At 37.6% G+C, this 128,706-nt stretch overlaps 1 long non-coding RNA gene across 1 annotated transcript; it reads right to left on the bottom strand.

The window, feature by feature from the left end:
* Positions 1-32,447: 32,447 nt before the first annotated feature.
* On the bottom strand, positions 32,448-97,227 carry LOC118243495 (uncharacterized). The gene is made up of 5 exons (XR_004777280.2): positions 96,836-97,227; positions 66,387-66,497; positions 33,458-33,531; positions 33,305-33,376; positions 32,448-33,220 (listed from the first exon to the last, which is right to left on the bottom strand). It is a non-coding gene; the product is annotated as an uncharacterized LOC118243495 (long non-coding RNA).
* Positions 97,228-128,706: the final 31,479 nt, after the last annotated feature.

Here is a 128,706-nt window from a genome sequence, read left to right as displayed (position 1 = left end):
TTCAACTTCAGAGAAATATGGTAAAAAAAAATATAAAAGGATAATAGTAAGTCTTCACTCAAAAATGAAGTTCTTGCCAAATGCAGAAATTTGGCAAGTGTCAGTTTTGAAATTTAAAAAAAGAAAAAAGTGAATCATTTTTCAGCCTATTTTACTTATGTTAATGTCATTTTGAGAACAACCATATCTTGTTATAATTTTGGCACTGAATTATTTGTCTTTCATGAAATATTTAAATGTTATATTTTAATGTTATATCATTTTGTCGTTGAAACCACTTCAGGACTACAACAGTTCAGCATCTTTAAAAGTGTTTCCTTTGTCTATGCTGATTTTTAATATAATTCCTATTCAGCAGTAAAATGAAATTCTGACTTTATGTATTGATTTAGCATAAATAAAATTCCCACAGAACAGAAATTCAATTTCTTAAATGGCATTAAAAAATTATTCCATAAGGAGTTCTGTCTCGTTCCCAAGAGAGCAAGCTATTTCCACTACCAAATCATGCCTTGACCCTTCTCCAACCACAATGGAAACACTTTTTCTGTGGACATGCCAGGCAGGCAAAGTTTGCAGCCCCCTTTCCAGCAGACAGCCCCATTCTTGTCTCCTCAGTCCAATTAGTCAGTCTCTGCCTTTTCCTTTGGTAGCTCTTGCTCGAGTTACTGAATGGTGGCCTCTTCCTACCTGAATACTGAATATCAAATGTATAGGTTTTCTCATTCTTTGGAATATTCAATATTTCATTGATGTGAAGAGATGTCTGTTTTCTGCCACAGCCTTTCTATCCCATCTCCATCCACATCTCTGTCCTCCCTGCTCCTTTCTGGCACGGATGTCAGCAGTGCAAGGTGCCAGGGAGCATCAAGAGCTGGCTGCCCTGCCAGGGAAGCAGAGCCTGGATCAAGGGTGAAGCAAGGCAGACAGGGAAGGGATTGCATCAAAGGCACAGTTCCACAGTGAGCAGAGCAGGGCTGGTGACAGGAACCAGCATCAGACAGTGAACCACTGCTCACCATGCAAGTGCAAAGCAACGAAGCAGCTGTGAGGCCAAGGAGACGTGGGTGATTCAGGATCAGCCATGAGCATGGCCAGGTACAGGCAGCCCTTAAGGCACAGCAAGTCTAGGCAGTGCTCCTTGCCTGTGGCACCTTAATGCCACAGGCTTCCTGGCTTGTGTTAAGAAAGAAGCTTATGTTACATCTCTTCTAAAGGTCTTACGCTGCTTTGGAATCACTGACTGTATGAAGTTCATATGCCACTTGGAAAGATGTTACAGAGGTTGATTACTTGTCATAGCATGCCATTTGTTGGGGCCTGTGGCTCAGCCTCTGATACCAACCTGCAATTGGTAAGGTAGGAGATGTCAGCACAGCTGTCATATCATGGTGCAAGATTCCATGGGCTCTGCTTTAGCATTTCTGAAGATTGCCGAGATTTTAGATCTTTCATTTTTAGCTGACAGGACAACCGCTGACCCCTGTAAAACCAATAATGCCGGCCAAGTGCTGACCGAATATTTAGACTAAAACTTGAGTCTTTATTAATATTAAGTTTATGACTATCTATGTAGAATTTAAAGTTGAGTTAAGCGTATAGATATGTGAGAAAAACAAGTTAGCTGAATTCATTGACTTACAGATAGGAGGTTCATACATTTTCATTCAACACCCATTTCTACTCTGTGTGCTACATCTGCACCTCTGCATCCCAAGTGAATACCAGCTGAGATTTTATTGTGAAAGATCATCTTAGAACAGGTACGAAAGAAATAGCTGCAAACTAGACATCTTGTTCTCAACTTTTCCATCCAGCAGGAATAGTTTTCTGACAGTGTTTTGTGAGAGTCACAGTTTCAAGAGTGCTATTTTTGATTTTCCAGCTCAGTACTCCTTGAAGTCATGGGTTTTACACTGCTACACAGAAATGTATTAACAATCCCCACATCTCCTTTTCTGGTCTCTCTCCATAGCCTTCCAGTAGGCTTCTTTTCATAGCAAGAAGCTTCACTAAGTTAAAGCAGTACAGGCACGAAGCCAGCAGTGGTGCTTGCTGCATGGCAGGAGGCTTCTAGCAGGAGGCACTGTTGGAGAAGGAGTAAGGAAGCTTGAACTGAGATGGCCTCACACTTCCATGCTTTTTATGTAAAGAAATACTCAGGAGTCATCAAATGAGTGTTATTCAATAGCCATTTCAATCTCTTCTCCCTTTTCTCCTTCAAAGCTTTTGGATAGAGCAGATGGGTATGTTTTCCCTTATATTTATGGAATTTTCTCTTGCTTTGGTTCCTTTCTATATTGCCTTTTTTTTTTTTTTTTTTCAAATTGCAGCTAGCACTCTATTACTCAGCTTCAAGCTTTTGCCTGTAGCTAAAAATATAAATAAATCAAGAGTTTGTTTAGTTTAATTCCTGGTGCTGCGATTTTTTTCATCCCAACTGTCATTATGAATTAGTCATTTCTTTGCTCAAAACCATCAAGTACAACAGCATCCAAGGTAAATACTTCAATAAATCAAGTCTGATAAATTAAATAGTTATAACTTCAAAAATCTAAGATAAATAGGAAGAGGGAGAATATTTTTATAAGGTTTATTCAGGTTTCCTTGGCAAGAGCTTGAGCTACAGTAGACATCCCAGCCAACACATTCCCCTGCAACCTGACACTCTTGGCTGAGAGACATCACAAACACAAACGAGTGACCCTGTGATGGTAACTGCTCTGAACAGCTACAACTGTGTGCTGATGGCTCCTCTGAAATGATTCACAGCCAGTGCTCACATATAAAGTGCTGTTAGAAGGTAGCATGAGTAACCCAGCCCAGAAGCTAGAACAGGATATATCTCCACATTAGGGAAGTGGGCTGTATGCAAGAAATAAATGCAGGTGTCCGGCTGTTCTGCTGGACTTCTACATGGGAAAAAGGCATACCAGATTTAGTGCAAAGAATTTTTAGCCAATTATATCATTTTATAGCAGCATTTAAGGGAAAAAAAATGCTAATCATACCAATCACTAGACACTAATCATGTCTACAGCAAAGTAATAAAATCATGTGGTAGGAAGGAACTTGTTCACTCCCATTGCTCTCTGGTACTGTTTCCCTGCTTTCCTGTAAATCCAAAGCACACACACTCTGTAAGGCTGCTCCGTGATGGTCACAGAATCACAAAATGTTAGGAATTGGAAGGGACCTCGAAAGATCAAATGTCAAATGATCAAGTCAGTTTCCGCAAAGAGGACTAATATGCAGGGACAGCAGTACATGTTGTAACAAATATCTGAGCAGCCATTGTTTATCAAAGACTAAGAAGAGTGGAAAGTAATATTAAAGAAGAAAAGAGCAAAAATTCCTATGGTGATTACTTTGAGGTAAAGGAAGAACCCCAGTGTGTCAGGGTTCAGACAGAAGGAGAGATCTGGAAACTGGGGATTTTTTTATTTTTTATTTTTTTCATGTAGGGACTGCCCAGAGTGGGGATTCTGTGACAGTAAGGACATGGTCTTAGTCCTCTGTTAAAGAGCATTTCTGATGACGTTAACCAGACTTTGGAGGGCAGCTGTTATGAAGCACAGCTCAAGAAACTGCTGCCTCAAGGCCCTGAAGCAGCCTTTTTACTTTTATGTCTTGGCTACTGAATAGTCTGCCCTTTGGCATCTCTTACATAAGCCGAGAGCTTTTTAAGCCCAATGCATTTCACATTCTCTAGAAAAAAAATAATTAAAAATTGACCCAACAGGATAATGCGTAAGCAATTCCCTGAGTTATAGCCCTCCCTCATTTTTCCCAGTGTGGGTTTTTGCTCCACAAAGCACATTATGAGCATGGGGGAAGCAATTCCATGGATGAACTGCTTTTGCAACATTGCTTAAAAGTGTCCAGTGACGTCAATATGATCACACCATTCTTCCGAGCCAGGACTCTGTCCTGTATCAACGAAAATTAGTGGGATTTTTCCCAGTGATTTTGCTGTGTAGTATGTTGGGGTTTAAATAAGAGAAGCAAGTATGAATAGGCTACATTCAATATCTATTTTTTGTCCTTCTGTACCAGAGATACTGACATTCACAAATATTGCCTCTATGCAGAAAGTTTCCCTCCTGTAATAAGCTCTTTCTTCTCTCCCCAAAGCAAGGGAGAACAGAGGTCATCTACATAAAAATGTGCATTTGGCACACTACTGTGCCTTGAAACAATTCAGTTTTTGGATTCTGTTGCCCTGTAAGTGAAGAACAACACAGGGTATGTTTGTGGTGGACTCGTAGATTTAACTTTCATATTCTGCTTCTTTAAGAAAAAAAAGGCACAAATAATTGGTTTCAAGTTTTACCTGGAGCCCACTGTTGAATTGGCCCCCAGCCAACAACAGTCTAAGAATATGCCTTCCTGCTAATTTGGCTCAGTGATAAGATCCCTGCCAGCAGTATATAGCAGGGAAACTGTATGTGGTTAGCCTTGATTCCTTGGCAAACAGGCACAGAATTTGAACAGCAAGTGGGAAATTCCTATTGACCTGGTTATAGTGTTTTTCAGAATCTAACACCTGTTTCTTTTTCAAATCCTCTCTTCCTTTGCATAAGGTTTTTGTATGTGTGTCTGTGTGTAAAAGATCAAAGCAAGAGGCAACATGAATTTGCCGTTAGAAGTGGCTTCTTTTACATCAAGATTCAGTCCAGCATATTAAAAATCAACATCTAGTTAAAACCAACCAACCAACCGTCATCACAGATACAATTTCTGCTACCTCCTGGTTTATTTTTGGATAGGGGCAATTACAGGAACATAGTTGGAGGACAAACAAGTACCTGTTACAATTTCAGAGTTAAGCAACAGAGAAGTATAATTAAATGTGCTGTTCTGATGGGCTTGAAACCCATTTGCAATCAAGCAAACGATTGGGCTTTTCAGCGGATTTGGCACTCCCCTCAGAAGAGGTCCGGTGCTGGGACAGCAGCCATGTTTCACTTCCCCTCCTGACTGAGATGCATTGATGGAGATACGTGGGAGTTTACACAGTGTCCTTTTGCAGCAGACTTTGCTCTGACCTGGATTAATCTCCCACTTTTGAGAGCGCTAAATGTCACCAACATTTACACCCCGAACAAAAACTAACCAAACCTTATTGATAAAGCGAATAGGATTTTATTATTATTATTACTATTTTTTCTGCATAAATGAAGTCTTATTTAATCTTTGTTGCCTTGGATGAGGAGAACATGGTGCTAGGAGCCAAACCTTTCACAGCTTCCTAGACATACCTGAAATTAACTCTTCAAGAGGAAAATGAAAATTATGAGTCCACAGCAGTTTGCAGTTTCTTTTTATGCCCTGTATAACTAGGGCAAAACTGTCAAAAGCTTGAATGTTAGCACGAGTCTATATATGATGTATGTTCACTGCAATGCTGGTATCTGAAGGCTTCATACAGGCGAGCACAGCATAGGAGCTCCTCTCCAATGCTGAGCCAGTGAGCTCAGAGCCACAAATCAGATGCAGCCTAGCAATGTTATTCCAGCACTCTCATCAGAATTAATTAGCCTGGCTGAGAGGCAGGACAGATTTGTCTGAGGAGACTGCAAAGACAGAGCAGCTATGGTGCTTAGTACCTGAGTGAGTGAGTTTGGAGCAACACGGAAGTGCTGTCAGTGCTGAGAAAATCATGCTGACTTAAATATGTGTCAGATCACACTGTTCATTAGATCAGTTGTCTCAAAGACACATGCACAATATTATAACTAAAATAAACATTTTTGCTCCTGTGCTTTCCCTTTTTTGGTACAGTTTCAAGAGAAGCAAGAGTCTGATTTCTTGAAAGAAATGAAATCACCTTTGAAATCAGCAAAAAAAGATTAAATTGTAGCAAAATAGTTCCCTCTCCCATCTCTTACATTTCCCATCTCCTACCTCAGATGCTGCAGTAGTTTGGCAGAATGAGCACAGAATAGGAATTAGGACTTTCAGAGCTATCTATTAAATTTGCATGTCCATTTCACTTCAGTTAATGGAATCAAAATCCAGGACTGATGATGAAAACCAGGAATCTCTGGAGAAACACAAGGTATATAGAAGATTTAGGTAGCTCAGAAAGTAGCAGTTGATGTCCACATTTATGTCCAAATCCATTTTGAATATAAGTGAAAATAATTCAGAAGAACTTAAGCAAGACTAATTAAACTTCAGAAGAGCTTATCTAGGCATATGTTTTTTCTTCTGCATCCTTGCTGTTTTTGAATGCTGAACTCAGTCTAGAGCGCAAAATCAAGCTTGAGAAGAAATTACTAGGAGATGTTCTGTGGCTTGTTGCGCAGAATGTCAGACTAGAAAAATCTCAGTGTTCCTGTCTCCAGAAGCACCAAAGCTAGATTTCATTTCTGATACAAAGATGGTCCTTTTACTTTCCAATTAGCAGTCTTTATTAGCATACGCTTTATCATGAAACAGAATCATACCTTGTTCTAGCTGTCTGAATTGTTTTTCTCTCCTGATGTTCAGGAGCATCCATTAAACCTTAATAATTGCAACTCTATGCAAAAAAATAAGTAATATATATATAAAAATTAAATATTTTTAACAGAAGCAACACTAATGAGAAAACGTGTTAACAGGAGCACTGATTCATATCATTAATGCAGGCAGGCAGGAACTGTAGAGAGTGAAAGAGCTGTTGCAACATGCTTTTCTTGAGAGCACACCTAAATTAAGAGGCTGTTGGAGACATATTTCATAGTGTTGGCAACCCAGGTGTAGCAAATTTCCAAGAAGACTATTAGTGAGTACTTACAGCTAAGAAAGCACTTCTAATTTCTTGATGAATATGGAGTCTTAAGCATCAAGAGGAACAGGTGACTGTGAACAGAAGTGAAGGTCAGTTGGGATAGATGTGCAAAGTAATGCCCTTTGGCAGAGAAAACACAGATGACCTCCATACACGATGAGATTCAAATCAACTGTTCTGGTTTACAAAAAAGAATCAGGACAGGAGGGAATGGAAAGATCACTTCCTACTCTCCTAGCGCAGAATTGTTTTGCTTTCAATGCCACATTTTTTGTCTTAGACAAGGAATCTTGGATCTGGTTTGGCATGGTGATTCCTATCCTTCTGTATTTTATTTTCTTTTAATATATTTCAGAATAACATTAATTGCACTGGGGAAAAAACCAACACACACACTCACTCCAATTCTTTTTATTTTCTGAGTGCTATACTGTTCTTCATTTATAGATCAGTTTCTTATTGTAATGGAAACAAAGAAATGCTCGGATTCTCTTTCCTGAATGTGATTGATCACTGCCTGAAAAGATTACTTTATTTCACTGGGGTTGTTTTACAGAACAGAAGCAGAAATTAACTATGACTTCCAAGAATTTTTATCACCTGTATTACCCTGTTCCTTTAAGATAGTGGCCAATAATCTGCAATGGTAAAAACACATGACATAAAGTAGACTATATCATTGTGCATTTTTTGATATATATTAGGTATCTTGCTATTAAAACATTAATCTATATTACATTTTATTGCATCTAAAGATGAGAGATTCATGCTATTGATTTTGAAAAACATTTTATTGCACATTAAAGATGTATTAATGCTGGTAATTATAAAGTGCTGAGCAGTTCACAAAACAAGGCATGAAGACCAATGAAAATTGGGATGCTCAGACCTCAGAAATGGAATGTCCCCAGATCACATCTGAAATGCATAGGTTGCTTTTTCCAGAAAACACTGTAAATCACTGGTGCTGCTTCCAGAACTCTAGCCATGCAGGCAGATCATGCAAGATACCTCCATGTTACTCAGGCTTCAACACTGTTTTCTGTTGTTTTGTTTTTTACAACTATTAGGTACTCCACACTTATGTAATTCTGCAAGTTTTATTGATTAACGAATCTGATTTATAGTGTTAATTAAAATTCTGTCTGGGAACACTTTGGAAATGCATGTTATTTAGACCCTGTGTGGAAAACCTCTGAAGGACAAGGGATTGTTCGTTCCCATGACTTTTCCACCTGTCTTTCACATGATGGCTTGCAACGTGCAGTGAATTTCAGTAAGTAGTTGAGCTATGCTTGGAATCTGTATCTGTGGTGTCTGGTGGAGATGGCACCAGAAATTAAATTACAACCTACTATGTGTCTCTGATCACTTAAAAAGAATTTGCCGGTGTTGTCTCAGCTGGATAGACAGCAGAGTCCTAGTTAACCCTCTAATATATTTTCTATATAGGGCTTCTCATAAGTGATGATTTCTGGTGTCCATCCAGGGCTTGCAGAATCTCATGCTCCCATGGTTACTCTTTTAGGAGATGTATGCACAAGTCTGAATATGACAGAATAACCTTATTTTCAGTGTCAAAGTAGAAGCCTAGCATAACATTTTACACTGTGTCTGTCCTGACCCTCTAACAGCATCTTTCTTCAGACTAAATACCTTTGCTGTTTGCAGTGGTTTGAGCTTGAACCGCTGTCAGGCACAATGGGAATAACCAGCTGGAAAAGGAATGAAAAGACAAGCAGAGCTTGTAATAGCCGCCGAGTGACCTCTGAAGCAACCCAGAATGGAGGAGAGCCCTCACCTGCCTGTGAGCAAAGAAGACAAAGTACGTGGCCTTAGGCTAAAGTAAAAGATTTTGGCTTTTGCCAGGAAATTTGTATCACTTGCTGATCTGTGTTATGTTTGTTGACTGTTTGCCCTAGTACCTTAGCTCCAGTATTTTTCCCTCACAAAGAGGTGCTCTGAGGCATCTGTGCCAGCCTCTGCTGCAGGCACAGGCCATCTAAGAGAGCACTGGTGGGACATGCAGGCCCTGCCTCCTCTTCCCTTGTCACTTGTTCCTGGGTGAAATGGGCTCAGCAGGCAGGGGTCTGGGGATGAGTCAAGACCAAGACAAAGGCTGGAAAAGTTTATGCAGACTGAGCGCAGAGCAAACACCATGTCTGATGTTCCCAGTGTGAATGTGTTTAGGATGTCTTAAGGCTCTGAATTTCAAGGGGATTGTATCATAAATCCCTTCTAATACTTAATGAAACTATTTGTAATAGTTAAATGTCAGGAGTTTGGGATATTTTTAAATAGTTATTGAAGTACCTTTTCTTTTCCCCCTTTCAATCTTCTGTTTTTATGGCAGATGGATAACATGGAGTAGATGTATTACTATTTCAAGTTGGCATGTTCTATTAAAAAAATGAGTCAGGAGCTACCCTATAATGACTCCTGACTCCAACAAAGCTAATGCAGATAATGTTAACATTTCTGAGAAGAGAAAGTGGCTGTGCCTGAAAATCAACATTTTCTAGGCAAAAGGATAGGCAGCATCTCCAATAAGGCTTCATAACCCCTCGTTAATGGGATTTATGTAACTTGAAGAGAAAATGAACTGCTGGGCAAAATCTTTATTCTTTTCCATCCGTGCAAGCTAGTGATACATATCTTAATTATATATATTTATAATTACATATATTAAAAAAAAAAAAAAAACACCTGTCTGGAGCATTTTCTACAGTTTTGCTTATTATGTGTACTGTATTTGAGTATTTTATTTCTACTTATATCAGAGAGCTATCCTGTTCATAATACAACATGCTATATATAAAAACTTTATACAGTGCTTAGCAAAGTTCTGCCTCCTAAAACTGGATATTGGAGTTCTCAAGTAGGGCATTTTCTGCAATAACTTTCCATCATCCCTTCCAACATTCTTTGTCTCTTTTGAAAATCGTGGCTGATTAAAAGTCTAATGCAACAGCTGTTTATGATCATATATGTTTTCTAGACAGATGATGAGTATTAGAAGCAGAAACATTCTGAATTCTTTGTAATGCTCAACAAATTTTGGACTGATACTTTTTTAAAGTCACAGTAGGAAAGAGCTGCCAGGCAAAGCAGAATCTTTAAGTACTTAATTAAGAACCGTTGCAACTCAAAAGTTCAATCATGCCACACAAGCATATACAAACAAACAAAAAAAAACAACAAACATCAGCATGACTTTAGGAGGTGAAATTCTCTTTGAATGAATGAAAAAGTTCTCTGGAAACGTTTACATAAACTGCTATGTACTTTTTTTTTTTTTCCTGTGTAGCATCTGAAGTCCTCTTATGGTAAGGCATTAGCCAGCATTAGCTGAACACCACGTAACAGATAGCCAAAGGGCTGTGAAAGGAGGAACACAGGTAGAAATAGGACATTTAAACAAGCTGTAGTATGGTCCATGTCATGTTTTGTAATCACTTAAACAAACAAACACCCTAGAGGTCAACCAAGGGCAGAAACATTCCCTGTGTGTGTGTTACTCAACTTTGGAAGTGCAGGGCTGCAGAGGCTGAACCTCACTACCATCCCGCGGGCACCATCTTCCACGTAGCTTGGCCGGGTTTGCCCTGAGGGCTGGAAGAGCATGCAGCTTCCTCCGTGTGTTCTGGGTGTTTCCAGAAAGTTCCTGTGAGAATTTCTCAGAAATTACAGGCAAGAGCTGGGTTTCTAGCACTTCATAGAGAATACCCTGGTAGTGGGCAACAAAGCAGCTCAGCAGGTGCAGCTGTTAATGAAGCACATTAATTTGCTGGAAAGCCATTTCACTGTCAGAGATAACCCACACCTGGCAGCACACATCCATGTGGATTTAGAGACGGTACCTTGCCTTTGGTGGGCTTGGTGGGGCAATATTGAGGAGCCTGGTGGCTAAGCTGGCTGCAGCAGTCAGTTCATGTTTACGTACTTCCCTGACAGGAGCCCATTGTTCTGGGCAGGGGAGGCGTTTTGGCGCACTCACCACACACAGACCCACATCTTCAGGGCAGCGCTGAGGGAACCCTGCTGAGAGCAGTGCCTCAGGGAGCTCTCAGCAGCACCTGCCAGGCACACCTTCTTGACTACCCCTCACAGCTGTGCCACACCATGGTATGGCATGCAGGGAAGCTGAAGAAGAAGCTCAGACCAAGGTTTGCATGGTATCACAGCCCTGAGGGCACAGCTGCTCAGAGGGCACAAGAGCTGAGGGACAGCACCTGGGCACAGCCCACAACTGTGCTGAGCCCAGGCCTGGTTGGAAGCGCTGTCCCCTTGGTGGAAACTATTAAGGCCAGTCCCGAGCAAAGAGTAAGCCTTTTTTCCTCAGGTAGCTCCTCAGGAAAAGGCTGAGGTACTTAGGTGGGTTATTTCTGTTAACGTTCCTTACAGGTATGACTGGTTATAGTTTTCACTGAGTGAGTGGGAGCAACCGGAAGGGAAGTGTTCCTTGTTCAGAGGTGATGTGGGGTCTGAGCTGTTAAAGGCTCATGCCTTCAGGTTAAGGTTGCTCTTATTGCAGCCATGTAGATGCGTGAAAACTTTAGTGTGTAAGTGTGGTCTCTGCTTTGTTGTTCTAGGCTTTTTTTTTCACCCAGCCTCCCCTGTAGGTTGAGGACACTGAGCACCCCTGTGGCTGTGCACATATGCTGTGATGTGAAGAAGAGTCTTGGGCCTGCAAATGGTATGTATGTGGAAAAAGTTTGATGAAGCATTGTTGTAAGTGCAGTGTGATATGATTCCCAACAAGTACTTACAAAGGAAAATTGAATGGTGTCGTAAAGATACATGTTTGTATTATTGGCTGTCTTGTAAGGAGTTGTTTTTCTGCTGCTATCATAGATCATGAGCTTGGATAAGATGTTCTTACTATATCAAATTGGCTTCTGGAAGGTAAGTGTTTAATACTTTTAGGGAGCAGAAATCTTCAGCAGTACAGCTTTTCTTCTAGAATAGATGTAAAGTTGACAGTCCAATTGTACATATGGTTTTTCTTTCTTGTTAGTAGGAAAACTTTCCTTTCTTTTCCTTTCCTTATGGATAGGACCAGAAGTTCTATTTGCAATTTTTTTTATCATTGACCTATGCAGCATGGCCAAAAACGTGTAAAGGAAACGCATAGCTTGAATTCACATTTTATCAGACCTATTTCTTAAATCAGTTGTCAGTGACTTTGGATTAGAAGAAAACTAAGGGGAAAATAAAGTGAATTTATTCTTTTTTTTTTTTTTTAGTTAAAATCTGTTGAATTTGGTGTACAAAAATAATGAAGTTTGAGAACCTAGATGATGGCAAGCTTAAAACAAAGTTATGATCCATTTTTTGCTATTTTTTCCATGGGGATTACTATTTATTGATAGAAGAACTCAGTCATAAAATGATTATTATACAACTTGAAGAAGCAACATCAATATGTTTGTTAACAAAACCCAGACAATGATGTTTGATTCTGAGAACAGTGCAACTATTTACACTGTCATTAGTCTTTGTGTGTATGCTATGAGAACAAATATATGAAACGCACATGATATGGAATAAGTTCTTTTGCTATGCCCAAGACAAATATGTTGTGTGTATGTTCAATCTGTGTTTCCTTAATACAGAGCTTGCAGAAAACTTCTGTTCATGGGAATCTGCTTCTCATAGTTGGTGTTGAACCTAATTTAGCAGCGATGACTTTAAAACTCTGACTCAAATACAAAAACAAATCAACTTGTTTGCCACTTGGGAGAAATTCAAGGGAAAGAACAGGATCCAGCACCAAGAAATGAACAGAAAATGGCTCTGAAAAAAGAGGGAACAGGAATGAAAAAAATAAAGCATGCAGCTTGAGTATTCCTATATTTTGTGACAGCATACTTTTGGAACAGAGAGGGCTGTGCTTCCTCTGTAAGTAGCTATTGCATTGCCTTTCAAAGAGGAGCTAGTTATAAACAGAAACATACAAAACAAAATAAAACTTATGTAGGTAAAGCAGGCAACTTAAAAAACAGATGCATACTGTTTCATTATACAGGGTGGAAATAGTTGTGAATATTCCTAACATACAAGATATTCTTAAAATTGGGCCGAAGTGATGCCTTCGCAAAAGTGCTTTCAGTAAACTTAAGCAGATCCATTTAAGATTGGTTATACAACTTAGAGAAGCAAAAGCATTATATTTTGTTTTTCTCCAAATGTTGATAGAGCTAATGTGCCACCGTTTTCACATCAGGACATCACATGCTTAGTTTGCCTTTACTAGCCAGAACAAAGAAAATGGGCAGCTACATAACGTGAATGATATTACTGAATTCAGGTTGTGTGCCTAGAATAGCTTGTTATATGTAACTTTAGTTCCTTGGAAGTTAACAGGCTTGAAAGCCTTTCTTGGTGTTGAGGAACTCCTTTGGATAAAAGGCCAAACTGTTCATTAACTTATATGAGGCATAGCTTCTCTGAAAAAGTTTCACTTGCTTTACTTCAGTTTTCTGGCGGCTTCTATGCTTCATCAAATTTTTTTACACATGGATGCAATTGTAATTCCTAAACATTCATGGAACTACTGTGGAGAGAAGAAATACAGTAAGTTTGGGGATTGCTTTTCATGTGGAGTATCCATTAATTGTAAAATTCTAATAACACAATGAGAGTTGATTAGCTGGTTGATTAGTTATCTTCTAAAGGATCATTAATGTAAACATCTGGGGAAACAAGCAGTGCATCTCCCGAATGCATCTGCAAGAAGTGGAAAGCAGCATTGAATGTCAGTCCTGCCTGAATCCAGAGACTTTTACTGCCCGTTACCATTTTCCTGTAGTTGGTCCCAGCTTCTTAAATGGGGTTCTGGCCATATCTGGCATTGTAATTATTTAATATGCCACCTATGTTCCTGGTGCTATGGTAAGAATTCTGATGTCTAAAACTTGAAAGACCTCTTCCTGTGAGCTTTAGCTCCTAGTGGATTAGATTGAAAACAATTTAATGCAGGTGTAGGCCTTAAAATGTGGATGGAAAAGCTCAAGGGAAATAAGAGATCCACTATGTTTCCATAGGGGAAATTGCTAAACTGGAATGAAATTAAGCATTGTATCACAAGATATCTTTGTGAATATGCATTTAAAGTACTCTTTAACTTGTATACGTATATTCTGGTAATGTGGGTACAGATGTAGTCTGCTATACAGCTTTCTTTATTAAGCAAATGTGTTTTTTTTCGGGGGGGGGATCTAATGTTATGTTCATAAAGACGGCTTTGCTGTAAAGCTGACTCTGGGAATTTAGGACGTGTTTGTTTATTAATGGCATACTTTGTACCATGTATATAAAGAAAGGCCATCAAAAAGTGTATTTCTGATTTGTAGCTTGAAGTACAGATCTTTAACAAAGTTTGTTTCTGTGCCAAATATTTGCTCATAAAGATATATGGGTTTGTGGGCAGTTTAGATATTCTGAGATTAAACTAGTGAAAGGAGGCAGGCTTGACTGCTTTGTTTATTAATACACAAAAGCACTGTCTGAAAATTTTACAATAGAAGAGTAGTTCTAGACAGACAGCAAGGCACCACTGTGGGAGCTGATTGCTCATTATATTTATAGATAAGCATAGAAGCAATGTGTGAAAGATTGCTTTAAGGGGTGAAGTTTTCTAGTATATGATATGAAATGCCAATCACTGCTTCAGAGAGTAGTTGAGAATATGGATTTAGAAAAAGTATTCTGTTTTTAGTGGCTGCTTAAAGATACCAAGTGAGAATTCCTTTTTTTTTTTTTTTTTAAGACTTTTCTTTTTTGGTAACAGCTCTTGTGTGAGTGAGGGCTTTCTTAATTAGCATCTAACTCTGCATGCCTGATGAGTGATGAGGAACTTGTGAGCTCTTGAATAAAAGTTTATAGGAATGTTGCATAATCTAATATATGGGGCTGATCATCACCACCAGTACTTAACCTAATTTATTGTTTGGTATAATTTGTGTCACTTTGGAGCCTGTTGCTCAGTTCAGTGGAGAGCTGGCTTCCCACTTGACCAGTTCAACCCACCATGTATTTAGGTAATACTTAAAAGCTTGGTGATCAGTATTATATCTGTTTTAACAGTATCATTTTCATGGGGAATTCTCTGACCTATCAAAGAGCAGTAATTTATTTTTAAGGGGAAGCCTTTTGTAGCATTAACTATGATTTTGAGACTTCAGTCTTTAACTTTCATACTTTATTGAACTTAATGCTATGATCAATTCAACTTCAAAATTAAACTTTCTCTGAATCTTACATAACATTAAATCATTGTAGTTGATGGTTTTAAAAACAAAACAAACAAACAAAACCCACACTTTACTGTATTTTCTCTTTTCAACTTGGCTGAAAATGCACACCATAAGTAATTTTCATAGGGGAACTCTATTCAGGAATGTTGTTCTATAGTGTTAATATATAGGCTTAAAAGTATTGCATAATTACACTATTTACAAAATTATCATTCTGAATTTGATGCAACTCTTTTTCCAATAGGTGTATTTTAGATGTGTTTGAAGTTTATAACAATATAATCTATGTTATGAGGTTGTGTGGCTGGTATTTATAAAGAGCTCAGGGATTTTCTCCAGAATCTAAACTGTCAGCTTTATCACCTCTTGCTGTTTGTAAGTTGACTGGAAAGCTAGCAAACCCAAATGTGTTCAAGTGCTAGTGGTATTGCTGATGGACTGAAATGGAGGTCTTCCAGCAATGAGTCTACACAACCCTTTCCTGTTTTGTATAGGGGCTTTGACAGATACAGCAAAAGTATCTACTATGCAAGTCAGCAACATCCTTGCTCAGCCACTGAGGGCAAGCTCTCTCAGATGAGGTAGTGAGCTCCACTGAAACCAGTACAGGCATGCTCACTTATACCTGGGGCCACTGTTCAGTCTCAGCAATGAATAAAAACAGTGTTCTAGGATAAAAATCTTACTCTGTGCAAGTTTGGAGAACTTTACAGCTACTGTAGTGAGCTAATCTGCAACAAGCATGCATGGTAAAATCCTGCATTGCAACCTGGGTTCCAAAAATATCTGATTTTTTTGTCCATTTTTGCATACCTTATTTTTAGAATGTTAGAGTTGACTGCTTTTTCTTTGTTTTCTATTGAAGCATTGCTGTGGTTTAACCCGGCCGGCAGCGAAGCACCACACAGCTGTTCACGCACCCTCCCCCCTCCCTCTCTGGGATGGGGGAAAGAAATGGGAAAGTGAAGCCTGTGAGTTGAGATAAAGACAGCTTATTAAGACAGGAAAATAATAATGATAATAGTACTACTACTAATAATGTGTACAAACAAGCGATGCACAATGCAATTGCTCACCACCCGTTGACCGATGCCCAGCCTATCCCCGAGCAGCCGGCCCCCCACCCCCCCCGGCTAGCCACCCCTGTATATTGTTCAGCATGACATCAGATGGTATGGAATACCCCTTTGGCCAGTTTGGGTCAGCTGTCCTGGGTCTGTCCCCTCCCAGCTCCTGCTGCATCCCTAGCCTGCTCGCTAGCAGGACAGAGCGAGAAGCTGAGAAGTCCTTGGCTTGGTGTAAGCACTGCTCTGCAACAATTAAAACATCAGCATGTTATCAGCACTACTTTCATCCCAATCCAAAACACAGCGCCCTACCAGCTACTAGGAAGAAAATTAACTCTATCCCAACTGAAACCAGGACAAGCATGAAGTGCTTCGATTTGCCAAAGAAGCCATACTTAGAATCCCCTGTTCATTGAATCTTCAATCTAAAAAAAGCAAGCCACTCAGTGAACTGTGAGGCATGGAAACAAAGATGTAAGTTCCTCTCCAGGTTTCTGATACCAGTTTGTGCTCTCCTCTCTTGTCATCTACACAGATTTATCTATTCTATATTCCTATGCACCATCATTTGGGGTTTTTCATATCAAACCCATTCAGATAGAATATTGAATTGGATATTACACACAGAAGAAAAGAGAAAAGGATTTTCCAGAAGCAGTGATTCAAGTACTACTGCTCTCCTTTCAGTTTCCATTTTTAGAGTAAGGGTGGCAGCTGTGGAATCAGACTGAATAGGGTATTTTTGTCTTTATAATGGGAAGAAAGCAGCTCATCCTGCCATGCTTTCAGTACCTGAGTCATTACCTGGGTGGAATGAAGCAAATAGTGTATCTTCTGAGCTAAAATAACAGATTACATTTATATGCAAATTATGCTTGTTTGTATGTAATCACTGCTTTATTACTTCGATTTTTCAAAGGTGACTGAGTTAGTCGTGTTCAGTTTTCACTCCTAACAGAAAATTCCTGCCCAAAAAGTAATTGAACAACCTAATGGCAAGTTTTCTGTATTGTGCAGACCACCATGGCAGTTGAAATTACCCTGTGAAATATTTTTTCATTTGCTATCCTTCATTATCATACCACTTGATTTTGTTTATCTAAAATGCTTTAAATGTAAAGTACAGCCATGGCTGTTTGCAAATAGCCTTGTGAGGCATGTTTCCATGATGCTTGCTGTGAATGATGTAGGCTTAGTTCACTCTCATAAGGACCATAGTTTTTCTGACTTGTACAAGCTAGCAAATACAGAAGCTAAATTAATTTTGGACAAGCTGCCTCACAGTATGCCTTCAATTCATAATATTTTGAATGAAATGTAAGTGAATCACCTTGTGCTGTGCCACCTCCCCTCACCCTTCAAAATCCACATTTAGCAGGTGCTTATGCAGTTTGTGCAGGCTACTCAGACTTTGAATAAAATCTTGTACAAGGAGAAAAGTCTTGCCTGGAAATTTTTAGAAGGGAAAAGGGAGCAGTGGTTGGAGGGGGCTATTGAGTGCCATAGTTTATCACTGTCTTCATTTTGGTTGTCTTTTTCCTTACTGCACATCTATATTGGACTCTGGTCTAGTACTATTTTTGTGTGTACATCAAAAATGAGTATATTTTAGTAATGCCTCTGTATAGAGGGAAAGTAGAAACATTTCAGGAAATTTTCTGCATTGACACAATCTCTTTTTTTGTGCATGCTTTTGTATTTGTATATAATGTTTATAAAGTCATCTGCTTCCCTTTCCTCAGTTGTAACCCCTGAATCCAAGGAAGCAACTTTTACTACACAATGGTTAATTTATGTAAGTGAGATCAGTTCTGCCTTTTAATGTAGATGATGATTCTTGGAGGTACTGCATGTCTCTCTCGATTAAAATAGACTATTTGGGTCCTAGAGCTTTCATGGTGGCAGCAATGGCCCTTTCCTGACAACAGTGAAGGCTACTGAAGAGTAAGGAGTTTAAAGCGAGTAAGAAAGTAACACTGTTTTCTCTGAGTTCATTGTGCATCAGGTTAAAGTGATGGTTTGTCCACTACAAAGTTTTCTCTTTGTTGGTGCATGGATTCTATCCCCAGTTGATCAGTTTGGTGAATGGCCCCCAGTGATATCTGATAAAAACCTAACATTTTTAAAAGTTCCTTGCTGTATAATTAAATACTGCTTAGCAAAAGGCTTTGCAATCTTCCAGTTATATATGTGCATCAAAGCACAGATGTTAAATAAAGCTGGACTTTTTCAGTTCAATGATTGAATTAAAGCATTTGAAAGGAACAGAGGGAAAATGGTTTCAGGACAAACCAAACCAGATGGGTGAAGGTGGGGGGGGTTAGCTTTCCCATCAATTTCTTTTGGGTGAACACAAATTTCTGGTCTGAAATCAGTGTTTTAACTTAGAAATTATTTTATAATGGTTTGACCTATATTAAAATACAGCTTTTTCTTTTTAGATTAAAAATTTTCAATATTTTTTGCCTGAAAATGATAAAAACAAATGACTGAGCTTCCATTATTTCCCACGTCTGTTTTGGTTCAAGTTGATCATGCAATTTGACTGGAAATCACTAAAGGCTTTTTCTTCTGAGTAAACATTTGATGGTGAATTCGCTATTTTATTTGGGGGTGGACAGGGAAGTTTTGTTGCTACACTGAATGCTTTGGCTTGCCTATTATATGTTTGAATTCTGTTATGTTCATCAAGGCTGTGATCTAAGAGAACAGGGATTTCTAAGTTTGAGTTGCACTGAATGTCAGGTCTGCCCATATCAAATTATACAAAAAACGAACCTGTCATAAATCTTTATTTTAATTTCCCTGATGTTTCATTGGTGGGAATTGAGTTTTGTCTCAACATTCTTTTAAAAAATTTATTGAGATACCAAGTTACTGTCTCTTCCCTACATTGTGTACAGCAATACTAGATTTGGAAACATTCATTTTTTATCTCAAATAGAATTTTTGATGAGAAGAGAGATGTTAAATCTTTCAGATCAGCAGAAATACCCACTGCAATTCTAATTCTGGAGTCATTGTTGGTTAGATGATAAAGGCGATATTCACACACGCTAGTTGATGGAGCTATTTTGATCCCAGTCATAGAAGTCATCACTGACTGATGCTAAGTGTTATTCACTTTACCTAGAGGTTGATGTGTATGGACATTTGGGAAGGTTAGTGCTGTGGTTACTGTACTGAATTTCGTAAGGCACTCTGCAAATAAGGATGTAAAAGAGCTGCACAGATTGTTTCAAATAGCGGTGAATATTGTGGTTTTGGCTGAACACATTTTTGCCTTTCTAGATGAAAGCAGAACATAAGTTTGCTGGAAGCCAGAAGTTTTTTTTATGAACTCTAACAGTCTGGGGAGAAAAAAAAAAGTTGGCTCAAAGAAAAGAAAAATGAGATGAAAAAAAATTAACTCGTGGAAAACAATTTTTGCCTCTTGCAAGAGTATCATAAATGCCTTCATTGTTCATCTGTTCCCACGTTCTCACTAAGTTTTCAAGTAGAAGACAACAACGCTCTGACTTCTGATGTCATAGGACAGGTAACTGAAATAGTACTTCAAGAGGCTAAAATTTATCTAGGTATTGCTGCAGCTTGTCTAAAGCCAGTGGGGTTTCACAGGATATGCTTTCTGCATGAGACCAGTCCTCTTCTGAATATAGAAATGTGACTGAGTTGCTATAAGTCTGATCTGTGAACATCAATAATTACTGCAGTCACAGTCCAAAAAGATAGTTATTAAAACAAGAACAATGAGGAAATATCGATTGGCCAAATCAGGAAACAAAAAATTGAGTTATTTGTGTTGATGTGGCAGTGTAGAAAACTGCACTGTGAGACTGAATCAACAGCTGTGCATGGGCATAGCTGTCCGAGCATGTTGGCAGGAATGGGATGTTGATCTTCAAAAAATCCACCCAGAAACAAAACATTTCAATAAATAAAAAGAGCAATGAAACGTGTAAGGATTTTATCCTGGAGCTGGCTACAAAAGGACTAGTATTTATTTGCCAGGACTCTCAATGCATTTCTGAGACACTGTTTTCCTTCAAAACAACTGAACCCTTCAGTTTGCAGAAGACCCACAAAGAGGAAAAAAAGTGGTTATACAAGCAAGCTTTAATTATGTTTTTGACCCTTCTAACTCTCATCTCCCATTGCAATATTAGAAACAGAAAAGCTTATTTTGACAGTGAGGCAGCAAAGATTCTTCTTTGTTACATTAGCACATGATATCTTGTTCAGGGAGCAGAGAGGGTAGGGCAGACCTGTTTAGCTGTGAGTAAGGGTATAAGGCCAATGACAGATTTCAGCTGCTGATTAAGTATAAACTTACCTTCATAGTGGTTTAAAAAAGAGTGGAAAAGGTGGATATCTGGTTTTGGAAAGTAATCCATGTGCAGGCAGGCCCAGCTGGATGTCAGTATTGTCCTTTTTAGCTAACAAAGGGGTTAATGATTGCTGAAGGGCTGTTATCAAATGTGGAAGTGAACAAGAAGAGGAGTGCAACAGCTGCATGCCATTTATTGCATCTCTGTTCACAGTCCTTTCTCTGATATATTTATTGACTTATTTTCTCCGTTCCTGCAAAATGTTTCACCTCTGTTTGCTGCATTATATTTTGCTCTATACTGGGATACCATTGACACTTCTGTGTTCTCTATTCTGGATTTTTTAATATTTCATTTTACAGAGCCTTCCTACACATTTCCTCACTGGAATTTGTGTACCAAGTGCTCTTCTTTCTGAGCTGTCAATGTTCCTTCAGCCTGATCACATCCCCTCCTTCTGCCATTGCTACCTGATCTAATCCCCAGTCACCCTACTGTGTCACGTCAGTGTCCACAGTGCCCAAGGTACTCAATCATGTCTGTGCTGTCTCCATGCAAGGCTACCTAAGACCCAGCAATGTCTTCCTCCAAATTTGCACCATATTAAATGTCACTTATTCCATTTACTGTTGGCCTGTGCTGAGAAAGTGGGTCATATATTTTTGTCTACATGTTTTTCTTCAGTTCTGGTATATTTCAGCTCAACTAATTTGTCTCCTTTCCTGCCAAGTATCCTGTGCTTACAATGTCAGTCATCTGTAAAACACCCAGGGTTCTCTCCCAAATGTTTTCCAGAAAAAATGGATGAAAGCTGTTCTTCTAAGGAAAGACGTAAAAGTTGCAAAGTTGAAGAGGACAGATGATGGCTAGAAAGTAAAACAATCTTACCTATCTTTAGGAACTGGGGATGTAGTAAGAGGAGTCATGGAATTATAGGTCTGCTGGCTGAAGTTAAGTTTCTTGAATTAATATTGGAATAAAGGGTCCAACTTTTTAAACTCTTGAAATATGAGAAGTGAGAGTCAACGTGGATTTCTAAGGAGCAAACTGTCAAATTAATTTTCTTTACGGTGACATAACAGGACTTGTGGAAAGCAGAGAAGCAATAACTTACCTCCATATTAGTAAGGTTTAGGGTAGTTGCCAATTATTCATTGTCCAAATTAAAAGCTATTGAATGGCAGTATGCAAGGTTCTGTCCTGTGTCTGGTGTTCTTTAACTTCAGTAAGAACCTCCTGTTGGACTCCTGGGCTCAAGCATCTTCACTAGCTTTACACATAACAATTATGTTCGGAAAGGGGTAAGGGAGACCTGCAAGTCTGTTGGAGAAATTGAGGAAAGGGTCTGAAAATATTTCTATTGTAGCCAGCACTAATAAAGCGTCATCTAAATTACTTCATAAAGTCTAGGATGTGGCACTTCCAGACATGTGGCTCCATTGGACGGAGATCCTAAAAAGGTTATTGAAAACGATCAGAACTGTGCTGAAGAATCTGAGTGCTTTGGCATAACCCAAGAAAATTGAGGAGAATGTCTTAAGATATAATTGTCCCCCAGACAGGAAGGGGAAAACTTGTCCTTTATGCCTGAGTGGATGGAAAGATATAATGGGCTTAATCATAGCATGAGCAATTTAGTTTAGGCATTGGGATATACTGCCATAGATGCCAGCACTGTAGGCCTTTAGGAAGAACTTGGACAAGTGTCTGTCAGGCATGATATGTATAGCTGCTTCTGCCTTAGGGTTGGTAGATGGACTTCATGCAATCTCTGAAATTCCCTTGTGGTTTCAAAATTCTATATGCTGTTAAAAATGTGGGGTGAAATAGAGCTATTTTAGCTGAAAACAGTTCTATACGTGATATATGTGCAGAATAAAGGGAAAATTGTTACTGGCTTTTTTGCTAATACTGTATTGGATCACACCTCAGGAACAACATTAAACCCTTGTGGGTTAGGAGTATATTCTGACGTGTTGCAGATGATATGTAGTTTAGAGAGATTAGGTGAACCCCCTTGGTTTTTGTGGGCAGCTGAATCCATGTTGTAGGCATGAACGTATATTGATCTTCTATTGTAGCTGCTGCGTAGATCTGAAAAGAGAATTCAACTGTACAGTCACAATCTGTCTCCCTCCCACTTAAAGAATATGTGCTTCTATACTATAACATACCTGGATTAATCCAAACCTGAAGTCTGAACAAGTCTAAAGTTCAGAGTGGAAGCACAAACTGTTACCTCTTCTTCCCTTGTACTTCAGGGGCCAATGTTAAATCTTTTTGAATTTTTGAATGCATATGTAAAGTTATGTTATCTTGGGCCACTCCCATGCAATTAAGCTTCATGGATTTGGTAATGCTGACTTATGAATTTTATAACTTTCATTTTTATCTTACTGTCAAGTGAATACAACCCAAAATTATTTTCTTCATCTGGGTCCATGAAGGTCTACTAAATTTAATTATCCCAAATTTGTATTATCTTAATCGTACTTCTTGTCCAAACTTAACACACAAAATCCTAAAGAATGATGAGGTGATGTAACGGTTAGAGATAGCATAAGAAGAGTTGATACTAGTGCTTGTCCCAATAGGAGTACATTTCACATCTGTTATTTATGATGTGAGGTGCCACTGGGGACAGATCCAGTACATAGTAATACTTTTAATTAGACTAACTGAATAAATATTGCACGCAGGCTTGAGGGATCTCATAAAAGTTTTACCCCTGTTGAAGAGGAAATTGGTGCAACTGGAGAACGATAACTCCAATAGGAACTGTACACTGGGAAGATCAATATCTCCTAACTTCTTGTGCATTGATTCTTGTGGCACTTATGGATAAACTTACGATTCCTCCCTGACCTTTCAGAAAAACCTTCCTGTGAACTTAGCTTAGGTATAAAACTTACTTGTCAGTCAAATGACAAATGTCAGATGACCTTCTGCTATCACTGTGCATATACCAAGGCTTTTTTGTTTGCTTTTTAAATCTCATTTCTTTTGTAAGCACTACAGAGACTAGGTTATTGGAGCAGAAAATATCTTTACCTGAGACTATTCTGCCTCTCTTCTGGACTGCACTGCCTGCGGTATAGAGCTGAAGCTTGGGGGTATGAAGGCTTTGAAGTTAAAGCATAACAGCCTCTTTGTTTTCTCTGTTTTCCTTGCCATAAAGAGCGCATAACTGGAGTGACAGAGTTCAGTGAATAGATGCTTTACATGACTGCCTATTGCAACACCTGCTGGCAGCTGAGTGTGACACTGCTGCAAACCTCTACTCATGGCGCGGGAACAGACACAGAAAGCCCTTGTTCAACCTCATGCTTTATAATAGCCAGAAATATACATGTGGTGGGTTGCGTTTTCCTCATTCTTGAAGCCAGTTTTTCCATGTATTTCAGCCAAAGCAATACCTGCAGATGTTAAGACTGATTTTTCCAGCTCAGTGCTTTAGAAGGATGTATGGCAATACTACAGTCATTTTTTTTTAGCTTGTGGGGCTGGTTCAGTGTCCTTACAGTGGTCTGTAGGCAGTTAGGTGGACAGTATATTAATAATATACAGCATTTGATTGTGCTTTGTAGCTTGTGTCTAGCTGAAGGTGGGGTTGGGGGGGGTGGGGAATGCCAACAGCTCGGGCTCCGGAAGGAAAGATAAAATAGAATTTTAACATTGGACCTCTTTGCGTGGTTGTTGCAAATTAAGGGCCTGCTCTTGACTATTGATTTCAGACAAGGTGGTAGAGAAATTAAACTAACAAAAACCTTGAGCATTGAAGGTGGGCAGAAGAAAGAACACCTAAAATGGTAGAATCCCAGTAATCACTTGTATGCCATCCCAGACTAAGGCTTTATTAAGCTGTATTAAGTTCTTCCTGTTATCGTTTGCATGTCTTAATCCATCAGCATCACTCCTTAAACAGGTTAAAAAAAGTCTTTGTTCCTTGAACAGTTTTAAGAAGAATTGCTCGTATAAAAAGCATATTACCCATCAGATTTTTCTTAATGTTAATTTTCAGATGGTAGGCTTGAAGAGGAGGATAAAAAGCAGACCTACTATGTTTTATGTAGTAGATGCATTTGAGCCATAATCTGAAATGAAATGCATTTTTTAAAATATTCCAATTTTAACCCTTATTTTAACACTTAATATACTAGATTATCCACAATTTTAATATGCTTTATATCCATGTCTTCTTTTTGCTTTTGAAAGCTTTATCTGAAGCAGCACTAGTGGCTATTTACATGACATGTAGGCCAAACCCTTAATGAAAATAAAAGCTGAGCACCATTACAGTGTTTTGTTCTCTATTATTAATTGTGAGAGCTTTCTCGGTAAGAACTTATTTTAATATCATGAGAAAAATAAATCTATATATATAAATAAAGCTTGTGTATAGGAAAAGTGAAGAAAAGTAGGTCAGTCCTTTAGTCTGTTTTTTTTGCTACATCTTAAAGATTTTCCTCTGCAGTGATTTGCTTGCACTTATTTTTAATATCATAATCCTTAAATTTATAATCCTCAATGATAGTTAATGATTGCTAACACGTGTAATTTTGCTCATCCAGTGTCAGCAGCACCAATGATACATTTGGTCACGTTTGTAAATGGCTGTCTGTTTCAGAATCTGGTTATTTAAAGTGAATCTAATTTAATTGTCAAACAGCAAATACACTGTCTGCAGAAGTCACTGACCTAGAATACTGCCTCTAAGCTTTTGAGCGTGGCTGTTAGTGCAGTGGTGTAAAATGACATGAAAGCTGAAGACATAATTGCTCACTGTGAATCTTTTTTCAGTAGCTAACGTTATTCTGAAGATGAAAAGTGACAGTTATGTATTTTTGGCAATGTTTCCCTGTAGGAAAGGAACATGCAACCTACTTATTTTTGCTACTGTTAGGGCTGACTCAAAATTATATTCATAGAAAGTTTATTTACTGACGTTATGGACTGAGTTTTCAGTGATCTCTACTCAAATACTAATTTAGGGCTCTTGTTGTCTAGGTATGTAGTCATGCAAAATGAGTTGTTAGAGGTTTATCCACAAAATATCACAAGAGTTATTCCTAGGAGCAGACACTGTGTTTTGGGAGTATCCAAAATAAAAGAAGTGAAGCATCCAAAATTCAGATGCAGCTTTTGACTATGTGGCCGCACAAAACTCAAAAATGCCATCTGGTGACAGCTTTACCTTCTCACTGCCTGATGGAATCAGTGTAGCGCGTGTGTTCCTGTTGCTTGTAAATTTACACTCGTAGCTGATGGAAATGATACATATGTGAAAACTTGGAAAGCAGCTAGTGAGCAACCTTACTTTAAAAAGAGATGACAAAATGCAGCAGCCAACAATCTTAAAGTGAACGTGGAGCCTGTCTGTGCTTTTAAGCACACATTGCAGCATTCTGTGCCTGTAAGCATAGAGGCTCTGAGTTCACTTTTACACTGGCTGTTGCAGCTTCTGACAATGATAAAGCTATATGAGCTGCCAGTGGCCTAGCAACCTCCCGGTCTCCTTTACGTGCAATGCAGAGATACCAACTTCATTGCTCAATGCGTTCAGAGGGCCTGTTGGGAGGATAGTGGCACCAGTACCCATGCTTATTTAATTTTAATGACTACAAAAATCCTTAAAATATGGTCTATTGTTTGCAGACACTTTAATGAATTAGCTTTGTTTCAGTTCAGCAAAGGCTAACGTATCGTCATGGCAAGTGATTTTATCATAGGTATCCTGGGCTAATGTGATAGCACATTCATAGAAAATAAGGTAGGAAGATTCTCTTACAGGAAAATCTAGCTCAAGATGCTTTGTCTAAGTAGAGCACTCGTGCTAGGCATTAATACTTGACAAAAACAGCAAAGGTATGCATCTAGGTTCTAGCCAAAAATACTTGTGCAGGTATGCGTGCTGCAGACTTGGATTATTCCTGACTAGTTAGCAATAGATGCAGTAGCACCCCCAAACTCTCAGTATGAGATTTAAAACAGAAGTCAGGTTCCCACACAGTTAAGTCTCTCTACCGAGGAAGGAAACCTACTGATTTTCTTCTTCTAAAGCATGATGTGTCTTAAGTGACTGTCTGCATCCACAAGGACATTGAAGGGAGAATGGGTGGTGGAGGGTCTCAGTAGAGAGAGCAAGAAGGTTCAGTGTTTTCAGCATTAATTTTTTAAATTGACTTTTAACAGTCAGTTTGTGGTATTCACTTGAACAGACCTGTGGTTTGGTTATCTTACACTCGATGCACATTATCTGATTCCAGAAGACACTTCCAGTCAGCAGTTAGAAGTCTTTGTACGTATACCTGCAGTGTCTGAAATTTTGCTGAAAATCATCTCATGTAAAGGCTGATACAGATCTGAAGTCAGCGCATAGTTCTAGGCTAGACAAGGGTGTCAGCAAGCATGCTGAAAAGAAGCTCCTTCATATTGTGAGAGAAGGTATTTTAAAGACTTAGGTGGTGGTGTTTTGTTTTGTCTTCCCCTGTCTGTGCAGTGAGAGGCTTTTTACTGTTTTACTAGCTCTGGTTTTTACTGTTTTACCATCTCTGTGCAAGAAATACTGGAAACTGAAGTAAAGAGCACAATGTGAAAGGAGAGAAGAAACAAGCTGCCATTGCTTCAAGTGTGTACACTGGTGGTGTGGGAGCCATCGTCAGACACAAATATGCTGTGAGCTCCTTCCACCCACGTACCTCAAGCTTCACGAAGCGAAGGAGACTGTCATGTGGTGGCAAAGGCCAGATTATCATAACGTGGGTGTGAAGTTTCTGCCCCAAAATACTCTCCTGCTTTGAAGCTCTGTATCTGTACCTGCAAGGCAGTTATCTGCACAAACGGAGGAGTTAGGTGTCCGAGTGCTGTGTGTCCAGGGCCACCCACAGGTTTTTTTTCTGTGGGCAGAAATGCTCTCTGTAGGTGGGAACATGTGTTTTTAAAGTACATGTGCTTTTGTTTCTCTCTTCCTCCTCCCCCAAGAGTGACATCTACCTCTGACTGCATTTTTTAGTGTAGGATGTACAGGACCCATTCTACTTTTATATTTCTCTTGCATGTTGGTTTGCCAACCCTCAGCTTGTATAAATTGGCATAGTTCCACTGAAATCCATGTGTGCTGACTAAAACCAGCAGAGAATATAAGTTCTTTAGTTAGCTGACCGTGATTCATGCAAACTTCTGGAATGATGTCCCCCAATTGTTTTGGGGGCTGTACACAGATCTTAGGCCATGGCAGCTTCTGTCTTTAAAGTACTGTCTCTTTCTTGTTGTCTTCTACAATTGTATCCTGAATATATATGAAACTTTTTTTTTATTATTATTTTGGTATTCCTTTAGCACTTTGTGGCTTCCCTAGTCTGCAGGGCAGTGGCTGCAGTAACTATGTCAGTATGTTAACCAGGGGCATATTGATACAGGACGGTGAACAGCATGACATTTAAATGTAAATCTATCATCGTGAACTCTGGGCTTGTTATGGCACACTACTTGGAGGCAAACAGTAATTAGCACAGGATGTACTTCATGATAATTAGGAATGTTTTACACCTCAGATGGTGATGTTGACTTTAGAGGGCAACCACCTGGACTAAGCTCTCACTAGCTAAAAATTAATATTTTTGTGTTTTTTGTTTGTTTCAAAGTGTCTATCATAAAATATTTTAACTGCTTAATTACTGAAGAGTAGTTCCATGCAATCAAATAGCTTAATAGCATGATTATTGGGATAGCTTGCCATTAATGACAAATTATACCATAGTTCAGGTAAATAGCTTATGTATAATGTAGTTTATCCTGAATGCAAGGTGAAATTTCCCCATCTTAATCGCCAAGGGAATGTTATTTTCCAACTCTCTTGCCTCTTTGCCTGACCTATTTTGAACAGTGGTACCCTAGAATTGTGGTATCTGGTCCATTTTGGATTTGTTTTTCATCTAGACTTAGTGTGGCATTTCTAATAGGGAATAACAAAAAAGCACACACAATTGACTTGCGCCTTCAGGTTTCATGATAACCTTTTTACAAACTTGATAGTTTAGATTCAAAAAAAAAAAAACAACAACACAACCACCATCAAAAACTTTAGAGCTAACTTGCATGCAGCTGTAACTCATGAAACAAAATCAGGAAAGGCCAGAATATGTATTGTTCCTGCATATTCTGGCTGCAGAGTTAGGGGACTTAGTTCTGGTTTACTGACACATATAGACAAAGTTTTTGTTGTAACTCATAGCTTTTGTGGATGCTCCTACATTTGGAGCGTTCCCTACGTTATTGGGTATCAGTTCAGATCCAAATCTAGAAGAAGACTATTTGTAGTTCCAGTGACAATATGAAGGCAGTGATATAATCAGTGAATGTAGAAATTGCACAATTCTTTCAGTCTTCTTTTATAATAAAGGTATATTTAGAAGTTGTGTAATTTTAATACTGGCCCCGATTCCTCCTCAGATCAGTATTTCTTAAATTAAAAAATAAACCTTAGATACATTTATGCCAGGCTCACTTGCATGTTCAGTTTGTGATTATTGTTCCTTTCAAAGTGAAGGATCTAACGTGGCAATGAAAATACTGAGCTTGTAAATAGACTTTCAATGCAGACTACAGAAGTACGTTTATGGGAAAACGATCTCACTCCTCATTTGTCTTGGAGGGGCAGTTAACCAGAATGCTGCAATATGAAAACAGAAGAGGATACAACAATGCAAAGTAATTATACTACTTTACGTTTAATAGATTTCTTACTGAGTACTTAACTTTTGTAATTGAATTTTAGACATTCCCTTTACTTAAACTGAGACAGTATCTGCAACATCTCCCAATTGTGACAAATAGCAAATGTTTCAACAATTCTTATGTCTATGTATCTTGGAAACATAGCTCATTTATAGCTCATTTATAAGCGAGAGGGAATGTCTTTAAGCTCATGGAAAAAAATGTTGGTTTTGTAGTCGTTCTTTCCATTGCCCCTTTTGAAGTCTGTATGAGACTTTTAATTATTTAAAAAAAGGTGCGTGGACTAGGTGATCCTTGTGGGTCTCTTCCAACTCAGGATATTCTATGATTTTATTCAAAGTTTATTCCATGTGTGCTGCCATGGTTTCTACTTTTTCGAAAGCTAGAGTTTGTAGAAATTTTAAGTTCAAAAAATGGCAAGCGTTGCATTTCAGGGGGATGAAATAATCTACTTCAAATAAGGAAAACTTGTGGACAGTAATATCTATGGAATAATGTTAGATAAATTTAAATGTGTTAACTGCATAGTGCCATTACAAATGCTATTTTTGGCTGGAAAAGATCAGTAGTTCCTTGTAAAATAAGGAGACATCAGACTATTTCAGTTGGCCTTGGCTGGGCTGTTTGGAATGCAGTTTGCATATCTGGGACTTGCACTTAAGTAGGATGCACAGGACGACTTGAAACAAAAATGAGCAAAAAAAAAAAAAGGAAAAGAAAACTTGAGACAAAATTATACAATGCTAAGTAGAAGCAAGGGCAAGACATAAATATTAATCTGGACAGATGGAGTGGATGACAACTCTAGCAGGAAACAAAAATAAATATCAAATGAAAAGAAAAGTCAGGAAGAAGGAAAATATGGTGTTCACATTAGGGAAAAGTCAATTACAAAATTACATTTTTTCTTCCCTAGAACAGGACATGAGTGGAATGCAAGATGATCTAGATACTACTTCCAGCCCAGCCATAGACTTTTTATATTTATCTCCTTAGCTTACTGTATGTCACTTGGCTATTCATAAGGAAGAAATGTTAGTGTGGTGATGTTTGGCTGTGCTGAAGCCTAACATTTCCATCCTGCTATGGTCCTGAGTCACAGCTGATTTCTGTTGTAGGGATTCAGTAGTTTTAAAGGTAAGACTACCTGTCTTTGTGTACTCACTAAACAGAAGTTATAGACTTGATGCAAAAATTGTTGGGATAGATGTTTTCACTCATCCTATGCCAGAAGTCAGGAAAAATGCATGGACATTTGGAGGTAACTAAAACCTCAGTGACTGCAAACCTAATGGCAGCCCTTTGGTACCACCTCTTCTGTCTTCAAGCACAGCATTGTGGCACTAGGAAACAGTGACTGATCTCTTATGTACAGAAACTGTTCCTTTACCTCCTCTTCCACCGCTGCCATGAAGCTAGTGCTCCTATTATGTCAAGGTCCATTGCATTCGCTGTAACTTTGATATGCTTGACCTGAAAATATTGCTGTGAGTGAATTATTTACAATGACACCAAGGAGCAATTTTCTAGAAGGTCTCTGTGGCCCATGGGCAGTGCAATGGGTACATATGTCTTATATTTACAAAAAAATCTGAAAATGACCATGAAACCTCTCCACAGTATTTCACAGCTGCTGTTACTGCCAAGATCATTCTTGCTTTACGGTGTAAGGAAAGCCTACGCAAGCCAGTGTCTGTTGTTGGGTGTGGAGTAATGACATTGCTTTGCCAATAAGCTTTCTGTAAATTACTGTTCTGCAGACATTACCTTTTAGTTAACAAGCTGTATGAAATATATATCTGTTCGCTAAGAAGTCTTTTTAGTCTTGATAAGAAAATGTGACAAATAACTGAAAAAAGTTATACTTTAAAGAGTGGAAAAAAAGACTGCTGTTGTCTGTTCTTCAGAAACTGGTAAAAGCTTGCTCTCCAGTTGAAAATATTTTTTATATCCTTGTAATGTGTGTGGGCCAATTATCTGTGCCTGGGTTGATGCTGACTGAGGTTTCTGCAACCTGTTACAGTATGGCATGAATTGTTGCTGTTTAATATTTAGGATAGGCAACGAAATCATTGTAGAAATTTTTTAACAAGCATTTGTTTATTTTGAGGAAGAGTATTGTCAAAGCAATCAAAACCAAACAAAAAAACAATTTTATTTCCCCCCTCCCTGCATTGGAATCTGTCCCTACACCAACTGTAATTGTTCAAGCATTATCAATTACAGCGTCAATGGCTTCTGTATGCATTTTTTTCTCTACTTGAAGGTGATCATGTGCCAGGACACTGTTTCTTTCCAGTGCTGTCAAATTCCACAATCGTCTATTATTGAATTATCTTCGTGTTTATAAATGCATAACACAATTATAAGTGGCGTTGATAAATGTATTGCAGAAACAAGTCTTGGTTTTTATTTCAATAACAAATTTTGATGCATACTGTTGCAAAACATACTGGCTACAACTTACCTTGAAAGTTTCTCCTTCTAGGTAGAACATATGAGTCCTGCTTTTAGTATGATCCTTACGTGCAGTATGTAAGCCAATAGTAATTTGGGTTCCCATTGCTCTGTAGAAATGAGTAAATCTAAAGATAAAGGCTTATCTATAAACAGTGTTGCTGAGAAGCCATGCATCCATAGCTACCCTTCCTTTAGTACTCAATTCTGCTGCCTGTGACCTCAGTAGAACTCTGCAGGTTCTTCTCTAACAAATATTAGAACACAAAAACAGTATTCCCAACCATCAAATAAATAATATCCACACAGTTCTGGTGTTTAATGTAATTTGTTATTGTGGCTCTCTTGGAGGAACTGATTTTTTTTTTAACGTAAGTATCAGTCTTGCATGTGATCAAGGACTGATCTCTTCCATGATTGAAATATACTTTTATAATTTAACTAGACCGGTTTCCAAGTTCAAGAAGCAAGTACAAATGTATCCGCCTGTGATAGCCCTGATGCTTTTATCCTGTTTAGCAGTTGCTATATGATAAAACCTGGATAAAACAGGCAAGTACAGTGAGCAAGAGAATTGTGTAACTGAGGTGCTGAAGATACTTTGTAAATAATCAGGCTAAAGTATTGTTATGAGACTGCCCCCGTTAGAAGGGGAAACAATGAATGACATGTGATTACCTAACTTTGGAAGCAATCCCTACTGCAGAATATCAAAATTGTGCTGTCTGAAGGCTGAACTTACCTTGGATGACTTCTGAAATGTAGATGGGTCTTGGTGTGTGTCTGGATAAACAAGGGTTTTAAGGAAATAAGGACAAAGCAGTGAGCTTTAATTTTGTTTATTTTCTTATTACTATTAGCAATACTAAGTGTGACATTGGTACCCGAAGTAAACAGTAATTTTACAGTTTAACTGTTCATTGTTCAATTATAGTTACTGGATATACATCTATTTCTGTAATCCCTCTGACCACTAGAAAAGGCAAATCTAATATTTGCTAACACCATTGATTTAGGTGCATAAGATTAGTTTTATGCAAAACTAATTTTTTGATACATCTATATATTTTAATTCTGGCTTTCATTTCTATTTTTGTCTTGACAAGTGTAAAAGGCATTTTTGTGAACTGTTCCACAATGCCTAGTTTAGATGAGATTTAAATACCCTTTCCCTCCTATGCTGAGTCTTGAGGAGTACATATACACAAAGTTCCTTATTATTTGCTTCTACATACATATTAAACAAGGATTTTTATGGTTTCAACCATGCCAAACTCTGCAAGGACAATATTCCAGAAAAAAGTCACTTAAAAACAAGGAAGTGAAAATTGAGTATCCTCAACTATTTCTCGACCAGAAAAAAAAGTAGCCTATAAGAAGTGTCTGCTTCTTACTACTCCTTTCAGAGCTGATGTTCCTCTCAATGGCAACTGTAAAATGTGGGGCCACAGTTGCATTCATTGTTCAGTGAGCTTGTCCACATAGTTAAACCCACCGACAGCAATGAATGTTGATTGTGACCTTTTTATGTAAAGCTGGGCAGGGTGGGGGAGAAACCTCATGTGCTGGTTAGGTTTCTATCTTCGGTGTGAAGGCCTGAAAGCATGAAGTAAGGAGGAGGATGGTTAGCTGGAGGGTACAATCAACGGTCGATGGTTTTCACTTTAATTCCAAACTCACCGACAGCGTTGAATGTTCACTGAAGCAACCACTACAACAGAACTCCATTGACTTGACAGCGTCCTTAAATGTCTGAAAGGAGGGGGGAAAATCAAAATTGACACAATCATTTTAATCATACAGATGATACAATTTCAATCATTGTTCTCTTACCCACACCAGCACCCTTTTCTGCCCATCCTGTTTCAATCTTCGTGCAAGAAGCTGGCAGTTCTCCAAACATCTTTCTAGGAAAAGAAAAGACAATTTCACTTATTCAAGCTTTAACTATATACATTGGACATTGAGGCAGAAGTGGATTAGTGTTGTCTGTTATATTACAGAACTGAACTTTATAGCAAACCAAAACACAAGATCCCATGTATTAACAGATCTGGCCAAGAGCATTATGAATCGGTGTTGCCAATTATAATTTGCCCAATAGAGTAAAATCTATTCTGCTGATATTCTCCTCTTGATGCTACATCAGGGTTTTATGTTCTAAATTTCTTTTCGTATGTTTTCTAGGTGTCAACATGCTGTACATATCCAGAACATGATCATTATACAGTAAATTACATAGTAAAGTTCATAATTTCCACAGTAGCACAGTACACTTTTTCTAATATCAGAACTTTCCAATTAAGTTCTCATCTTACTTGGTGTGCATGTGAGTAGTGTGTATATAAATATAGATATATAGGATTTAAAGTAACGAGGGCACAACAAGGTAACACAGGTATTTTACCTTATTTGTATTTATAAGCAGTTCTCCTGCAGAAGGCTGTTCTCTTGCAGCTTTGTTGGTCTGAATTCCTTTTGTTAGGGCTGCTTTTAGATTGTTGCATTGGAATCTGTGACTGATTCATTGGCTTCTATGCATTGTTAAATCTTTTACCAGAGGACAGGGTAGTCCTGTACTCTCTCATTGATTTCTGCATTTAAAAAAAGCACTTTATAAATGTGTTTTGTTAAATTTGTTTACAGTTGCATAAAGGTAACCAGCACCAAAAGAGTGCAGTCATAAGTGTGTTGCCTGCATGTTTTGTAAACACATGATGAGACAAGGACTTTGTCCAAGCTGTTTCTTTCAACTAATTGCTCTGCATGTACAGATATGTATTACTTTTTATCATTTAACTCACCTGTATTTCTATCAAATGTATCTAAACTACAGTCATTAGTACAGTCTGCTGGAAAACTACACAAGAATGGAATTATGATCCTCCATAAAGGAGAAACTTATATATTTTGCTTAGGAATGCCTCTGTGATTATGAATATCTCTGAATTCCAACCAACTGTGGCAGTGAGCCCCTAATTTGCTGATACAGCAGCAAACATCCCATGCTGCTGTGGTACTTTAGCTCTAAAGTTTGATTTTTTTTTTTTCCATTTATTTGTATTGGCTTTATCACTGTTTAACTCCGCGGATGTTAGGAAAAGAGTTCTTTGCACCAGCACAAGCTATGAGACAATAAATCTCTTCAACTCCATAGTCTTCTGTGCATCTGCATCTGTTCAACATTGTTCTAGCAAAATAAATAGACAAAATAAACAGACTCTACGGTTTAGGGTCACTCATGTTTAACATCCTCCCTGTTATAAGCTTTCCTTCTGTATGCCATTTCTTTTAGTACTTATTCCTATGCTCTTATTCCCTGCTTCCCTCTGTCACTTCATATTTCAGTATGAGGTCTTGCCTGGCTGATACCTGACAGTAGGATGGGGTGTAGGGGAAGGAGAGTAGCCATGTAGAGCTTATGACTGGGTGGATTGCATCTTAAAAGTAATTACTTTCACAGGTTGTTATTATTCCCTCCCAACCCCGTAATGGGAAAACCTCAGTATTTCCTTGGTTACCTAGCCTATGTAGAAGAGGACTGAAACTTGTAAGTAGAAAAACACACACACAAAAAAATTACTCCTGAGCTCCAGCCATCGTTCCTGATGTGTGCAGGTTATGCAGGGTAAAAATGCTTTCATCTTCTCTCATCTGGTTTTAATTTATTTTTTTTTAAATCCCTTACTGGGCTTAGCTAGCTATTACAAATGCCAGCTTTATTTTAAGTTTTATTTCAGATCTGCAGGCTTATGTGAACATTCAGATTGGATGTGTGTTTTTTTATTTAAGGTTAGTAGGTCATAAATAAACCAAAGTACTTTCCTTGCTATGAGCAATAGGGTCATGGTGTACATGAAATATCGCTTTAAAAAAAAATTGGAACCTAACGTGAATTGACAGAGGTACATGAGGAAGTAGTTCATTGTGTCGTTGTAAAGGCCATAGGGATTTGGACTGCCAGAGCTGCCTGTTTTAGGAATAGATTAGATATCCTGTCTGATGACCTGTACTTAATTTAAGTGACTGCCTTTACCAGCCCTTCCAGAGGGCAACTGTGTGAAGTAGAGCATCTCATCTTCAGTCCTCTTGCTCCTCTTGATGGCCTGACCTAAATTGAAGATATGGGTGTTGTGCTGCACAATTACTTCACTAGCTACATGAGCTGCATCTTCAGTTCTAATCAGTTAACTTTTCTATTTTGACCTTGGTATCTTGAATCAAAAGACGAATTTTCAACATCATTATACTGGTTAATAATGGCAGCTAGGTTTTGTTCTACACTATACTTGTGTTTAACAGCTGCTTTTTGTAAAACACTAAATTCCCCCTCTCTGCTTAGAAATGGTGGATGGAGCTGTGAAGTACTATTCTGCCATGCTTTTTGCCCCACCTCTTCCTTTTTCTTCCTTCTCCTTCCCCTATGTTAGTACTCACTGAAATACAGCTTCAAACAGCTGCTTTAATATTTTTAAGTCTTATTGCTTGTCCAGCAGTGCCGTCCTTTAGGAACAAATACTTAGGTGAACAAACAGATCTTGGGTTTGCTTTTTTTTTTTTTTTTTTTACAATTTTAGAAAAGTTCCCTAATGTTGCATTAAAACAGTCTGTATCAACATAATTATATGGTAGGTACTCTGCCTAGTTTATAACATCTCTTTCTTTTGTTGGCATTGAATTATTACCGGAAATTGGAATTAAGACTTTTTGAAGGAAAATACTCATTGGTATCTAAAGAAGACAGCAAAACAATAGTGTTAATACTTCTGTTACAGAGTTATCATCTCATGCATACAGTTGGCTACTTCCACTTCTCAGTTGCCCTCTCCCACAGTCTGTCAACAGGCTTCCAGTTATACACTTGGACAGGAAGAAATGCAATGTGTGGATGTATTTTCAATTGTTGCAAAAGTGAATTCCAGTGGTAGTTTCTAAAAATGGCACACACATGGGATCAGACAGAGTGTAAACTGACACATTGATATCAGTGGCATCTGCCTTTACGCCAGCTGGCAAATGAGCTGATGCTTATTTGAAAAAAATGAAGTAGAATGATCACTCATCAGTTTTCTACATTTTTTTTTGTGATCATCTTTATTAAACTCTTCTCAAATGCTAAATCTTAATGTTGTATCAACATTTTACCTGTGGTAAATTAACAACAATACTAAATCTTGCTATGCATTGACAGTGTGCTTCCACCAAGAAGAATTAAATCCATCTGACTTGTTATTAGAGATTCCAAGTTATTCTTGGATGTCTTTGAGTTATATGCCGAAAGTGAAGACTGTTCAGCCATAAAGAGGAAGGTCTTTACCTGACAAAATGAAAAGCGTTTGCTTCTTCTGTGGTCTTGAAGATTGCAAGAAGAGAATCTAGTAAGCTTCACTGTAATCTAAGACTCTTACTGTGTTCTGTAAACGCTAGCTGCAGTTGTTTCTATGCTGCGTTGGAGTATAGCATCAGCTCTTAGGCGGTAATTCTGAAGCCCATGCTTTTCAAGAAATCCAACTAGACAATCACAATGTTTTTGCATTGCTGTCAATCTACAGAAATGTGGTAACATCTTCATAAACCTCTGCTGAAAAAAGATGTTTTAAGGAGAATTTCACCATTTACTGGAGTATAACCATTTCTGGAGAAAAGTAGCAGCTGTATAATGTCTTGAAGCACAAGTGCATGCCAGCCGGAGACAGGAGAGAAAATCGTGGCTGCTCTGTTTGAATTCTACATTCTGCAGGGCTGCTCTTCCATACATAATGGTATGGAGAAATCTAAAGTTATGCAGAATTATCCTGGTTCTCCCCCATGGAAGAAGGGGGGGAGAGGCGGGAGGGAATGCGTCTTGGCATACCAGAAGGCATTTTTAGAGGTGAAATAATAATCTCATGACTGTTCTTAAACCAAATTAAAAGTTGTGTGATATGCATACCTGTCACAATGTCCTCCTGGAGTTCTGCTGGTCCAGAAAGCAGTATATCTCCAAGCCTGCTAGTTCATATATTTGTAGCCTTTGACTAAGTTTTCTAGTAAGTCTGTTATCCAAAAACTGACTGTGCTTTTGAAATAAAACCCATCAAATAACATTACATGAAGTGTAATGATGAAGTGGGATGCTGATTAGCCAAGCTAATTTAGGAACAGAGCAAATGTGAGGAGCAGCAGTGATATTAGTCAATCAAATATTTGATTGCATTTCCAGAAATAATTTAGTTTGTTTTGCCCATCAGAATTTTACCTGATTAGTATTTTTGTTAAATTTTGGTATTAACAACATTTCCAAAGCAAAATTTTACGTTAAAAAAAATATATATATACTCAAGGCAATATGGGCTTTTTGCTTACTGCATTAAACTTACTATACCTCAATCAAAATAAATTGTTCTTATTTATCAAATCATAACTACGCTCATATGTTCTAAGCACTTATCTGAGCAATTAAGTCTGACTCTGCAATTTAAATGAGCATTACTTCATATTGTTAGTCCTGGTGGGAAAAAAATTTACACTTTCAAACATACAGGATTGCCACACTAGACCTATAAGCTTTGCTTTTTATTTAAAGCCAAGAAATTGTTGAACATATTCTCATACTGCCTGTAGTTTCCCAGTCTTTTTGGACAACAATTCTCAATTCTCTACTTTTTATTACTGGAACACGTTACTATTTATGGAAGATATGCACATATTTCATTTAAGTGTCCATAAATCATATGCAAACATCTGTTTTTAAAATCACTATATGGACTATGGTAACTGTTTTTTACATTAATATCCATGAAGCAGTGCTCACCTACTGATATTAGCTTAAACTTAAATATTTTAGCAAATAGTAATGTAACTTTTCAGGCAATGTAAGTCAAACAGTAGAAATTGCAAACAGTCTGGCATAGAGTTCTGTGTGGCCTGTACCCAAAAATGTCTAACAGAAGTTGTAGGATAGATGGCGTAAATATTAAGAGCAACATGATCAACTTGGCTAAAACACAAGAGGTTCTGTTAGTAATTCTCTGTGCTACTTACTGCCTTTGAAGGGGATTTCTTACCCTCCCCCTGCCTGTGAAAGTCCTAAACAGGCACCCTTTTCTTATTTGATGAATCTGGATTGTATGTAGAGGTCTACATTTTTGTCTTAGTACTATGATATATTTCCCATGTGATCCTGCAGGCAAGATTTGAACGCCAATAACTGTTAAGCTGTGCTCTGAAAACATATGGTATGTGTGGAAACCAAGACTGCATACAAGTTAAAATGTAAGATGTGGGAAAGACAATATTGTATGATAGGATGGGTGCTAGATGAAAAGTCAGAAGTTTTTGTGTTCCAATTTTCTTTTTCTTCAGTCTCAATGTTACTTTTTTTTTTTTTACACCAAGTCTTTTTCAGTTATAGATTTTTTTTTTTTCAGGATTTGTCCTCTATAGCTTTTATTTCAAGCATGAATTTGGTTGTCATAGGTAGCATGACTGGATTGACTGGCTGGTTTTCGCTGTCTGCTTCTTTGTCTCTGTATTTAATCTGTAGGAAGTTTCAGGCTGGATTTATAAATGTCAGTATGGCAACTGAATTACCATAGGATGAATGTCTATAAAAATGGAAATAAACATTCAATATTACTAAAAGTTGAGTCCCACTGTAGTCACGTATTAAGCAATAGATTACAGTCCTTTAACTGCAGAAAATGGATGATTACATTTAACTTACCTTGGTCCTTGCCTACTAAACCTCCTGATTTTAAAGAAACAACAAAACGACAAAACCTCCGCTTCAGAGCAGATGAATGTAGATACCAATCTTAGGTTTTAAGGACTATTTCAGTACAGTTTGTGGTTTTTTTAGGTTCTTCATAGTGATTATGAAATACGTATATTCAGAAAAATGTGATTGGGACTCTTAAAACATTTTATTTGTTCTTTTAATTTTTTTTAAATTGTTATTGAAAAAGGTGCTGCTTGAGTGCAGTTAGTTAGGGATTCTGCATGTGCCTGTATTTCACTCAGCCAGAACAGAGTGCAGTTGCAACTGGCTTTAATATCCCATCCCCCCTCTTCTCTAAGTCACCATAGGAATGGACTGTGAGAATTACCAAATTCAAATAATTATGGTCCTGCCGCACAAAGTTTCTTTTGATCAAGAGCAAGTCATTTGAACCCTAATGTTTAGTGGGTAATACTTACAGCCTCATAAAAGTGTAGTGATGGCTGATATCTTATAGTGCTTTGAACATGTGAAGTGCTATATAAACAATATAGGGCTATTGCACACAACTGAAGCCATTAGCATTTGAGGAACCCTGCCCCAGGCCTTTAGAGGGGGAATCACGTTCTCCCTGGAAGAGAGGCACCCTTTTGGGTTCTGCACCTCCACTTTCGGTTTAAGCTTCAGGAACTTCCTCGGTAGCTATGAAAACAACAACAAAAACAAAAACCCCAACAACATATATATATATATATATATATATATATATAAATATGCTTTTTTCAAATACAGTGTTTATTACACAGTACTGGAAATGAACTAAAGGTGGACAGCATTCAGTTAGAATTATGATCCTGAAAACATAAGGATAGTAAATCACTGCCTGATCACAGTATCTCCTTTGCTGTAAATGTTTTGGTATTCTTGTGTTTTTTTCTTTGTGAAAGTTCTGTGTGCAAACCTATTTGTTGCTGACAAACTCAGTACTTTCCACGTTTAGTTTAAAATGGATGAGAGATTGTGCTTCAAATTCATTCCTAAAAATATCATCATACTTTACAGAAGTTAGACCACAAATTCAAAAGTGTGTTGCACGTGTCATGGATGCCTGTGCATAAATGCTGGTGACATCGATTTGAGATAGGAAAACAGTAGAGGGGCACTTGCTAAACAGCCAGTGTAACATCTGTCTGTTAACTGCATGTACTGCTCAGATTGGAACAGCATTTTCATAGGATTGGTGGACCTGCCCGATTTGCTTCATTTTGACTCTCCATCACACATTCTGTATGCTGTGATAAACAAAGGCTGCTGCGTAGGACTCTCAAGATATGCCTATCTTGCAGTCACTACAGTGTGCATTCTGGGGCAGTAGAAGGGGTCATGGCTATCTTCAGGGAGAAGAGGAAATTCCGTGAAATCTTTTTATGCAAGTCATTGCTCCAGTTTAAAGAAGCAAAACTGTTTTTGGCCCACAGTTGATAAAAACATACTTTTTGCCTTTCGATGGTGTAACTTACTTTCAACAGTGGAGACCATTCTAAAAAATTGCATTATGTGCTTGCTTGTGTTTTTTAGCATTGAGCTAAGCTTTTAGGCATGTTAAATGATGTAAACAAGTTTGGGATTTTTGTTACTGTTATCTAGGAACAACCATTCAGAACAAATATGCTATTGACTGAACCCTACAAAGCTCTGAACACAGCATAACCTCAGACTTTGAAGGACAAGGCACGCAGTTTAAATGTTTAGCATAGCAAAATCCATTGCAGTACAATTACTTGTACTAGATCCAATGATTTACTGCACAGGCAAAGCATAATCCCACGTGTTCATGGAGCAAACTCCTAGCTCATTTACTGTTCTTTTTCTTAAGACCAATGCAAACAAACCACTTTTCTGCCCCGGCAAAGGTATTTTTAAGTAACGTATATTTGTCTAAAGAAATCCCCCAACGAAAAGGTACAGGATAACAGGAACTGTTAATAAAACCTTTTTTGTTGTTGTTGAAAAATAGCGCACCCTTAATGTCTTTAATTTGTCTGTGTCTGTGTGGCTGTCCCATCCTCCTCCTCCTTGTCCCTTTTGAGTTCAGCTGCCTTTTGAACACCAATTTGTGCTCCAGTGACCACTTTAAACTTTCCATTGACAAAATTAAACTGGACTCCTAATTTATTTTTCCTAAAGAAAGTGTGAGTTGAAAGTGGTCATTGGCCCAAAAACCATTAAAACTTAAAAAGATGATTTTATTAGGAAGAAGAGGGAGTGATGTTCAGCCTCCTTCTCTGTCCTTCAATCCCTTTCTCCTGCTAATTTCTTATATTCTCTTTGCTTTCTCCCATTTCTCAGGAAATTGCAGTTCCTACACCCCTAAAATTTCCCTTTTGCAGCCCCACAGAGTGAGGTTTCCCTTTTTGCAGTCATCTGCTGCAGGAAGGCAGGGCAGGACAGGAGAAAAAAAAACAACATGGAACAAAAAAGCAAGTGTTTGGGACCTCAGCTGAAACTAGTTTATGAATCCAAATTCTGTCCCTTAAAGCTGTGGGAGATGGACTAGGAGATTGGCAATAAAGTAAATAAGCAAATGGGATGAGGGAAAGCACGTATAGCCAAAGGAAGCGAGGATTATTAAAACATTCCCTTTGCTTCACATATGCTTAATTGTGTTTTTAAAATACAGGTAAACATATAATACAGACAGTTGAATGTGATGGAAGAAAGGGGAATGTCTCCTCCTTTTGGCAATTTAAGGGGATCAGATTTGTACTTCAGTAACACTTAAAAGGCCCAAACATAACCAAAATGTTTTTCTGCACAACTGGGTCTTGCTCTTCTGCAGTACCCAGCCTGTAATGGATGGATGGCACGTCCAGAAAGATTCCAGTGCAGTCAGCACCTTTGCTGAAAGTGTGTCTGGTGTAGAGATCAGCTAATACTATCTCAGTAATCACTCAAACAAAAAATCATAATCTAAACAACCCTAGGTGACGCTGGCTGTTCTGAGAGTTTTTTAATCAATGGATTTATAAAACCTTTCTTCTTTAGGTACCTAACAAGTTTCATGCTAATGGTACTTGAGGATTTTGTGTTTCACAGGTTTGTGTTGCCAAAAGGTGTTTTATTTGTATTTTTCTTTAGAAAAATTGGGATGAAATTCCATGCAGTGGGAGGACTATATTACTTAAGTCCTATGTAAACTCTATACTCTGAACACCTAATGCAGAGACATTATGCTGGCTTTTAACAGATAGGGTGAATTTCATTCTTAGTGAATGACCCAGGTGCTAAAAAGCTATGGCTGAAAGTGCTAGGTTAAAAGCACAAGTCAGCTAGCTACATAAATATTACATGGCTACATCTTTAATGGGTTCCTGTCGTAGACTTGCTTTGTTTAAAGATTTCCATAACCCTGCTGATTTATTGCATCTTTTCTAGAAGTATGCTGTTAGCAGGAAACTCAGTTGAAGCACTTTCAATCATGTTTGAGGATCATTATACTTTCACTTGAATAACTAATTAGTTGCAAGAAATTAACCACTGCTGTTTAGCACAAAAACACTTCCAAGACGGACTTTCATTTTTGTTGTGGAAAATGACCTCAGGCACTTGAGGAGGGGGCAGAAAGGAGAAATAATGATCCAGCTGTCTTTTAATATAACTTTTGTTTTCAATTCAACCTGATAACAAGCAGGCAGCATAGCTGTCTGAATAGGGCACTGCATTTGCACTTGCGATAAATGTTTTAATCTTTCTTGTCCCGTGAATCTCATGGCTGACCTCATCCCGTTGCTTGAAACTGGTTTAAGGTTCCAAATGCTGTCCCTTAAGGCAGTGGGAGACAGGATACAAGACTGACGAAGAAATAAATGGGATGGAGGGAAGAAATACGACCAAAGAGAGGATATAACCAGTCTGTTCATGTCTCTGGAACTTATTTTTCTTCTGAAATGTGGATCATGCTTTAACTGGCATATAAGGGTCTATGTATCTTGCATAACAGATCAGTGTTATTGTTATGTGCTGTTCACAGCATCACTGATAGAAGGCATAGTGAAGGGAGGAAGGAGAACAAAGACCAGTTGTAATGCTTAGTGTTTTGACACAATTCTAAGGCACAAACTGCAAGGAAATTGAGGACAGTTTCTGAGATCTAGATTCCTCCCAAATGCGTGGAAACAGTTCAGGGAAATAACTGAGTGAGAAATCCTGGTAATTTTTTTTTCTGTGGAGCTTAAATGTCTTCCAAACTATTTGAGTAATCTGTATATAAAACCAAATATTTTTAAACTGTAAAATTGAAAGTGAAATTATGATGCATATACAAATCAGTTTTCTTCTTTCACTCTTCTCCTCCATCTATTGCAGAGGTCTGTGAAGTCCTCAGGTGTTTGGGGAAAGGGCAAGTATCAGCAATGTAAGGGCAAAGGGTGGGGAAGTTTATTGGTATTTCTTGTTCTCCCCTTCTCTCTACCTGCACTTGCAAGATTAGAAAGTTGAGTCTTCAATAAGTGTATCTGAGATGCGGTGATACAGAAATGCTGGGAATTAGTGTAAAAAGGGAGTGAGTGGGCTACTGTAGTCATGACAAATTCCTGCTGAATATCAAACAACAAAAAAAAAAGGGAGGGGGAGCATTACCACTTTCCTATGATAGCTTTATCACTTTCCCCCTCTCCTGTTCTTTGCCTTCCTTCCAATGCTTTCTCTCAAGCACCTATTTTGGGCAGTGTACCTGAAGGTTAGGTATCAGAATCTCATTCAGCTGTTTATGATTATGTTGGATTACTTGTAGGTGCCTTCTGAAAATATTTGCATAAGCCCAGTACTAGCTGGGTGTGCTTTTTCTTTCTTTCTGGCCGAGTTTGCAATTTATTTTATTGGCATGTGGTAATACAGTAGAGATAGGAAGGTCATGGCTGACTTGTGTGTGGGGGGGGTTGCACACAGGCACGTCAGGAAATCTAATTTCACATGGCAGAAAACAGCAGAGATGCCTTCTAGAAAGAGGGCATGAACGATGCCATCACATCTTCAGTCAAACTCATGATAGCATTTTTTGAGGAGTTATGGAGCAAACAATTTCAGATTAGGCACACTGCCACTAAAACAGATCGGCACAAACTGGCAGCCAAAAGCTTATGTGTGTGCACGTGTGTGTTTGCACACATGCAAGCTGCTCTGCTTCAGGATATTTGCACATGAGAGCTCACTAGGAAAAGGGAAGGGAGAAGTGCTTAGTGAAGGTTATTTTCTAGTTTCTAGATGTTATCTTTAAACTGCATTCAAGGAGTTTAGAAAGTATCAAGGGGCTCTTAAAGATCCATTTCCTTGACACTCAGTGATATTTCTGCTAAAACTTCCAGTCCTTTCTGCTGTGCTTCACTACAAAGTGCAATCCGAATGCAGGAATGGCATAGAAATTTGTTGAATTCAATGTGATGTATCTTTCAAATGAACACTATGGTACAGTAGTCTAAGGTTCCTTAGTTCTCGTACCTGTTGCTTGTCCATACTCTGTAGATACTTGTACCTTACAGTAATTCCAATTGAATAACATATAACTGAATATAACATCAGTAGGCATTATTGTGTTAATAGATGCCTCAACTTTCCCTTCTCCTTCATGAACATGCTCTGATTTACTTCCATTACCTAATTTTGTTTCACTTGCTCTTCCATTTTGGTCTGTAACTGTTCAATGAGCTTAATGTGCTCCAATTAACAGGTTCTGTCTTTAAGAGTTGTTTCAAACTTCAGTTTGGCCTGCAGTTCAGATAGGGCTCTTGAAACTCTTTTCCCCTGGGATACTCTTTCTGCACACCAAATACTGACTTTCTGATGTTCGGACATCAGCTGTCCCTGTGCTGTGAAGATATATGGTCTTTCATACTCTTGTATAATCAAAAGAGGTGGAGACTGAGTAGTCTAAAAAGAACCACATATCTAGGAAAAAGAATGTAAGACTCTTCTTTAAAGGAAAACCTTTGAAATACAGTTAAAACAAACAGCTATGTCTGCCTAGCATTCAAACTTAAGTTATTGGAAGAAACCAAAAACCACAAAAGCTGATCATGGGTGAATCAACAGCAGGATAATCTTAAGCATTTTTACTGCAAAAAGAAAATGGGTAAGCTGTGCCAAGATATTGAGGGAGATGCAGAGAATTACCACTTGAAGTGGACTAGAGGGAAAAGCATACATCTATGTTCCGTTCTTTCCACTAGGAATCTCAGTTGTATTGGTTTTCTGTAAACTTAACTAATAAACTTAACTAGCTTTCTGTAGTTTTGCATGAACATAGTTGAAAAGACGAGGTATCTGAGAAAGTGGGCTGGGTTAGTCACATGCTGGAGAAACCTCACCTTGATTGGACCTGTGCTGTGTAACCCAAATGGGGATGGATCAGTTCTACAAGTGTGTGCCAGGCACTCAGTTACTTCAGACAAATGGAAAGAGAGTTTCATTACGTGAATTGCAAAAAGGCTCTGAACTGCAGAAAGTGTGCTTGCTTACTTGATGTGGTCCAGTATAATTTCTTGCCCTTTCCCAGCTCTCTCCCCTCTCTGAGGACATAAACCAACCTTGTTGGTCAAATTCGTGCTTCATGTTTCTCAAAGTGAAAGTCTGTAAACTTGTTTTCGTGTGCACGTAAATAAGTTTCTGCAAATTTTTAGTGTGCAAGAATAACCAAAGCATGTACATCCCTACAATTGGTTCCTTTTTGATATTCAGCAACAAAATGTGGCTGCTTTTCTCAAATGATCAGCAGATTTCAACTCCCTGTTGGTAGTGATTGGCTGGGACTTCTGTAGTTCAAAAGTCCTAAGTGTAGTAAAATAGTAGAAATTCACCATCTTTATGATGAGACAGACTTGCTAGAGTTTTACAGTTCTGAGTGGAAGTGGGGATAGTTATACTGGTCAAAAAATAAATAAATTTACTTTGCAGATTATTCCATGTCTTACAAAAATTAAGAACTAGCAGTCTTTCTTGCATTAATGTTTCTTTGTGCCTAAAGTGTTTGTTATATATTTTAGATGTTTGTCGGAGATGTGTAGTCAGAAGTTGAATTATGAACTTTGTCTGCATTCCCTGTCTTTGGCACTTTGCCCAGGTTTTTTCCCCCCACCATTTAAAGGAAAAAAAAAAAGGTAATTTTGGGGCTTAGGATCTACTCATTCTTTTTTTTGTGCGCTTATTTTGAGCCTTTGTATAACATAAGTATCAACTATTCAATCAGCATCTTTGAAAAGAGACTGCCAGATTCCTCCTGCAGAGAAGCTAAACGATGCCAGGAGTCAGTCACTCTGTGCTAAATATTGCTGCTGGCTTCTCTCCCTGTCTCTCAGACTCTGTAGAAGTATAATCCACTGCTCTTCAGTGAAAGGATGGCAGAATTTGGAAAAAAAAAAAAAAAAAACAACTATCTGAAGTTGCTGTTACATAACAAACACCTTGCCATCCTGCATGGTTAAGGGGTTGAACTTGTCTCAAATGGTATCGAGGTCTTTTTTCGCTTTCTTTTGGTATCCTATATTGCATGCCATGCCTTTATGCTTAGCTACTGTTGTATTTGACATTCTGTGCTTCATTTGCCAGGACTTATGTTTAGTGAATTTGGAAATTCTATTTTAAACAAGAAGTGTTTTGCTGCCTGTCAAGTCTAAATATCCTCACCAAACCACTTTGCACATGCGCACAACACCAACCACACGATACCTACAAAGCACTTCAACTGCACCCCGTTTCCACCACAGAGATGATATCTGTACAATTAGCATACTGAAAACTAAAATGGTGTAATACTAAAACTAAAAGCAGTAAAAGCAAAGATAATGTGCCAACAAATCTTCTCCACAATCGTGAATGTCTCTTCATGGCATTTCCAATTTTTATAGAATCCAGGGACCCTCCCAAAAGTATTGAGACATTTGATGGTATACAAAATAATAGAGTAAGTTTTCTAATCACACTTATTATAAGCAGATAATTGTTAGTAGTCACATAAAACAACCATTCAAAAAAAAAAATACGAAAGTAGCATAATGTAACCCTGATCAAGCTGTGTTATTTTGCTTAAATGTGTTCCACAGCTAGCCTAGGTGCTTAACTAGTACCCAGTATATAAATTAAAACCCTATCCAGTGCTTGTTTCACCATGGATGTGCCCAAACCTCTGGGTCATCACAGTATCTGTCAGATGAATTCCCTGGTGCCTAGGCCAGGCTCGCCTTGGCCTCACTTCAGCACAGCTTGTGCAGCTGGCTGCAGGCACGTGCAGCTCCCTGCCCCTGTGCTTTCGGCTCCTGCAAGTAGTTGGTCATTTGAGCAAATGCTAAAGACAAGGGAGATGGTTGTCTCAGTTACCATGCTGTAGCTGAGCATGTTCTCTGTTGCCGACTGAATACTTAATTGCTCTTTGCAAAGTATAAAAGTTTATAGAGGAGGCATTTGAGAGGAATCCTTGCATCAGTCAGTATACCCTGTAGTGGGTATGGGGTAGACTCCTTTTCAAAATCTCGTTGGTAAAGTTGGAATTTGAATCCTGGTCCTCCATGAGTTGGGCGTGCCCTCCATTCCTTGAGAGGGAGGCAGCAAAAGTGCCTACTCTTTTTCCAGTTAAGAGGAGAGTGAATTCCTGGTCCTATCGCCATAATGGCAGGAGGCAGCAACATTAAATCCAAAGTTTCAAGGCTCCAGTTTTAGACCTGTGACTCTCCTGCTCCTGTGCCTAACCCTTCTTGTGCTCAACTAAGTGACTAATACATTCTTTGGATGTTCTGCTTTCATCTTAGGCCAAACTTAGTATTTATCCTTATGCTGAAGTGACAGCTCCTGGGTGACACGTGACCTGGCACAGCCAAGAAAACCATACACAGGATGTGTTTGCTCCAGCTGAATGGTTCTCCAGGAAGATGTCTAGCAGGTAAATCAGAGCCACAGTTTGTCTCCATTATCAAACAAATTTGCTTTAGCTACTAATTCTACATATCTGATGTATGAATCGTACGTATTTTAGCGTGTGACCTTGTTGGCTGAAAATGTTAGCATCTGAATTTGAGGGTCTGAGAAGGGTTTTTAGTATCTAGATAAGCTTTTAGCCAAACCACACTGAAAGCTAACCTCAGAAGATAAAAGAAAAGATATGTGAAACTACAGATTTCATTTATATACATTACTCTGCTAGCAAGTAGTTGGATGGCCTAGATGAAAAGAGAAAGCACGCTATCTTACAGATTCTTCTCTGGAGTTAAACTGATGGGAAGTAGCTCTGGGATATTTTTTTTGTTGGTGGGAGCAACATATAGCCTTCAAAAAACCATTCTCCTGGGTGTTTATCCACCTCCACACATCCCCCCCCCCCCCCCACCTTCTATGTATGGGACTCTTAAGCCTTGCAAATCTGCAGAGTTGAACCTTAAAAAGTGTTTTGCAGTTTTCTACTATTCTGAGTGCCATGTAATTGGCATAAGTCTATCTTAAAAAGGATTTTTCCTTTTTAGAAAAGGATGCTTTTGAATAGGCTGCTGAAGGAGTTAACTGTGTTTTGACCTTCCTTATCCATGTTCACCTCCTTGAGTATGTTGTCAGATTTATTTATTACTGAAACTTCATGCTGATATTTCTTGGACTTATTGGCTTGTTCGGAAGATCCAAGTAATTGAAAACAATCTAGTTACTCCTCTCTAGATGTCTTTGGGGATACTTGGAAAAAATAGTTATAAGAAAGTGCTATAGTACGAAGCTTGCTGACTTTCTTTTGATTTCTCATTTATTAATTTGATACAATGAAGGTGAACAAATGTTCCTTATGTAAAATGAGAGTACAGAAATACGGAAAACATGTCTATTCTTGTGAGAGGTGTGGTGTGCAATGGCTTATGATAACGTGCAGTTGAAGAGCTGTTACGAGCAAGATGGATGGATGGATGCTGCCTAGTACAGGTTGGGTAAAACAACTGTTTCTGACTATGCTTTTCTTCCCACCCCTGCAGCATTGTCCTTTTTTTCTTCACATGAGGGAGGAAGACACTGGGGGAATACTGTTTGGCAACAAAAGCATGCCTCCAGCTGTACTCTAATGATGAAGCTCAGAAATATGTGCAAAAATGCACTGCAAGAAGGGAGAAGGGGGAAATTGCCTCAGGAGCTATCCTCCTGTTATGAACTGTGTCAAAGTAGATTGCATTAAAAGGTGTTACGTGTCTGTGCCTCGTGACAAGCTGGTGATTATAAACTGAAAATAATTCAGTCCACTGTTTATATAAGTTCTTGGCAAACTCATGGATACTTACTTGCAATATAATTCTATTTAGGTTGCTTGGCTTTTTCATCAGACAGTGTTTGCATCCATTTCTGAATTTCTTAGATGGTTGGAAAAAGAAAATCAAAGTTTGACCTAGATCTGGCAATAGAGGCATTTTTTCAGGACCAGAATGCAGACAGATGTTTCTATGGGTTTGGGAAGACTCCTTTTCTTATTTTTGTTGGAAGTAGTGTCTATGTATTTCTTTGATAAAAGACGTAAGGAATTAATCGCAGAACTTGATAATGTTTTGACTGCCAGGGACATGATTAAAAATGTGTATCAAAATTTGCAGCTTAAAAATGTCTCTGGACAAGCTCAGCAAAGCAGTTCTCAGATTATGCTAATTTATGTTCACTCTAGAGAGTATCTATGGCAAATTATTTTATTATAAAATTCATAAATTAATATGGAAACTCTACTGTGGCAGCTTAATTTTTCTTCTAATTTGTTTAATTTTCATAACACTAAATCTACAACAGTATTTTAAAATCACAGGTGTTTTAGCCCTGCTGTAAGTTTGAGTCATTACAAGAAGTGTAAAGCCCAGAACTGACACCTTGTTTGTATTTAATTGTTCCATTCAGTCCCATCACATCTATGAATATAGCTGCTTGCTACTTGAGTATGAAAGGAAACAATTAAAATAAGTATGGCTGGATTTTTGGATATACAGATTAGGTATTACAGACAATTCTGCTACCCTGGCATGTGAGTTTGAAAATGGGAAAAGGTGAGGCATTTAGTTAGAGAGAAAACAAGCAAATCTGTTTGAAGTACTTAAAACAAATGAACATAAGGAGATATTTTATCAGGATTATCAGGAAATTCAAAATTTGGTCACTCTGAAAATGACTAAAAGTAAGCTGGTCTGAATAAAGCACGGTATCTTTGAAACACTATCAATAGACTTCTTGTGATGGTAAAGTGTGAAAAATGATTTTTACTGTGTCATATATTTTGTCTATTTGCTGGACTTCCCAGAGCAGGAACTTTCTATGTAGCTGTGAAGCATAACAGGGTCTATTTTTGCATTGCTTTCATAAAGGTTTTTCCTTCAATGCTCCATAACTAATATCTGCTTGAAAAATATACTAACTTAGGCATTTAATTTTGTCTTTCTGTATGAATGCAGAAGAATACATGTACTGGAAAAGTATAATATCTATTTTATTTTGAATTCAAAAAGGAAGCTATGAAAATACCAATGTAAAAAGGTATTAAATGGAATGTATTTAAGTGTTTATTTTCTGTCAGTTGTTGAAATACAGTCTAACTTTAAACTTCTTGCTGGCTTGCAAGATGGGATACAGAGGGTACAGATCATTCTCATTTGTTGTTTTTTGTGTGTGTGTTTAAATGCGTTCCTCTCCCTATTTTTCTGTCACAGTAATCAGTGAATTTCTATTAATGATGTCAGTATCAGTAAATTCAAAAATGGACCAGATTTCAGAGGGAGGATACAGGGGAAGCAATTCTAGTGTTCCACCCATAAGCTCTTCTTTTTACACCTAAAATGCAAATTACTCAGCAGTCAAGCATGAATTAAATCTGTTATGCAATATCATGTCTTTTGAAGCAGGTGTCTGATGAGAATGCCTAGTATTTTTATCATTACTTGAGGGCAAACAATCTCTATTGAACCAACTAAGGGAGACAAACTCTATGCAAAGGATCTCCAGTTCTTAAATAATCAAACGTAGTACCTTTTAATAGATACTTTGAGGGTTTGTCGTACTCACCCATAGACAATGAATTGTTCCACAGATAGCTTTGGGCTATAAACGGTATGTCTTTTGGAGTAGGTTTTCAAAAGGACCTAATTTTACTTCACTTCCCATTTAACTACATTGAGTGTGAATTTTTATGTTGGTTTTAGAATTGAACTTAGGAAAGGCTATTTACTTCTGTGCGAGGAGAATTTTCAAATCATCGGAATCAAACTGCAGGTACTTAGTGCAGTCAGACGGGATTTATTCTAACTTTGGAATTAACTCAGACACTTCTGGTGAATTATGGTATTTGAAGGAAACTAAGGGTTAGGAATGTGGCTGGGTTAAAATGATGCAAAAACTAAACACATCTTCACAGCATCATCCATGTCTAGATCAGTGATCATTACTCAATCACTTAATACTCTAGACTAAATTGAGTTCATTTACCAACAGCTACCACTGAGTACTATCTGGTCTACCACAGCCTTTTTTTTTTTGTTGTTGTTGTAAAAAGGCCACTAGAAGTAATGAAGAAAACTTGAATGCTACAGCTAAACTGTAGATGTTCTTCAACTTTAGTGGCTCATGACATAAGCTTATGTATAGAGTTGTTATATACATTTTTCAAGTTTTGCCTCAGTGTTACAGTCATGTCAGCAAAGGCTGGTATCTCCATTCTTGGCAATATTTAAGAATTGGTTAAACAGGGCAACCAGTACAGGGTAGTATCAGATTTTGCTCTGGTTTAAGCAGGGCATTGGGCTAGGTGAGGACCTGGGGTCCCTTCCAACCTCAGTTACTTCAGGAGCCTCTGTAAGGTCAGTCATGCTGAGTATGCATCAATGAGGCTTGAAGGAACTGCGTCGGAAGCACTTCTGGTGGTAAAAATATTTCAGACAGCTCAAGACTTTAAAAAGTAGACCTACTTCTACATGCTTTTGTCAGCTGTTGGAGAAGAACTTTTGTTTAAAAAATAAAATAAAAACAGTGCCTGCATAACTTTCTCCAATGCCTGCAATGTATTTCTGTTGTTATTTAACTGTGAGGAGGGCTGGGGGTTTTGTTTTGCTTTTATACTCTGTCCAACGTCAAATCATTGCAGCTTTGGATGAAGTTTAAAATGGAGTGCAGGGAAAGAGTAAAAGACGTTACATTTCAGGGGAAAAATAAAAATAAAACAAGCTAGGTCAGTCATAAAATACTGTTTTCTTTGCAATAGAAAGGCTACAGTTTTCCTTTAGGAAAAGTAGGGCAAACAATTTCAATGCTTCAGAAAAAAGTGTGTGCTGACTTGGCCCTTCCCCCCAGTGGAAACAATTGTAAAAGCTCAGCTGAACTGCTGAATAGATTCAGTTGCTCTAGATAATCTTGGCGAGTTTGTTACACGCTCACAAAAGTGTATGGATTCCTGATATTTAGCTCCTCAGGGTTGAGGCTATGCATTTAATAAGCAATAATCATTATTAATTTTTATAAGGCATTAGAAATAAGCCAATGCTGAAAAAAAGTTCGACTGCAGTTTAATAATATAAATTGTTTATTTCTTAGTGTGAATACTTTAAAGCATTGCTTTGAGCTCTGAGTGCTGGGGCTGATGAACAACATACTTTAAATTGCAGAAAATAGGAAACATTATGAAATCTTGAAAATTCTCGCTTAAATAAATAATCCCTTTCATCTTCAGTGGAGCTGTCTGTCTGAGGGCTGCCAGCAGGGGACCAGCTTATAGGAGCAGACCCCCCAAAAAAAGCAGTTTAGTGACACTGAAACAGCTTTCTTCTTAGCTTTTGAGATGAAAAAGCTTTAAACACAGGCCAAAAATCTGGATTCAGTACCTAGCTCCATTAGTGACTTCATATGAGTGGTTTTAACTTCTTGGGGTTATTTAGAAAAAGGAATGTCTCCAGATTTTGTCACAAAATCATTTTGAAATTGAATATATTCTTGTTTGGGATGCTGTCAGAGGGCTGTTGCAAATCAGTATTTGTTGTTGTGAATAACGGTACATATGTACAGGTCAGTACGTGCCTTTGGAAAATAGTGTTTCAGTACATCTGGAATGTATTATTGAAACTGGACACTAAAAGTACTTGATGAGGTATTTCTTTTTAGTGTAATATTTAGTTTAGAAGTTAGCATAATGTGCTTTAATTAATCTGCCTCCCTAACAATATCCTCGATTTTCAGTTTAAATTCTCTATAAATGTTTTTATCTAGTCCTTGTACCTCTAAAAATTTCATGGTTGTAAACAAGAGTCTTGGCTATGTGATGAATGATGAAGTATTGCAGTTGTCTGAGCACAAAATTTCAGTGGAGTCTAAAGATAGAATCGTCTCTTGTATCTATTCTTTGGCAGAGAAAGAGTGATTGACGAGAAGTACAGTATATGAAAGAACAGTTAAAACACAGACACACTGACATTATAATACAGTGTCTCATCGGATGATGTGGTGTTTTGACTACATGGCTGCAGCGGGTCTATAATTTAAATGCCATTAATGGCAGAAGAAGCAATAGCATGGAGACAGAAATACTGTAAAATCTCTTGGTCTGTACTTACAATGCAGATAAAATAACCCGTTGAACTTGTGGTGCAAAATGTTGTCCAAAGTTACCATTCTTCCATGAGGAAAGCAGTTTTTGTTTTTGTGGGGTTTTATTTCTTCCTGTTCTCCTAGCACAGCCAGCCATTTCTGTTTAGATTGCTTGGCTTGTATTGCTACAAAGATCCCAGGCAAAGGGAGGCTGCTTGTATTTTGCCTAACCCATGTCCAGTTCACACATTCAGCACAGAATTCGCTATTGTGAATAGTCATGACTATGTTTTCTTTGTGCTCGTTGGCTTTTGAATGTGCTTCTTTATACTTTCACTAAAGTGGCACACAGAACTAATTTCACCAGAAGCTATTGGTGTTTAGCTGTAACAGAGTTACGCAGAGTCCTGTGACTGCATCCCAGTTATAATATCCCATTTGTTTCCACTCTGCTGTTGTAATGTTGCCTGCCTCTTAGTCTTGTTGTCCTTCACTTTGCTCTCCTTTTTTCTTTTTTTCCTTTCAATTTTAAATTATAACTGACTTTGTTTTGCTTATTGGACTTAACTGTGGGTAAAGCACATGTTTCTGTGCCCTCACGGAAGCCAGACATTTAATGCACCTTAGAGTAATGTATGCTGTAATTGTTTGCCAAATTGAACTGAGTCTTTCCAGAAACAATTCCAGATCTTTGAGGACCTTGCAAAATGTGTACAATATGTTAATTGTGAAGCATTTTTAAAGTATGTATTTCAAAAGAGAAGAAATGCTGTGTAAGTGAAACTTGTTTAAAGTACTCCCCCATTTCTAGCAGGAGACCTCATTGCTTTACGCTCTTGTTAGAATGCAAACAAAAGAATGAAGCCTTTGTAAATCGCTTGTAGGCATTTTTTTTTTTCCTTTAGACTTGTTCATTGTATACAAGTCTGGTACTAAACAAGGTACATGTTAGCTGTTTCCAATTTAGACTAAGTGCATGGATTCTTTTAAAATATTCACACTGGGCTAACAAATTTCAAATCCAGTTTATGTTCTCTGAATAAATCAAAACTGAATAATATTTGGTATTTGCTAAAGAGATGGGGAAGTGGTTTCAGAAAAGCTTTCCTTTTTTTGTTTTAAAAACAAGCCTCAAATTCCAAGGGTGCTAAACATGTGTGCTTATGTATGACTTTCTCTTCTCACTTAAAAACAAATCACACCTAAAATTCAGTGCATGTTTCTCTACTAGAAAAATAATGAAATTGATCTACTTTATATTACTGAAGAAAAATAAAGCTATGGCATTAATTTAGCCTGAACTTTAGCAGAATTTACTTACTGAAAATTTTCTTTACCTAGCGTCTGTAATTCATGGTTACCTCTTTGAAGTAGAGTCTTTCAAATCTGCGCTCATCCAAATGGCTTTCTCCTGATTCTGTGCATTTATGTAACTGCTCAGGTTCTTTCAAAATCTAGTACTAGAATATGCTGAACGAAATCCTATGACTGCTTTGATTTTGGAAGGAATCTTGATTAGAACAGTCAATAAAATGCACGAAGGTACATTGGCCAAGTGAAAGCAGCTGTCTGTGTTTCTTCCCTTCTGAATATTAGTGAAAAGGTTTTTGCTTAAACCACTCTGCATGGCTACTACAATCAGTACTTTTTAGTTTTGGCAGGGGGCGGAGGGAGCTCTTCAAAGAAATGTTTAGTGGCTTTAAATAAAGTTGCTTTGTCAGTAAGTCCAGGAATATTAACTGGAAATTACACCTGTAAGTAATAAATCTGGGAAGGTTAAGTTTATAGAAAACTTCTAACAGCAAATGCAATGGGTATAGCCTTGGAGTATGTTGGGGGGACTGCACATTTTCTATCTTCTCTCTCGTAGAAATCATGGTTTTGTTATTGTTCAGAAGTGTCATGAGAAAAGAAGAAAAAATAATTCTTGGGCTACAGGTATTAAGGAAAAACCTGGCTTTCCTTTATTTCCTCTTCCTCTATTTGTTGCTAGTTTCTTCTTTCACTGCCATGCCAATGTACTTATGCCTCATTTTTGGCTAGAGTTTCACTTTTTGCTTCATAGCGCAAAAGTAGTCAAATGCAAACAGAAATGAGATCTACTGTTAGCTCTTACTGTAGGTTTCCTTCTTCTTGCTATCACAATGGAATCATTACTTACAAAATCCTTTTTGATCAGCGTGATTGCACTTTCTCACTATGGCTAGTCATAGTAATTAAAACAGCCTAGGATGTACCCACTGCTGAAAAATTGTGCAACTCAAGTAATTAGAGGTCTGAATTGTGTGCTAAACTTCCCAAATTCTGTGTTTTGCAAACAGACTTGTGTGTCTGTGCACATAGTTCACAGTTTATCACGTGCAACTTATGCAGATGTGCAATCTACAAGTGTGAATTTTGGGTAAACTTTTGCTTATTTAATTTTTTTTCCATGTGAGATAAAATGAACAGAAGTACCTCTACAGTAAACATCAAATTTACATACGTCAAATGCTGAAAAATAGTGTTGAAGGTGACTGACTACTTTGAAAATGCATAGATTTTTGCTCTTTTTTTTTTTTTTTTTGAATAATAATGGTTTCTTAGCACCCATGTTGCCAACAGCTTTGTTGGTAGGCTAGTGTTTCCTTCCCCAAATTATTGAAACCCATAGAAAATTAAGATTTACCTAGAGTTTAATTACCTATGCTGAAATCTCCTTCAAGCTAGTGGAAGTGTTTATAAGAAGAGTAAGTCTGGAAGAGCTTAGGAGTATCTTAACAGCTGCTCCTAAACCGAAATGCTAATACCTGTGAAGGGTCACAGACTTTGAAAGAAAAGTCTGGTGTTTTCAGATCATGGATGTAGTCTTCAGATATTTAAGTTACAACTTATTCTAATAGAAAACTTAGGGTAAATGATGAAGAAAAAATTACAGCATCTTTGTATCATCTTCCCCCCTATACTTGGCCTTCATGTTCTTCATACTGCTCAGAGGGATTATGTATAAATATTAGAAAACTATTGTAACAGCATAATCAGTGGAAAAAAATATCAGTTTCTGAGAAGTGGAGAAATAAATTCTAACTAACTAAAAGGCTCATTGATTAACTAGCAATTAAGTTTGAGAGCATTTGGTGATGCTAGGAAGGTGTGCATGCATTCCACACAGAACAGACTGATAATATTTAAGTACTATCCGGTACATATAGTCCTGCAGGAATCAGCAAAGATAAATGAATAATAATGAAATATTTAGTGAGTCACAATCCCCTCATTTAACTGAAAAAAAAAAGTGTGGGTAAAGTGTGCATGTGTGCTGCAGAAAGCTAGAGAGGGCATGATAGGTACTTATCTTATACTATTCTTGTAGTAAGAAGTTAATCTTGCCTGGCTTCATTTACCTGATATAGACTGAGGTTGTAAGTGGTCACTTTCCTGTCATATAACAGGGTTTGGTTGAAGGTAAATGAGTAATTTTTCTTATGTTTATTGCCAAAAAGCCTTTGCAAGGAATAATGTGAAAGCAAAAGACAACTTGAAAGAAGTAGTGGCTAGCATTTTTCCAAACCGTTTTTTACTTTCCTAAAAGTATGATCAAAACATCTGTTAGTGAAAAAACTCTACTGGTGTTTGGTTTAAAAACAAACAAACAAACAAAAAAAAAACACACACAAAATATCTTTAGGTTTAGCACTATTTAAGAAATAATTTCTTAACTTCTGAAATGAAACCATTCTCCATGCTCAACTGTGTTTTAAATACAGAATGAACATGCACAATGTCTCTGTGTCATGCAAGCATATGATATACTCAGATAACTTTTCTAAAAATAATACTTTGAACACAAGTAATCCTTCAAGAAACCAAAATGGCTGTTCCTTTTCTAAAAGCCCTGCGTATATTCTGTAACAATTAAAACCCTGAGGAGAGCACAGTTCACTTCCTGATATAGCAGTGCACTCCCAGCTGCCATCATGAAAGCAGGATCCCAGATGTTCCTGTTTTGCTGTATGGAGTGGTGCTGTAACTGTTGGACAGCAAGGATATAATTTGACAATCTGATAAGTTATATCTGTTGAAATACTTTCAGTATGGCTGTAGCAATGTGGATTAAGCATGTGAAATAAACCATTACATTGGGAAGCAGTCTTTTACGTGTATTCATATGACTCAAGTGGGTGCAAGCAGAAGTTAGGTTTGAGGATATAATAATGGCGTCTTGAATCCCAGGTAAGGGAAGAATTGTCTAGTACCTAATGAGACAAAGTAGAAAAGACAATGATCAAAACCTTCTATTCATCATGCTACTTGCTTTAGTTGTGATTACATTGTGTATATAAAGGAGAATTAAAACCCACTTACAGAATTGTATCTAGATGTTCAGCTCCAGTGTTTCTCCCACTCTGTTCTTACAGGACTCTGAAAGCTTAAAGTTTGAAAGAATGCGAGAACAACGCTAACAGTGATTTTTTTCCTAGTTTTTAGCATTATTTCAGAACATGTTCTACCATGGTTGAATGCACATGTGCTCAAATTCCTTTATGTTCCTGTCTGGGCCAGGAGCTGGTCCTGGGTTCCTTTCACACCTAATTATTCCATTAAATATTATGGATACTCTTGTTGTGGATTTTGTTTTAAACTATTCCTTCAAATCATTTACGTGACTTGAAATGCCTTAGTAGGCAGCTGATCAATGGCAGGAAGTTTCGTAGGTGCTGTCACTTGTGTAGATGTTTCTAATGGTAGCTTCCTATGTTATCTGTGGATACAGAACAACGTGGGAAAGTGGAGGTGGTGGTGGGGAACAATTAACCTTATTTTTCTCTCAATAAATAAGAAAATTTTGAGAGGTGTTAAAGGGGAGGGAAAACTTATTCTCTTTTGGAAACTGTGTGAATAGTTTATCTTTGCACAGGCTCTCCCTGTTTTTTTTTTTTTTCTTGGATGTTCTGTGCTATGGCCTGTGATGATACATAGTTCTCAATTTACTGGGAAATCTGCACCTCTTACTCCCAAGGATATTAATCATGAGCACCATGAGTTTAAGAAGGATCAGAAAACCCAAACCAAATAAATCACAACATCAGACCATTGTCTATTAAAGACCTTTGTCTATTAAATCATGACACGATAGCATTAGTGGTGCTCTGAAGAAAGCTGAAAATTATTTTGAGGTGAGGAAGCTTTATTTTACTTTTAATTTTTTGAAAAACTCAACACTTTCTATTTACTATCTAGTGAACCATGTAATGTTGAGTGAGATTCCACTGTCTTAGTCAATTTTGAATCATTCTTATAAATAGCATGAGTTATGGCTTTTGTACCCATGTCAAGAAAAAGAGGGAATCTCCTGTGGAAGTGTTCCTAGAAACAGCCAAAAAAAAACAAAACAAAAAAAGCTCGCTGAAGGTTTGTATCCATAGCCCACCTACCAGGATAACAGCAATGTAGTCAAAGCTGTATGAAACACAGCATGGACTCATCACCTGAGAACTGAATCTATAGTTTTAATTGCAGTTCATGCTCTGTTGGGACCTGAAGGGATTAGTTTAGTTTAAATCCTGGATTCACATGCTGAGGTCACCAGCCCTAGATCTTCTTTACTTTGTCTTTAAAGGTGCATGATAAGAATTGCACTCTCCTGCATTGACTTTTACGTATATATAGCAAGCAAAGTTTCAGAATGGCTGGGCTAATGAGGTTTCCATCTGCCTCTCCCTCAAACAGAAATGTCTAATGTAAACAAAAAACTATTTTTTTAAACTTGCTAGCTTAAAGACAGGAGGATGAAACATCTATGTATTTATGCTTCCTAAACTCAGCCTTTTAAATACAGGGTACTATCAATTCCTTCCTACTTCATGTCAGCTGCACACAATCTTCCATTGTAGAGGAATCATCATGCTTTACAAGAAATGTGGTTTAGGGGCTCAGTCACTTGGGAATCAAGGGACCTCTTTTCTGTTCCTAAATTGTATGGCCATTTCTCTTTTGTCTTCATAATCTTCTTAGCCTGTAAACTGCATTTTTAAACAAAATCTAGTAAAACAGGGCCTTGATTTCAGGTGTAATGTATTACTGTAATGTATTATTGCAACAGAAATTTGTAATTGGTATTGTGATTAATCACTGCCAACAGCATACATCTCAGCCTTCAGGATGAGAGAAATGGAGATGGAGATTCTCAGATTTCTAGAACCATACTTTGTTGGAGTGGTTAGCATGGGCTTAAGAACATGGAGAAAAGGATCTTTTATGCCTTTTGGGTACATTGAGTTGGATATTCACTTTGCTTTGTGATCTAGTTTTATTAGTAAATGTTCAAGCAAGCCTGGAGGCATTTCCTAAATGAGCCTGCAACAGTATAGCTTTTAAACTCAATTAGCTGCCTTCTAGTTTCTGCATACTGCATCAATTATAATAGAGTTTAGTTGGCTGCGTGAGAAAGGGAAGGTGGGGGTCCTCGTAAGGGTCCCCCTACCCAGCCCCCTTTATGCCCGTAATGCGATGGGACCGCTGCGTTTTGCGTGGCCCTTTGGCAGCAGCAGGTACTGCGGCTCCAGAACCTCAACATGTAAATCACATTTAAAGAGGGGATGCTGGAAAAAGTCATTCACCAGCAAAGAACAAAGTGAGATAGGTTTCACTACCTGATGCGAGACTCTTTCAGAGTAGGAAAAACACTGAACTTTGCAGTGCTTTGTGTAGGATTGACGTGATGGGTTCACTCAGTGTGTAGTTCGTGCACACAGTGATCTTCTGAGGCTTGTGGTCTTTTGTAAAATGCAGACCTGTGATGGGATTATTTTTTCAACTATTACTAATACAAAAGTGTCCTAAGAAAACTGTTATGCACAGAAATGCGAGCAGATTGGAGTGTGTTTCACAAAGCAGAACAGATAGTTACAATTTAAAAGTAAAACAACAAAAATGAAGACAAAATACCTAATACCTGCCTCAAGGAAAAACCCTTCTGTTAGGGTTCAGGCACAAGAAAATACTCGGCATGTTTTGAAAGTACTTCTATAACATGCTTTTGTTGGATCGCAATCTTCTCTGTCTCCTGTTTGATCTAAAAGTCCAACTGTGTTAATTTAACAAATTAATGTAATGCATTAAGCTTGTAATATGATTAAAGGTATTACTAGAACTTTGTAGAGCGTGTTTTTTCTCATTATTTTAGTTTTTTCCTCTCATTTGCAGATGTAAACAAAACTGCAACTACATCTGGTTGAAAATTTAATCTTTTTTTTCCCCTATGGGGAAAACCAAAGATGTCTTAAAGAAACATTTTTTAGTGCACGTTTTTCTGGGAAGCCCTTTTGCGTGAGGAAAAGAAAAAAGACCCCTTGCTGCCCCAGAATGGTTGATAGCCTGATGTTTTTGGTGTGCCTCTGGAATGTTAAAGCTCTGTTATTTTTGGAGAAAGGCCTGGAAAGCTGGGTTTCCAATACTGTGTGAAACTCCTATCTATCAGACTACTATCTATCTGCAAAAAAATCATGTTGCCTAGGTTTTCTCCTCCTCTTTCCTTTGCCATGATCTACTTCCCCCAAAGCAAATAAAACAATTTAGACATACCTTTCCTTATGCTGACACAGAACAAAAACTTACCAAAACCTCTTTTCATCTTTTTCTGAAATAGAGATCTTCCTTTCTAATCAGCACTAACAGTAATGCATAGATCTGTTGTTTATCTTGACTAGTGAATAAAGATGTAGAGTTCTTAGTAATGAAGCGTCAGGACTGTACGTGTATGGAGAGAGAGACACTAGCTGTGACTGAAGAGCTGTTTGGAGCAATGGGAAATTCTTGCATTTAGTCGACTGAGCCTTGCATGGAGGCGTCTTGCTCTCTGTGCAGTCATGTATGTACTTGATATTTTGCTCTATTTGTGCATAGCGTAAACTAGAATTAATGCAGCCAATGTGAGGGCTGCTTAAAATACAAAAGCAAACAACAGAACAACAAACATGCAAATGTGAGGACCAAATCCTGTTAATGAAACCAAAGGAGACCTTCATGGAAGAAAAAGAAATCCATCTGATTCATCTGAATCCCTCTCTTCAGTTCATACAAAAACTTTCAAAACCTTAATTTTATTGTTGGCTTTTATAGCATTTCTTTTGATGTATAAATTCTAACTGCAGTCAGTAAAGTCTTTCAAAAGATTTTGCATGCATGCTAAGATACTATTATTTTTAATGTACTTTAACACAGGTATGTCTGATTTCTTGAAAGCTTATATCATTGGGGAAAAAAAGGCGATGGTTAGATCATGCTTACATAGGATGCATGTCATTTTTAGTACTTAATGTCTTTCCACGTAGTATTTATTACTAAGATCTGTCTTTGAGCACACTTCTAAATCATTACACTACAAAAAGAAACAGATACTGCTGTCCATCTCCAGATGGGTTTCCACCTTATTTAAAGATTGGTGCTCTTCTCCTTTATTCTTTCAAAAAGATCATTTTTTAATTACATTCTGCCTACTTTCCAGACATGCTGCTCTTCATTTTTAATTTGAAGGAACAAGAGAAGGTAGCACTGGAGTCTATTTGGTCTTACTTGAAACATTTCAATCTTTATTTAAAAACTCACAGTACTGAAGCTTTCTCTTAAAAGGCTGCTGTGACATTCAGATGTTTGTTGGCTGGACTTAAAAGTGTGCTTAGGATACTGTTTAGAAAAATTTAGTGCCCCGTAAGTGCAATACACAATAAAAGGAAGTAATGTTCATGACCTATTGTGTGTGGATTGCTGCAAACTGCTTTTCTCTTCAACCTGCTTTTCTCTTAAAGCTTTCAGCTTGCTGACCTGGAGAAAAGGTTGTTTTCACGTTCTATTCCAGTTACCTATGTGAAATTCTTCGTTTTAGGTCTTTCTTGGTTTAGGTCTTGGTTTTTCTTTGACCCACTTTTACAGTTTTTAGTACTGCCTGTTTAACATGTGCAGTGAACAGCTGCACTACTGAGTTTCTGCAGATGTTCTGAGCCAGTATGATTTTTAACTGCTTCTGTGGTGTTCGGTCATGAAAGCCTTGATACAGGAAAAAGAAATCATACTTAGTCATGGATGTCTTCAAATGTCCTGACCTAGACCTAAGAAAAAAAACAGCATGGTATTTTCTGGCACTCTGTTGTGAGCTGTCTGAGATGGCTTTCTTTTGTGGCTCCTAAACAGATCAGATAAAATTTGGAGCCATCCAGTAATTGCACTTTCCAAGTTCCTTTTCATATCTACAGCAATCCTGTTAATGTTACCTCTTTTAAAAGCTCTGTTAGTAAATATCACCAGATTAAAGGCTACATACTCTAGATTTCTGCTCTGTAAAAGTCCATTAAATAAACACAGTATTGCTGGCTGACTAACTTCTGAGGTTAATTTCCCACTGGAGGTTTTAGTAGGCTGTTAATGACTATAGGTACAGCTTTTTTGACTTCCTGATTTTGGGGGCAGTTTTGTTCATCAGATCACCTCTGCTTTCCTGATTCCTTTGTGTATGAACTTGCCTTAAATGAGAGCCATCTCTATTTTCACTGAGTTCAAGATACCTGTTTGCCTGAGAATACTTTTAAGTGTGTTCCACTGTTGAAAATAGTGGTTGTGACACTGCTGTCTTGTATCTATACTTTGGTACAGGAATTTTGCATATTTAAAATTCATAACTGAGTTTATTTTCAAGACAATCACCAAAATACAAACCTTAGAGCTGTTTCTCTGTTCATTTGACTCATAAGTTGTACAGTAGGGCTGCATCATAATTTGGGGAGGGGGCTACACTGTAGTGGTAGTCTTTCACAGGGGTGCAGCAGGCACTTGTTTGCAGCATGCGATACCTTTTCAGCTGGATTTGACATTTTCATCACTCTGGAAATGTAAAGTGTTTTGTGCGGTGTCCTAAACCTCTACCTCCCCTCTCCCATCTTTACCATCAAATTGCTATATCATAGGTATATATGTAAGACCTTTTTTTTTTTTTTTGGTATTTGCTGAATAACACTGCCAAGTTTGTCAAGCAGAAATGTAATCAACACTCTACACTACATTCTTTAGTGACTGATAGTGACGGAGATTGAAAAGGAAATAAACAACACCATCCTCAGTACAACTGGTCAAGAGGTGCAATAAAGTGTTGTCCAGCAGGCAAAATAGTAAAACCAGGACTCCTCGGTCCTATTCTCTGTTCTGGTGCACAGCATTATCCTTTTTTATCCTTTTGCCCCTTCTTTATGCCCCACCACAAAACCTTGTTTGCAGGCCCTTCCCTTCAATGTGGGAGAATTAAAAATATAAAGATTTAATCTCCACTCCTTAAAAGTAAATTTTTAGCCCTCTTCTGTGATAAGATAGAATGGAAAGCATAAACTAATGGTAAATGTCAACTAACCACTAGGCTTGAAAAAATTGCAGCTGGCTTCTGTTTATGAAGCACAGAAACTGCGTGGGAGGAGATGCAAAGAACCTCCTCCAATACCCACTCTCACAGTAGGAGGAAAAAAACCAACAAAAACAAAACTGTACTGAATATGGGGTTTAACCTTCAGAATTATTTTGCTGTTCTCTTATATTCTTACACTTGTATGAAAATGCTAAAAGGCAATCACTTTATTTCATGTAAAGGCATCAGAAAAAGGCCCTGTGACACCTTAAAGGTTAACTTTGATTCATTTCTGATAAGAAGTGAGGCACCGAATTTGCTTGTATCAATTTTGAGTGTGAGTTAAGATATGAATCTCCTAAACATTTTAAAATGTATTTAACGAACAATTTTTATGGAGAGCTTCAGCATGTCTCAAATATGATGCAATGTTTCAGTGCAGCAACACTATTAATGTTGTCTTAGTGTTGAAACGGCAGTGCTTAAATGTATCACACAAATCTGAAATGAAGCACTTGTTTTGAGCCTGAACAGACATTTGGGAAGTAGATCACATGATATTCATTCATGATGTATAATCTGAGATCAAAAATAGTCCACAGGTTTATGCTAATAGAAATTGAGAGAAATTCTAGTTTCACAACACCGTTTGACATTAAAGCTAAGCTAATGCTTCTTCTAACAGGAGGTTCATAGTCCAAACCTGGTGTGAGGAAAGGCTAATTTTTTTGTTAAGTAATATTTGCAGAAATACATTGAACATCCATCACTTTCAGACATGGAAAACAGTATACAGCTTCAATTTGTTCATGGCACAACTAGTTTTAACTGTTTTTAAAAAGAAGGAAGGTAAATAGACTAGAAAAGGGATCAAGAAAGAAGGTGGCATTTTTTCTGATTTTTAATCTGAGACATTGCTATATCTAGATGCTGATTTTACTGGGCAGATGAAACTGTCCTGTAAGAATGATAACTATTGTTCAGTATGGGAAGATTGTATTTACATGTTTGACTAACAACTTGCATATGCAAAAAAATAAATGTGTAGAACTGCATCTCTTTTATTTCACCTGCTCTTCTTTTAGAAGTGTCCTTTCTTGTTTGCTGACAACTCCCACTATGGAATATTTGTCCAAAGACCCAGGAATTATTATTAACTCCCCAAGACGGGGGTGGGAAATAAGAACTGGTGAGCAAAAGCTGGAAGGATACCAGCTGGAGGATATTTGTGACAGATGAGAATAACAGGAAGGGAGGGAGAAAAAGAAATGGTCAGCATTTTTGGCTTTTTAAAAGTGGGGTGCAGATGACTTGCTGTTATGTTTTTGCAACGTCTTGTTTCCAGACTGTTGGCTTAGTCAGCCACATCTTTAATTTGCCCAGTCTATAACAACTGCTTCTGCTCCTACCACAGAAAGAGAAATTATAGTTTCCAAGCCTTCATTTCATCCTTCTTACCTATAATACTTGAGTTCCAGTCTGTCTGACCAATTTACTAGGCATTTTCTTTTAATTAGCAGATCTTTTGGGGGTCCCTTAAGTTTGTTTTGCATAGACAGAAACACTAAACAGCCTTGGAAACTCTTGATGAGATGAAAAGCATCCTGCTGGGAATATAAAAGAGCACGTAATACCTAGAATAATGATTTCTGTAACTGAGGTTTTCATGTGCCTTATTAGAAAGCATCATTTATGTGGAGTCTTGTTGAATCTTTTCTTTTTCTTTTCATAAGAACATTTTAAACCCCATCTCTTTAATTTAGACTCTACATGTTTTGTTGATTACCTTTTGTTAAAGGTTTACAGGTATGTTTGAAGTAAATAAAATGCCCAAGATTAAACATAGTGTTCAAATACATTTGAGCATTCTTAGCTCAAATGTTCTTACTGGATTTGCCCAGGTGAGACAGGTGGAGTTTCATAACAACATCTTCCTTGTACCTGAGACCACTGTGCTGCCTGGTCACTTGGCTGAGGTGACACATCGTTATTAAGTGCTAATAAATATCCTCAGTTTGGAAAGGTACACATGTAGAGGGTAACAGCTCTCACTGCTGCAAGTATCTTAATATAATGAAGAAACAGCTTGTTTTAATCACTTCCTAATTGTACAGCATGACCAACTAATCTCTGGGAAGTACCTTGGAGACCGAGTAATATGCTTCATAGACTTCTGGGGAACTGACAGAGAAGACAGTCGAATTGCCCTCAGCTCACTTCGTTTGCTCTTCTGCAATTCTGTGATGATTTCTCTAGAAGGCAAAGAAATAAAAGTTTTAGTATTATAGCTCAGAATATATTCACTAGATCAGCTAATAATTGGCCTTGATGTTAGCTAAGGAAAAATAACTAGCGTTATAGAGGTCCGACAATATTTTTATACTACTCCTTTTTTATCCTAATTCTTCCTTTGGATTTTCAGTATGTTGTGCTTCAAGATAGCTCTGAGTGAGAATAGATTATTCAGAATATTAAACAAAAATTAATACTGTGAAATAAGCCTCATATTCAATAATTTAAATATCACAAATAAGTAGGTCTGTGGTATTTTGCTTCACGGTGTTCTGGTTTGTTTTTGTGAGATTATTCAGAAAGACAAAAAATGACAGAAAATGAGCTGATTCTTCAGTGCTGCAGATAAATGTTGCTAAGATCCTTCTCTGAAAACTTGAGCCCGTGTGCTCAAACCTATGGTCTTTTGCTCTTGTGGAGCTTACATTTCATTTTCTGTCTTAAATCCTACTTAAATTATCAGAAATGCAGGTCTAAGTATTAGTCTAATCTTTTTTTTGGTACCATGCACCAATCCTGATGAAATTTAAAAAACAAAAAACAAAACAAACAAAAAAACACAACACCTTGTAGTTTTTCAACAGTTCTGAAAACTGTTACATCTTTGGCCTGCAATATTCAGAGGCACCAGAGGAACCATGGAATAACTCTCCCCTGTCCTTAAAGTGTGGGGCGATGGGATTCCCGAAGCCTTCTAATTCTTGGCATTCAAGATTGAAAATGCCAAGACTCAAGTAACAAGTTCCTTGTTAAAGCCACTTGCTTATTAAATTGAACTCAGCTGAACAAGTCTGGTATCAAGTAAATATGGTATAGATTTGAAAATACTTTTTTTCAGGTTTAATATACTGTTCAGTGGTCTAATGATTGCTTTTTGAAGAGCTTGTGGTCTGCAAAATACTATAATTATACAGCATATGCTTTAAAAGACTGGTTTGTAGTATTGACCTTCATGGAGTTTCATGGGAGACATTTTGAGAATGCCAGATCCATCTTGAGTGTAGCTACACTAACTCCGTTACAATTAATGGAGAAACATGCAAGGCTGAAATCTCCAAACAGTTTTCAAAAATCTCACACTTTTTGTGTGTCTACTTTACAGTACATGGAAAAAAATACCACCCATCAGGGAACTAAAACACAGCGCTTTAATTACATAATGCCCATTAATGTTAAATTTTATGCTGAAGGTCTATATTATACAAAAGCTAACTAAAATACAAGTCTTCTTTTCAAACCCTGTACCATGTATTGCCTGGACATTTGGTCATTAAAATGAACTTGGCTGCAAAGGTAGGCGTTAGACAAAGATGCAACATTTCATGTTGACTTCCAACAGCCTTTATAGTTTGAAATAATTTTATTATTTTGATTTTCTCAATCTTTAAAAGCATTCAAAGAGAAGTAATGCTAGTTGAGTGAGAGAAGAGACTCACGTATCATGTGAAATCAAGTGATAGTATTTTCAACTGCTGCAGTCTTTCTATAATCTGATATGATTTTAGATTTTCTCTCAAAAGATTTTTTTCGTAATGTCAGACTGAAGAATGCCTTTACCAGCTGTATTAGAGGAGAATGTTTGTAAATCTCCATTCATAAATCTTGTTTCTTATTTCATTCTTTGCTCTGAATCTTTCACCTAGTCAATAACTGCAGCCCCTAATTGTTTGTTTGTTTGTTTGTTTTTTAATAAATATAGCTCTCCTTTTAGCATTCTTTCCAGAGTTTGCCCTCAGACCTAAGTCTTCTCTTGTATTAATTCTGGAAATCAGGCAATCGAACCACTCTTGATCTATATGTTAAACTGCTGTAGTTCTACTTTCTTTGGGTGGAGTACAGGAGGGGGTTGGGATACTTTTTATGACAATTTGGAAGTAAATACATCTTAAAAAAAATTGCATCAGTAAGAGGATGCGATTGGTAGATACAGGTGAGTCAACATCAGGATCCCATCATGCTTGATACTGTTCAAACACAAAGCAGGGCAACTGCCCCTACCCAAGCACTTAGAGTTGCAGGAGCTGGTGTTTCGAGGCACAAAGAAAGGATCTGGCAGCACTGGTTTGGTCTGTCAGCTCCCTGACTGATGCTGGGCTGGCTTTTGCTGGCATTGCTGGAGGTTTAAGAGTAGATTTAGTAGGACGTTAGGGGCTAGCACAGCTGTTTCTAAGCCTTTTCTGTCAAGATGAAGAAGACACCTGTCTGAGGAAACAACAGTTGCCGTGGATACTGCTAGCCATGAGAGGGGATGTCTTGTAAGGGAAAATGGGTAACGTGGATGGAAAGTGGAAAGGTGCTGGTGGTTTTATCTGGTGGAGAATGGAGACCAAATAGAAGGAGGGTAGAAATGCTGCTCTTGCTGTGGCACTGCGAATGGTTGTGTGTGGGGAGGATGGCATTTTATCTGAGCAGAGAGGATTTTGTGGCAGCAGAAACGTGAGATGGAGGGCTGAGTGATCTGAGTGATGGTTGGATGGTAAATTATACAGAGAACAAAAAGCATGTGGATGCTATCTGGCTAGGCAGACGTCAAAAATGCTTGGACTTAGGAAGTAGGAGGATAGTGGGATCAGCTAAAGGGATGTGAAAAATAGATATAAAATTATAACGAAACATATAATGTTCAAAGTTCTTTCTTGCATTCCCTGTCCTTCCCCTCAGGTGAAATAAGGGGAATATAGCTGGTTTTTTTAGTATAATCTTTGTGTTTTCTTATTGTTCCTGACTTATCACAAATCATGTATGATGATTAGAGTTGATACCCTCAAGTGGTTTTATGAGTTAGCCAAAGGATTAACAGCCCTTTCTTTCTTAAGCCTATCATCAGAGCAGTCTTCAGGAGCAGACAGAAGGGAAGAGCAAGGGCCATGGAACAGCACATGGGTTGAGCGAGAAGAGCACCACAACCTTGTGGCCTGGGTCTTTGGCAGGCAGAGAAAATATAGCACAGCATGCGGCTGGGCTATAGGAAGGGGATGTGAGGGTGAGCAGAGGGTAGAAATCTGGGCTGGCCGCCCACAGGGCTCTCCTGCGGGTGCCCCAGACGCAGGAGCGGGGCCTGCTCTCGTCCCAAGAGCAGTGCAGCTGCAGAGCACATCTGGGAGAGGGCTCTTGGCACTTGTATTCTGGCCTCAATTGCAAACCTGTCAATTCCAGGCATCAATCACACTCCTAGTCTTTTCGCTGTGTAATATTTTCTATGTACTTTTTTTTTTAAGACTGCATTAGTGTTTCTGATGAAAGAGTGGAAGACCTTGATAAAATTCAGGTGGCTCTGCTGCTATTTATGTGGGAGCAGCCTCACAGAAGGGCTGTTTTAAGCAGTGACTTTATAAGAATACTCCATGTTGATGAGCAGTAATGATCAGATCTGTGAGCATTCACATAACCTTACCAGTGATGGAGCCTCCATTTTACACATCTACTTTCCAAATTCCCAGTCTGGTGGGAGCTCACATTAATAGCAACTGGTTTTTGCCACTGCATCTTGATGGGTTGGAATGACGCTTAAAATGATTGATAGCTTTTAAGCTTACATGCCGTTGTTGTAAACATCCTTTTCATTTTTAAATTAATGAGAAAATCAAATAGTCCCCAATTTTCTCACACTCAGTTGTGCTCTATCCCAACTTCCTGATTGGTTTCAAGGAGAAGTCATGTTCTTCCTTTTTCATTTGCTCAGCTCGTCTGTCTTCCCCTCACCGCTGATCTCCCTGCTCGCAGGCAGACCCATTCCAGCTCAGTGATGAGTGCCAGTCACGACAGCAGAACAAGCCAAAAGTAGTAAACTTACGATGAAAAGCTTGCAAACTTGGAAGTGCTTAGGTGCCAGGGTTGTAAACTCATTGCAACTTTATTAATGACACCCTGGGGGAAGAATCTTTTAATAGTAAACATATCCAAATGGTTTTGAGCTAAAAAAGATGGTTTTACTTTGTTTTGGTTGCTTGAGTACTACACCATTATCAGGAGATGATTTAGAGCAACAGCAGTGAAGTCTTAGCTTGGATCTTGTTGAACTTAAGGCTCTCCTTCACTGAAAATGTTTTTCCAGCCTTATGGAAGCTCCCCCTCCCACCTCCGCCCCCCCCCCCGGCATTTTTTGGTTTAAAAAGAGCTATGTGTTAAACAGCATTTGTTGAGTTTAGTGAATAATGAAACACACACTCCTGCTCTGCTTTTGAAATGATATGTGTGGCAGTGTGCTGTGAGTATTATTCTTCTCTCTGGTAGCTTCTACGTGAAAACTCTTTTCCCCGAGAAAATGGAATCTTTGTGTCTTTGTCTCCTCGCTAGCTTTCAGGCATGTTTTGGCAGGAGCTCCGACTGTCGAGGCACTGGAGAGGAGGGGCCTTGTAGTCATTTGTCAGCTTTTCTTGCATCTGTAATTTTTTGTCAACTCAGCAGTACTGGAGGGGCTAAAAAAGGGGGGAGAGCTCGTAGTTGTTGAAAGTCAAACTCTTGAAATAATTGCCAGACTGTAACAGTTCAGGGAAGGTGTATGTGTGGGGAGAAACTACCAGTGTTTCAGCTAAAAAAAAGCTACAGTGTTCAGGTTTTAGAAAATCACCATTTCACACAATTGCATGTCATATATCTCTACAGGCAATTTTACTGTGTTTGTAGACTTGTTTACTGTGTTGATAAACTGGCTTTTTTAATGGTGAAGAAAATACTTCACTGGTGATCAAGACCTGGTTCTTTCCAACTAACAGATTAATTTAAAACATTTTGTCTTTAACTTTGGTCCTAATCCTCTGCTGCTATCTTCCTTCACAGGCCATGCACTTTCATCTCCTTGTGTAATGTAATTAAACATAAATTAGTTATTTTTTTTTATTAGAAGATGGATCCCTTCATATTAAAGAAAGCATTTTTCCTCCTTAGCTTTTTATGGAATATTAATGTTGATCTCTCCTCCTCGTTTCAGTAGGCTATTTAAGCTCAGGGCTCATACTGTGAGCTGTTAATTAATCAGTGTGACAGATGAAGAAAGTATCCAACTATGAAAGAAAACCTTACTTCAGTGACTAACAATAAGGATGTGAGCCCGAGTGATTTAAAGGATTTTTTTTTTGTGTGGATGTGTGATAAGGAGTCTTAAGCTGTTAGGGTAACGATGTTTTTTTCGCTCAGTTTGTGTCTCTGCACAAACATTAAAGGGCTCATCAATATTTTGTCTTGAAAAGTCTAGACAGCAGTTAAAAGAGCCTCTCCTACAGTTTGAAGAGATCCCGTTTCCCATAATTAATAACAGGAAGCAAGTAAATAAGGCTTTACTGACAAATGGAACAGTAACACGGACCCAGAAACGTTAGCTCCTAGCTGAGAAATGTGGCTGAGGTCTGTTGGTATTAGTGCACAGGAAAAGATTACTGTGGAAGCACATTAGGGCTTTGCTCAAGCTTAATTCAGTTATGTGATAGCAGACTAAAAGTGCAAAAGTAATGATAATGCATTTTAATTATTGAGAGTGATTCCTGACCTTTGTTTACATCAGTGTTACAGCCCAAGAACTCTTCTCTCTGTCATTATTTGAAACTCTTTGAACTCTGAAGGAGATTTTTCATGTTTATTTAAAAGCTACCAGAAGGCATTTCAGACACTTCCGGGAACAAACTGTATATATGTATTTCAGGAAGATAAGAAATGAAAGGAAATGTTTTTAAATTTTTCTTCCTTTTTGAAGATTGCCTTTTCCACTCAAAGATACCTTTTCAGAAAGTAGTTGACACCCCCCCCCCACTTCCAGTTCCTCTTGTTAAAATTGGTTGAACAACAAAAGGGGAATTACATCCTCATCTCTTGTGTAAAAGAGATTTACCAGTGTAAAACCAGAGCAGCGCTAGTTATCTCACTGAGCTGTTAAGGTAATTTCAGCAGCTCCACATTGCAATGACAAAAATTCAGTCTTGCCCTGCCTGCCATGCTTATGACTGATTCTGGTTTTTGGGTTACTCTGGGGGGGGGGGGAGGTTGTTTTCCTAGGGGAGAGGCATTGACTGAATGCAATATCCAGAGGCACTGGAAAGCACATCTAACACCATGTTCGTACTGGACTTTAAGTCTGAGCTTGTTGAATTAAAGGTTCATCATTCAGTATGTCTACAATGCGATACAATTGTATAATACAGTCTGTATGGCATCTTGGCTGACCTTGAAAAGAGAAGAAAAGTGAATTTGTTTCACTGATTTTTAGGCATGCTAGACAGTGAATCCCTACTTTAGCTATTTAATTTACAGTAACCTACTAGAATTATTTTTCCCCTGTAGAAAACTCAACAGCTCATATACTAAAAATGGCAAAATAGACCAAAATAAGCCTGTTTGTAGAGCTAATGTTTTTTCCTTTTCTGTACATTTTAGAAGATTAACAGCCGTTGCTGTATGGGAGCATGGTGATGCATACTAAATAGTCAGTCCATAAGGCATTTTGGAAGGAATTCAGTAAATTCAAAGAAGATATCCCAACGTTGTATCCCATAATTTTTTCGTTTCCATTGATTGTAGTTAAAATGTATGAAAGCAACAGACTATATCCAGAAAGAAGTTGCATTATTTACGTTGTTGCTTCCATTGCTTAAATCTCGTTAGGTTAAAACATTTACTGCAGATATGGTGTTTCGTGACTGATTAAATGAGGTACTTGAGCACATGTGCATAACTTCAAGCATAGGCTTTTTCCATTTGACTTGATGGAAGTATATAACTCCATAGTTTGTAACTGGACTTCAGTTACATTTAGAATGCATTTCCGTCTCCTGTTAAGTACTGAGTTCTGTCACCTTGAATCACACATGCCAGTATCCAGCTAGGCTTATGGCTTGTCAAAGAGAACTTTAGGAATGTGGTGCTACTTGACACAACTGCCCAAGCTCTTAACGCAAATAAATATCTCAAATGACTATTGTAATAGGAAAAAAAATCAGAAGACAACTGTTGAAATTGCATTTTCAGGGTATAACCATATACTACCATATACTTCAGGTACAATTTGAAACTACTGTGTTAAGATTTTTTTTATTTTTTTTTTTCCTAGCTCAGAACTGCAATAACTAGTTCAGTTCCTGAGGAAAGTTCATGGTGGACAAGAGGCTTTTTCTTTATCACCAAAAAAAACAAACAACAACAAAAAAACATGCTCTGTTGCACAGAAAAGCTTTGAAGAAAATTGTATGAATTTATTTCATTTACTTTGGACCTTCAAAAATCAGATGTTTACATGCTGACCTAGGTTTAGAAACTTTTCTAATTACCGAGACATTACACAAACCTTTTTAATAAATAATTTGCATATCTTCAATTGCACATTCCAAAGGGCATTTTAAAATTGAGCACAATCTTTGTATTCGGCTTTTGATGTGACATTTGCATGCTTAAGGAGAAAACTTTAATGTTTAGGGTGCTTCTTTTAGAATGAAAGGTGATCAACCAGTAGACTGAATTCTTTGAACTGTATGATGAACTGTGTGTTCAGTAACACATCAGTGGTTCTTAGTTCACCAGTACCTGCAGATTGGTCAAATGTGTATTTCACAGAAATTAACAAGTGTAGTAAAGTGTAGGATAGTGTAAAATAAGATTCCTGGTATAGACCCAGTTTAATCTAAAAGATATGGAAAGTACAGTCCTAACAGGACCAGATATTGGTATCAGAATTTTGTTATCTTAAACCTATAGATATGTAGCTTCCAAGTGAAACTCTCTTGAGAACTAGCAGTTTCCAGGCTATTCTCTCAATTTCCTGTTTATTTTATATAGTACTGGAAATTCTTTTTGATGCTATGGTGCACTTTTTCTAAAAGGATGAGGGCTGTTTTTAATAAGATATTGTCCTTGTCCAAAGCCCACTCTGTCAAAGTAGCAAGGTTCAAAGTAACTGTAGGTACCCTGATTATATCACAGCTTTTAACACAATTTCTTTTGTCCTTGAGGATTTTTAAGTAATTTGAGCATATTCTTCTATGTGTGTGACCTGATCAATTCCCCCTCCAGTGTTATAAAATATACTCAGGAGTAAAGAGAAGTTCTTCTGATTCAGTGGTAGGCTCTTAATAAAAAAATAAATAATAAAAAAAGTAATCCCCCACAAACTAGAATAGAAATAAAGGAAAATACATTTGCAGTCAAATTTGAATATTAAAGTTTCTAAGTACATTCCAGACTATGTAAATACTTCAAGGGTTTATATTTATAACACTTCCTATTAGAATAGGATTTTTTTTTTTTAATTCACAGAATTTGGGAAGCTCCACTTGTTTTAATCAGTAACAATTCTGGCACATAATTTAAAGATATTTCCATTCACCCTCCTTTTAAATGAAATAATTGTTGTATAGGTGAGAATCCTGTGGAAGTACTGTGAAATATGTGAAAGTAGATTGACTTACAGAATTGACTTGAAATTTTACATTTATCATGACTACTATTGGCCAGCTCTTGGAAAGTTCACACAGCTGTGTTCTAGAGTTCTCCAGGCCTCTGAAGTCTTTCCCTCTGTCTGGAAGGTGTTGAGGAGGAGGACAATACCCCAGGAATCCTCACTGTGTTCTCTACCATGACAGAAGTAGTGTGGACTGGGGGGGGGGAGGGGGCAGGAACAACAACAAAAAAAAAACAAAACAAAAAAAACCAACACTGTACTTCTCATCCAGACATGCTCCAGATGCTGATTTTGGAAGGACAGACTTTTGCTTTACATAGAGAAAGTTGAAAACAAATGTAAAATTTCTTGTGATCCCCATTTCAACCATCAGAGACTTAAACTGATCTGTACCACTGTCAGTCAGAGGAAGATATACTTAAGTATATGAAGTATCAAGGAGCTTTTTTTTTTTCTTCCCTTCCTTTTGGCTACTTCTTGATGTATTAGTTTAAGCAGTTTAAGCTCAGACTCATCAAGTCAATGTGTGTGAAGTTCTTTCTCCTTTAAGCACAACTCTTTCTGGACAAGGCAGGAGATGAGCATATATGATGATGAAACTAGACTTCTGTTTGTTTGCTAAAATCTTCTCTAAAAAGTTTTTATAACTACCTTGAGCTGTTCCTTTCCAGAAACAGTATTTCTCACTGGTAAACTAAATATGATTTGACTAGCTAAATAAGTGGATTTGTTTTTATTTTTATTTTTGGATAAGAAAATACTTTCCAATCTCATAAACAGCAGGTTCTATTCTCTTCTGTAAGTAGCCAGCACTTTTTAATTTTTTGGCAAGTTCACATCCTTCACTAGCTTGTATACTTGATGCAGGTGTAGTAGAAGCCTTCATTTATGATACAGGAAGGGAGTTTTATTTAATAAGAAAACCACAGACCTTACACTTTTCTTTTTGCCAAGCTCTGCACAATACATTTTCCTTGAGTAGAATTAGCATAGGAACTGGGACTGATATGGCCAAACCTGTTTCATGAGTACATAAATCATACTATTCAACAAGAAGCTTTTTAGTAAATCATTTTCTTCGCAGTATGTCAAATAATATTTTGGTGCATGCAATGAGTCTTGCTTCTCAGTAGTATGGTGTATAGTACCTTCACTTTACTAATTAAATTAGCATATATAGACATCAACATGTTAATACTACTTGCTTTCAAGTTAGGACTTGAAATACTTTTCAGTGATTCTTGTCTATCTTGTTTTGCTTCCAGAATGTAAATCTGCTTTTCACCTGCAATAAGGTCACAGCTGAGGGGAGGCTTCGGGAGGGGGGAGGAATCTACAGGGGTGGCATATATTGCTTTACACTGAGTCTTAGCTGAAAGAATTTGGCCTCTGGCCCTGTTCCTCCTTCACAAGCTGCTCTGATAACGGTGGCACAACAGCACACGCCCTGGCAAATGTTCCTGGTGCTGCAGATAATACAGTCTGATGTAGTGATGTGTTGGTTCATTGAAGAGGTTTTAAGAGTTCATTTTAATTTTATTAACTAGAAAAAAAAAATCCAGCAAAAACATCCTCATGAAACTTACTGACCTCTAGCATTGCAAAAGAGCACGATGACTCTTCACATTTGCAAGCTTCTGGACAAAATTTCTCTGGAATCGCAAGTAGCTCTCAGTGAACTGAAACCTGCTCTATGTTCCTGTCATTAGTTTTTGATTTGTTTGACTCTTTAAAGCATTTTTCTTAAATATATATGATTATCTTTTAGTGATCCTCTCTTTAAAATTAATACACTGTGCATTAAAATGCATGAAGATCCTTCAATAAAAATCCATGCCATAAAAGGAAATCCACACGTATTAACAACCTAAATTACCAGAATGATTTGAAGTATGTAGGGAGTAGTGGGTATATTCAAGTTTGGTTTTGTTCTTCCACCTCTAGAGATATCTAATGTTCATGAGACTCACGACAAACCATATTTGAGCCTGGAATAAATTTTAGTCCATCTTTACCTTTTATTCTCAAGCACAGTGCCATATCCTTGACTTGCACACTATAGAGGAAAATATATTTGTTAAATATTCATGTAGTTCTCTTTTAAACATGGAATCCTTTAATTTTTTGGTTTTTGCTTTGTAAAGAAAGAGCTTTATCTTTTGTTGGACAACATTCTTTTTTGGATATTATAATGATCAGGCTCTTTTTTAATCTTCTGAGGCAACTTGCTAGTAGCAAAGATCAATGAAAGCAAGTCCAGTACATGATTCACAGTGAGCAATTTGTTTTAAGGGAACTGTCTTAAATATTAGCTCAAAATATCCATATGGGCTTTGTACTTATTAGAAATACTTCCTTCATTTCACACCTCAAACAGATCAATCTCTACAGATCCTCTGAAGCACTCCCCAGCACTTTTATTTCAAGGGTATACCTAACTTTCTAGGAGAAGATTTAAGGCTACGAGCTTTTTTTTTTTTTTTTTCCTAAGTGAAGTCCCCTGAGATGCCTGACTTCCAAACAGCATAGTTCCGTGACTTGGAAAATGGCAGTCTGCCATAGTTTCGGTAATTGTTGAAGGTGCTTTTCAATAAAAGTAGCAACTCTTGAGCCTTGATACCTATCATGCCACGATGAAGGCTTCGAAGACACACGAGAAGATTATTCAGCAGGGTTCGTCAAGTACTTATTTGCTTAGCTCTGGTCATAATCAAAGGCTGAGAAAATCTTTATCTGGTCTGGTTTGCTCTAGGTGCCACTTATTTTATGAAGGCAAAATCTTCTGGCAGCAAAAGAGTTATTTTAAGCAGCGAGCTGACTCTCTCATTCCTTTTTCTCTTCCTCCAAAATTCTGCTCATCAGAAAGCCCCTCCCCTGAATAAATTTCCATACCTTTTTAATAGTTGCTATTCTTTTAAATATATATAGGTGGGTGTGTATTGTGATGTTATAGTTCTGTTATTAAAATTAACTACATTATCTGAAAGACTAGTTAGGGCATTGTTCTGTTTTTATTAACTGGTTTTACCAGATCTTTAATTTGAAAAGTTGGCATAAGTGGTTGCACTTGTCCAAAATGGACTAAAATCTTTTTACTAGAAATTATGCAGTAGATACTATTCTACATAAGATGCCTTGCTAAATTTTCCTACAAATTGTCAATGTAGTTCTATCTTGGGTTATTTATTATGCATACGTTGGATTTTTTTTTTTTTTTTAAAGCAACTCTGAGGTCCTTCTGGTCCATTAGATTAAATAGAAAACTTAATGGGGGCCGCGTGGTTATGCCTGTGTGAAGGTGAGGTTAAGTAGCATGACTCTGTTGAATATGTGTGACCACTGAATGTTAGATTGCTGATTTATACGAAGGCCTTCGTAAACAGAAATGAATCACTATACCATTCATTGCTATTTTTTTAACTGGGAAACTGATAAATATTTTTATGACCACAGGAAAGCAGAAAACTCACTTTTTCCAGCCCACAAAATTTCTATTTTAGAGTTGAAAATTTGTTCTGTTCCACATGATATTTCAGTGAAAATTTAGGAAGAATGAAGAGATCTGTCTAAAACAGTTGATTTACTACTGGATGGTAAAGAGCTATTTTGGAGTCAGTATATATGTTTTTGAACACAGATTTCCTTTTAATCCTTAGCAATGTTTTTCTGAAGGAGTTTCTGTTAAAAATGGTGCAACAGCACTTGAAGTTTAACTTCATGAGTCACTATTTTCCAGCTTGACAGAAAAGTTGATATTCAGAAGCAATACTACTTGTGAATTAGAAGTCAAACATGAAGTGAAATCTTGCATTTCTGGTGAGAAGTGGCACTTGATCCTTGAGGCAAACAACTTCACTTCAACCTACATGACACATCACATCACATTACTAACAAGTGCACTGGCAAGGCTATAAGATGAAATGCCGCTTTCTGTTAAGTTAAAAGTAGGACACATTTTTCTATTTCTGAAAGTTCTAACACTTCATATAGTTGCTTTTTGCAAATGAAAAATGGCAATGCTCCTGTACAGAAGTGGTCTATGAATTACAGCAAAGCAGCTTATGTTGAGCAGTGTGGCACAAGAAGATGCCAAGCCTTTCGTGTGGAGAGCATGCAACACAGTCATGCAGAGATTATAGAGCCTACACAATTTAGTTATGCTCAGTCTCTCATTTTTAACTAGAGAGGAGGATGAATATGACGATGGTTGTATTTTTATTTTGTCCAGTTCAACAACAGTGCTGACCTTGTAGATGGTCAAGATGCTTTCAGTACCTGGACAGAAAATATAGATAGAGAACACAGGTGTTCATAGTTTTGTAAATTTTGTATGTTTTCTTCAGTATGCTGAACAGATGATTACCACCAGGTTTTGAGGTTGATATATGGCTGTATGTATGTGATATACCATACAGAATTGTTTAGATTTCTATGTTATTGTATTGCAATGTCTGAAATATTATCAATTTCCTTTGTTTTACTCTGGAATGAATAACGGGAAGTAATCTTAACGTGTCTTCCCACAGCATGCCAGTCAGGGAATGAGCAAAAGGGAGTTTCTCGTTTTACACCACTCTGAATCTGGAACAGGAGTGTGGGTCACCCACTGACTTCACCAGTAACTTGCTCTTTCCTCCCTTAAGGGAAAAGGAAGCTTTATAAAAGTGTTTCAGTCCATACTAATAGGTTTTCTTTGGTAGATATTTTAATGAAACTGTGGTGTCTATATTGGAATTGTTCTACGTAGAACTAAAAGCAGCTAAAAGGCTCTTCCACAGAGGTAATGGAAAGAATGAAGAGAAGTGTTCTTTGTTCTATGGCTTGATAAATTGCCTTCTTTTTGTTGTTGTTGTTTTGTTTTAATGGCTTTGACACAATTTTATTTTCATGGGTTTGAATTGGGGGAAGAAGAAAAACAAAGTAAAACTTAAATACAACTAATAAAACGTAGTGAAGAATGTAACTCTAGCTCACAAAGGCTTTAGCTTATAATAATAAAGACTGGAGTTGTAATTAGCTTTTTTGGAGTGTTTTTCACTCCAGCTGCACCAGACAATACTCTGACTTGTAGTTATACATACAGACATATCTGCTTATTTTCCTTTGCATTGCAGAGTGTGTACTTCCCTAATTGGCAGCTTGCCATTTATATGTGGAAACACAAGATTATATTAGCAAGAGGGAGAGACTGAGATTTCAAATGTCTGCTGTGCACAAATGTCTTAGTTACATTAATGGAGAAAAGATTTAAATTTGAATTTAGTTATTTGGATCATAATGCACTTAGAGCCTCCATACGGCTAGCCATGATTTACAAATAATCAAAGTCCAACTCAGAATTCAGACTGCCCTTGCAAACCTTTGTATTAGGACAACCTTTTAGCTTCAGTTAATGGCAATTCTGTGTAGATATCCAGCAAGAGTAGACACATTCACTAAAGCTACTTAATTTTATCTTAATGCTGGAACTTAAATCAAACTGCTGAGATATCCATCCTTCCTAGTGCAGAATACAATAGTGGAAGCATTCTATTTTTTATGAAGTTTAGCATAGGTAGGAGCAAGATGATTGAATACAATGTACTGGAAAATACATATTCTTTACTCCATTCTAGAACCAAAAGTTACCATTACCATCCCACACAACACAAATCAGAGAAGCGCTGATTCAGTAACAACAGTTCTATCAGGTGCTGTTACTGCCCTCTTAAAATGGACATACTGCTGTTGATTACTTGATTGTGTGGTTTAGCTAGGCCAGTGTGGTCTAACTTGTAGCTGTTTTATGGCAAGTACTTTGAATGAATTCTTCCTCCTTTGGAAAGTCTTGCTACATCTTTGTATTTTTCTGGCTGCATCTTAAGCAAAACCAATCACGAGTAGAACCAACTGTAACTCTAGACCTTGTGTGAGAAGTCAAAGATTTCCATTGTAAAAAGAGAAGTCACGTTGCGCAAAATGCTTATATGGAACCAATAAGGCCTAACCAACTCTCTAAGTCCTAGAAGACAGGATATTTTTAGTTCTTTTTAAGCAAGGCTCTTGCATGCTTTTCCTGTCCCATAATGCTAAGGAAATGTAAGATCTTAGATGTGTTTTCACACTGGTTTGGTTTAGTACTTCAGTTCTGTTTTCCCTTTTTCTGTTTAGTGCCTGATGAGTGCTTGTGGTAATTTAGGTGCTACAAATGATTGAAGGAGCTTCCTAACATTTACTGTGTTAATAAGTGCAGACAGAAAAATATTGTGTATTTTGGAGACTCTGTGCCTGCCAACATAAGGAACTGAAGGAGTAGGTCTTGATAACTCAAAAGCTATGCCTTTCTAGGCAGAGTACTTGAATTCAACACGCTCTCAGGACTTTCTCACACAGGCTGTCTTCTGCAGCTTGCGTGAATCTACTGAATGAGTGCTCAACCATTATTACTTGTAAAAAGGTGAAAGCAGTATTACAAAATGAACCAAACAGTTCTCTTTTAGTTCTGTAAAACCAAGGTGGTCATCAATGAACACAATCACTAATTAATTATTTAATTATTAAAGATGATAGGAAGAATAAGACAGCATATTAAATACAGCAAAGTTCGGTCATCTGTATTCTAATCTTGCATTCTCTAGTTCTGTTCGTAAATTAGGAAGTTCAATGATTTCCCTGTGGTAATCAGCCTGGGGTGACACCTGAATCTTTATAACATGTTGATTTAATAGTCTATATGATCTCCATATGTTTAAGGAAAATCTCCAACTGATATAGCTAACCTTCAATGCAACTATGCTGTGAGCTTCGCTAGTTCCTCCCACAAGTCATTCATGTACGTAATGCAAATTGGAGCATTTATGTTTTCCTCTTTTGCCCCTTCAAGCTCCAAATAATATAGTTCTGATTATCTGGATAGGTTTTGTCAACCGAAACAACATGAGGTAAACAAATTTCCAAGGTTACAAGAGTGATCTTTTAAGCATCATCAATAGCCTCTTAAATACTTCTGATTTAGATGTTGGTGTGAAAATCCTGATGTCACGTGATCCACATTGCTTTTCTCACCTACTTTTATCTAGCTTACTTCACCCTGTGTGCTGGCTGGTAATTGTGGTGACACTGGAAAGATTAATTTCAACTGAGTTCATAAAATGTTGAATGGTGTAATTTAATCTCCTTTATCATTCTCCATTGAATTCTTTGTCTTTCCTCACCAGCCAAATCTATAATGTCTTGTTACACAACTTTGATTCTGGCTTCACAGTTTTGAGGATGAGCTAGTTCCTGTTTCTAGTCCATTTCCAGGGATTTCTGATGAGAAATCACATCTTCTAGGGTCTTATCACCAAAAATAAAATGTGAGTTGAGATTCAGCAATGTGACTTTAAAATGACATGTTCACACACATGGTGTAAATTTTCAAACATTTGCTGTGCTTCATTCCATTAAAAAGATGTTTTTTCTCCCAAATCTCTTTATTTATTTCCCCATCTTCTCACCCTAACAGGTAAAATTCATTCTTTTTTCTAAGTGCTCAAATGAAACAATCTACTTTTATTATCTTCTTAAAGGACAGTTAAAAAATATTTAAATACTTGCTTACATCCGAAGTTTCTATGAAGCTCTTTCAGTTTGGAATTGGTTCTATTGACTTTTCATAACAAGGCACTTATTGAATATTTGCTCCTACTAGGGATGAATTAATAAATATAGAAAATACTTGTTGAGATCACTGTTACAGGACCTTGGGTCAGTCATTTTTGAATAAGAGATGTTAATTGAAATTTGATTTTTTATTCAAGAGGAGAGGAATGAGATGTTCTTTTCAACATCACTGAGACAGAGTAATACTGGTCTGATGAAAACACTCACCATTTATTTGGAAGAGATGCTTTGTAGGTTTTGTTAATGTCCAGTAAAAGGTAGTTACTAGGCATGGAAGGCAAAAGTGCCCATCTTCCATTTGCCTTATAGCAAATTTCAACATTTGCTTTTAAGCAACGTGGAAGTCATCTGAAATAATGAAATAATTTCCCATGAAATTATGTGAAAGTCTGTCATAACGTCTCTTTTCAATGCCATGTTTAGGAATTGTGTTCTTGATTTATCAAGATATGATGGTTAAGAATGGGAATGATACTATATAAGAAAGGCGTCTTATGCTTATTGCTTTTAGAGTAAGATAAAATTCAAGACATTCCTGAGACTATGGGAAATAAGTTTGCTGTACATTAAATGTTTTGACCTTTTTTACTAAAAGGTTAAGATCTACAGTGCCATCTTTTAAAGATTAAATCCACATGGCAGCATATGGAATACAATATCCATTGTTCCTACTTCTTGAATGACTTGGAATCATGTGTTAACATGATGAAACCAGATGGGACGTTCAAACACTAAGCTCCATTCAGTGCTAGCCAGATGTCTTTCCTGGAGGATGGGGGAGGGATTCTCCAAATAGCAATTTCAGAAATGATATTAACCTTCAAATTTTGAGCATTTGATTCAAGTGAACAGTTAAATTTCTTATCTGCATTTAGGTAAGCTTGATCTGATCTCATTTCAGCTCCTGGCTTCAGATGTTGTTATCATCTTACCCAAAACGTTTACTGCCCTCCTCCCTGCCCGCCCCCGCCCCCCCCAGTGAATAAGTAAAGGTAAAATTAATCTGGCAAGTACACTGAGAGAGAAGGGGTTTGATGTTGTTGCTCAACTACCATTGAATAAATAAATTTTAAAAAAAGAAAGGAAAGAGAGCAATAGGTAAGTCAAAAGCAAGCTACAAAATGTAGAACTACATTTAAAAAAAAATAAAGCTTCCCAAATGATCAACAGTCACTTAGGTTGAATCTCTAATCAAGATTAACAAATGCTTCTACAATGAGCCATCTATATGTGTAGCTATGCTTGCAGAAAATGCATGGCTATCTTCTTGTCTGTTAAAAAACAACCCCCAAACAAGAACTCTTCAGTTATGCTACCTTTGACCCTTACACAAATTCCACTACAGTGGTTTTGCAGCAGTGCAGAGACTGTAAATATGTTTAGACAGCTGGTACAGTCTAAGGCCTTCTTAAGGAAATGGAAAACAATACAGAAGGTCTTCATTCAGAAATATTCTCACATAATGAGGAATGCCCAGTTTCTTCCAATGTAGAATACATTTAAGTGAATCTCATTGCTTGTTGTGAAATAAGGTATGAGTTTTCAAACAGAACAATTGAAAAGTAGGTCTTCTCTCTCACATTTCTCTTTCATGCTATGATAACCTCACTCATTTTACATTTGTGCAGTAGGAGAAATGCCAGCCAAGTTGTTTCTAAATATAAAATACTGTATGATAAATCTTTGGCAAGAAGGGATGCACAGTTCCAGTTCTCTTTACGCTCACCACCTCCTTTTGTAGAAAGCTAAGGAGAAAAGAAGCAGGAAGCTCATTAAGATCTAGTAGCCAAAGGCCACAACCTCTTCTCCCATAAAAATCTCAAATTTTCTTGACTTTCTGCTCTCCCCTCAATGCCCAAAGCACACAGTGAATCCCAAGGGCATCCAGCAGGAAATCATTGCTGTCTGTTCTCTGTAAATCCCAAAGAAGGGGAGAAAATGAGAGGACATAGGCACCACACACTGCTTTACCTAGCAGAGGACAAAGCAGAGAGCTAGGTCTTAACACAATAAAAAGTTTTTGAATTCAGCGAAGTCCGTTTAGTGAATTCAGTGGTCTTTTGGTTCTCATAATCTGTGTATATGAGATGTCAGTCTCCTTCCACCAGGAATCTTCATGGGAGCTGAAAACACATGATGAAGTCCTAACCCACTGAAGCCTTCCTTAGGGGATTACCCTAATTCAGTTTCACCACAGCTGAGCTAGTTGCTACAAAACAGGCTGAACGGGAACAGGTACATTGCCATCTTCTTAGGAGAACCAATTCAAACAGTCACATAACTAAGAAATATACTCATGAACTTGATGCAATGTTTCTTTTGACCAATTTCTTTGTACAAGACAAAGTCTGAACTTTAATAAAGTTAAATTTGTCTTTTGGCAAAAACTTCATAATTCTTAATTTCTCTTTGAAAAAGACATGAACTTCATTGCCTTTTTAAGTTACTAAGGTTTCACTTCATTAATATGACCAATAGATTTTCCTGGAAAAGATCTCAAATGCATTACCCAAATTTTGCCACCAAGCCTGAAAAATTCAGCTAGAATGCTGGTACTGGTAGAATTGTCATGATGAATGACTCTCTAAATTAAGTTAAGTTCAGTTTTTCCCTGAACATACATACAAAACAATCAGAGGACACTGGTTAAAGGGTTTTCACACATGGACACACTTTTTTTTAAAATGTGATTTATAGAATTGAAATGTGGATTTTACCACAAAACAAACTAATTTTTTTTTAAGGACATGAGTCACCAACAAGGAGAGGAAAGAGGAAACTTGGATCTAGAAACAAAATGTCAAATGAATCTCACAGATTGAAAATAATGATGGTCCCACATTTTGACTCACTGAAATTTCATGAGACTAAATTCTCTCTTTACTGTGCTATTTTCTGTTTTGAGGAAAATTGTCTCTAAATTTGCAAGTAGGGAAACTATGAAAGAGACTGTTCAGATTGCAAGCTGGTGATTTATGTTTTTTTTCCACTAATAGCGAAAATGCAGATTTGAAATCCTAATCTTTGTCTGAATTTAACAACAATGTATATCTTTGCAAATGCCCCACATGGGCACTATTTTACTTGCATGTGTACTTTTAAGTAAAAAAAAAAAAAAACTAATCCCATCTAAAGTAACTTGTCCTATTTATGGCAACTAGATCCAGTTTTTACATCCTAAGTGCACCCTTTGCAGGGGAATACCGCAATTTTCATGCAGTACAGAGTAGTTGAAGGAAGCAGATTGGATGGGGGTGGAAGAGATGGGTGAGGAGCAGCTCATCAGCGAGTGATTTTCAACAGGAGAATTTTATTTTATTTTAGAATTTTGTGAGCTGATGCTCTGGAGAACACCTGAGCTCTGACCCTGGTGGTGGACTTGCATTATATTTTCTTCTCTTTCGTGTCTATGATACATTAGGAATTTGTTTACTGGAAGATTTTTTTTTCCCCTAAGTGTCGCATCAGACTGACGTATTATAAAAAAATTGCAGGAGGAGACACCTGTGTTTTCAATATATCTAATTTCAACAAACATAGAAAATAACTTTGAAATCAAGCACAATTCAGTAATGGTTGGTTTAATTTCCTTTCTTCGGGTAAAACTTATAAGGAAGGAGTTAGGAATGGTCATAAGTTGGAGGATGAAGGAAATGTGTACTCACAGAAAAAGAAGGTTAAATGAAAAAATTCTATTAGGTGGACTTTTTAAATTGTGAGGGGACTGATAATTCATAATGGCAAATGAATCAAGGCACAAGAATAGTCCTATTTCTACCATGCCTTTTTTTCTGCAGATTTAGTATGGTGTGTGACAATTGTAACAAATCAGTTTAGAATTTACAGAGAATAAGCTTTATGTGAGTCTTCTCTGAAAGACACTATTTTGACATTCCAAAATAGCAGAAGGCATAATCAATTTATATTTTTGGTTATCTATTTTTTTCTGTACTTAAAGTAGGAACTTGGCTAATTTTGCAGTTTTATTAGATTTTATACTTGCAAGCCATTGCAAGATCAGTCATTTGCAGACATATAAGAACTTTATATCCAATCACAGTCTTGAAAAAGATTCATTGTAGCCACCTAAACCAAGACAGTTGAAACAACTTTTTCCAGACAAAGAATTGTGATGTTCTCTAAGTGGTAGTAGCCAAATGGCTGTTCCCACTGATATAGAGCAACCTCAGAACTGGTGATCTTGATGAGATAGGAGAAAACTGTGAAAAATTACTTCATTTTGTTTATTTCAAGACCAGCTTTTCAGTGCTGTGTGTTTCCCTCACAGAAACAATGTCTGTTTTCAGTCTACAGAAGTAGTTGAATTCTCAGCTGTGCGAAAAATACAATTATGACAAGTACACTTGACCTTCAGTGAAATTAAGGAGAGTACCACCTGCACTAAATATGTGTCTTGTAAACAATGTCAGGAGCAAAGGGATACAGTCTGGCTAGAAATCAACTCCAGTTGTATAGTTTACAAAGAATAACAACATTTCAGGTTGCTTTAAAGTTTTGACTTCTAATCGTAACCTACTCTTAAATAAGGAGTGTTGATGAGTTGTTAGCAGCTGCACTGTGAACAGGAGCACTCTACATGCTGAGATAAAGCTGCCCAGCTCTAGAAATAGTCTGTCATACAAAAAAAAACTTTTTTTTTTTTTCTTGATTCTCTTGTAGTCCAAATGTTAGCAATGAAATCAAGGAACATAACTTTTGGGACATTTCACAGAATTTTTGATCCTTTGAATTACGCATACTCATAGAATAAACTAGTATAGTAAGATCATGAAGTAAGTGTTATTTTTGTTTTGTGGTTAAAAACCAAACAACAGCAACAAAAAGTCCCAAACCAAACCCCTTAAAACTATCTAGCAAATGAAGATGGCCTAAATTAACTTTATAGAGATGTCATAGGAAAATCAGGCTGCTCGTCACGTCTGGAATCCAGGTATAATGTTCTAGTCCAGACCCAAACACATTTTTCATGGAAGTTCTCTCAGTGTAAATCCTCGTCAGACCTCTTCTTGTGCAGTTGTCACCTTGAGGTAATGCTGTACCTAGAAGAGGTGTTATCTTGGTTTATTTTGGCTAGATACTTCTGAAAAAGTAAGTTTCCCCATAAAGGCTACCTTCAACCTTTTCAAATCAACCCTTTCCCTCTGTTCTTTTCCTCCAGCTTAATGAACATTATGCAGCATAGCTCAGAGAAGAATGAATGTGAGAAAGTTAGTTAGCTATTTAAAGCTTTAAATGTCTAAATCATAATACCATTTTTTCTTAGGCACAGTTAGCTGGTATAGATCGGAAAGCACATGAAACATGTACTGGAGTTCTGCATTTCCAGTAAGATTTATGCTGTAGTTACCTGGAGTACATCTTAGTAAATGGTATCGTAAGGTGAAGAAAGGGATCTTAAATGCCAGGTATGCATCTCAAGAAGCTATCAGCATAATATGAATGTGCAAAACGGGTTCCCTGACGCAGTGGCAGAAAACTACCATTGTAGTAGGTTTTTTTTTGAAACAACACAAAATCTGTAATGGTCTCGAAGATGATGATATTCAGTTTATACTTTCTCTACTGCAAAGTCCAATTGCAAGTCCTGAGAAATCTTAGCAACCATCTACTAAATATAATGCATAGGTGAATAACACATGTATGTGCCATCTTTTGTTATGTGAATCACTGACAGCTGCAGATACATAGCATCTCATATTTAGTATACATGTTACTATACTCCTTGTTTATGTAAATCAAAGTGTAAATTATACAGACTTTATATAGTTTACCTCTTTTTTTTATCATTAGACTAAAAGTATTGGTTTTTTCTTTAAAATTTATCTGTTCAGACATTATTTATATTTATATATAAATATTTTTGGTGTGATTTCTCTACAAGAAATCAATTTTTTCAGGCAAAAATCAGCTGCAGTACCTTGGCTGTTTTGAAGCAATGGGTTCTGGTTTTGTCTCCCATTTCCATAGCAAAGAGAATTAATTTAAGAGAGATCAATAGAGTTGCCAGCATACATTGCTTACTCCTGCTATAATTCACAGCACTGGGGAGTATGCAACACTGCTTTAAACTTAATCTTGTATCTTGTTATATAGAATTGTGCAAATTCTGTATCGTTTAAAGAAGCTTTTGTTTTTATTAACTTAGTGCATTAATAACTATTAGCAGAAAATGCATAAAATAATTTTGTGTACTTAGGATTTTTAAAAAATTGCTGTGCCTTGATACTGCATGTGTAATGGATGCTGTTGCGTAAAAGTCTTTCCACTTTGCAGCATGTGAAACCTGCACAAACTTTCCAATAATGTTAAAGCACTTGCAAAAATGTTGCACCTGGAGCAGGGAGGAGTGAAGAGGGCAAAGGTCAGCATTAGGCATTAAGACACTGACTAAACAGACTTTACACTCGGTGAAAAGTCCAGACAACCCCTGCAGTGTCATCTTACAACTCTGGTTTTCTTCTTTTCAGGACATAGTAATCCATAAATACACTCAAGTCACCAGCAGCTTAGCTCCCCCCATTCCTCCTCCCCCTTCCCCTTTTTAGCTCTCTTTCATTTTTAATTCTTACATAAAGTTCTGAATTTTTAACCCTTTTAATGTCTTTTAATCAACCTTGAGAACCACTTTTCTCCTTTACTATCATTCACTAGACTTCTCATCTTCTTAAACCTTCTCTTTTGCAAATTATCCTCTTAAAAAGTGGTTTCAGATTAACTAAAAATAATGTTTGAAAACAGAAGCACAAACACATATCATGGATAAGGCATTCTGGAAAATGAAGTTTTGTTTGTTTGTTTGTTTGTTTCAAAGGCAGTTATATGCATCCTTTTCCTGAAGCTTCTTAACTAGAGATTTTACAAAAAATAGTAATACAATACTTATTTTTGCAATTTCTCCTGAGCTTGCTGGTTTGGATAGACAAAACCAGTTTCAATTGGGATGTTGCAAGAAAATGATCATGTTGCTTGCTATTGTTGCTTTTTTTTTAATACTACAACAACAACAAAAAATCCCTCACCAATTATTTCTAAAAACTGCAAAAAATGTAGAGGTAAAACACAAAGACGTGCTTGTACTTTTATCACACAATTGAGTCTTTCAGTTTTGCCTCTATTACACTACTAGCTGAAATCACGAGACCAAACTGATTTTAATCATTTTGTCCAATCCCATTATCCGCATCCCAAGGCTTAAGGGACTGGATAGACTGCTAATATAGTCTGGAGCCTGGACAGTACAAATAGACTGGTGAAACGCAGCTCATCAATTGCACGTAACCACGCACATTTTGCTGACTTCCCCTCCTTGCTCTGAGCACTGTGCCAGGCCGTGCTTCCACATGGGATATTTCCCCCTCGCCCAGTTCTCACCACCCCACCCTCCCTGCAAACCAGCCAAGAGACAACCAGCAGACCTGCCATGCTGCCATTTTGTTGATGTGTTCTCGCAGATCTTGAACAGCGCTGACAAAAGACAGCTGAAAGTCTCAGTATTTCTTTCATACTGTGTATGAATATTAATAGAAACATTCAGCTGAAAAATGTGTTTTTTTGTTGGCATGGAGATCCATACTTGCTAATGGAGGAAAAAGTTTTCAGTTCCATGTGTGCGACACCATAATTTCAGTTAATCACAAAATGGCGGCCTGAGAAAATCTTCTGTGAAATCTCATGATCTTCAGGCCCGCTGATTTCTGTTCCTGCGCAGTGACTTTAGAATTGCTGCCCAGGGCTTTCCAATGCCATCTGTTTAGTGGTGGCATCAGATTGTCAATAGAAATAGAAATGTGAAACTGAGTACACAATTTAACTTCCACCAGCGAAGGGGGCAGAACACAGCCAAGGGTATTTACTTCTCACTGTAAAGGCGAAGGGTTCTATAGACATTTAAGACCTATTTCAACACAATGCTTAAAGCATAGGCTGAACTTTGAGCAAGAAAGTGGTTCACTAGTTGTCCTTAAGGCTTGAATAATAAAAATATTCTCAACACCATTACATGATCATGGCTTTCGTACACAAGTACAGGAGGTAAATACCTGATACTCACATTTGGTACTCTAAGTCATGCAGTGCAGCAATTTGGCCTGCAGTTAGTGTCACTGTATCCTGGGACTGCCTGTTAAACAAGCCATCATTTTAGCTAGCATTACAGGAGTCAGCATTTTAGAGTTAGGTCTTGAATGGCAGTGCGATATGCTAAATATAGAGCATCATTACAGATGGAGTAGTCTCTTCTATTTATCCTATATTCTGATGTTTTGTTGTTTGCTATCAAAAAGTTAAAACAGAACATTCAAGTAAATGAAAATTAAGCTAGAACTGATTATCTGAACCTCTTGAGAAACAGTCTTGCTTATCTATAGCTATAGAAATACCACAGCAAAAATCACCTGATCTAACACGCATGCACAAAAAAAAAAAAAAAGAAAAAGAGAGAGAGAAAAAGATTATTGTTCTGTCTGGAATTTACATTCTTTCCAAGCATCTGAGGTGTCTCCAGCACACTTTGCTGTGGTATCTCAATACTAGCCTCACAATAATAACCATGTATTCAAAACTCAAATTCTACTACTATGACGTAGATGAGAAGCTAGGCAGTTAAATGATTTGCCCAAGGCTATAAAGCATCTTGCTGGAGAGCTGAAACGAGACCTTTTACCACGTCTGCCTGGCCAGTCCCAAAGTCTGTGCTCTGTTTTATCTTTTCAGGCATGTTTCTTCATGCACATGTTACTTGGACTGCATGCTTGACATATACCCAAGGCCATATTGCCCACTGTATTTCCTCTCTTTTTTTTTTCCACTTTACATTTAGAAAGTGATTTGGGTTTTAATGATAAACTGATTTAACTGAAGAACAGAAGGTTATCTTACCTAAACCATTCTCATAATTATTTTTCAAAAAGTATTTTCTAGAGCTGTTTGGTAGTTTCTTGGTTCAGGCTTACAGTGATAATCTAAAACCATCAACCACTCAAGCATAATGTTAAACTAAACCGGAAAAAGTTGAGCAAATTTGTATAAAATGGTATAGTAATAACAAATCTGTTGCCAAATTTTATCCTGTGGGGAGAAAAACAAAACAAACAAACAAAAACACCTTGCTCTGCATTGCTTTCAGTTGGTCTTTTTTTTTCCTTTCCTTCTAAAGGATTCTTTCTACTTGCTTACGTTATCTGTGCGTTACGTAAATGTATAGGTGGGATGTTAGGTAATTTTTGCATGTTTGGATTGCTAAATCTCAATAATCATTATTATATTAGTCCACAGGTGATATCTCACCAAATCAAAAAAAAAAAATTATCTAAGACTGTTAGGATGCAATCTATGTGCATATGTCTGTAGATAATATTTGTGCATAATATGTACAGTATTTACAGTCTGTACTTTGCGTGTAGCTCTCAGACACAAGTGAGACCATGATCTACAACCCACTTATTGTGGGTGGTGTGTGTGTGTAAAATCTGTGTAGGCATATTAATAGCAATTGAAGATTTCAGATGTTTTTAGTGGGTACTTAGGATAGTTAAAATTACATTTTTCTATTTTTTTAATGTTTTTTTCCTCAGGTACCATCTCCTTTCCCCTCTTCTGATCTCACTAGAAAAGGGAAAGCAGTTCATCATGCCTTAGTTCACCTACACCTTTCCTTTTTTTATTCACTCTTTGCTTGAGGGTTTTTATTTCTCTTGAATATTTGGCAATGAAATGATGCTGAGTACCTGTTTGTCTGGTGTGTGATAGACATTCCTTGTTGCACACGTTTGTAAAAGAAGAACTTGCAATGATTTTTGCTGGAACATGACTAGATTTGCTGCTGTACAAATAACATAAATGAAATATTCTTAATTATTTTAGCTCATACTAGAAAAGATTCAGGACAAAGGGGAGATTGATGCAGTGTGCCTTACAATGGCCCTACTGATTTCTCTACTGGCCCTTCCTCTGCACATGGTCAATTAGAATTGAAAATCCTGTGCTGATTTCATTCGCTGGAATTTTTAAGCAGGTCAGGAAGAAAGATGTTATTGAAAGGAAAAGTCTCATCTAAATAAGAAAAGAACACGTGGCCATCTGGTCTAACTGTACCATGCCGAAAGTCATTTTGGCTCAGCTGTAGTTTGGTCTTTGCAACAGTTTGCCAAAATATCAAACAGAAATCTGTTTACATTAAACCACTCTGTGCTTTTTATCTATAAAAATGCAATGTGCAGTCCTCTTCCTATCTGTAATGCATGAGCTCGTTTGACCCCGTTACCTTATCGAGACTGACTGCATTTCTGGTAGGCTCTCAAGTTACTTCTGCTGTGTAAAGGTATAAGTGAAACAGCCAATCTTTTGAAAGTTTTGGAAGTAATCCTGAGCACTTTATTCTTATGACTAAAACTTGCACTTCAGCTAGAACAAGGAAAGGCTCAAACAAGCAGATGCTATAGGGGGGAGCACTGGGGGGAGAGGAGTAGGGAGGACTTGACTTAGAAATTCGAACTTGAAGTTTCTGTGAGTAGCACCATGGAGTTTGAACAACCAATTGGAGGGCATAGGCTAAGATACAAGCTGTAATAGACATCAAACTTTTAAGGAACAAAGTCATAAATATGCATGAGCTTCCACGATTGCTTTGTTTCGACATCAGCAACTATTTAAAAGTTTAAAGAAGTCAGCAAAAAACACAGGTCAGAATTTTCACATTTAAGTAAATAAATTCTTCATGTAAAAAGCTAAATCACATAGCTCTAAATTTCTGGTACCTGGACAACAGCAGCTGGAGGCTAATGTCATATTTGCGAAAACGCTGGACATTTGTTTCTCCTACCTACTTTAGTCGGAGCTCTCGAACAGCCGGCATGCACAAAAAACAGGAGAACTTACTGGGAGAAGGAAAGTGTGTTGAACTAAACATGGATCCAAGGGCCCTGTATTCATAACCTCGGGTTAAATGCTTAACTTTTATGTGGTTAATACTTTTGCATTGACCAACATTATATAAATTGCCAGTTGAGATATCCCTTCTAATACGAGGTAGCATATAAATCTCTTCTGAAGTCTTGAAGAATTGATTTGCATAGGATTTCAGTCTTTGGGAAAGGGATAAAAAATATGATTGCTTATGTCATTACCATTTAAGAAAATAAAAGTCAGTATTTCAAAATGTAGCTGCAGTCATTATTTTGAAATACATTTATAAAAATTTTAAGTGACAAAATTTCTTTTTCAAGCATAATACACCAGAGAAAGTAGAAAGAAAATTAGCATATTGTTACTACTGAAGTCATGTATATAGACATGTATGATTTATACGTAGGTACTTACACAACCATTGTGTTGAATTAGCTGATATTTCATACAAGGTATGTAAAATGTTCATTCAAAGAAGTGTTCAATCCCTTGTTTTTAAAAAAACACAGTAATTCAAATGTGACTGTAGTTATCAATTCATTCTCTTTATTCCTCTGAAATCTCCCTTCGAGAACCTTTACCTTGCCTGTGGATAGTGTTATCACTAGATGCAACCTTTTGTTTTATGTCTCTGCTGCTAAGGAAGTTTTTTTAAAGGCTAAATATATGGGCTATCAAAGCTGGGTTCCCTTTTAATTTGCGCCTATTAGCGATAATAAAGAAAATAGCTTTAAAAAAAAAAAGTCCTATCTTTCCATTAAGATGCATGTTAGTCTGACTAAAATACAGTTTAAGCCTTTTCAGGGAGTAAATTAAAAGCAGTACACTTTGTATGCCTATATAGAGACGTATTTTCAATCAAGTCTTGTTCACACAAAGTCCATACTGAAGAGCAAAAAATAACCACCATTTGTACCATACCCTACTTTGCACCCGAAGACGATGCAATTCCAAAGAACGTTTAGAAACCAGGTCCACATAGCATATATTGAAAAATTAAACAGCAAAAACTGCTTTGAATCTGCTTTTTCCCTGGGTGTCCCTAACCCCACCCATCGCCACACCAAACAGAGAGCAACTCTTCTGGGGAGCGGGGCACTCCCAAGGCCGGCTCAGCGGCATGGTGGCACTGGGCCCGGCGGCCTTGCTCTGGGCTGTGGCGGGGGCCAGGCCGTGGCTGTGGGGCCAGCTGGCCCAGAGCGGCCCCCGGCCACGCTCCCCTCCTTCCGTTTGCAGACAGACAGCCTACCCACAAAGCGTTTGGCTGCTGCTGGGTTTTAAACTGCCACAAAATTGTCTAGGAGATCTCGCTAATCTCTCTAAAACCAAGTGTTTAAGTATTTCAGTATGACCGACTTCCAGACATAGGGCTCTATGCTATTTGCGTTTATCCAGTGCATTGTATACATACAGAAAACCTTTACGTAATATACAAGAGCTGCTCGGCAATTGTGTAAGTGATGCATGAACTTAGCATAAAATACTGTGCTGATGGGAAAGCTGGAGTAGAAACCACTGTAAAATCTGAAATAGTGGATGCCCATAGTTAGGCTGTGTGGAAAGTGCGCGCCCATAAGCACGTGCTTTGCACAATAGCGCGTGTACATATTTACAAAGTTTCTTCTTTCCAATTATTTGCGAGTCGCAATGAAGTCGAAGCTGAGTGGGGCCAACGAAAGGAGAAAAGGATTGTGTTTGTCTTTAATCTTCCTGCAGCCGGGTTCAGACTTCTGTCTGATGTGCACATAGCAGAGCAGCGGGCTTGCCGTGCATTGCGTGCAGGCTCCTTGATTGTGGAGGGGAAAAAAACCTGGCTGGAATCCAGCGAGGCGAGCGCAGCTCTGTTGATCATTATGTCTAGCCTTCAGGTGTCTCAGCGCGCGGTGGGCGGCGGTTGGGGGAGGGGGAGATAACAGGAGGGCAGACAAAGAATAAAATGGGGTATTTTTTTAAAAAAAATGATAGGTAAAAAAAATTTGCCTCAGATCCTCTTTTTAAAAAAAAAACAACGTTTCTTTTAACGTTCCTTTCCCGCAGTGGGAGCAAGCAAACATCTGTCCAGGAAGATTTATTTAAGCCATAATTAGTAGCGTCTGGAGTCTTTCAACAATTTCTCCTTATTGCACTTAATTTTTTTTTTTAAAAGAAGTCTGCTCATCTTTCACTTAGAAACTGTTTTCACTTCATGCTTTATTAGAGATCCAGCCCAGCCAGGACCGAGTCAGATTTCTATTGTCTTCGCTTCTTCCCCTCTGAATGTAGTTTTCAGAATCTAACTTTTGCTGGGGGGAAAGGGGGGGCAGCCAGGGGGAAAGACCTTATTAAAGGTCTTACAAACGTTTGCAAAGAAATGAACAAAAATACAAATCGGTGCCTCTTGTTAGACAGTTATCCATTTGGCTTCAATTTCTTTCCCAGAGAAGGAAAAAAGCTCTGCTTTGTCTGTTGCTTCTGTTTGAGAACTCTCATAAATCTTGCCCAGAAATCAACTTGGGCTTAAGGAGATCTGGCCAGCAAAGCCCTGGGAAGCATTTGCAATGCTTCTTGCTTAGAAATATTCTCTTCTTTCTGCCCCCTTCGTCCCCAGTGCCCCCTCCACCCCGACCTTCTGACGTTGTGCCGTGGTGAGCCCCACACCCTTCCCCACCCCACCGGGCAGGCGAGCAAATGCAAGTCACAGTCGAGAGGCAGTTAAAGTTGCTTATCAAAAAGCCTCTCCTCGGGCTGAGCGAGTCCAGATCTTGCGCCGGTGGTGTTTTCTCAGTACAGCCATAACCCTCTCCTCGCGCTCCCCCGGCCGCTCGCTCTCCCCCTCCCCCCGTGGAAGGGGTGGGATGGGAACCTTGCTCGACTTCATTGTTCCAAATGTTAGAGCTATTTGCCCCAAAGTGTCTTCACTGTCTTTCATAGCTAATTATAATAACTGTCAGATGAATGCAAAGTCTGGGCTGCCCTTGCTGGCAGAGTTAAAGTTTGCCTTTATTTTTTCCCCTTGGGGACAGATCAGGCCTGATTAGACACACGGTACAAATAAAAGTGAACAACGTACATATGTAGGGCTTTTTGTCTTTGTTTTTCTTTATGAACAAAGCAGCATGCTGGCCATGTCAGGAAGCAGTGTGGCATGCAGCGTGCATGCAGGCACTGCCCTGGAGGAGAACTCTTTTTTTTTTTTTTTTTTCTTTTTTTTGAAGCATGTAAGAAATATTTCTGAATTTGGATAACACTTTTGATACTTGTTCATCTCATACAAAAAAGTAACCCTCAATTTGGTGCACATAGCATTTTGATGATTTTAAGTGATTTGCTTTTCAGACTGAAAATAAAAATAAATAGACCTGTACTCACAGTTTTGTTGTGCTGCGCAGGTTGCTGTCTCCTTCCGCAGAGACCAGGAGGGTAGGAGGATGTCAAGGGTGCAGAATTCCAATTTAATTCGGCAGAAATGTACAAATGCACTTCTTGAAGTCGCCTGGAAGTCAGCCACTTGTGCTCAGACATCCCATTGCTGCTCTGCACGCTATACTATCTGCAGTTCTGAATTGAACTAAATACTGCCCATGTGAAAGACAGGGGAAACACAGTCATGTGGGACACACAAATCCACTCTATTGGCTCTGAAGGCACAACTTCAGCATTCTTGCATTTCCACCATTGGTTAACAGTTCAAGCTGAAAGAGTCTAGGTCCTCCTAGTGAGTCCGTTTTCCCTTTATGTGTGGAAGAATGACTGTAGGATTTACAGTGACAGGATTAGTTAAGAAAGGGACTGAAGTCATCCCTTTGACTGAAGCTGGTGGGTGGGGATTGGAAGCTGTGCTTTTCTCAAGTCGACGTTCTTCCTTTTTCTGCCTGCGTTCGGTGTGTCAGGAAATGCTTGCAGTTAACTTGGGAAGCACAGAGGAACTGAAGTGACTTTCTTCAGGTTCAGGCACAGGGACTTAACTTTAGAGTGAGACAGACTGTGCGATGATTTTATGGGAATAACTCTATTTACTTTGGCTGGCCACAGAGTGGTTATTTTCTCTTTTCTAGATTTTTAAGCCTAGAAAGGGCTATATTAGGATCATCTAACTTGAGCTTTTGCATCACACAAGCCAGACAAATAAATCCAGCAGTTCCAAAACCTAGATTAATAATTTGAGTGGCAATAGAAAATAATTTTTTACAAAGTAATTAAATCTCTTGGGAATATTATGATGTAGTCATCATATTTTGTAAGAAGCAACAAATTTGATAAACATCTGTAATTGATGATATTTGGTCATTTTTAGAATAACTAAAGTATTAATATTAAATAGGAGGGAGGAAGATTGACTATTCCCTATTTTGGTGTTCTGTCATTGCCTGATTTAGTTATGCTGGCGTGAGCAGTAATTTGAAACGGTACTCAGTCATGTGTGACATACTCCTCCAATTAACCCTTATTAAAAAGACCTTTCTGAAATCCTACATGCATGTTCTCCTACAGCCACAGAAAGCAGAGGTATGACAGATTTGTCAGGAGTTGTGCCCATCTTCTCTGGGCAGGTTTGTTTCCAGGGTTTTGACTGGTGTTGTTCTAAATACCCTGAATGTGTGGCTCCTGTCGCTGGACTGTTGAATTTAGGGCCCTAATTTAGCTGCTGAAGGGCTTAACTAGTCTTGGAAATTTACCAGAATAATTCTTCTGCAATAGTTAATTTGTTATACGCCTCGGGTGTACGCAAGGCCAAGCACTGACAAGCCACGTTGCAAGTGCTTGTGCTACGTACAAGCTATTATTCAGCAGCTTATGCCTAGCTCTGAGTGTCAGGGCATCTTTTTGTTTCTACCAGTCAGGCTTGTTCAGACCACCTTAACACAGTGCTTCTTCCTCTTTGGAGTTCACCCTCTTAAGCTATTTATAGACTTTTATCATCACCTCATTGACCACCCTTGTCATCACTTAACTGAACGCCGTCTTCCAGGTGTAGCTGCAAAGGAACTGCACAGGATATGGGAATGTTCCTCCGCAGCTTATGACCTGGTATCGCTGCAGCAAATCGATATGTGCTTGCTCAATACGTGAGCAGGAAATATTTATATTTAAAAAAAAAAATCTACTTACACGCCTGACAAGCAGGATTTCAGAGAAGATGAATACGCTATATGTTCTACTCTCACATAAGAAGAAGGTCTTTTGCAAGGCCTTCTTTGCTTGTGAGTGCTGAGAAGATGCAGAATATTTATTTTCCTTTAGCAGGCTCACTTTAAAAAATGGTTCGTAATAATGTATAAAAGATGGGGTTTAATTTTTGTTGTTGTCTTTGGCTTTTTAATCTTCATGAAGAAAGGTAATTGTCTGGTTTGGATAAAATAAGGCTATAGCAGTAGCATCAAAACTTTCTCTCCTCCCTCCAAAAATGTTTTCGACTCCACTGGGCTTTCCACATCTGGAGTCCAGAACAGTGAGGAGAGAGAACTGAAAACCCTGGGAGACATTTTCTTTTTTTCGCAGTGCTGGTGGTCTTCGTAATTTTGGTTACTTTTTTTTGTTGTTGTTGTTGTCGTTTAATTCAATTAAAGTGGGAAGAAATACTAATAAAGAAACCCTACTCCAGAGAGCAGTAAAAACAGTAAAAAGTAGTTTTAAGACTAGTACATAGTCTTGTGTTAAACACATCTTTTTCATGAGTGTCAGTTTCTGATTTTAAATGTTGAAAAGTTATTTAAAGAGAGCAAATAAACATCTGAATTCGTTTAGTATTGTTTACCTCTTTCCTCTGACAAACCATGGGTGTATTTTGGAGAAATGTATGTAATCTGGAGCAATGATTGTTTACCTGCATTTCTCAAGCCATGATTCAAAGGCTTAGGTGATACAAGCAGATGTTTTTGTGATTTGTAGTATAGTATTTTGGAGAACAAATTAATACTTAGCATTTTTTTTCCATATCATCTCAACTGAAAAGAAACCAAAATGAAGACCAAGTCTACATCAGTTTCACTCTCCTCAATTAAGAAGCTGCTGCTTCCTCTATTATTGGTTACTAGAAAAGGCTTCATAACTATAGGAGCCAATGGATGAGAGCATCATAAAATTATCACAGCATGGGAAATAACATTACTTCACAAATTCTGTTGTGGTGATGCTTATCTGAGACAAGATGTTGCTGTATGAACAGGGCTGTCAGTCAGGAGACCATACTGTTACTGCTATGTGGTCCTCTGCGATTCCATCCATTGACAGAAAGGATTTGATACTTAATTAAACCAGTGTTAAAATCTAGTTGAATCAGTAAGATACAAGCATAGGCTTAACTCCTGCCTAATAGAGGTCCTGTTCCTCAGAGTTTTCACTGTCCCCTGACGGGGAACTTTAGGAAATAAAAGAGAAGACTGAAGTAAGTTTGAAATGGTTGTCAGTAAAAGTGCTTTTTTTAATTCACTGGAATTATTAGAGAGCGTATAGTGTGAGATGAAAAAATAGGATGTCCGTGATCCTCTCATATGGGGTACATTTCAAAAGAACTTTACCAAAACAGCTAGTGATTTTTGTTGTGTAAATCCAAGCACAATGACTTCTGGAGGGAGGAAGTCCCTTGGCTTCTTTATTATGACGTGTGCCATATTTAGAAAGGCAAAACATCAGATAAATTTCTCTCAAAAATACTTTGAATAAAGGCACTTATGCAGTTTGCTGGTTGATGTGGATACTTCTGAAAATGTTAACTGTTCCCTTAGAAAATCAAATGCAATTCTATTTTATGTAGATTTCACTTTTAAGCCTTTTTATGTTTTTTTTTTTTTTTTTTTTTTTTTCTCTCTTGTGGAAAATAACTGAACTTTATTGTATAGACTGTGTATTTGCTTGCAACTTTGCCAGAGAATACTTACTGTTCTATACACCTTTGCTTTTTATAGTTCAGCAGTAGGTGGTATCTGCTAAAGTTTAAATCTTGTATTAGTCACTGCTGGTAAAATCCCTTACTGTGAGGGTAATGCATAAGGAAAAAAAGGAAAAAAAATCAAACAGGAGATATCAGAGAAGCTGGAATAAGGCAGAGAAGAAGCAAAGTTCCAGGAAGTCCAGGGGGCAGACAGTGGACAGAAGGCACCCACAGGCCATTTCATAAAGAGGAATTACCAGGGCCTGGAAATATGCACGTTGCTTGCAGTGTGTGCTTATATTCCAGAAATGGTTTTAAACCCTAGCTAAGAGCAACCTTAAGCTAACATGTGGAGATTTTCAAGTGCAGCTGATACAGGAGGGCTCTGAAGGAATGTTCGTTCTCATCTCCTGCACCAAAAGGGGCGAAACTTGCGTAAATGCTGTCTGAGCAAGTCATCTGTGCTGTATATAAACCAGCTGGTCATGCTGCAGTATCTACCATTTCCATAAAGTAAAAGCAACAACAGAGCTGTTAGTGTCATAACTCATTTTGATTTTTTTTTCCTGTTTTTGTTTGTTTGTTTGTTTCACCTCCAAAATGATTCCTTCATCATTCCTCTCTTTCCCCTAGCTATTTATGTAGATAAAGTGAATAAAACCAAATGAGATGCTGGGAAGATTTTCAGCAGATGGAGTGGGAGTTTGTATCCTACTACTAGTGAAAGTCAGAGGAACTTACTCCTGTTTCCTTTGTAGGCTTCCTTCTATTTGGGGTCAAGTCTTGGTGAATAAATTAGATAATCTGGCTGCAGTTTAACCACTACAAAAACTTCCACTGTTCTTGACCTATACATACTGAAATTAATGTATACTTCAAGCTATTAGATGTTTCATATTTACAAACCCAATTTTGGTTACAGGACTCTTGGTGAGGAATTCAGATCTCATCATCTCATTCAGATGAGGTGATAACATTAGGAAGAATCCAGGATTTTTTGCTACTCTATTCTAAAATTTTTTGCAAGATTTATACAGTGACAATCAAAATAATCTGATAATTGTATTTGTAGGGGGAAATTTCTAGATGAAACAACTGTCTATAAACAACGGGTTGGTAACTGCAATATTGTTCAGATGAAATGAAGTGATAAAAATGTTTGAAAACTTGGCTATATTTAAACTGCCACAGGATTATGATGTCCAAAAAGATTTGATCGGCAAAGCTAGAACCAACAATGCTTTTAAGCTGATATACCTCAAGTTTAAAATATATAAAATACATGGTGACACTTAAGGTACAATTAAAATGATAGACATTTGAACATTTTTTAGATCACATCTCCAGATTCTAGAAAGTCTGGTGATTTCCATAAAATGATGCATTATTTTTTTCCAGGGAGCTTTCCTGAATTTTTGGTGAATCCTCCAGTTTTAGTCAGTTTAGTTTTCTCCAGACAGTTCTTTCCATAAGTCCTTTCAGTACAATCAAATTCTCTTCTCCGTAATACCTGAGCATGAAGCTCAGCTGGCCCAGTTTTCACAGAATAATGAAGGACTTTGAAGGGGGCAGTCTGACTTGTTGCTCATTATTTTATACTTGTTGATCTCTTTTCTCAGACTATTCTAATGGGGTTATGTAGCTCTTTCTGGTTTCAAGTATGTTCTTTGATCCCCACATACCCCATAATTGTATATAAACGTATAAACTTTATAAATTATGTATCCAACTGCCACTTTATTATAGAGGTCTGCACTTGGCACTTCATATTCTCAGTTTCTTCTGCTGTAAGATGTTCTACGGGCTTCAAAATCTGATATGTATCAACATTTTGTGCCAATATTTAGTGAAGAATGATGCTACTTACCAGTTCACATTTAAAACATTGAAGTCTTTTGATGTAAAAGTTATATGTGGTCTAATTTTGTAATTTTTTATTTAATAGATCCTTCCCCTGGGATAAATCATCTCTCTTTTCACAGAGGAAATAGATGAATGTTTAAGTATTTCACACTATATGTAACAAAATTAAATAGAGCATTAACTCCATTGTCCCAGCACCTGCAGCACTGTCTACAACAGAAGTGCAGTATTGTTGGTGAAATTAAAGCATTGCAGAGAAACAAGTCATATGCAATTGCAATTTTTTTCAGTAAAAAGATATTACAGTTAAAATATATTAAAACTTGTTCCAAAATAATGGATTATTTGGGGGCCAACATAAAAAGCTTGGAACTGATTTTTTTTTTTTTATTAATAATTTTATCTGAACAGATTTCCCATTTTGGGACTTGTTCTTCTTGTCTGATATTTCTGTCTCTTAGGGATTAAGACAGTAGGTAGTTTGCCCCACTTGTGTTCCAGTTTTGGGTGGTCCTAAACCAAGATAGTATCAAAAGGATTTTTTTTAACCATCTGCCCTCCACATTTTACTCCTTAATGATTTTTTTTTCCCCTTAAGAGAGGTTAATACTGCATAAAGGCGGTACTAATACTGTAGTTTTCCTTACAAGAAGCCAGACCTGTGACTTTAAGGATGTGCATTTTTCCTCTGGTAGCTTATAAAAATTTAAATTAAAAGGGTTTAATAATTTAAGCAGCATAGTTTAGTGACTGAATGTTGAAGAACAGAGGAGTTTGAAATTGCTAGCAAAACACTAGACATTTCAGAGAATATAGCTCAACACTTCACTGCCTTAAGGCACTGATCCTTGCTACGTGCATGCAGGGTAGAGATGCTTTCAAAAATAGATTATTGTATAGTTGAATAGAACTGCTACTTAGTAATGGCATTCTATCTTTAATTATATATTGGATTACATATTCTGTATTGATTAATGAATTTCTTATATGCTAAAGACCAAAGAATTCCTTCAGCAAGAGTATTTTGATCTTGGGTAATGGACAACGTGGAGACAGAGGGGAGGAAAGTGGCGGGGGGGGGCGGGGAATCAATGCAAACCACACTTGTTCCAATAATTGTAGTCACCAAAGGATTGTCTAATCCTTGTAGGGAAATAAAGTCCTATCCTGAGCCCTCCTCAATGCCCTCATACTTTAAGTAATGTCTTTCTATCATTTTTGTTTAGAGAGCCATCACGGTGGTATCTAAATATCCTTACACTACCCCTCTTGCTCAGTTTCTCCTTTTCCTTCCCACTGTTTAATTATGGACCTTGTTTGTGGCATATCACAATCTAAACTAGAGGTTTCTTGCTTGAGGGACCTTGGCTGAGATCCTGACCTTGGTAAAATCAAGGAGGAGAGTGGGTTACAGAGTCTTAAGTGGCATCAGGATTTCACCCCTGCCTTTTTTTCAGGACACCTCTGGACAATTGGAACAAGTAAGAACGAAGTGCTTGAGTAATAAGCCAATTATTTCTTTTAATTAGGACATGTATAGAGAGCTCTTAAACTGAAGAAAGGGTGGAATCTACTGAATAAATTATTCACAGTAAATAGTCCACCCAGCTCTAGTTCTGACAGAGATAAAGCTGCAGTGGCATGAAAGTATCTGCTCTTGCAGGGTGTTGCTCTGACACAGATGTCAGACAACAAATCAACATGAGGTGAACAGATGAGTCCTATTCGCTGCCTTGCTCAGCTGGAGAGATCGCCAAGGGTGGTCAAATAGGCTCCAAAGATGCTTTTAGAGCATCCTTTAGCTGTAAAAGATAAATAAAACTGGCCAGGAGGTAACTTCTGTAATTCTTTTAAATCTGCTTTGCAGATATTACAAAGGGGAGACTACAAATAGCTCAAGAGCTATTTACCCGTGTGGCAGGGAGGATCAGTGAGACTTTGTGGCCACCTCCCCTAAGACTGAGAAGAGACCTAAACATTTGAAACCATTTTCTACTGGTGGAATGGGTATTCCTAAACAGGAGTTTAAAGTAGCGGTGGTTCATTTTACCAGTACTGAACTTGCCTCCGTATTCTTTGCTGGTCTCCAGTGAGACATCTTTGAGACTTGGTAACAGTGGTGAAAATTACTAAGGATGTCATGAACAGACAGCGATTTAAGCCCTATTATGGAGATGATGTCCTGACTGTTTGTGTTTTTTGAAAATGCAGTAAAAATCATAGTTTCCTTTGGGCTCCTGTTACCATGTGCAATTCCTGTACCACCTGCTGAGTAACTCCAGCTTCTTAGCCTATTTTCCATAAAATTGAGCGCTTAATCAGGGAAAACCAAAACCACCAGATTAAAGACCCTTTAAATACTTCCTGAGGACAGGCATCTAGGAAGGGGCCTCATTCATAATATTCCTCCTTCATGCAGGACTTTGGTAGAACTGTTTAAATGTATGCTGTGAAAAGAGCTGTGCCTACGTGCAGAACCTGACGTGGCAGCTGGGGAGATGGGGTCGGCCAGGGCTGCCACACTAAGGAAATTTCTGAATTCAGAACGGGTGCCCCTCTAGCCACCAAGCTGTCATTCATGTTTTTTAAATGGCATAATGTTGATAAAGGCTGATTTGGGCTGAAATAATCTTTTAGAGCACCAGATTTTACTGTGGGTAATAAAACAGGCTTTTATTTAAAAAAAAAAAAAAAAAAAAAAAACACACACACAAAATAAAAATAAAAATTATTTCATCTCTTCCTTAAAACAAATACAAAATGAGCACTAGTACTTTTTGCTGCTTTCTGTCCCTCCTGTCAGACTGTGCTAACTTCGCAGTCTTTGTTCGCTAAGTAATGTTTCAAGATGTAATTTAAAATCATTGTAACTCTGTATCAATTTTTTTTGCAATACTTTTTTATTTTTATTTTATTTGAAATTCTGTAAAATGATGTTAAAATGCAATTTACAGTCCTGTGCCATAGTGAAAATACTTATTTTGTAGTGACACATTTTCAGGATAATAATGATACTTATTGTATATGAGATATAGGTTAAAATTCTGTAGCTTTTCAATTCCAGCATTCTGAAATTTCTGTGAGTGTCTTCCACAAAAACAGATTTATACTGAAGATTAGTTTTATCATACCGTTAAAAACTGTACATCATAGACGAACAATTCATGTAGAAATATGTGCTTGTTCCTTTGAGAGAGGTGAATAGATAAACTGTCCAAGGTACAGGGAAATAGAGCATGGATAATGTGGGTCTGAGATATTCTGTTGCTTAAGTGATGCATTAAATCAATATTCTGCAAAGCATTTTCTTGTTAAGTTATTTACTTGGCTGCTGTCACAATTCACCATTTAGGTCATCGTCTTTTTTTAAAAAAATGTATCTTCGTGTGGCCTAATTTAACTTTATCTAAATACTTTAGTTCCTTAAGTAATGAAACTTCTTCAAATGCTATAACAGTAGCACTGTTTTAATGCCAATATTTACACTGAAATTCCTTGCTTGGTTAATAGGCTAGAGAAAGAATAGACTTTCAAGTGAATGACTAATTTATCTGCATAAAAATCTATTACTATAAATGAATAGCAGAAGGAATAAAATGATGTTAATAATCTAATAAAAATGGGAAATACTTTAATAAGGTTCTGAAAAGAGAATACTGAGAAGAAAAAGACAAGCACTCTCTCCAACTATTTTGATTTTAATGTATAACTGCATAAATGGAATCAGAAGTTGCTTCTTCTGAACAGTCAAAATAACCATCCAAATATAATTATGGAGAAAATCAGTGCCTTGTTTTAACAGGAGCTGAAGGCATGCACTCAGTAACCTTCATCCTCCCCCCGTTCAAATGGCTGAGTAAGAGCCGCAGAGCTTCAGTACCCTGGAGGTATTTCGTTTGTCCAAAAACATAGGCATGTCCTGGATCATGAATCACCTCTGTTGTGCTAAGATTTTACTGAGCTTAAGATAACAAAATCATTTTAAAACAAGCAATTTATACAATTAATTTTTCCTTTAATCAAGATTTAAAAGGGTAAGATCCCTCACTTCCTGTTGTAAACTGTCTTAATGGTCTATCATCTATACCGTGCTGTCTGTGAGATACCGTTTACATAACATGTAATTTAGTCAGTGTCTAAATATGCGTGCAGCACTTCACTTGTAGGTGGGTTTGTATTTTTCAAAGAATTTTTGAAGGAATTACAATCACAAGTGACAGCTAAAGGGCTGCGTGTCTGGTTTTTGTGTTTTGGGGTCTTTTTTGTTTTGATTTTTGTTTGTTTGTTTTTCTTTCTAAGCAGTTTTTAAATTTTCAGCTAGACTGAAAACCAGAGTTTTCAAAGAGAATTTCCTCATCCTCATAAGGGCATTTTAGAAATATGGGTGTTCAAATAGTGATGAAAACAGTGAAGTATGGGGCTTGGGTTAAGGAGACTGCAAAGATTAGGATTAATTATTTACGAAGGCAGAAGAATTAAAATGGGCCATGAGGAAAAAAAAATCATGAAGTACTGAAGCTTGTAGAGGAGAGAGATTGGGATTGTATGTCATGATTGTCTCTCACACAAGGGATGAGAGAGGTCTTCAACCTAATCTGAAGATAGAAAAATCAATAATTTTTTTTCAGGAAAGGATGTGCTTTTACACACAATGTGTAATTAAACTGCGGAACTCACTGGCAAGATGATTAAGGCTAGACCTGTTTCTTAATTACTATATGTATAAGGACTGCTTTGATGCCCTTCCATTATTTTCTTTTACTGTCTCTCTCCCCATTCTCCATAATCAAATGTTTTGTTGTTGTTGTTGCTTTGTTTTTGTGAAACCTTTTCTCATGCACCTTTTCCAGTTTGTGGGAACTGAATGCAAAACATTTACTATCTTGCTATCTACTTTTCTTCAAATTTCAGAAGCTTTTTAAGAAAACACACAGATTGGGCAGTGTGATTATATTTCACCAGTACTCTGATTGTCATGTGTTCATTCAGAAAAAAAGCAGGATTCACTGGGATGCTATGGAAAAAGAAGGTATATCTTGTTAATTTTGCTTAGATAAGAATATTTTCATTGCCTATCATTCTTCTGCAGAAATAAACTTTTTTTTTTTTGTCCTCAGTATCAGGTGAAAAGAAAAAATCAGTACTTGAAATCTGCTTAACAGAATTTCAGCTATGTAAATCATTGCACTTGGCAAAAGTAAAGATGAAAAATTAAAATTGTCTGAAGTAAATGAAGTTAGTTTTCTGATTAATATGGTAATGAAGAAATATTTATATGCTTTACTGATTAATTAAAGTGTACAGGAAGCATACCTTTCTCCAAAAAAAAATCCCAATAAAAAGGAAAAATTCTGTTTTTTACATCTTTTATATGTGTTCAGCTACCTATTAATGATTTTGTGAAAGTATTGTATTTGTATTGAATAATGCTGCATGCAATGAAACGTAGTATGACTATCAAAAGTACTATAAAGTCCATTCCCCAACTAGACAAAACACCTAAACTGCATGAAGCAATATGCTTTGCAAACAAAGCAATTGTAGACCAGATAGTATAGATACTCAAAAATTACAAGCGAACTCTATCCCATGTCAAACCAAGGGGAAGTTGCTTTTAGTATGTTCTCAGTGATCTGAAAGCATAAAAGGATGCTAGCATGTCGATGGAACAAACTACATCAAGAAAAAAATGGAATAGCTGCATTGATGAGAACGTGAAGTTCCAATGAACTAAAAATTCACTAAATCCAAAAATGTAATGTGCTGACCCCTGTTGACCTCAACAAGTTGTTAATTAGCAGAGGATTAACACCCTTTTCATGTGGTGGCAATCACTAGAAAATAATGTGCATGCATCAAAGAACTTGAGGGTCTAACAAAAGATTAAACACAAAGATTCTATGGATTATAAAAGTGGAACCTGAAAGGGGCACTGCACTGTCCTGTTGTCAGTGTTGAACGAATGACCAATACACTGGAAAATAAACTATTTTAGGAGGAAGCTGAACTGAAATTGAAATATTTTTAAAAGCTTATTTTTTTGCATTCACTTCTGAACTCAGTGTCCTTAATGTTAACAACTGACAGCAAGAGGTATTAGAAGAAAATATGGGCACATTTTAAAATATTGCAAGTTTATTTAAGAAACATTTTTCTTAAACTGCTTTTCAAAAGTGCTTTAGAAAACTTCATTCCTGTTTTTAATGACTATGGGCACAAAGTAATTGAGGACTCTATATAAACCATGACCCGAGAGGAATACTGTTGTAAGACACCCACCCACCAGAATCCCCTTCTTCTTTCCATTGCAAACTCGGTTTGGGCTTGCAAAGATTGACGAAGGTTGAATTGAGTTTTGTGTCAGCAGACCTGTGAGGTGAGGTGGCAACCTGCAGCATTTCAGGTGTCGGCATGCCTAGGAGGAGGCCGTGCTGCTGCATGTGCCCAGTGCCACTGGACAGGTGGCCCTGGGCCCCACGCTGCCATCGGCCGGGCAAGCATGGCCTCCACGGGCCCCAGCACTCCGCAGCTCCCGGCTGCACAGGGACGGGCACATGGTGCTCCAGGGACCTGCCCGTGGGTGAGAGCTGACTGAGGAGGAGCCCAAGGAGCATCAGCTGGGCTGTTGACTGGGTCCCAGCAGCTGAAAGCTTAAATCACAAAGCATGTCTGTTTTGGCTGGTGAGGATCGAAACCACACCAGCAGACACAAACAGAAATGAGGCATTTTTGAGACTTTTTCAATGACCGCAGCTTTTTAAATGTGTTTCTAATAGCTTTGAATAGAATGTAATTTCAATCAAAGATGTATTGCTTTCTCTAAAAGGGTCGGTTGCTTCTTAATTCTAAAAATGTGGCTAATATTCTGAATGTACCTGCTGGAAAACAGAATTGATTTCCTTTCAAGATGCACACATAACCTCATAATTTACTAATGGTGTAGGTCAGGACTTTTATTCTGATTTGGACCCCAGAAGCCACTGGGGTGTTGGAGGGCTGCCTGCATGCTGTGCCACTGTGTGGATAACCCTCAGCTTGCAGGAGAGCCATGTCCCACCTGGGTTGCTCTGTACTATACCTCAGCTAAGCAAGGAATGTGAAGAAACCTAAACCATGTAAATGTAGCGAAGCAGCATCTGCCTTTCCCTGCTTTTGTAATTGCCAGTGTCAGAACTTCTTCAGGGAGCTGGCCACCGGGGAAATATATGCACAGCCCTGCCCTCTCCCAAGCTTGTGATTTGCTGCACAAAGCAGTGGGTTGATGAGCATTTCTTCTTCTTGTAGAGCCCGTCTTTAATTTCAGTATCCCAACAAATATCCAAGCCATTAAACAAGTGAAACTTTTCATCACCAATGTGACAATGTGTTCTGCAGGTTAGTTATAAAAATGTGTGTCCATTCCCAACCAAAGGAGGTAACTTTTGTAACTGCTGTTTTACCAGAAGTACAGTATTTTTGCTTTTCTAGGAAGATAAAGGCCCCTTAGAACATTTTAGTTGTTTATTTTTACTTCACTCATGCCTAGTTTCATCTTACCAAAGTCCTTTTTCTTTTGTTCTTCCTGCATTACAAATTTGGTATATTTAAATCTTCATGATGGACAGATTATGGAGTTATTTGTATCGTGAAAGGGGAGTATTGGTGGCTCCACCCATGATTTTCAGTGCTCTGTTCATAACTGAACTCATCAAAAGGAGCCCATGTTTTGACTCTTATCTTTAAGGTCAGTTTTGCAGGGCTGACAACTAAGAAAAAATATTTCTCAGATAAGCTGAGTGAATTGGACCTGGTAGTTTCTGAAAGATAATAAACAGGAAGCTGTGCAATTTTCAGACTTGATTCTCAACAGAGACACAATTGAAGCAAAAAGACATTCTGTCTGTTGTGAATATGATCTCCTAGTACTTATGGTGGGTTCTGTATTTTCAAAGATCTTTTACATGATTAATTATGCTCAGATGCAGACTAGCATGTGTTCTAATAGTATGATTAGTTTGCCTCTCACCTGTTCAACTACTGAATGAGAATTTGAAGCCTCAAGTTGATGCATAGGGCTGCAAAAAAGCCTACTATTTACTGTTGCCTGGTCACCCCCATGACTTCTGAAACATAACCAGATTCAGTTTCAGACTTTATATGTTAATAGTTAAAAAGAAATGAAAAGAACCAGTCTTCTTAAAAGAGAAAATTAACATAATGGGCTCTAATCATGTGTAATTGTATATGAAAAAAGCTATTGGTAATTAATATATAAGTAGGCATTAATTTAACTCATTTATTCACATAGTTAGGATGTTAATTCAGAAATGTTTCGTATGGTGACTGTTTAATTCTCTATTATGTTTACTTCAGCATTCTGATGAAATACTGCCTGTCAGTTATCTTCCTTCCTAATTAGATAAATGTTTTGACCAAAATTCTTGGAGGGCCAGATTTAAATTGTGTTTCCATAAAAGCTCACATATGCAACTTTGACATTTGCTTTCTGCAAATGTTCATGCCAGCAGAGTTGATTATTTGAACACTGTTGGAAAGCAAGTAAATTAAAATGAGTATTCATGAAAGGTGTTGCTATTTCAGATCTAGGAAATGCACCTAGAGAGACAGCTGCACAGCTGTAACTGTTTCTAGCAAAACCGGTATTAGTGCATACCAGATTAAGCCTTCCTCTTTATCTAAGACTATGGTCTCATAAATACTTTAAACTATTCTAAATCATGTCTCTCCAAAAGGCAGAATTGTCCTTTCCAGGAGAAATAATTGGCTGGCAATGAGGGAGGTGGAGCGTTTCCTTCTGTTAGCATGGTTTTAAACTGGTGTAAACCAACCGTGAACTCTGCCATAATGTATGATGAAGAGAGAAGGTAAGAACACAAGAAGATAGATTCTTTTTCATATAATTTTCTACTGCTTAAAACTCTTAAATCAAGATGAATGTTTCATCAGAGTTCTCATACTTTTCTCAGGACTTGATAAAATTAGATTATTTTCACTCTTTAAAGGTCACAAACAGCATCTTTTGTTGACAATAGCTAAAACTCAGAAGTGATCTCTCAGAACACTCAAAACCCATGTCTGAACATAGAAAAGATTTGTTTTTCTGGAACTAACTCCCTATTTCAGTATTTATTGTTTGTTTTCATCCCTTTCTGTTAACAAACTCACATAAAGTTTGCTGCAGTTACTAAAATCCACAGGCTCTGAGTCATGCACAACTTGTAATTATTTAGAATGATAGATGGTGGCCACAAACATCCCTATAGGTTCTGCTGGCTTTTCTTTTTCCTTGAGCATTAGATTAGATGTGACAATAAAACATGTGAAGATCAGGTGTGGAATATTATCCATATCCAATAAGAATACAGACTAAAAGCATTAATATGGGTATGGTAATTTTATTTTATTTTTTTTTTGTGATATCCCAAGCCTATCTTATAAAACTTTGGAGTCCCTATGAAATGCAGATTTAGTTCAATTACAAGATTAAGTGAATCAATTCAAGGTTTTTCTTGGGGGCACTGGCTTTCATAATTCTGCACTCTTTTTCTCTGTAAAGTAGTATGGAGGTAGTGAAGGAGCTGATTTCCTTGCTTTCTAGAAGTTGAGTTTGTCATGGAAAACTCCATGGACCTGCAGGAGCTCGAACAGAAATAAAAGTATGGTGGAGATTTTGTTATAATTGTCCTGTTCTTCTACTGCTCCCACTAATTCCAAATTTAACCCCTGCTTGTCACATGGTGGGAGCTATTTTCATTATTGTTTTTATTAATGCTGTTCATGTTCAAAGTTAGGTTAGCACTGCACATCCCATTTATCACAAACTCAGTATGGAAAAGCCATATGGTGATCAAGGCTGGGAATTATGCCCCAAGTTTCACACTAAATGCACTTATATGGTCTTATGGCTACTTACGCTTGATGCCCATCTGTTAGGATGGCAGGGGGCCCACTGCTAAGTTGGCCAGACAGTTGCCCTTGAGGATAGTTGCCAGACAATGTTTGAGCGTCAGTAGGCAACATAGCAATGGAAAAGCCATCATTTTTGCTAAAACTCACTCCTTATACCAACAATGCCTTCTTATGTGCACTTGTAATTTCTATTTCACATAGAAAATTTATGAAATAGAAATGTGACAATGATGATTTATGTCCCTTGCATTACTGCAGGTTATATTGCAGTGAAGAGATGCAAAAATCATCCTGGAGAACTGTTTCAAGTCAGACTGCAGTAGGTTAAAATTATGGATCTTCAGTAAACATATCAAATGGAGAACTAGAAAACACTCTGATGTAATACATCTGTGGCGAACCCAAAGATACAAATTGTAAATGTGCTTCAGGAACTTAGCTCAGGAAATGAGCTTTAGAAAGTGAAAATTGTATGGTTCAAATAGGTATCCACCATTCAGAAGGTGGATGAATGATAGCTTTGTCTTTGCTAATTTGAAGCAACCAAAATACTTTGCTTCATTAAAAAGCTAAGGAATTAAAGTATTGCTTTGGGGAAAAAAAAAATAAATCCTTCATTTGCAATCTAAAACAAATTTGGGCACTGAAGACAGTGTATGAAAATAAGGGTAAGAGGGTAAGATGATAAAAAGTTGATAAGGACTGAAAGTGATGAGTATACATTATATAGCAAATAGATTTTGTAAGACATGAAAGTACAGATTAAGCTAAGAAAGGAGGAACTAGGAATGGGCAGCGCAGAAGGAGGTATAAGAAGCAGGGAGAAGCAAAAAATCAGTAGGTTTTTTTATTTTCATTGGAAAAATCCATTGTGGTCAAAGTCTTAGATATAGACCAGGAATTGACTACACTGAAGTTAAAAGCATACAGTCATGACTCCAGGAAGGAGAGGGAAAACATAAGCAGGAAAAAGCATTGTCTTAAAAAAAAATAAAAAAATAAAAAAATAAAGACAGCTTTCATGTGAAGGGGAGCCGGGAAAAGGCAAGAAATTAAAAGCAGGTGGTGGCGACTGGAGTTCAGCTCTTCCATTGAGTTGTGTGGATTAGGGTGTAGTAGTTCTGAAGACTTGATTGTTTAACACTATGGCTGAGAAGAAAAGAATTTCTGCTGATCTCAAAGTGCTTTCCGGGTCTGGACAGCTCTCCTGCATCTGAAAGGTCTATTCTGTCAGAATATCATCTTTGGCTATACAGATGATGGTTCATTTATTGCTTTAAAAACACTGCTTTCTGTATCTCTGCAAGATGCCTTAAACTTCATATTCTCATTTCAAAATTCTTGTTAATCAGAAATACTTGTTACTGAAAAATACTGATTGGCATTGAAACTTCTCATAGGATTATAACAGTTTTGACAGAGGTTGCATTGGAAGTGATCTTTGAATCCAGATGGGATAAATCCAGAGCACAGTTTGGTGTTCAGAAAAACTGCTTATGACTGAGAAAGTTGCATGCTAGGTCTTGTTGTATCTGGTTCATTCTGGAATGTTCTGGCACATAGGCCAGGCAAGTGCCTTGCTGGTCTGGCTTTCCTGGAGGAAATGGGCTTCTTTTCCATTGTCTTGGTTTCATCTTGAAAAGGAATCACTGAAATGAAAATATTTAAGAGCATGAAAACCTCCAGGGTCATATGGTAAGGGAGCTGTTTTCCGTGAAGCTTTAAGGAGGAATGGGAAATTACTGGCCCTGGGATGTGGTGTCCCACCCTGGAAGGGCCCAGGAGAGGTGAAACTTGTTCTAGTTCAATAGTCATAACTCCTATCAGGTAACCAGGAGGAAAGTCTAATTTCTGTTGTGAAGATGTTGGTAGCCATCTTGAGCGTGTCCAGTCTGAAAGGGGACTGAACTAGTTGGCTAAAGAAATGCTTGAATTAGAATTGTTGTTAGTGAATCTGACTGTTTTTCTGCCCTATTTCTTTCATTTCATAGATAGGCAGTTTCTAAAATAATAATTAAAATCTCTCTCACTACTGTGTGGCTCAGGAGATTAGGTCAAGTATGCTAAATGATAAGGGAACTACTCATGCAAAATGGTAATTTTGCTTGGAATTATATTTTTGTAAGGACCTTTCTTTCTGTAAATAAGCTTGGTTGTTTGGTGGGGGCTTTATGACATTCTGTAGCAATCATAACAGGATTAATAAATTAAAAATGAGTTTCTATATTCTTTAGTATGTCTTTTGGCTGTGTAACATTCATAAAGAGAAATAATATAAATTCATACTGACTTTGCAGGAGGCTTTTCAGATGTGAACAAAACCCATGAATTTAATTTTAGCTTGGCCCAACATCTAAGATTAAACACGCAAGAACCCAGAATATTCAGTTCATTCTGGACCAGAACTCTAGCAAAACACTTTTGTCTTTTAAGTTTTTCTGAATTAATTGAAATACAGTACCTATTAGTAACCAGTTGTAATTTAAGGAAAATACTTTCAGTTTTAACAGATGGGCCTTTCAAAACCAACTACATGAATCTAGTTTATTTTGAGTGTTTTGTTCCTGGAGGGACAGCATTTTATTTAATCATCATAGCTCTTATTTGCATATTGTGTTTCATTTGTTTCATGACCACATTAATTAGAAGAAAAGACTATCTTGCTGTACATGACATTTCAGTTTCTGAATGAACTAGGACATGAGCTGCAGGCAAGTTGCATTAATTTGGTCTGTATAGAAATTAATAACAAGTGTGCTTCAAACTTTCCCCTCAAAAATAATAATTTGAATATTAATGCATTAGAAAAGGCCATTCCTGACCCACAGCCAAGAGGTTTTTTTTGTTGGCCTATCCACAGAAAAATATTTTAACTATATTTTACATGAGTGATTTTTGAAGCATAACCATAGCACACCGTTCTTACAAAGACTTGATACGAAATTTGTTTCATATATGCTTGATGATGACCTTAGAGGCTAATCTCGATCTTGGAATGGAAGTGCTAAATAGAGAAGTTCTAGACAAAAATAAATATGTACGTCCTAATGAAAATCCAAAATGTTGGACTGTGAATCATGTAGTGACCAGAAGAAGGGAAACTAAGGAACAATGATGTATTTCATGAGTTTTAAGGCCAGAAGCGCCTATGTTAAATTTAATCCAATTTATTGCTACTGAAAATGCTTCCAAAACTCCTTTGGAAAAGATGTCTAATCCTGAAGTGTGGATTTCATGAGGGAGAGGATCTACTTCATCTGTTGTTGGTTGTTTTGGTGATTAATTCATTCTTTGTTTAGGAATGAGTGTCTTCTCTGAGCTACCCAGCTTGAAACCCTGTCTCTAGCTCAAAAGAATGGTGAAAATGTATGGGAGTACATGCATAAATAAACTCCAGGGTAGCATGATAAGGTCAAATAAAGTCCCTAGTCACTCCAGAAAAGTACAAAATCTTAGGGAGGTGTGCTAATACTGCAATGCAATTCCTGAAGAGGAATTTCAAATGTGTCATTGATTTGAGATGAAAAAAACTCAGCTTAGAACTAGAAAATTAATCACATATACATAATTTCTAGGACTTGGACTTTTAAATCTTAGAATTTTTATTAGGCTTTCTTGATAAGCAAAGTGTGCTCTGAGAGTGTAGCTTCAACAAGAAGCCTCAAGTAGTATGTAAACCATATTGACATAAAATATTTTTATTTGAAGATATTACAGTTTCATGGGTTCCATTGGAGAAGAAAATCCTTTTCCACTCTTCATTGCCTGGAGTACTTTATACTTGCAGACTGCATACTTTTTAAGATCAAGGGGAAATATAGTTGTCCCTTTACTGATGCTTTTCTGATTGTTTGGCTGGAACTAGGACTAATTATCCTGCCCTAAACTTCATGGGGATGCTCATTCCTGGGAAATTTACATGAAAAATCTCATCTTGAAAGTCACTGAAATTAGTGCATGCAAATAAATAAAACATTTGTTTTTAGAATCTATTTTTTTCATCATAATTCTATTTTTTTGCATGGAGAAACTTTGTGGCATCTATCTTTATGTTTTTATTTTAATCATTATCTTCTTTCCGCTATTCACTTTTACAGGTGTTTACCTATATTCCTACAATGACAATGTCATTCTTAGAAACACTTTAGAAAACAGTGACTTCATTTTGATTTTGATTTTCCATTTACAATTTCTTTTCTTTCTTGTATTTTATTCAACCTTATTTTCCTAGCAGTTCAACAATTCTGGTCCTATTTCCAACTGAACCTGAATGTTTTGACTTCCAGATCTCCCAGCAAGGGAGTTATACAGTCTCCTAGACTTTCAGAGACAAAGAACTGAGGTACAAGGAAAAGGAAAAATATACTTTTTTACACTCTTCAGTGTACCTTCTTCTTATCCTTAATCTGAAGACAAAATACACAAAAACTGATCATAATAATAAAAGCAAAAGCTGTATTGCCTTTCATGTTCATTTCAACAGTAATTTCTCAAAATAAACAAGACAAGGAATCAACCCCAAGGCATTAGAGACTAGGTTTATTTGGCAATAATGGTCCATCATTTGTGCTTGATTTTACCTACACAGTCAGTAAGAAGGGCATCAAGTTATGGTAACTCAAATGAGGACAAAGCATGATCCATGGCTTGAAATATTTCCACAGCAGCCTGCAGAGAAGCCTCAGCCATTTACAGTCATCTGCTTTAGCACTGAAGTCACTGATGTTGTATGTTTCTGCAGCAGTTACATGTATTCCATTCATTTTACCTATACACATTTTCTTTTGTTTTTAATTCTAAGCTTCCCAATACATTTCTTGAAGATGATTAAGCAGCTTGCAGATCACATCTAATAAAACACTTGTATCAGGTTTTGCACCTATTCTATCTAGGTTCCTTTTAATCTTAGAAAAATAAATATATTCCAGTAGCCATTATGTTGTTAATGCAAGCAAATGATGTTTAAGAAGGCTGGGGTTCCCCAGCATATCTCCTTCTATTCTGCAGCTCTTTTTTTGCTTGCGTTTTGTTAATTTTTGAGTGCTGCTTATGAAGCCAGGAAAGCAGTAAAGTCTTTGAAAAGCATGAAATAAATTCTGTTCAGTGAGTGGGTAATTGTTCAAGGTCATCTGTTCGTTGTCTTTGTCTTGATTGTTTGAATTAGTAGCTAATAATGGGGCTGAACCGTGAATGAATTATTATCCATAGGGCATATTTTGGGGAGTGTCAGGAAATATTACAGGGTAATTAAGGTTATCCAATAGCAAGGCTGTGTTACCAGCAGATGTCTAGTAATTACTATGTTTAAAAAGTGTGGGGATTAAACTAAGATTATAGCTTTTATATTGTCTGCCTCTTTACAAGTCATATTTGGAATTTATTCAGTTTATTCTGCTGCCCTTTTCCTTTTGTTCTGATTCTGTCACTTAAATTCCAACTTAAACACAGACCTTTCCTGGTGAATTAAAATAAACATCAGCAGATGGTATGCAGTGCATGTGTATACAAAATAGGAGTGTGATTATTGAATACTATAAAGATAACTACAGTGATAAATACTTACTGCTACTATTTGTTTACAAGTTCTGATTCTGCTGTAGGGCTTTTTAGGTCCTAAAATAGTCCTGAGATGAGATCTTGGTAATATTTTTCAACAGCATGATAGCATTTAATATGACAGGAGGGCTCATTTGTTGGTTTTAATTTAATGCATTGTGTTGGCCATTTTCAGGCCAAACCAAAAGTCCCAAGTTCAAAGTTCTGCTGTTGTTATGGACCCTAAGCTGGCTTAGTGCAACCAGAGGCCAGGGAAGGGGAAGCATTTGTTTAGTCCCTGATCCAGCAAATTTGATTTTAGCAGATGGGCAGAAGGGAGATAATGTAATGGACAAGTATCTGCGGCATCTGGAATGTCTGGATTTAGCACAGTTGACTGACACTGGGGTGGGGAGAACTGCACAGAAGCTGTCTGTGCAAAAAGTGAGCCTCAGAGGTAACGGGAAACCTCCCGGTAGAAAAGGATGATGACTAGGGAGAAAATGCCTGGACGTTGAGGGCTTAAAGCAGTAAAAGAGGAAAGGTGTGAAGCCTGAAAATGGAAAAGAGATGCAGAACACACATGACAGGAAAGGGAAATCTGGACACCAGTGAGTGACGGCTTTTGAGCAAGTATTCACATGCTTTCTGGTGCCTCTTGCAAGAGGAGCATGCTTGCAGCTGTTTTTTCCATTAGCAATCATTTTAAAACACAAAATAGAGAGAGTTCACTTGGCAAATTGTGGGTAACTTTCTGAAGTCAAACTTCGTTCTAAAGAATTTTGATCCTGCCTTTCCACTTCTTTACACCCTTTTTCATCTGACTAGCATTAAGCGTCTTAATTTATTTATTTTGCAGACTGGTGGCAGTGAAGGAGGTGCTTATGCAGAAGCATTACAACCTTAAAAGTCTGGCGTCTGTGTTTGTGATTCTTACTGGCATGTGGCTGGCTAGCTAGCAGCAGGTGAATTAGCCTAGGGGAAATGCTACTAGTTGTAGTCCAAGCTCCTGCTCACTCTAGCTGGCTTCTGCAGCCATCGTACCGCACATTCTGTAGTTTTAGAACTTTATAGCTAAACTAGAAGGCATTCATTAACATTGCATTGCCAGCTTCTTTGGCTTTAAAATAAGTGTGGTAAATGTTATGTGTTTATGATTAAAGTGTGTACAAGTTTTAAAATACTAATTATATACTTGCATGCATGAGCAAAGAATAACCTGCAGTAACCTGACATGTCAACACGGGTAACTGGCTTAATGTGGACATACAGTAGTGAGATGAAGCTCTTAAGAGGTGTAATGCACAAGAATTGACTTAATTGCATGTGAGATTTTATTAAATTCAAAGGAATTTTTAATGATGTAAAATTACAGACCACCTCGAGTTTTATATTTGACTAAAACCTTCTCATGAAATTCTCACTTGAAGGAATTCAAAATCAAACCTAAAAAATGCTCTGAATCAAACCTAGAACTTCTGAGTTTAAAACTCGACTAATAAAGAATGATTTTGTCAGAACTAATTTTCAAAATAAATGGATGACTTTCAGTGAATTAACCCATATTGGAGCTAACCTTTGCTTTCTGGTGTAGAACAGAAGCTGACAACATGTGACTGGAGACAGGGAAGGGCAGAAACTGCAAGTGGAACATTGGGGTTTGTGCAGTTAATGATAAAGGTGAAACATGAGGCATCTGTGAATGGGTCTGTGTTTGCAGTTATTCTGAGTTGAAGTCCATATTCATGCATATATGTTGCAACAGGATTTTGATCTGTTTAGGTTTCCTCAGTTTAAAAATCACAGGCTATTCATCAGATCAATTAAGAACTTCAATAACTATCAGTCCCTTCAATGTAAATACTGTAATGCTTCGTTTGTGTTCCAAGTCATTGGTTTCCATACATTAACATGATAACTGGTAAAAGCTGAAGTAAAATGCTCCTAGCTTTATAAAAGACATCTATCTTCCTTGGTTCTGCAGTTATTACCATACAAATGCTTGAGCCAGAGCCTGTTTAAACTTAATGAGAGTATTTTTACTGACCTCACTATACTTTGGATCAAGATGGAAAACCACTAAACTTCTCTTCTGGCAAGTTATGAGTTTTATTTTTAAAAAATGTAGGGTTGACATTTTGTTTGATGGAATTAGTTAGGGAAAGAGCAGTGGAGAAAGAGAACATTCAAATACTGAATCTCACCTTTTGAACTGTAAATTAACAGCCATTGAATTAGTAAAAACCACTGTAGTTTTTATAGCGTCATTTTGTTTTCATAGTTGGAATAGGTCCTTAATGGAAAAGCTATATTTTACCCTAAAGCTTTTCTTTCACTTCACTTTGTAATGAAACACTGATGATCATGTTTTCCTATGCTGAGTTTACTATTGCAGCAATGATTTTTCCAAGGAAATCTCAACACTACCAAACATAACCAAAGGCAGTGAGTACTCAGGGCACTGCATCGCTCCCTTGTGTGTGCTGATAATGGCCATGGCCACCTCAAAGAAAGGCAGCCTCTGCAAGTTCAGGAGCCTCTCTTATACATGACAGTGGATAAAACCAGAACATTGTGGTTGCAGGATAGATAATGGAGCAGCCAACATGTGTGAGACCTAGACAGATCCAGTAAAGGTGGAAAACACAACCTCAGTCATGGTCTGAATTTAGGACTTTTGCAGATTTCCTGAACTTTATTCGACATGTGACAAAGCCACGCTTTTGCTTGCTTTTGGAAAATTGTCTGTGTGCTTCTCTAAAACAGGGAACCTCCCACACTCAGGGTGATGTTAATAACCTTCAACAAATTTAAGAAACACAAAAGTCCTCCTTTTTTTTTTTTATGAGAGATCTTGTTAACACCTCAGCAACTGACCAAAAGTCTAAAACAGGCTTAGTAGTGAAATGCAGGTGAACTAGTGAGGTACATTAGGGACTGTGGAAAACATCCCTGTTTTAATATGTACGTATACATTTGTATTGATTTGAAACATCTTACTTTTCAGGTTGGTGCTGTTATACTGAAGCTGTTCACAGCAGAGAGGTTTTGAGCTTTTACTGCCCTTTTATCCACCAAAAAAGGTAATAAAGAGCACAGGAGGAGATATGCAGAGTCTATACTTTGCTTCATGATTTAGGGAAGGAGAAACGGCCATTTGTTTAGGCCTGCCACAATGTTTGATCCCCCAGTGTAGTGAATGGTCAATGTAAAACGGGTGTAAAAAAAAAAGTTCAGAAAGTAAGGGTTCTAGTAGACAAAAATAATTTGTGAATATTAATATTTTTGTAGCATTGATCAGAATTAATAAATGGGAGAACTTTGAACAATTTCTTTTAGTTTTAACCCTTGGGAAAAATATTTAAGAGCTGTAATTTTGGGTGGACGATTGCTATTTACTTTGATTTAAACCACAAATGTTTGAAGAATTCTCTTGACAGACATAACATTCTCTGTGTTCAGAAATCAGTGAAGCAGAATCTGCTTGTGCTCAACTTTGGAAATAAATGGAGTTGCTCACGTATTAGAGGCTAAACATGTGCTGGTGTATTTGTGTGATCAGAGACAGAGATAGGAATATTGCAGTGAAGTCCATAGCTCGCCATGGCAAGCTGTTTGAGTACGAAGTCTTTTCTGGGTGACCATGTCCCCTGGGTCGATGTGTGTGCACCGGCCCACGTGGAGCAGGAAGCCACATCCTGGCACACCCAGCCCCCTCCCCTGCACTTGTGGTTGCCCACCCAGCTGACATTCCCGGTGACCTGTGAACTGCTGGTAAGAGGGATCAAGAGGTATCCAGACCACTGTCAAGGAAAATATTGAAGAATAGCTGGTTTAATGTTTGGAAACAGTGACCTATTTGACTTCTGGCTGAAAAGGGGCATTTTTAGTTTAAAACTGGCCATAATAAATGATAATTAAAAAGTTTGCTTATTTGCAAATAAAATATTTTATTACAGTTTGCCCAAATTTTTGTTCAAATTTTTGGGTGTTGGTCACTCAGATGAGAGTGTGAAATCAAGAATTTCTTTCTTGATTTCACTGCATGGAATTTGAGGCTGTAACATCTCCTCTGAGATCACGTTTGTGAAAGCCATACAGTATATGTGGCAATCCCTCATCTGACTCTAAAACCATGTGAACTCCAGGGCAAAACATCATGGTGTGAAAGCATGTAACTTTAACTGCTTTTATTTTCAACACCTTTCAGATTAGTAAATCTTAAATCTGAGTTATATTAAGCATTCTTGCGGACATTTGTTTTTTATCAGTCAAGAATGCATGCTCTAACATAAAATCTTAAAAGTAGGGGAAATAGTTGACTGCAATTTTTTCAAATTCCTTTTCCACTTTTGCATATATCTTTAAAAATCCCTAACCTAAAGATGCTTTCTTTCGTAACTTCAAATGTAAGTCGTTATAGCTGGGGGAAGAAATAATTTGCTGTTTATTTTTGATCTCATAATATCCTCATCTGGCTCTGGCTTTAGCAAGAGGGATGGCTGGTATTTATTTTTAACATGTTAAATCAAAAAGGAAATACAAATGGTCATTTCTTGAAACAAGATTTGCTGGACTCTTAGAAGAAAAGGGTAATTTAGTGGGGTATCCTGTGACAGGAAATGACAAGCTACCTTCACCAGGGCAGAGGCTGGGCTGCGGTGCTTGGAGCAGTATACAGCTGTTGACTTAGGAGAGAGACACTTGCGCAGAAAAAGCAATACTTTGTTTAAGTCACCGGACAGTCTGAGGATTTGGGGAGGAGGTAGGGAGGGGCTGAGGGCTTATGCTAAAAAAACCCAAGTCATCAGACTTTAAAATAGCATGTGTGGCCTTGAACAGTGAGAATAAAGAGTAATGTGGCTATAAAAAGCAAAGTAAACTACCAGTTGACTGCCTCTTTTATGCCATGTACATCTTTGAAGGTTAAATTTGTTATTTTAGAAAAGCATATGGTAAGTCTGAAAAGAAAACCCAGGTTGTTTTTGCTTTAGTTTTGTGTTACGTGAACAGAAAATCCTCTTGCACCAAAGGAACAAAAATCCTCACCTTTAATGTAGTTATATTAATGAACACGTGTGCCAACTTTTAATGTATCTTTAATTATCATTTAGTATTTAATATTTAAATGCAGTTTGTAATATTACAGTTACATTTAAGTTTAGCTATAAAAAGGAACTTCACTGGTTCATAAAAGTGCAGAGATTTAGATTTCCATACTGCAGATCTGAATAGTTAAAACTTTCATCCAGTGTTGAAAGCACGTTTGTTGATCTGCTTTTGCTCATCTCAAATCTGTTAAGTCATCTGGAAGCATCAGAGCGTCAGCTCTTTCAAACTTTCTTCTCCCACTGGCCCACCTGGAAACTGGTTGTCTTTGGCAGGACATCTCTCTGGGTTCTTTGGATGTTTCAGCTCATTGTTCGGACCTCTAAAGAACTCTCACAACCTGGAGTAGTAATTGATGTTCTTTAAGCCATGCACTTTGTTTACTTTTGGCTTCCTTTAGAAAGGGGACCAAATAATTAGAGACATAATTATTATGTACATGTGAAATTATTTTATGGTTAAAATGGCCAATGATTATTGCAGGTCCAGGCAATTTCACACTCTTACGAGGTTTTCCCCTTTTTATGGTTGTGTACCCTTCTCAAACATAGTGAAAATGACAATGCCAGAGGCTCCAGGGTTTTATCTCCCCCTCACACACACACACTTTTTTTCCCCACTACTATTCCTCCTCTCTTCATGTAAAGATTACCCTCACTTCTCAAAGTGTTTTCTAATGACCAGAAAATTATTTGCCAAACTTGCACTGGTTGTCTGAGGAACATTAGAGTTGTTTGGGAGCAGTATCTTGTCGGTCTGAATTTAACCATCAGTTCTCTGCAAGCAATCAGTGTGTGCTGTTCAAATTAGGATGGTCAGCTAATGTACGTGACGATGTTTCTGTTCTTCAAGTGGATAAGTACTCCTGTTGCAAATATTTGTGTCTGAACCTGAATACTTTCCTTGAATACTTCCACGTGTGCCTTTGAACTTGCCTTCTATAACCATTTGTGCTCACAGGGCTTGTAGACGTTTTTGCAGAATGATTGCCAAGGGGACAGTCTAGGAAGATTAATTGAAAAAAGAGGAAAAAAAAGCACCCACGCATATGATATTGAGAACATATAACTTAATTCTTCCCTCTTGAGTATTCAGTCCTAAAGTGAATATTTGAAAAGGGTGGTTAAAATTAATTTCTAGAATTCAGATAACACTGTCGGGTGTACTATTTGTTTTTCTTTTCACCTATATAATTTGCTGGCTACACTTAACCTCTTCTTTCCTCTCTTTTTAAAAAAAATTGCTTCTATATCTTAAGCAGATTTTATTCCTTTTTTACAAATGAATTTTAATAAGAACTGAAAGCTTTTAATGATTTAATGAATGCACACTATCAAAAGGCAACTGAGTCGTAGGCATGATCTAAAACTTTCAGGTGATCTTGCACTTCCAGCTTCTTTGTGGTGTTTAGTGCTAATCAGTTATTTCACAAATTGGAAATTTTACTCTCTTGTTTTTTTCTTCTAAAATATTTTTAATCACAGTATGGTCATAGTACATTCTTAGTAAGTTATTCTGCAGTTTTCTATTTCAAAGTAAACTTGACTTTATTTAAAAAATTTCATTGAAGTGAATGTGAAGTAGCTTGTAAAACATGTATACCTGAAGAATGTATTTGAAAAAGGAGGAGGATGATATAAAAATGCAGGAATGAGAGATATTGCTTCTTTTGGAGACTGCAGCATTGGGAAATTCCACACTGCTAAGATTGCTTCATGAGACAGCATTTGGTTGGTACAATGTGATACAGTGTGATAACCTCAACAGTTCAGGTCTGAAGGAGATGTATACATCTGCTGTTTGAAGGAGTGTCTGCATTATAGCATCCAATCAATTTTGCCGAACATCTCATCTAGGAAGCTGATAATAAGTCAAATTCTGGTGTCTCTGTGGCTTAAGATAGAGTGAGCTGTATTTCAAAGGTTGCAGATCAGAGGGCTCTTCTCACGGGTGCTGGGTTGCGGGAAGCATGCGCTGCACTGTTGGCGTTATGGGGTGGGAGGAGCGGCAGAACTGTGAGTCCAAGGCGATCGTGTCCCCAGCCCTGGGCAGGGAAGCAGGGCAGTCCTAGAGCTGGGCAGACAGAGGAGGAGGAGCAGCCCCACGGGACAGAATAACACCTTATTCCATTCCATGTGGAGCAGGGCTACGAAACTGCCAAGAAATGCTGAATCACCATGGTTTGTGTATTACATATGGGTATAATGACGTAGAATGACTGTGTGTTACTGAGTGCGTCAGGCTGACACAAGAGCATAATCCAACATTTAATAGAAGCTGCGGATGATCTGGGCCATCTGTCTCTGTACATTTTCACAAAAATGAAATGAAATACCTTCTCGTCTAAGTTATCTCTAATAGTCTTTTTCTGCCTTTTCCTCCCAGTATGAAAGGAGATAAGTTTTTAGATATCCATGAGCTAGTAAGCCTTTAATTATTGAAGCTAACATCTCAATAGCCACTGTTAGAAGCAGACCTGATATACCACAACACTTTGGCTTTCTCCAGTACAGTCATTTTACCTGCTTATAAACAAGGCAAAAATGAGATGGCTAGCATGTTGGGGAACTTGTTTTACCCAGCGTAGTGCTGGAAGGGATCTTGCAGGATGTAACTTTTAGCCAGATGCTGTTCTGTGTGTAAAGGGCTGGGAAAAGTGTAATTTTGCCATAGCTGGAAAACAGGACAAGAAGTCTGTATCCCGGGGGGGTTTCCCACAGCAGAACAGAAAAGTGAAGATGAGAGGAAAACACGATGACTTCACCGAGTTGTCAGTGGAGGTGATTTCCACTGCAGGACTGGGCACACAAGCTAATGAAGCGAGAGAGAGAAATATCCAAAACCACACCACCAAAACCCAGAAAAGCCTCCAGATTCCAGTAAAGGATGTGGAAAGATTTCTACCCTCCCAGAGGTCATTCCCCAACAAGGATGCTGAAGTGGGGTGATGTGTATTGCATTTTTTATTCCTTTTGGGCCAGTGTCTCTTTTGTTTCAGAAAGCTGTGTGAGGCCTGTCAGTCTCTTTGCCTGTACGATTCCACGTACTTCAAGTGTCACTAAACCAGACAGCCTATGGTGCTAGAGTACGAGAAGTGCTTTGTTCCCACCAAGCGGTGAAGTCCCACGTTGTGGGCAGGGTGACAGACTTTGCTCCAAGAGTTCTCCAGAGAGAGGGAGAAAACAGGCTGCTGCCCAGCTGTGCCACGGGAAGGTCAGGAGGATGTGGGGTGGCTGTCAGGAGGACGTTTGGTGACAGGAAGGCACCCAAGCATGGCAGGTCATTTAGTGTCCGCAGGGAAGTTCTCTATTAGGGCTGGATAAAAAGAGAAAACAGCCTGTTTGGTGCGTGTTAGACAAGGTGGGATCTGTGGTTTACCAAATGTGATGCAAAAAATGGTGAATCATAGACAATGTGTGCATTTTGACGTTTTAGCACCAAGAAATACTATTTTTACTTTGCAAGACACAGACTTTGTTCTATTGTAACACTGGAAGGTCCTTTCTGGCTTTACAATCTGCCTTACAGACTCGATAAGCTCTCCCTCAAGACCCTGTAAGACGATATTAGCCAACAGTGATAACATCAAAGGTGCTTTATTGAGTATGATCAAGGAACCTCTAATGTCAATACAAGGGGCGTTCATTTTGCAGCTGGTTGGCAGCCGGCCAGTTGCCATGCAGTTATGGAGCTCCTTAATGTTGAAGTGGCTTTAAAAGGGTGGTGAAAAAGATTGATGGAAGGCCTGCAGCTCTCGGCTGTGCAGGAAAGGGATTGCTTGTATAATAAAAAGGTAGTATTTTTGGTTTATGTTTTAAGGTGGGGGGGTGGAAGGAAAGAAAAAAGGAAGGAAAAAAAAAAGCAACTATGTATTTTGTCAGCTATATATGCCAACCTAAAGACCAGTGAGAATTAGTGAAATTTTACCAGTGGCCTCTTGTCTCACCAAAGATGACTAAATTGAGATACAAAATTTGATGTATAATATGCAGCAGAATAGCAGAAGCTCTTGTGACCCTCCATAGCAGGGATTTTGTGTCTGGATGTGAGTCCTTCTTGTGGTCGCAGGCAGTAACGTGAGATGTTTCAGTGCTGACTTTATTCGTACAGTGTGGGCTGAAAGTAGCAGCTGCCAGCATGAATGACCAAAGGTTGAATTCCTCAACTGTATGCTATGCATTCAAAGGAAGCTTAATGGTGTGTTTTTGTGTAATTTGTCATATATATATCCTTAGTGGAGGCTGGACTTGTGACACATTTTAGCACCTGTACCTTGGGCAGCTGCACGCCTTGTTTATGGACATTCCTTCTGGTACTATTTGGACAAATCACCTTAAAAGTGCAGTGGTGTTGTCAGGCATCTTCTAGTGGTGTTGAAGGTACGGAGCTATCTGCAGACTGTTTTAGTGAAAAGGCTGCAAGACAAGCAGTAAAGTTTTCTCTCTGCCGTGAGATTTTGGAGCAGTGCCACAGCAGACAGGTTATCAGCTATCTACAGAAAGACCAGATACAAATGGGGGCATAAGGTACCTACAGCATACACAGATTATTCTACTCTGTTTTCTGTGTGAATGGATGCTATTCAAGTTATTGTGTTGTCCCCTTGGATTATGTATGTTAATTTTTTACTTTCAAAAAATGCGTGCATCTCAGTCTCTGCTAATGCTCTCTCACCTATACAAAAGAAAGCATGTGAACAGTAAAATCCAGCCTTCCCTCCAGCCCACTTTCCTCAGTCCAAACCCAGAAAAAAACAGTTAAGACTTTAAGCTACCCCTAAGTGAATGAAATAAGACTCCATTGGTTTGGCATATTATCAGCTGATGCCATTGTTACCCATGAAAGCAGGGATAAATTGTGCATAACAGTGCAAGGGAGCAGTGAATGAGGCCTGAAAGGAGTGTCAGTGAAAGCTCCTTGTTTTACTGCAGTTGCTGGCACAGAAATGAGAAAAGGTTGATTTACATTCCTGTAATCTTAATGGTTTTGTATGAATATTAGTTACAATATCTATACTCTATCTATGCTCTATCTTGATACTGCAGAATGAGTTTACACAAAGTCTGGAAATGCAGAATGAAAGCCAGGTTCTCTGTGCTGACAAAGTGCCTGTGGCACATCATTGGCGAGCTGGAGAGAGGAAAGGGTGCATTTGTTTCAGTGCATGTTCATGGAGGGAGGGAGGGAGGGAGAGAAAGCATTGTAGTTAGCAAGCTGGGTTTTAGTGTTCACACTGACAAATACATGCATGAGAAATGTCCAAACAACCTCTTAGCTGTGTATAAAAATACGTGATCAAATATTTATGGTCTGATAAAGACATATATTTACTTAAAATGTTGAAAGTGCATGCTGAAGCCTGATACTCGTTTCATTACAACTGTATGGTTTCCACAATGAAACTACATGCTATTTCTAATTTCAGTGGTTTACAAGTTTGTAGTTTTAAAAATGAAACTTAAATGTATAAACTGGCTGTTACTTTGCAAGTCTAGTTGAAGGTACAGTTTAATTAAAACGTGGTAATTTTCAGAGTGTTGCAAGAAAAAACAGTCTACTTTTTTAAAGTGGAAGATGTCCTGATTAACTGAAAAGGCAGGTTATAAAATAAAACTTCTAATTAAAATGAAACATTTAAATGTGTTCCCAGAGTCTATATTTAAACTTCAGATTTAATTTGAATTTAGGTCATAGCCATTGCTTTATTTAATGTAAAAGTGTGAAAATAGCAAATATTAAAGAAATAAGTGTTGCGGGTTTTTTGCTTTGTTATTTTTGTTTTGTTTTGTTTTTTGGTGAGTAGTAAATGCAGAAATTCAGACAGATTTTTGCAGTAGAAAAATTCTATGTTGATTCTATTAGCCATCTGATTCTACTTTCTTGCATAAAGACAATCAATGAGATGTTTTATGAATTAGGAGAGTGAAAACATAGGATGAAGTTGTCTGTTTTA

Source organism: Cygnus atratus, chromosome 8 (assembly GCF_013377495.2).
Source record: "Cygnus atratus isolate AKBS03 ecotype Queensland, Australia chromosome 8, CAtr_DNAZoo_HiC_assembly, whole genome shotgun sequence".
NCBI lineage: Eukaryota > Metazoa > Chordata > Aves > Anseriformes > Anatidae > Cygnus > Cygnus atratus.
The sequence above is the reverse complement of the archived record's forward strand: the minus strand, read 5'-3'. Positions and strand labels throughout refer to the sequence as shown.